Raw genomic sequence first — 134,086 nt, 5'->3', positions numbered from 1 at the left:
TGTGTTCTTCTAATTTCATAGTGTGTCTATGCTCATGTTTTGAGTTATAGGTGTGCTTTGGGCCTAGCTGAACACAATGACACAAAATAAGGCTGTGTGCTACCATACACAGTGGAAATTGTTGCAATGTAAAATAAAGAGAATGTAAACAAGTAAATTAGGAATAGGAACATTTTGGTGTATCTGGACATATAACACCAAAACATAATTGAGAATGACAACAGGTAGTTTAACAGTTACTTTAAAGCACACCAAATAAGTGGGAGTTTTAATTGTCCTGCAGTTTCTCTCTTCTATGACTAGAGAATTTAATGACTATTTTCACTGGAGAGAATTAGCTTTAGTGACATGTCATATGGTCAGACTGTATTAAACCTACTACATGTGTAAGAAAAGGATAAATTGTAAGGCCATAGTGTGATGGAACACAGTATGGGGCTGTGTGGAATTTTCACCAAGAATTAAAGACTCATTTTTGTCATTGTTCATATCTCCACCTCTTCTTATATCCAAGTAGTAAGAGTTAATTTTTGCATATATGACAGTATGATACAATATAGAATAAAAATTTAGAATCATCACAATCCATTCTAAAATGTCCACAGAGAAGCAAAACATTTGCATTTCTGTGGTATGTACTATTAAAGTTTCTCTGTTTGTAAAATACCAGGCAGATTCCAGTTCAGTTTAAATTACCTGTCTGCCCAAGATGTTCTGTTGACCAAATCTCATGTACCCCTACAGTTCTTAGGACAAAATGAGGAAGCCTCAGCTATGTGTGGTCTATGAGAACTGGAGTTATAAGTGTGTAGAATTTAGGAAAGAAATGTATTTGTAAGCTCTGGCATCTTTATAGTTACTGATCAAACATTGTCCATTCCAAAGGTAGCCTCCAGGTTTGATATTAACATTCTTTATCTCAGTGATAGTTTTGGTGGCACTGATAGCTTTCTGTAGATAAATTCCTTGCATAGTGGTATTCTCTGATATCCCAGAATTGTTGATGTTGTCATCTTACACCATAATCTTGCACAAGCATGTGGACAATAAAAATCAATTAAGTAAATGAGAACCTGATCCTTACAGTATTTCTCTACAGATGACTTGAAGTAGATTAATGGCTCTGTTTGTACACATATTTTCCCTGTTTAGTATCAAATATAATAGGACTATCATTTATGAAAAATTATTAAGTGAGTACTTGTCATGTGAATTTACATCCTGTTTCCTTGCCACTTATCACAAAGCTGGAGGCGATATGCCGTTTCTGGTGTTCTGTTCCCAGAGGAGACAGAGGTGCTATAGCTCCGGCAAATGTAAACCTGGCAGACACTGGAGACAAGGAGAGGGAAGGAAGTACGTTAAGTGCTTAAAGGTGGGTAGTGTAAATATCATTTTCCCACTCCCCATGCTGTTGAAATCCCAAATATTTAGACCAACTGATAAAGCCAGAAGAGAGCTCTTTGTTTCCATGCGCAAAGCAAGGAAGGCATATTTTGAAGGCTGTTTAGCTTCAAGTGAGGGGTGTTATTGCAGCAAAAGTAACCATGGTCTAAGTTACTTGAATACTTCTAACACAAAACTGTGGCAGCTTGGGTTTCAGCATGGCTGGTTATCCCTCCTGGCCTGGGGTTATGAGTGTTAGTAGAGCAGCAGCAGCCTGTGTTGGGGTGCCTCGCTGCCAGCAGTACTGCAAGGGGTTGCGGCAAGTTGTTTATGGTGCTTCCTGGACCAGGGTTTATGGAAATACTGGTATCTGTGTTTTACTGGTTAAGTAGTCAGATTATGCTTAAATCATCAAATTAGATGGGTTTCTCTGAACAGTGAAGTAACAGTGTCTTCAATTACTCCTTTGTCTGTCAAATTAAGCATTTTGGTGATGCCCTTTACTGAAAAAAGCTTATTTTAGGAATATTATTTCTGTTACACTAAATCTGCATTTTCTACTAGCAAAGAAACTTTAGTTGCTGATCATGCCCTGTTTTTTGTCCTCAGATCAAAATGGCATTTTTACTTCTGTGCAATAATTGTTCAATTTTGAAACTAATGTGCACTGAAGCACCTTTGGAGCCATACCAAATCCAATTTAGCTGCCCAAATGTTTCCTGTTTTTCAAAGAGTGTGTGCAAAAACATTTTTAACAAATCATATGTAGAGAAGTATTCTGTATCAGATATGCTTCTCTAGTAGATCTCTCTACCAGGTATGTAACAAGTGGGGGTTTTTATATTAAGGTATTTTAAAAGTAAAAATTTCCTGTGAATTTCCTCCACTTCAGATAAGGTAGTTTTAAAACAACGGTGTCTTGAAGGAAGAAGAGAATTTATGAGCTTTTGTGTTTCAATACTGATGTGGAACTTGTGCTAAACCAATAATTATAATAAATGTAATTTCCTTATCATATAGATACACTATGGCTAAATGCAAACACAATTTTCAAACACAATGTGGTCAAAATTCCACACAGATTCACTGAAGCCAAGTGAGCCAATGTAGCAAATTTCACATAATGTATTCCCATCTCAAGCTGCACTATATTTTCCTCACTGCCTTCTAGTTTGCATCTCTATATGGAGGTAGAAACATATATCTGTCACAGCTAGCTTTATCCCAGAAAGGTGAAATTTCTGAAAGTACATTTCTAGTCTTCAGTTCCAGGTAATATGCGTGCCATCAGCAATGAAGTTTGAATGTGGAAATTTTGCTGAAGCTGTATCCAGTCTGAAAGAGGTGCCTGAATACCTGTTAGGCATAGAACATAATGAATTCTAGTGCAAAAGATTTTTATTTTCTTTTTTTTAAGCGAGAAAAGGTGGATTTTAATTAATAATTAAATAAGTAATAAATTAATTATTAAATTATTAAATTATTAGTATTTGTTATTAAATTATAAATAAATTATTAATTAATTTTTATTTTAATAGTAATTTGACTGTTACCTGAAGAAATGGGGAAGATAGAAGATTTTACCAAAATAAAAACCCCAACCAACCAAACCAAACAAACAAATCAGTCTGCCCATATTTCTGCTAGGTGTTACACTTCTCAGCAGTACTTGTTAAGGCATGCTTTATTTTTCAGTATAACCTGATTCTCTTAGTTGCACTGTTAGCCTTTATTTGCTGTCCTTTGAACTAAAGTTGAATTTAAACTGGCTTTGTCTAGAGTGCAGCCATCTCTTTATAACCAGGACATTAGTGCTATAGTTATTAGTTCCAGAGAAGATAAATAACATTTCCAAGGAAACTGTAAAAAGCTGTAAACACAAATACTTTCATTAACAGTGGTGCTCTGACATGAAAGATTTGTAAACAATAACTGGAAATAGTAAATTAGGCAAGAAAAATAAGTCCTTCCTTGAAACTGCCTCTATGCTGCTCCTTAAGCCTCTTCCTATTGCGGGACTGCCTGTTTGTATTCATTTAATTAAATCTTGGTGCTGAGGGCTCTAACAATCATCGCCTTGTTAACGACAGACAATAGCACAGCCTTCTTGTCAAGTGTCCTCGCTTTACATACAGTTTAATATTGGGAGGAACAGTGTATCTGTTGTCCTAGCTCTGGATTTTATTGACTAATTGCTACATCGAATCCAGTAATTCAGTAGCTGATGTGTGTAGTTGAGATAGTATTTGATAATAGCATTCAGTGACACCTTAGTCTCGTATCCATATGATTACTGGTTTTGGCAAAACTAGGTAAGCAGTTACATCAATAACCTTTTAGGAGCATCAATAGAGTTTTTTACTTTTTTACTTTTTTTTTTTCATCAAATCTTAATGAATAATACTGTGTAGTATTTTAAATTTGCAGCTGCCAAATAAATGAACTGGTATAGATTGATAGTTGAATCTAGCCAAAACAAATGTCTTTCACAATGAAACAAAGAACTAAATGAAAAGCAAGATGTGCACATGGATCCTATGTGTCCAGTGGAGTGCAATGAAATCAGTAACAAATATTGCTCTGTCCTCCATAAATTATATTTCTAATGGAAGCCCAGCAGTACATGCATCTATGAAATAGACTGCACCAGGCATTCCTAATAGTGGAAAAATTATCATGTGCAACAGGGAAAGGAACACAAATACCAGAAGGATTGACTTGGAGCAATAAGGAGAAAGAAAGTCAAGGAAGGCTCCAAACATGGACAGAAAATGATAGCTACTTACTTGCAAAAGTTGTATTTGACAAATATATTTGAATCTATTGCAAAGTGAAATACTGTCACCTTTAAGAGCCTGATGCTTGACTAATGAAGTGCACTTTATAAATTGTTCCACCTGACTCTGTAGTGTCAGTAAATAAAAAATGGCCCATCACATCGGGCCATTTTAGGGGAGAACTAAAAACTTAAATTCTAATTCTGAACAGTGATGTATTGGCAAAACTTTTTTTTTTAATTTTGTGAACAGAGGGGTAGCTGAGGGCTTCAACTTACCAGAAGTCTGCTGGGAATACAATGCAGCAGAGAGGAAATAGTCTGGAAGTATCTATCAAAAACAATTAGGTTTATTCTGGTATATTCTCACCCTGTCTTTCAGTGGTATTTACATTTATTGCAGAGAAAACTATTTGTGTTGTGGGTTTGTAGTCCTCAAAAAGGCCTCAAAGACAAACCTTCATATCTCATCCTTTCTGTATTTCACACATTTTATTAGATGTATGTCTGCTCTGTGGGAAAATGTGGTCTCTAAGTGTTTGCATGTTGGTTCCACCATCCTTCAGCTGGAAACCTGATTATTAACAGGCTCCCATTTTGCATGATGGAAACCTGAGATATCATTAATTTATTTTATATCATTAATTTATTGCCAATTAAAGTTGGAGGGAGAGTTCTTGCTGATATGGCTGGTAAAAGACAAGATAGAAATGCTCGTCCATACCACACTCAGATGCATTCTGTCGCTCATACTAAGGGGAGAGTTGTGTTGTAAACTTTGGGTCCTGCTGACAAATACATCCAGGCAGAAGGCAGAATCTTGGCACACAACAGAGAAAACAAAAACACAATTTCTTACACCGACAGGATAAAGTCAAGTACATTTTCTGTTCCCATGTGCTAATTTGTCATCTGACAAAGTAAAAAAATTTGGAAGGAAGCCCAAAAGTCTTAGAAGCTCTTCTGCAAGTCACCTAGACTGGAGCAACAGTCAAGAAAATTGATCTCGAGAGAAAGACAGTACTAGTAGTTTAACTAGAAGGAAGGATAATACAGACTTTCATGGAAAAAAAAATCTCTAATTTCTTAAACCACAGAGTGGAAGATTGTATGCACATGCCTGCCATCCCATTCCTCTGGAAAGACCCTGGAGGGTAAAGACAGTGTCCCATTAATGCTTTCAGATAATGAAAATACAAAAAAAACCCTGAATTTGTGATCATACAGATGCATATATAAAATAAAGATGCTCTGATTTCCCAAGAGTGCATTGTGCCGTGGGGTTTCTTGAGGGGGCTGCGGCTGGAAGGCAGAGAAGAGAGCATCTTAACTTCTTGTCTTGTCCAGGCTGTCTCAGGCCTGAAAACCTGGAGGAAGAAATTGAAGATTGCACCATTGCTCAGAGCAAGAAACCTTAGCAAGGGCAAAGAATTTTCAAATGCTTTATTCTTTTTCTAATTTATCTAGAAGATCCAACAACCTGTCTTCAGAGTCATGAGATTGTAGATTGTGTTTGCGAATGCCACTGTGGGTAGAAGGTCTTACTGGGATGCTCAATACACTCATTCCCAGATCCACCATGAAAGTTTGGGATGTCTTGAGATCCCATCATGGAATCCAACAGCTATGTCCTATGCAGCTTTCAGTAAATGTGGCAGGACTGCTGCATGCAGTCAGAAACCAACATATTTCAAAGGTATTTGGTAAGGAGAAAGATTAAGCAATATGCATTCCAGCTGAAGGAGGAAATGAGATTCAGTATCAGAAAAAGAGGTAAGATGCAGAGTTAAGCCCAGTTGCAACCCCTGCGTCATGTCATTGCAGCAGCAGACTCTAGTCACGAAGGTGGATATAAATCCATGAAGGATAGGATGAAAACCTATCACTTTGGCATCAAAGTGAGCTGGTGCTGTGCTAACTTGAAAACAAGTGGGTTTGATTGTGACAGAACAGCTCAGAAAACCATTCAGATTCCTAGGAGCAGTGAGGGGAAAGAAGTCAGAAGAGGCCAGGCTGAATGATGCATAACTTCTTTGAGAGAATATTGTTCTTGAAGGCTGAGACTTCATTCACTGTTTAGATGTGGAGAGGGGAAGGGAGATTGAAAGAGGAAGAGAGAGCATTTGTACCTTGAATTTTGAAACTGTGTAATAGGAAATTGAGACCAAAGGATCACTGCCAAAGCCAATGTGGAGATGGATATGTTATTGTCTCTGTAGACATACTGTTATAATTTCCAAAAATGAAATCCAGATTCCTTCTCCTCCTCAAATTTTCTTTGTTTAGATGCCAGTAGCATTCTTAAGAGAGAAAGGAACTACAACTATTGTGTGGGGTCTGTTTCCATCCTATGCTTGCTGTGATTGAATTAAGTTGTGGTCTATTCTCTTTTTTGGTAATTCTTTAAAGGAAAGAGTTGAAGTGGATGACAAAAGTAAAAATATTATAAATGGTCATGATAACCATTAAAAGAAGGTTTTCCTTCAGTCATTTGGTGCCCATTTGAGGGAAGTCTAGTCACTTTACTTCTGTGCAGACAACATAAACTGCCCTTGGCTACTGAAAGGTTCTTCTGAAAGAATACTTGCAAACAATAGACTATCAAGCACTTTAGAATAGTTTCTCCTGGAGTAAAAGGAACTATGGAACTCTAAGAACAATAAACTGTGACTAAGAACAATATCGTAATAAGGGTGTACACACAGAACTTGTGAATCACTGGTTTACAGTCATTCTGATTAGATTAACCCTAAAATAAGTGTTTACCCTGGGAAATTGCATTTTCCTATCTTAAAGCTCATAACAGGGTATTTCAAGAGTTATATGTCAAATTCTTTGTACTGAATTTAATTTGCTTCACATTTCACCATCTTATATTGAAGTGCCATACTGGGTAAAAATGCTTGTCATTATTTTGAAAAATGGCCAATAAACATCATAATGCCAGTTGCATAATGGGAATTTGGGTTTAAATGCTTTTATATATATGCACATATCAATGTAACCAGCTTTTCATGAAAATAAACCTCAGTTTGCATGTGTGAAATTCAACATGTTTGTCAGTGGCATGCACACAGTTAACAAAATCAGCAGTGATTTAGCCACTGCTGGAAATTCTATTTAGTAGATTTAGTTAAGGTCACAATTGTACCTGAAAAATGATACATACCATAATTGTACCATTTTTGAAAAATGCTTGGACTTATTTCGAAATAGTGAGAAACATTCTTGCATATGAAAAGTAGAAGGGTAAGATGGAAGAAAATGTTTACAGTGGCTTAAAAATAAAACAAGAGGACTCCAAAGCTGTTGCAGACAAAACAGTGCCAAATTGAAAGCTGGTCTGAGAGGGGCTTTCTTGGTGGATGAGAAGCTTGATGTGACCTGGCAATGTGCACTCCCAGCCCAGAAAACAAACTGTGTCCTGGGTTGCATCCAAAGCAGTGTGGCCAGCAGGGTGAGGGAGGGGATTCTGCCCCTCTGTTCTGCTCTGGTGAGACCACACCTGCAGTGCTGCATCCAGCTCTGGGGCCCTCAACATAAGGAGAACATGAACCTGTTGACACAAGTCCAAGGAGGCTAATGAAGATAGTCAAGGAGCCAGAGCATCTCTCCTATGAAGACACACTGAAAGAGTTGAGATTGTTGATTGTTGATTGCCTTGAGAAGGCTCTAGGGAGACCTTACAGCAATCTTCAAATACCTAAAGGGAGCTACAAGACAGCTGGAGAGTTTTAGAAGAGCATGGGACAAGGGGTGATGGCTTTAAACTGAAAGCAGGCAGATTTGCATTAGATATTTGGAAGAAAGTTTTTACCATAAGAATGGTGAGGCACCGGACCAGGTTGCCAGAGAAGCTGTGGATGTCCCATCCCTGTAAGTGTTCAAGGTCAAGCTGGATGGGGTTTTGAGCAATTTGATCTAGTGAAAGGTGTTCCTGCCACGGGGCTGGAACTACATGCTCTTTAAGGTTTCTTCTGACCCAAACCATTCAATGATTTAATTAATTTTTTTTTTATTGCTTATTAACATAAACTTCTAATAATTGATTTAACAATTGATTCTCCTTCCCCTTTCCTAGGTTCACCTTCAGTCAAATACCATTTCTTTACTCTTCCTGGTTTCAGCTTTCCTTATTTTCAGCACCTGATACTGTCCCAGACTCCACAACAGGTACTGCATGAAGTTGGCATTGGTGAATAATGGTTACTTTCTGACACTCCTTGTTTACTCTTTTTCCTCCACTCCACTTGCTGTCTCTGCCCCAGCGGAGTCCCTCTGGGGTGTCCCTGCTCTGACATAGGTTTTCCATAGCTAAAATCCTTCAGAGCCATAACTCCTTCATTGTTGGAGCACCTCCTCCCGAGAGTGTATCTCCAGCCATGTCCCAGGCAACCTCCCCTTCTACTTCTTCCTCTGTTCCTTCTTCCCCTAGCAGCTACTGCTCTTAAATGTCTGAGTATGGGTGCTGAGTGCTCCCTTGCATTGGTGTGAAATAGGTTACCCCACAGGTTTCAGAGCCAGAATGAAGGGTTGCCAATGCAGGTTTAATAAACCAGATTAATACAGCTCTCTCTAAGAACAGCTCACAGATTGGTCAAGTTCTGCCAGCTACCTTTCTTTCTGCCAGCTTGCCTCCTGCATTTAACAGATCTACCTGTGGAGTCTGAGGAGGCAGTGAGGCAGGCTGGGACAGAAAGTGTTTGGAGGAAATGAGATGCTGGTGTCTGGGGAAAAAAAACTAAACCAAAAAAAACCCAGTATGGGAAATCATTTGCTCCAACAAAAAGGAAAGCAGAATGGGAAAAAAAGAGGATTTAAGGTTTCATTGCCCTAGGCACTGCAGGGAAGAGTGCTGTTAATTGGAATATGAAGGAGGCTGCAGGACTGGGGTTTCCACAGCACAGTGAGGGTCATGGGAGGAAGAGGTTTTGTCAAGAGGAATGTTGGAGATAAGACCATACTGTAGGTATCAAAATTTTTCCAGATCATTTCTTTCATTGTTGGGTATCAACACTGTGGGGAGCAAGTCCTGCATCCATCAAACAGAAGACAGTTTTGAAATTTTAGTACTTCAAAAGAATGATTAAAAGGCTACATTTTCTATGGTTCAGGCAACTTGAAATAAAAGGGGAGATACATAGATAAAGCATTAACTGAGGGAACATAGATTATTGGTTAGACAGTATTACTCTCACTTGGATTCCATATCTTAACAGTTATCTTGGTGATTTTATTGACTGGGCTGTGCAAGACTAGTTTTTATTACATCTGTAATTTAAATGAGTAATTCTATCATAAGCGAGAACTAAAATAATAAACTAGAATGCATTTATATCTTTACAACAAAAGTGGATTCTTAGCTCCTTTATTAAGGTAATATTTTACTTGAGCAACACACATTAACAAGATGATAGTTTTTCTTCATTGTTATCAGAATATAGCACTACTTTTATAGTGTTCATCTATGAGTTCTCAGTTTCTTTCAGTCCCTATGCCGACAAAGGATTAAGTAGTTATTATTAGTTATTACTCAATACACACATACATATACATTTGTGTGAGTAGTTAGTACAAAGGAGTTTCTCTTCAGAGAAAATGTGGTTTATGACCAAAATATATTCACATATATCCTATACACACACATATATAATACTCATATGGTCTTGCTGTTTCTTATGCAAAACAAGTAGAAAAGGCTTGGTGAGTTGCCAAGGAGCTATTACCTCAAGAGAAAATAAACCCAAAAGCTCAAGCATTCAAATCTACTATGCATTTAAAGTAAAAACTTAATCCATGCTAAAAGAACCCCAAATCAGAGAACTTTCAGTGTCATCAAGGCTCATTTCGTCAAGCAGAATACAAAAACTTACATCCAACTTATCTGCAACAACTTTTGCATTATTAACTAAAATTGAACTGAATTTGGCCCCATGCTTTAATAATCTAATTGTAGAGACTTTTTTTAGGCATCCCATGATAAGCAGCCCTACTGTATTACCAAATTACTTTCCTGCTAAGTCTGGGCTTGGAATGTGGCGAATGGGTTACAGTGAAGGGATTTTTTAATTGTGCTTCCTATCTGCTTTTAAGTGATTCCCACCAAATTAAAAAAAAAAAAAAAAAAAAAAAGTTAGTGGGAAGCTTACCTGTATTTTCTGAAGAAGAAAGCCTCAAGGGCCACATTTTTTTTCAGGAGCTTAGACAGTAATGTGTAAATTGCACGTATTTGCTGACATTGGGAAAGACGAATTGCTTTCTGGCTCAGAAAAGGACAAACACCTTCCTCTGCACCAAAAAATCACAGTCTGTAAGAACTTGCTTCCCTGTACCAATTTTTGTTGAAACCTGGTTTTCTGGCAAAAATTATCCATTTGTTATTTCTTAAAAACACCAGTATGCCACATTAATATAATAAATTTAAATTTAATACAGTGCCCACATTTGCTGGTTTTTACTGCAAATTGGCTTGAGCAGAAAATGGTTGAAGACAAAAATTCATTGATGGTCTAAAGAATACAATATTTAAGAGCTTAGAGTGCCTAATATGATGGTTTCAATACATAGCCAGCCTATAGAACCATAAAATCATTTTGGTTGGAAAAGACCTCTAAGATCAAGTCCAGGTGTTAAACCAGCACTGCCATGCCCATCACTGGACCAAGTCCCTAAGTGCCACATCTCCATGTTTTTGAAAATAAGTCAGTGTGTTTAATTCTGGTCTAGTATAGAAATTGCTTTCAAGGTGCTACCCCCTCTTTGTAACAATTTTTAAATCTAGTATAATTCAGAAAACATTAACACTTACATTATTCAAAAATATTAAAACCAGTGGAAAATTAAGAGAAACATTAGTCAAAATAAACTGGATTTTTTTTTCTATGTCCCCACACCAAATCAGCTTTTAGAAGGGTGTCTTACTATAATCTCATTAAAATGGAGCGTTCAGTAAAGGGATATTCCTTGGCCCTTAATATTCCCAAGTTGGGTAAAAGGGAGGGGTAACATTGCATATTGTATTGAAGAGGATGTCCCAGTACTTATCGTCAGAATATTTCCAAATAAGTACAGCCTAGATGCTGATGGGAAATGGAATTCTCCGGTGTACACTCTGGCATTTAACCCAAACCTTATTTATAAGAATTGTCTGTGGGTTCTAACACCTCTCATTAGTTCATATCTTCCTATATTTTTATTGTTAGTAAATAACTTCACTGTTAGTAAAGATTGTTTAAAACAAAACATTTCTCATAAGTGTTCTCACATTCTGTTGAACATTTGAGAGCAAAATAAAAATTCATTCTTTTCCCCTGTTTCTTTCCTTCTGACCTTTTTTTTTGGATGGGGGATAATTAGAACTAAAAAACAAAGGATAGAAAGTCTCCTCTCTTCCAGGAACAAAGGATTCTGAAATTCCCCATCTCTTTCTGTGTTTATCTGGCAGAGCCCCAGATTCTGTCACCAGTATTTTCCCTGCATAGATCCTTATTCACAGCTTAATCCAAAGCCTGTTGAAGTCAGTGGGAACCTTTCCCTTAACCTCAGGGGGAATCATTCTGCTTGTGTAGGCAGAGCAGTTTCAAATTATTTCCATTGCTGATTGCAATATAAGTACTGTTTGAAATCAGTAACCTGTCCTGAGGTCCAAAGTTACAGCTAAGCTGATGACATCTTAAGACTCTATTATGCTCTTTTAGCTGTGCTTTCAGAAGATAAGTAGTAACAGCCGCCAGAAAAAAAAAAAATCCCCAACAGATAAATTACTTTACTGAGAGTAAAGAAATTAAGAACAATGTTACAGCTTCAAGAGTCTATCATCAATAACTATCACTGGAGACATCATAATGATTCTTCTTGTCTTTTGAAATGCCTATGTCAATAATACAAAGTTATTTAGTTATTATAACTCAGGGAAAAAATGCCACCCTTAGTTTTTTTCTGGAGATTGTTTTTAATGATAAAAGAAGTTCTTCTGATACAAAATAAAGGGGGAAAATATGGAGAACAACTTAAATAGACACTCTTCTTACTGACTTCATATGAAGGTGGGGCATGCAGACCTTTCTGAATCTGAGCTGGCTATATATGGAAGCTCTACAAAAAGCCCCATTTAAGGTCTCGCTGACTATCGAGCTAAGTGGTGTTGGGAGCCACTCCAGGCAGACTACTGCAAATTCAGCTCCGTTTTCCTCATGAGCTTAATGGATGTCTGCATTCAAGTTCATAAAAAAAGAAAGGAATGAGAAATGAAGGAAGGATGTAATTATTGTAAATTCATGGCATTTAATGATTTGGATTGTTCATCTTTACAATAGTTACTATACTGGACATGATCTCTACACACACATTCTCATATAACGTGTGATACTGAAGAACAGTGGTCTGAAAAGTGCATTTACAGTTACATTGTTAAAATAGTTCCAAAAATACTTGCTTGCAGTGTATGAACTTCAAGACCAAGTTTTTGCATATCTTTTTCACACACGTATTATTTTGATCTCAGAATTTTGATTTTAGTAAATTTAATGCTTATTTCATATTTTTCAAGTTTTTCTGGTTTTCCAGTTTAATTTATCATTAATTAATCATTCTCCTTCTGTACATCCTTCAATCATCTTGCATTTCCTTCTCACTCCAATCTCCCTTGCCTTTTTTCACCCTGTAGCTGTATTTCCACTTATTTTCTCTCCATTATGTGGCCGTGCCTGTGCTTCCTCTGTACCTATTTGGTTTATCCATCCAGTCTTCTTCCACCAATTCATTTTCAGTGCTTCTACCATTTCCCCTGCACCTTCTCTCTGAAATTCCTACCTCCTGAGATTTTCTGTATCTTCTTAGTCACCCTTAGATGTTTGTCTTGTGCCACCTCATACACTCACCCTTTTTCCTCAGTAGTGGTTAGGGGTTTGCACTCCCTTGTTTACATGTGCATTAATTGCTAAGATGCTGTGGGAAATTCCAGTGCAGGGTGGAACCAGTTGCCTGTTATTGAGCAAGGAGAAGGTGGAGGTGGAGTGCTGCATGCTTAGGGGGTAGAAGGATGATTAGGAAGCCCCTGTGCAGTCTGTAGACATAGTGCCACTTCCTTTTTCATCCTCTGAAAAGTCATGAGGAAGGGCAGAGAGGGGACAGGGAGGAAGTGTATTTCACAAGAAGAGGGGAAGGGCAGCATCCAGAGGAACACCCACTCTCAATATCTAAATGCAGTCTTTTATGGTAGGATCATGTACTGATACACAGAATAATTCTTCGAATGCATTAATATTTCTAGCACACTACTTTAAATCCTAAGTCCTAAGGCAGTCATTTGAAAGCCCAGGTCACAGGGCTAACATGTCTTGTCCCTAAGGTGAGTGGTATATGCTTCCCATAGGAAAGAGGTTGGCCCTTACTGCAGTCCCATTCACCTCTCCACTGAGACTTTAAATAGAGATCCCAAGGCAGATGTTTGAAGCTATGATGTGATGATGGTAAAACCAAGTCATTGAGAGCTGGACTCCAACAACTTAGGGCATAAAAGAACCTGTATATGAAATCATTGCTTTAGGGACATATTTAAGCTGCTGAGTCATTAACTCAAACTGGTTCGCCAAATACCTCTAGTTTAATAAATTACTGTCTATACTAGTGTTGTGGAATTAATAAGCAGCACTAACATTCAACTGCCTGAATTTCCTTTTCAATTTGAAAAAATAAATAAGTACATTCAGGATACATTAGACAAAGGTTAGCTGCAGGAAGACATTTCAACATCATAATGAAAATGGTGAACTTCAAAAGAATTACTGTATGTTTTTTAATTAATCTTTGTGACTTATCCAAAAAAGATTATTAAACTAAGTTCAGATCGTTTCACACAAGGCATTTTTTCTCAATTTGTTCTTTAACCCTCTGCATTCTCATGATTGTTTACTTCTAATGAAAATAATTTAAAATAGCAAAATAAGAAAATTAAATGGGAATGATATTCAAACACCTTTATCTTTGTCAGTCTTGAATATTTATACTTGTACCTGTATTTACATTATTTATAGTGATTTGTCTCTGTCAAACTGTTCCTTGTAATAGATTTGAGGGATTAAGAGTGTATATAAGTAATTAATATTATAAAGAGAGATTTTGCTAATTTATTTTTACCTTAGAAGTACAGTAACCCTAATAAGAGCTATAATATAAGATTTGGAGCATGTAAGAAAAAGCAGCTCTCATGACTAGCTAGACCTTACATCTGAAATACTAAGCAAGCCACAGGAGCACTGAAGTGTCCCAAATTCCTGTGCTGTGGTGAGGGCTGTCCCAGGCCTTTCTAACCTCAGTGCTGGGGAGAGAGCTGTGGTGTGGGGAGGGTTACACTGCCAGGGTGCTGTGGGGAGGGTTACACTATCTGCCCTTAAACTCCTCCTGGCAGTCAGGGCTACAGCTGGCAGGATTATTTTGTGTGTCCATATAATCCCTAATACTGCTGGATATCCCAAATGTTTAGGGAAGTAAGCATTCCCCAGGTTCCAGGAAAAGAGTACAGGAGACACCTCTACTGAGGCCAGGACTGGTTTATATTTCCCAAACAAAGGAAAAACAGCACTTAAAAAATAAAAAAAAAAAAAAAATTGGAGGACACGGGTTTTTTTTTTTTTTTTTTTTTTTTTTTTTTTTTTTTCACATAGAGGCTTTGACTGACTGTTCTAGAATACAGTTTGTTCTTTCTCTGATGTTTGGAAAGTTTCAGTACAATTCAGGGAAATGACTGAATATACCTAGGTAATACGAGCTTGGAGTCTGTGTTTTCAGGGGTTTTTTGGTTTTTTTTTCCTCAAACTTATATTAATCTTACTATTTTTCAAAACACATGCAAAATACAGATTTTTGATAATTTAAAAGCTATGTTATATTTTTTCATTTAAGTAAGTCTTAATATAGGGTGAAGTTGAATAACATTTATTTTGGAATGTCTAATTGAAGATCAACTATTTGTAGAGGAAAGGTGCAGGAAGAAGGAGCAGGGAAGTGGGGGAAGCAAGGTGGAAAAGAAAGAAGGGGGAAGAGGGCTCAAAAAAATTATAGTTATTATAGTTGCAAGAATAAAGCACCAACATTTCACACAGGGTTAAATGGAAAATATGCTCTTTTCTCTTTGCATATTTTCCTGTGACTTGTCAAACCCTAATTTTGACTTAGGGAAGCAGGCATTCTTTATTTCTTTCCCCTTCCCCACAAAATTTTCCAGGACTTATTTATTCCTCATGAAGAAATAGGAATATGAGAAACATATTCCTCATGAACCTCAAGTCTTTTTCTCATGCACTCTCTCTTAAATTAAGGAAAAAAGTATTGCTATAACCATCCAACACATGCCCCATCGAAATAACACTATAATATTACATTAATTCCATTCCTGAGACTATATTGTATGACATTTTACTGTGTCTTACTATACAGTAAAAACAGAAGAAAATGCATAAAATTTCACACAGGACTTAAAATATTTTTAAAATAAAATTAAGTGCAACTTGGGCTATGATAAGTAAAAAGAACAGCCTACAAACGTAGTCTTAATTACCCCTCACTAAATGGAAAATTCAGAGGACTGAACATTGATATTGCAGTACAAATAGATGAAGTCTTGTTTCTATAATGAGACTTACAGCAGTGTTTAAAAAGAAATAAATCAAAACCATGTATCTAGCTCAACTTTCACAATGAATTGAACATGTTCAGATGCTGGACTAGGTCTTCCATGACAATTCTGAATTAAAGCTGTCCATAAAGCTTTGGTGTCTGTTTTTCCACTGCTGATTTCCTTTCCCTGTTTTGCAGCTGGTATGTGGAACCACTGATAGTTCTCATCCCCCACAATCACACAATCACAAAAACATACTCCTGTCCCAGTAGCACTCTCTAGTCTCCAATAGCACCTCTTAATGAGGTTGTGCCTTTGCTTTTCAGGGCTTTTTCATTGACTTTTACCTTTGTTTTCAATTATATTCTGCTTGTGAACGGAAAAGAGAAGACACGAAGAAATAGCCAGGAGGTCAGCAGAGATGTGGATTCCTACATCATCATATGGAAAAATTCATGTTTGGGTGAGACAAATAAACATTAACTTAGTGACTTTGAGCTCATTTTGGCTCATCTTAGTGGTATTCCTTTGAGTAAATAAATTATAACCTGTTTCAGATTAGCTGCTTTCCCTCACAGCTTTTTCTTCTGTAGTTGCAGAATGTTGTATTTGTGTCAGGTCAATTTGGAATAAGATATGGTGGCTTAACTGGAGGCTCTGGAGGTGGATGATCCACTTTCCAGTGGAGCCCAGTGAGCTGGACATGGTTAAGTAGCCGTACAACAATATATATTGTGATACAACTTTTCAGTTCTCACCACACCCTCCTCCAGCTTCCAGCTGTGTTCATTGATAGGAGTCCATACATGCACCTACAAGAATCACAATTAGTTTTAGAATTTGAGATGCCTCTTCATTGTGTGCAATACCTGCAACCAGTGACAAAAGGGGACCAACACATGGGAAAGGAGCTGAAGGACAGAAAAACCATTTTAAGGAAGATATGAAGAACTTGTTCCTACTGCTGCCGTAGTGTCTTAGATTGAAAAAAAATTCATTACTGATGCACTTCCACCTCCCTATTAATTTTTACTATGAGGAAGACTGAGCTCTACAGGAATGTATTTTTAAAAATTCAGAAATGTTATAAATATAGCACAAAAATCACAAGGGAAAATATTACCCTAAGACTTTTAGGCTGGACAATTATTATGGGGGTACTTTTCTGTAATTTTGTCCTTAATCTCTCTGCCTGTCAGCTCCTTTTTTGGAACATTACAGTAAATTCATGTATTCACTCAAGGGTACTGTGTAATCAACCGTTCAGATATAATGGTGAGGGTAATTCAAAATGTGCGTTGAAAAGTTCAGGGTTTGGACTGCTTTTCTCAGATCACTCTTTTAATGGAAAACACTTTTTAATTTCAATTAACTGTTCTCATACTGACTGGGGCTGCAAATCCAAAGCATTGATTTAATCACTTCTAAAAATTCACACCAGAGTCTGTCCTACTTAGTCCAGCTTTTAAAGAACCCTAATCATTTAGTTTGAGGAGCTGAAGTCTGTCAGACAAAGTGTTACCTGTATCACTCCATCGTGTTCTTCAGGCTCAAGAAACTGTCTCATTTCCTCATCTTGTGGAACAGATAGTACATGCTTCTGTTGTTTATCATAATGCATATGCACAGGAAATGGAATTTAAGTTCTGAAGATGGGTCAAATTTTCACTTATACTTATGAAAAAATATTGGGTAGTTTTGTTTGGTTGGGTTTTCTGTATAATTCATTGAAAACTGGAATTGCAAGGACTTTTAATCATATCTCAAAAAAATTTATTTCACAGTAATGTTTGAAAACATTGGTGTGAAATTCCTGTGGTTTCAGCCTGAACACAGTGAAAAATTTCAAAAGAGCTGTGGATAGCTAATTAATCACAAACAGTACTAGCTCATTTTCTCTTTCATTTTCTTAAAAGTTAGAAAGGTTTTATGTTTTCTGCTTTCATCTTACAACTCAGATCTTTGAACCCTTCTTTTAATTTTATGTTGCGTTTAGCATCTATTTTCCATTCTGCATGGAAGGATATTTTTTATGACATGGAAAATAATTAATTGCTTATGATTTACATGCAATTGTTTCAATTTCTATGTGATCCTGTGATTTTTTTACTTGTGCTATTATTATAAAGAGTGATGAATGAATTTCGTGCAGTTCCCTCTGGCTTCGGTTCTGATAAGCATCCAAATATTTTGATACTTGCTCAAAACTTATCCAAAGTTTCCTAAGCTCTTGAGTCTGCAAAACTAGTCTGAACACTCAGAGAAGAGCTTTCCTCATGAGGTTTCCAGTTGTTCCACTAGTGGAACCTGATGGAAATACCATGAGGTCAGCTTTTCTTCCAGTTGTTCCATATATTTAACATCTGGACAGAAAACGGAAGTGAGAAATCCTGCCCAGAAGTTGTATAAAAGGAAAAGTTGGGTTCTTAAAATAGGTGAAGTATGGCTGGTTTTTTAACTCCTCCAAACTGGCCAAGGCATGACTGAAAAAAAGATCAACAATCTAGAATTAGAGATGAATCAAGTCAGCTGGTACCATAAAAATATAGCCTGCTCAGCTGAAACCTGTTGCTCCTTAGAATTTGGCTATTTGTGAAGTAACATATGTGGGGAAAAAATTATATTTTGTGCCATTTTACAATCTTTCAGTGATGAGTATTTATTCCAGACAAGTATTTGTTCATTCATTAGTAGGTTGTACACAGATCTTGGTGGGAAAATGGTCTTGTACAAAATTATCAATGTGTTTCTTCCCAGTACCAACACTCTGGAAGAGACCCTAGCTAAGTGTTACCTTTTCTAAATAGCTCTAATTTCAGAGTTGATCTGCTGAGGAGATGGGACAGTTTAGGTGGTAGTGAACTCAGCATTGAAATGATTTGTAGCCACAGAGGCACATTTTTAGACAAAAGAATTGATAGATAAATTATTTTACAATTTTTTTTTTTGGTTGGAATCTATTAAGTTCAAAGTGTACTTAGCAGAGATGAATTATCTCTTGTTGAAGCCCTTCTTTACACTACTGAGTCTCTACACCCTGTGCTTTGTATCACACCATGAATGACAGATTCTCTTTGCATATCCTCTGATTCTACAAGCTCTTTCTTCCACATTTATCTTCCTGTTTGAACACCAGACACCAGCTCAGATTCAGGCTGCAGATTCCTCTTTACTGATAACATCATCCTACAGAGTTCTTTATAGCAAGAGTGCATCACCATGCAAAGTGAGCACCACTCCCAAGTTCATTCATCTGAAGCTACTAAAATGTTATGAGGTTTCTTTTCCCCTTTATAGAAATGAAAGTTCAGGAAGCAGGCACCTCCAGCATCCTCCCACCCACACAGATCAGAAATGTGTGGAAAAACACCAGTGGCAGCATGCCCCAGCAGGCTAAGGTTCAGGACCCCTGGAGTGCTTGATCAAAAATAAGGAGTTGAAATGGGCTCAGAAAACAAGACAGTGATCAAAGACATGAAATGTCTTGTGAAAACCATCCAAATTAATTTGCTGCCTGATCTGTCTCTTGCTTTGTTTGAGGTCACAGACTTTACAGGATTTTATGGAGTGCAGTGTGTGCAGGCACTGTATATGCCATGCTCTCAGCACTTCATCAAAGACATCTCATCTGGCACAAAGCACAGCATTTTAGCTGGTGGTAACCTCCCTGACAGGAAATATTTCATAGCCTAAGTTTTATGCACATGAAAGCACAAAGAGAAAGTACCAAATGAGATAAACATACGAGTGTATGTTGGCCCCTGAAATCCTGCACATGCACTGTAGAAATACATTAGAGTTACAATTAACTTTATGCTTGTTTTCAGGGGACAAATAATTAAATTCAAGAACATATAGGTCAGTGCAATCATTTGCAGACAGTTTCACCACTTAAAAACATTAGTTGATACAGTGATCACAATCTCCTTGCCTCCCAGGTTCTTGGAAATCATTCTGGCTTGCTACTTGGTTAAGCATAGAAACTGTGTGCTATAACCCCTATCTGCTAGGTTAGGGGCCTCTAAAACATGCTCACTCACCCAGCATCCAGCTATCCCTGCCCAGCACTTAGGTGAAACCACTGCATTAAGGCCCACAGTGAAAACTAGCTTGACACCTTTTCAGCATCTTACTAATGGGAATGAGCCCTGTCTGGATGGCACTTTGAAGAGAAAACATCTCTCCAGAAAAAAAAAAAAAACCAAACAAACAAAAAATCACCAAAAAAAAAAAAAAACACCAAAAAAACCCTACAACAACAACAAAAAAAAAACTAAATAAAGAAAAAAACACTCCTAATCCTGTTTGCACTGCATTTACACGTGAAACAGAAAGGTAAGCCACTTACTCTCTCAGATAAGGGAAAATAAAGAAACATGAGCTGCTTGGAGACCTTCTGAAAGTAGAAAAGCCAGGAGGTTTGGTCAGATTGTCCTCCAGACTGTGAAAAATGGATACAGATGTGGCCCAGGAAGGGGGAAACAAGGCTGATTGGTGCTGGGAAATCTGGGAGCTACTTAAGTCATCTTTAGAAGGACAAAAGATTCTCAGAAAGGAAAAGCTGCAAGAGAGAATGCTTTATGTAATTTATGAGATCAGTTTATGTAAAAGCATCATGAAACAGAGCTATACGTCAGAAGTCTGAAGTAATTCTTGGATTGATGGGAATTCTTGTATCCTTTAATTGATGTGAACTGTTGCTACCAACAATTCACATCAATTCTGCTACTTCATCTTTTAGATCGATGCCCAAACCTCTATCCTGAAAACCAGTATTTGGGAGCTCACTTTTGAACTTTCAGACTCAGCTGTGTAACATATGAGAATGACCAGAGAGAAAGCCAGGAAGAGTTGTAGAATGCAAAGCAAATTTTTTTTTCCGTTGAAATTTTTGAGAATGCATATGATCTTGAATTTTCTTCATGAGCTTATAGCACTTTTAATGTACTAATATTTTCAGCTTCCTTTTTATTGTTTCAGGTTGTTTTATCTTTTACACTGTTACAGGCAAAAAAAGTTTCAGTATTTGCACTTCTCTAGAAAATAAACACAGATTTTCCCAAATGCAATTGATATAATATAGAAGAGACTTTCAAAACAAAAGTTCATTGACAAATCATGTGTCTCAAATATTAAAATGTAGTATCCAGATATAAAATATTGTTTCTTACTATTATTTCATGAAGCATTCTTTAAAATTCTTATAAGATGTTTAAATGAGTCAATGCAAAGTTGCACAAAATATGAGGAAATGACGCTAGCCGTAAATTTACAGAAATACATGAACAAAGCCATAAAAAATCAGGGCCTATAAACTCATGCAAAATATTTCACTAATCATCTCAGAATATTCATTAAACACTCTGCAATATTTGAAGAATATGCTACCCCTGTACCTAAGAATATTCAGACCTCACTTTCTTGAGGTGTAATAAAAAGTCATGTAAAGCAACATTGTGACTACAGATGTGGTAAGAAAAGAATAAAAAGAGCTGCTTGACTTTCTGCAGGTGCTGCTCACTAGATATCAATATAAAGAACCCTTCTGGTTATAGCACTGCTTCCCAGACTTCTGTAATTTTTTCCCTTTTAATCACATTGTGCAAAAGACAGCCTGCAATGTTAACCTGAGTTGGGTGTTGTAATGTAGCCTGTGGTTTCTCATGCTGAGACACAGATCTTAAAATCACTGTGATCTACACAGAAACTCTCACTCTTACTAAGCAGCAGCCAGAAATGCAGCCCTCTCCAACTACCCACACCATGCCAAGTTGTTTCTATTGATTAAAAGCAGATGTGGCACAGTGAGCTGCTGCCAGATAATGATCAGCATTTTCTCATTAGTGATTGGGTTCCCTTCGCTGCTGTGCAGCTCTGAGACTGTCTTCAGAAACGTGCTACTTCATTGTCCAGAAAATCTGCACTGCACATTATCCCCACTGGACATCACAGGCATTTCTCACTGGGCAGTGTTCAATTTGGGATCCAGAAGCAGCAGTGCTCCTGCTGTGGAGGGGTAAGCAGATTGATGTTTGCAAAAGTGTATGACAGCAAAATCAGAACAGGAGAATTAACCAAGAAATAGCTGAACAAAAACATGATGGGGAAAATCCCATTATTTCTTTTCTTTTTTTTTTATTTTTTATTTTTTTTTTTTTAGCTTGACTGTCCTGTTCTGGAATTGCAGTCACCTCTAATGCCTGCCAAGTAGGAAAGGAAGATGTAAGTTTCCAACGCCAGCAGATGAACACTACACATGTATCACTAATCTGGGCATGAATGGCAGATTGATTTCTTCCAGATGCTCTTGATTTACTGTGTACATCTCATACCGGGTGGGTTCAATATGCCCAGGAGATGGTGAGCTCATGTACAATGAGTCCAGTGCATTCTAGAAGCACAGACTTTGCTGTGCATGTAAGGTAAATGCAATAAATGCAATAATCTGCGGGTGTACAATTAGCGTATTGTAGGTTGACATTGTCCAAGCCTGCACCATTGCCCAGGTGGATTTGGCTAACCCACTCCCAGCAGTTCTTGTGCCGATGTTCTGTGCCAGGAATTTACAATGAAAATAAGCCTATAGATTTGTTTTAAGGACAGAGAATAAAAATTGACCAGAATAAGTGAATGTCATTGTTCAGTATAAAGTTCATGAAAAATTTATTGATGTTTTCTTTCTTTTTTTTTTTTTCTTTAATGGGGACTGTTTGCTTTTAACTGCCATTGTATGCTGATAACTTCATTGAATAATTTACTCTGCCAGCTCTTTTATTTCCCATCCTTCCTAATCTTGCCTGCTCAGATCCATGGAGTACTGTGAAAATTTTGGATTTCTCTGATGACCTTTTGTTTTTCCCTTCCTATCATTTCAATGCTTTCCTACCTACCTGTAGTGAAGTCCCATGTCCTACAGATTTTAACTGAGCAAAGCAACTCAGGATCATTAGCAAATGGTGCAAACCACCATCCCCAAGAACGCTACCCAGGAGCGAGGCGTGGGCAGCATTCTGTGGGTGCAGCACACCCGCCTTGCACGCTTTAAAGTGGGTCAGAGCCGCGCCACCTCCACCCACCCATCTCGTGTCCCTAGTGTGTTCGGTGCTTCAAAGGAAACTGACACACTTTAAGTGCCTCGGAGTCTGTGTCAGCAGCTCTGGGACACAATGGGACAGGTTTTTTTCCTAAGGCGAGCAGGTGGGCTTATGTGCGCTTCCCTCTGCAGTGCGCAGTGTGTGCAGGGCGTGCTCGTCCCCAGGGCCCTGCTGCCACCGCGATGCTGCCAGGTGCTCATGCTCGGGGTGCTGTGACCAGCAAGGGCAGTGTCCCCAGTAAGGAATCTTCTCAGAGGTGGCCCATGGAAAACTTTTTTAAATTTCAATTAACGTTCTCATACTGACTGGAGCCCTTTCCGGGTAGCTTTGGGCCTGCGGCTGTCATCTCCTGAGGGGTGTCTGGGGGCTGCACACCCCTGGCCTAGCCCCTAACCAGTGAGCCGGCTCGCTGCACGCCCGTGTCAGCCTGTGGTGCCGCCCGGGGAGCGCCTTTCCCGGCCGGGGTGGGCATCCCTCTCCCCAGAGCGGCGCGCCGGTCCCGCGGAGCAGCTCCTCGGAGGGGTGCTGGAGGCCCCCGGGGGCGGCGGCTCGCGGGGCCCCGTCCTGCCCCGGGAGCGCGGTGGGCCGGGCCAGCCGCGGGGCCGCGCCGGGGCCGCCACCTGACTGCGGGGCGCGGGGAGCGGGCGGGGCGGCTCCGGCCCTCGGCGGGGGCGGCTTCCCTCCACACCGAAGTTTCCCCGACTTGTGCAAAGAGAGAGGCAGGTCCCGCCGCGGCGCGGGGTGGGAGAAGCATCCCGGCGGAGGAGGAGCGGATCGGCGCGGGCGTGGAAGAGAGGTGGGCAAGGAGCGATGACCTTTGCGAGGAGCCGGCGAGGGAGCGGGCCAGAGGCAGAGCGAGCGGCGGCGCGGGGGGATGCTTGCTGAGACCCGGAGGAGAGCCGCCCCGTAATGTCACCATGTAAGTCCCCGGGCTCTGGGGCCAGGGCTGCGGCTGCCGCCCGGGGCGCTGGGGGAGCGCGGATAGCCCCGCGGGCTGCATCGCGGGGCCAGGAGCCCCGGGCGGATCGGCAGGGCTTCCCACCACCCACGGTAGGTGGTGAGTAATGTTAGGGCTGAGCCGTGCAGGTAGGTAGGGCTGAAGGAATGGGGAAACGGGGAAGTTTCAGGGAGCTCGGAGGGCAGGGCTGGCTGAGCTGTGCCCCGTCCGAGCTCCGTGTCCGTCGGCGGCTGCCCTGCCGGCTCCCGGGCGGCCGCTGCCATTCCAGGGCGCCCTAACCCCGTCCTTAGGACCGCTCTGGTGGATTTCCCCGTGCTTGCGGACAAGTAGCGAAACACTTGGCTCCGCTGGCCGCCTGCCCTGAGCGGCGGTGCCCCCGCATCCTCCCGGCCCCAGCCTCTGGGGCCGGGGCCGCGGCCGCTCACGTCGAGGAGCCCTGGCACCGCAGGCAGCCTTCCAGGTGAGGTGCCAGCACAAGTAGGGAAAAAGTAGGGGAAGGGAGGGCAGGGCAGGCTGCACAAAGCATTCGCATCCCCGCCGCGACCCTCGGCAGCACGGGCAGCGGGGCCAGGGGCGCACCCTCAGGGGGCGAGGGGCGGGGGGGGGCGCCGGGGGCTCCCGCTCCTGCCGGGCTGCAGCAGCCCCGGGCCGGACAGTGCCCTGGCCCCCGCACGCCTTCCCCGGGATATTGCTCCTTCAGTGACTGTCCCTCGCCGAAGGTAAGGCGAGGTGCTGAGGTTTGGGGATGCGCCCAAGGGAATCGGTGCGAGTGAAAAGGGCGGGGGGTTCTCACACCGCGCCGTCAGGTTATGGCAGAAATCAGGAGTTCCTAAAGATTTAGTGTTGCGGTGCTACCGGGTTGGAAACAGCCGGCAGAATTGTTGCCTGCAACTGGGAAAAGTTCCCTTTGAAAGGAAAGCCAAGGGACTTAGATGGATCTGATAGGACTGATACTGTTTAAATTAAAAGACAGCGTCTTATTTTTTTTTCCATCTCTTTTGATGAGCATGAGGGTGTTTTCAAAGCTGCCTGTAAGAATAATTAGGAACAAGTAGTGCTTAACAAAATGAAAGTTTTAAGGGGTATTGTGTAATTAATCTTTCAAGACATTCATGTACTACAGTTTAAAGCGATGGTTTCAAAGTTAAAATCAACTTCTCTATTAATCTTTGGGAACTAAACTGAGTTGCAATCATCTTTCACTTGCAGTTCCACTTGGGAGTGATTAAGCTTAAAATATTTTTGTTTACAATCTGAAAAAAAATTGTGAAATTGATGTTATCTTTCTTTTAATTTAAAGTGTCAGCAACATTTTTCCTTAATAGCTTTAGACATGTCAAAGACCAAAAAAAGTCACATCAGCGTGCCTGAGGCAGAATTCACATCCTACTCCAGGGAATTTTGACAAAGTTTTGAACACAGAAGATGGTGTATTCGAATTTGTATTGTATGTTTTGGATGGTACAGTCTACAAATTAAACACTCCAGCATTATTCACATTTTGTGTATGTTGTCCTGCAGAGCTGTATATTCCCTAAAAGGCAATGCTATTTTGTCTGCTAGCTCGCTGCTGGCATGTAGAATAAAAGATTTAGTAGCTAGATGTAGCAAAACTCCCAGTAATTCCATCTTGAACTGTGTCAAGTTACTATCCATTTATGGTTTAGATAATTTACATGTCTATTTTGCTCTTCTGAAATGAATTGTGAATAAGCTCATTGTCTCCCTATGTTATAGGAAATGAAAGTAGCTGTGGACTAGATTGGACTGAATTGGTAGCTAGAGAGCATAGCTGGTCATGTCACACAGTCTCTACACTGGGGAATGCAAATCTATAGAAAAATTAGTACTTCTGACTTCAGAAAAATCAGACTCCACAGAAGGCCGAAACCCTCAAAATACCCCAAAAAGTTAAGAGGGGTTGCTGTTTTCAGACTATATCCATCTATAGTAGATGTACTCCTACCACAGGTGTCCTAATAATTCCCAGATATGTTGGGTGAAATGTTTTGGTTCTGTGACAAACTAGAGTGATTTCTTCAGAACTGCTAGTCTGTTACCAGCTGGGGACAGAACAGGGATTTTTCATTTAAACTGATACAAAATAGAGAAGAAAACTCACTATGAACAGTGTTCAGCAATTTTTATGTAACCAAAGACAAAGACTGAAATAATCCATGTCTTTTCTGAGATCTTTGTTACAGATCCATCTCTTTGTTACAGGGTCCATCCCTTTGCTTACCTAAACTCCTGGTGTGTTTTACTACATTGCTGTTCTGAGGTCCATTCCCTGTTAATGAATATTAAATGACAGAATGCATCTTTGTAATGCTATTTAAAATAATAACACAAGACCAAAGAGGTCTCTTGGGCCATCAAATCAGTGCTGTCAGGGGACCATATCATTCCTTGATAAGCTATAAACAAGCTCAGAACTTGCTGATTTTTCTATTGAATATTATTGAATTAGTGTTTGCTGATTTTTCTGGTGAATTATTCATATGCTGCTTGTATTCACTTCTAAATGTTGATTAACACTAGTAACCAAGAAAAAGAACCTTAAAATAAATATGGTGGCTACTAAGAGGTGAATAATGTCTACAGCTAAGCTGTGGTTTTTTTAAAGCCTGGGAAGTATTTATCAGTTACTACAACACCGTATCATAATTGTCTGAAATGTCAAATTATAAAAATATCAGGGATGGATTTTGTTGTGGAAGAAGCCTTTTTGTTGGCAATGTGTTATCTGACTTCCATCCCCGACAACTTCTTGTGTGAACAGGAGTGTTACGCATCACAGTGTAAGGCTGTGAAAAGTCCACTTTCTGAATTTTGACTTTTTGGCTCTGCAAGATCCTAGAAACATATAAATAACTTATTTCCTCACTAATTTATAGCACTCAGCTAGTGGTTATACTTTGTAAAACAGTTCTTCAGCAATCTTCTCCAAAAGAAACAGATCTGACTCATGGTGCCCACATTAGTGGAGTGTTTTGGTAGCATGCGCTTCTGTGTTCATTCTTGTCAGAGTTTGATAAACCTTTTCCTTGTCAACTGAGACAATATGCTATAAAGAGAATTGTTTTGTCCTTCAATGATGAAGAAGTGGAGAAGACAGTTTGCTATTTTTTATATATTTGTTTTGTTATTTATTTTGGTGGAGAATTGTGTATTTTTTAATAGCAATTATGTAATTGTCTAGCTTTTCACTCTGAGGAAAAGTCTTTGTAGCTACTCCTTTCTGCCTTATTATTTGCACTTATTTATGCTCTGCTCTGTTGTTGCTTATCCATGTTCTTGAAATCATTCTTGACTAGCACTTTTTACATGGGTGAGGGTGAGGAAACAGACTATAAACTATCACTCTGGAGTACCACGGAGTACTGGCTTGTAAGCAGTACTGCAATGCAAGTAAACAGTAACAAATAGAAACTGGCCAAATTAAATACCTCTTTCAGGCTAACATAGAATTTCATGTTCTTTCAAAAAGGCACTAGAGGAAATGTGACTGGATACATTCACACCAGACCTAAGCAGCAGAAGCTTGTCATGTTATTTTTTCCCTATCTCAAATGTGGTGTTTTGGATTCTCCAGTTATTAAATGGGCAAAACCTTTGTCTGAGCTCACAGAGATATCAAGAGTGATGATACAGACAATTTATCAGTTTGATGGAAATCAACATAGATTTATTCTGAATTAAGAAATAATTGTTTGTTTCTTAGTCTGATAACTGTTAAATGTGCTCGCTCAAAATAAATCAGCAACAAAAACCAGTAATGCAACTGCTTCTACAGGTTTGCATTGGTAGATTAAGCAGCAGGATGCCATGTATGTCATTAGTACCTGCAAACTCTTCTGTAGGAACAGGAAAAGTGTCTCTGGTGTGTCATGCTGTTAGCCCCAACATTTCCATTTCCCCACTCTGTGAGTATAGGTGTATGCTGTATGTGTTTGCATGTGTAACTGTTTTCATGTCTTCAAAGGACTTCTGTTCAAATTCAATTTTCTAAAATAAATATTAAAGTTTTATTAAAGTTTTTTATTAATATTAAAGTTTTGTGGATTTATATATTATATACATTGGAAAGCAACAGTTCTAAAACCTCAACTTTCTGTTGTCTGAGATTTTAATAGGGATTTTTGGATCACTAAGTGGAAGGACAATAATTCTATTGTTTGATAATCCAGTTATTTTGTATGTCTGGCTTCATCAAAGAGATTCTTGTATTCCAGAGCCCCATGTTTTCTGAGCTTGTCTTCAACACTTGTTAAGTTTGACTTTACAGTATCTCAGAAAAAATAAATCTGCTTCAGATTCCTAATTTGATACAACTACCCACAAAGAACTGAACTTCTTTTGTAATCAGATACCTGTTCTGTGTAACACTGCACTCAAGGGAAGCCTAACTGATTGCAGCAGTCTGCTGAAGTGTCATTTACCTGGGCCCATTGGCATCTAGCCCACAGGAGTGCTTTGATGAATTACTACTTTTAAAGCTGAAATATTATTTGTTCCTTTACAGTGGTTTATCTCGCTGCATTGGTTTCCACTTTGGGAATTAACATAAGCTTACACTGGAAAAGGTTTTATATTTGCCCCCAGCTTTTGCTGGTGCATTCACAGCAATATCTGTGGAAAAGAAGGAAAAGTTTTGTCCTTATCTACCTCAGTATAGGTAGATAATATCTTACTGAACAAAAGCCAGTTATCATCATCAAATATGAGAGGAAGGAGTTGGTCAGAATAATGCATGCTGTATTTCGTTACTTGTTACTTCCTTTTGCTTGCTGCTAACTTGTTGAATAAAATGAGACTTGAATGTAGTGGAGCACCATTCATTTTGGATGCATGGTTAAAGGTCTAAAGAAGTTATTAATAGTTTTGCTTTCTTTTCTGCCCACAATGGAGGAAGCATTTTGGTTTAGCCGTTAAATATCCACTAGCCTGCAAGGGAAAGAAAAATTTAATTTCCAGCTATAACTGGTAGAGCTATAACTGCATTTATTTTATGAAATAATCAGGATGTCTCTGACTCCTCTGGCAGCACAGGTGAGCTCCTAGATTTTGGCAAGGAAAGTTTCAGGATTTTCATAAAAGTTGTCAGCAAAAGATGTCATAGCTGTCAAAACATTAGAACTGAAAAATGGAATGCTTTGTTAAGGGCAGAGGCAAATTATCATCTACCACCTTTATTTAGTTAATAACAAAGATGTACTTATTATGTATAATTAAATAGAATAAATGTGTTTATACGTGTAAAATTTCATATCTCAAAAAAACCCCTACAACTTAACTCTTTCAGACTGTGCTCCTTGTTTCTCTTACTAAAATACAACCCACATCTATCTGCTTAGAAGCCCAATGCTGACCAGTTTTCCATTTTACTGTCTGCTAAGAACCAGACAACATAATTTCTGACCATTTTTAGCAGACTTTTGTCTCCATTTAGGCAATCCATTAGGGCCATCCATAATTTTCGCTACATTATTTACTGTTTTACAAGTTACTAGTTTGACTAACAACAGTCTTCCTCATTTTCTTGTCTTGTAAAACTCCCTGAATTCTTGGTTGATTTTCTTTTTTCCCACAGGATGTCTCATGGAAGTGCAATGTGGTGCTATCACTGGAAATGGAAGCTGCATCACTGTCTCTGCTTGTTTACCACATATGTTATATGCATGCAGCAAGCAGGTAAGTCAGCAATTTATCTTCTTGCATAAATAAATGATCTAGGAGCCAAAGTTTTAATGACCAAGGACTATGCTTATGTATGGCTGAATTCTGTACAATATAACACTTTGATGAAATTGATGCATTATGATCACTATTTGTGATTTTATAGCTTGGTTCTTATGTTCTGCTACTGCTGAATTTTATTTTTGCCATTTTTTACAGTTGTGCTGTTATTAATTGTTACTATTTTTTTTTCATTCAAATTTCTTCTTTGAATTCTTTAATTTTGTTCTTTCTTTGTGTTTACCTTGTTAATGCCTGCCTCTTTTGAATTTCTTCTGGTTGTTGAAATTCTGTGGCTAATTGTGTAGTTCTTCCATTTTCCATGGTACTGTTTATGCCTGCAGATTGTGTATTTAATAACCCTTCACTGTAGTTCGAAGTGGTAAAAAGATTTTATGACTCAAATAATAGAAACATGTCTCAGCAAAGTATATGCAAGTTATGTGTAAGATAACTGTACACTGTAAAGAACCATCAGTTTAAACTTGACATCATCTTGATCTGTGGTGACACTTCAACACAGCATAATGTAACATTCTGACTGTTTTCTTTAAACATATGAATGAGAGATTTCATTTAGTAAATGTCTCGTCCTAACCACTGAAGTGCAAAGTATTTTAGGAGATCCAGCTGCTTTGCTGGAAAAAAGATGTCTGGAGTTTATTCTGGAGCATATGAAAATTGGAGCAGCTTGTGGTGCCCAGCTAATTCTGTATCAGATGGGTAGTTTTGCTTTGACAAGCTTGCCATTGGAAAAAGGATTGTTTATATATAGAAAGGGCTTCTAACTTCTTTGGTAATGTTTTTCCTTTTTAAAAAAGTGCTTTTTTTAATTTTTAAACCTGCACTTTTTTTAGAGACAAAACAATGTTGTCACTGTGCAGTAGCACTTTCCATATTCATGTCACTTTAATAGGTGTTTTCCATTTCCATTAAACTGTAGCCAGAAATGCATTTAGGATCTGCTGTCACCTGTGGCTTCATTGACTGATGGATTTTGTGTCCTTGTGTTCCTGGCCCATACTTGATCTTGGGCCATGCAGCTGCCACTCTTAGCACAAAGTAAATCAGCAAAACCTCCTCTAATTTACATCTGCTCTGTGCTGTTACCTGGTGGCTAGAACACTAGGATGCCAAAGTTATTATCCTTTGCTAAATCCTCTTCATAACATATAATTGATAACTGAAAGTACAGGTGGCACAGCAACCCAAGCTCTGTGAGCCAGAAGGTCCCAGTCAGTGTACTGTGAGGACAGAGAAAGCCAACCACAAACTCACCCTGGCTAGCTGTGCTGGTGCTGAACAAGTAAGGTCAAAAGCCCTGTGCCAAACTCCAGGATACACTTCCATAAAATCATATATGCTCATGGCTAACCTCTTCAGCAATAAAATGATTGGTGCCATTGGATTGTAAAAGCAGCCAAAGTGTTCCAGTCTCAAGTGCATCCCTGTGGGGGCTTTTCCTTTCTTGCCTCCACATGAATAGATTTGAAATCTACAAAACTTTCAATAAATGGAAAAATATTTCCCTGTTGGCCTGACTGATAAGTAGATAAATAAAGTACACTGGAAATGCCCAGGTTCAATAGAATGAGTTTGCTGTTCAGTAGTGAAAGAGATGATAGGGTAGGTCATCTGCTGTTAATACTGAAATGAAAATGAGACATTTACCTTTACAGGAACATGTCTTTTTACAGTACTTGTTTGTAGACCCTCAGGGTTCATATTTCTTTTTATGTTGATGTAAAAGCATAGGTTATGCTGCAAAATGGAGTATTTTCATCTGCCTTTTCTATTAGAGCAAGACAGACAAAGCAGGAAACACTGCTGCTCCTGCATTTTTTATTTCGTGTTCTTAAAAGGTATTGGTCACTTTGGCTGTGGATTCATATGGTATTCATAATCTCTCTGGCAGCTTAAGCTTGACTGAATTTACAGTAGAAATCTCATAAAAGCCTGACATTCATCCAGATTCTCTAGTGAGCTGTAAGCTTAGAAAGCTATTGGTGCTTATTAAGCTTTGCCCAGAGGAGGTTACATACAAGCAAGGGATTAAGATCATCAGGTCCAGGTTTTATGGATTATTTAAGGGGCTATTCATATGGATAAAGATATCAGTCACACTGTGACATGGAAAAATGCAAAAGTAATAATTTTGTAGTTTAGTTTGAAGAAAACTACAGTACTGGGCCTGCTTTCAGAAACAAAGTTTAGGAGAGGGATTACACAGCAGAAAACTTAGAACAGGAATGAGATGGTCTGTGGAAAGAATATTCAGCCACAGATTGGTAAGGTACTGACAAGCAGGTCCACAAGTGGAGTGCATTTCAAAAGTATAGGTCTGATACCTCAGAGGAATCAATGGATGGGTTGTGACACTTGAAACAGAAAGAAATTATTAACAGGAAAAAATGATAAAAATATAGCATGTACTTTAGTTAAGAACTCAGCAGCCACAAAGTTTGGGCACACTGGCTTCAAGTTATGTGTCAGGGGGAAGTTACTGCACAGCTCAGTTAGTAACTTGTTAGGGTTCCATTCCTGTCTGAGGTAGATGTCCCTGATAGTCTTAAGTGGGTCATTTAGCTGTGCCTCAGTTTCCCTGTGATGAGTGTATGTCTCACCTCCCTTGTAAACAGTTTGCCTGTCTTCCAGTGAAAGGGCTGCATGGCAGCTGAGATGTCAGAATGAGGGTGTTTTAAACAGAATTAGTTAAATCTGCTTTTATAGGAGACTCACATATTCCTAACTTTTTGCTTGTTTGTACATTTCATTCGTTTCAGAGAGCCCAGGAGAGGACAAATGGAGTGAACAGAGTTCTAGAAAATGTAACTAATGAAGGCAGACAGAAAGAACTAAGATTTTTTGGTCAGTAATAGACAAAAGAGGGAATGCGTAAGAACTGAGAATATTTATGGAGGTAGGTGCGGTGGGAAGGGATAGACTGATCTCAAGTTGAAAGGGCAAAAATAAATGGGCTTAAATTAGAAGAAGATAAATGAGGGGAGGACATCTCATCAAAAGGTTTAGACAGCAGTGAAATAGATGTCAAGAAAGACTGGGAAATCACAGTCCCTAGAAATGTATAGTAATATCTTCCAGAAACAGCTTAAATCTACAGTACTCTTTCCCTGGGTCTGAGAAATACATTATATAATTTCCAAACTTCCCTAATATCTATAGTTCCTTGTTAATCATCGTTCTGGAGAATCTCTTTTGGTTAAAAATCTGGGAAATGAGAAGACCCATTGGAAATTGCACATCTTGGAATACAACAGTGCTTTTCCTGTGTCTAAAAAATTGTTTTGCTGTTTGTCCTGTCACAGTGGCTTCAATTTATCTGACATAAAGTAGCAGCAGTTCAGTATGGAAAAATCAGTTGTTTCAGGTGTGTGTAACCTCACAAAAACGTTCAGTTTAGTCCCTCCCTTGCTTTTTTGCTTTTCTGCTGTCATAATAAAATGTCTATTGTTTCAGTATTGTGCTGTCTTTTGGAGTTGTCTGCGCTCTCTATAGTAACTCAGGAGCAGAACTGGAGTTTTCTCAGTGACCTTAAATGCAGATTGCAGTTTGTATTATTATTTTCCAGTCCAGTTATCGAGTGTCTTCTCAGCATTGGACATTCAGAGTTTTGAACACTTGAACATTTGAGGAGATGGCAGCATGCTCATAAGAGTTTTCACCTTCTTTTGTCATTAGTAGTCTTATAATTGCATAAGAGTCAATAAATATTTTAAGTTTTGACTGCTGTGCAACCATATTTAGTTTTATTCAGAATGTGAAAAATATTTATTTTAATAAAGCCATGAGGACATCTATAATTCTTAATATACTATTTCTGCATTATGCCGCATGCTGATGTTACCACAAAATTACTGTGGCTGTAGCTAATGCCAGAATGAACCTTTGTCCTTTGGTCATCCATCAGTAAAGTGCACTGGTGTCACATTTCCACATCCTCAGAGCAGTTTAATCAGTTCTCAGGAGCTCACCAAAGTGTAAATTTCAATTCTGTTACAGCCCCTGGAATCTTAATTTTAGTGGTGATTCAAAGCAAAATTTCTGTATTTAATTCATTGAGGAAAAAAAAAATCTGAAGGCAGGTCCTTCACCCACAATTGTGATGATGATCCACAGTATGAGATCATCTTTGTTATGCTCCTTAATTGTGTCTGTGTAGATAAAGGAGGGATTAAAGTCCTCCCTTGTTTGTGGGAGGATTTCAGGGTGAATCTGTGGGTTCAGAAGCCTAATAAGAGATGGGAAGTCAGTATGGTGGGAAGTATTGCTCATGCCACCAGCGCTAGCAGCAAGAGTTAGTGACACAGTGAAAATGGATTGGGCTTTATCTGGCACAGCCAAGTCAGGAAGTGTGGTTTTTTCACCACGAATCTCAAGCTGCCTACCCCAGACAGGGGCCAAAGATCCTATCACTGGGCAAATGATGAAATGGTTGTCAGCACATTCCCTTATCTTCCTCCTTACCATGTGCAGAGCAAGAATCCAAGTGCCAAGGCATTAGCCCAGGCGGTTGGCACAATCCTCACATACAGCAGGGGGTGGTTTTACAAAGTTGTTACTGGTGCTTTGTCAAACTCCTCTCATGGCATCCCAGGGGTGGGAGCGAGTGTGCATTTATTGCTGAGCAGGGTAAATGTGACTGATAGCTCTGTCCCTGACTCAGGCATGGAAATTCTTATTTCTGAAAGTTATGGAAAACATCAGGAAATTTTAAAAGTTTGGAAAAAATATTCAGTCTGGCAGTCTTTCCTTACAGAGGCATACATAAATCATGAGTAATTGAGAGATTAGTCAGGAGGAATCTATGTGTTTAATGAATTGCTCTAAGGTTTTTTATTCTTTCCTCTTTCTATGTCAGGTGTTGGGTTTTTTAAAATATATTTTAATTTAGCTTAAACAAAACATATAATAAGCTATCTCTTTTATATTCTGTTTAATATCTAAATTTTTGCTGGCTTGAGGCATGTGTTTAGAATTTCTGTTCATACAAATCTTGCAGAGAAAAAGTTGCTAGTCGTCTTCCTTGTATTTCCCCTAGTTGACAGTTTGTTAATATCAAAGTAAATTACTGTTGAAATGAATTTCACAGGAACCTGCCCTTCATTACTTCTGTTTATTTTTTTAGCTGTAATCTTTTGGTGGTGTTGATAATTCTTTTCCCTTCCTTAAATGTTTCAACCTCTTTGCATTAACCATGACAATACTGCCTTAAAAGCACAGTGATTTTCCCCCTCCTCTGATATGCTCTTGCAGCCAAACTGATATGGAATGTGCTCAGGCATTTCTAAGCTGACTATGACCTCATTGTACAGGGTCTCTGCTTGGAACAAAGGCTAAATAATGTACCTCTCAGTACACCTTCAAAGATATACCTTCAAACAGTATACCTTCAAAGAAAGAACAACCTGTCACAGAAGGTCCAACCTTTACGACCTACAGTATTTTAGAATCTGTTTATAAATTATTTTTGCCTCATTTTCTCTGTTCACTGTTAGAAATTAAAAAAAACATAGCCAAGAGAAGCTTAAATATTTGTCAATACTATTTATCACAACACATAATAAAAGTACCTACCTTAGCAGCATATCCAAAAATAGCCTCAAGATGACTTGTGGCCATCTGGACTTTGCTTTACAAAAGGCTGCCCTGACAGAGGTCATTATGTGAAAAAAAAAAAAAATTATGATATTTGTCACTTGCTCTCAATAAAGTGAATGAAAATTTTAGAAGATGTGTTTCTGTCTTACTGGAAAACTGAGTCTTTGAGAATGCCACATTTTTTCTCCTGTGGATTACTAATGTGAGAAGCATTGTATCATGAAGTGAAGGTGTTAACTAGAAATAGAAGTTTTCCTAACATAAAAGTTCCTAACATACAAGTCTAGCAATTGTGTGATGTTCATTTCAATAGGTGTCACAATTAATACTGTGTAATTAAATTGGTTGATTTAATATCCCAATTGACTTTTTAGAAGTGAATAATTTCCACTGTAAAGTCAGCATTTCTCAATTAATCAGAAGGGCTGATCTTGCAGATTTTAGATGCTTATTTTAATGTCCATTATTATTTTTGCTAGAACATAATATTTGTTTACTTAGTGTGATTGCTTAAGCTTTTTGCACAAGGTGTAACATGTAATGCTTGCTAGATCAAGGCCTCAGTTATCACTTTCTGATAAAGAAATGTTAACATTTACATTTTCACACAACCACAACACAGAGATGTCTGAGGTAGATATACTATACTGAAATGAAGAAAAAATATATGATGTTTATTTTTCAATAATCTGAAAAAAAGTGAAGAAATTGTGACTGTGTATGAATAACATCTCATTACATTATTCACATGTACTGTTTCTGAATTTCTCTCATCATGGAAGAGATAAATATCTCTGCTGTGGGAGGAAAATAAAGTATTTTAGCTATAGACTGTGAACATATTCTACAGAGTTAACAAAAATATTAAAGTAATAATGTTAAGTTACATCAGAGAAGTACATCCCTTGCTGTGATATGTTGAACGAATACTACTTTTCCTGCCCTAGATATGATAATACAATTTATTTTAATAAAGCCATGAGGACATCTATAATTCTATAAGCATGCATATCAAGGGAAGGGCGGGTTTCCAGAAACCCCTCTTGTTTTGTCTGTGTTCAGTGCTTGTTGGTCTGCTCAGTTCCTGTAAATGACAGAGTAAGCTCTAACTCTTGCTGCAGTGCAGGAAAATTAAGTGTATAATTCAGAGTTAGAAGTCTGCCTGTGTAGTCTGGCCTCCAGATATCTTTCACACAAGTCAATTTCAATTGCCATCTCTGAAAAGATCAAGCCACTTTCCGCTCTAAACCAAACTCCACTCCTGTATTTTTGGTACCACTGTGAACTTGTGCTCTTCTTTTATGATCTTTCATGTTGTAGGTTTTGTGGAGTTTTTTGGTTTATTTTTTTCTCCTATTGTCTGGGGCTACAGCTGCTTGAACATTATGTTGACTGTTTTCAATTTGTTAGTTGGAAAAAATTTTCCTAATTGTTCTCAAGATTTCAGCTCCCAAAGATATTTACCAATTCCTATTCTGTGAATTTAATTTTCAGTAATTTCTGAACATCTTTTAATTTATTTACTGGTTTGTCCAAATTCCAGTGTAGCAAATAGTCAAATTTGACAATAGAGGCCACTACAGTGGTAACTCAGATTGCATTATCCTCTAAAACCACTGCTGTATTAATTAAGATCTAAGACAGTTAATATTGTATGGACGTGTCAGCATGGCATATTTTCAAAGAAATTAATGTGTGAAAAGTTCTTGTAGACTGATAAATTGTGTATTGGAAAATAATTTACTCAAAGAGTTACAAAAAGTTCCTATTTTTGAAACCATTTTTCTTTTGGATATCCCCAAAGCAGTCCAACTGTCTCCCAGTACAGTTTTTTTCCAGAGCTAAATGTCTGCAAGACCTTGCAGGGTAGATCCATGAACACAGGGTAGATCCATGAAAAGATTGTCACACAGCTAACGTAATTTTTGAAAGGCTACAATGCAATCAGATTTTTTTTTAGTTCCAGCTTTTTTCACTCATGAATATGCTTCTTAATGGGTGTCAGACTGAAAGCTGCAACTCCCTGTCTCGAACAGAGTTTGTTTTGTTCAGATGCATGCTCTGGCTTCTCAGAGCTCTTTTAATTAAGAACTGTGCAGTGACAAATCCATACTATGAAACTCAAGGCATTTTTAAATCAGAACTTGCTTTTTAGGTGGAGAGAAAGACCTCATGGTTGAAGTTATCACAGAGGCATTTGTACAAGTGACTCTGTGACTTTTTTTTTTAAGTGTGAGGGCAACTGGTTTTTCTGATTGTCTTGTATTTACAGGAAAAGTCTATAAATGGGTTTAAATTTTGAATATTTTTTCTTCTTCTGATTCTGTCTAAATATCTTCCATATCCAAAGTATGATAGTCGCATATTAACTGCACTTTATAGAAACTGAAAGTGTACAGAGAATCCTGAGGTCACTTGTCTGATGAGTTGTTAAAAGTACAGAAAGGAACAGTTGTGTGTCTTTTGCAATGAAATCTAAAATAACTGAGAGATTTTATTCTGGGTATGGGTCCCCACCCATCCAATATTTTGAATAACAAATCATCCAAGTGGTGTGAACTTATCTTGTGCATTAGCTTTGGTTTAAAGAACCATAATATTTCATGTATGTATGTAATATACACACAAAAATAAAAGGGCAAAATTCTGGTGTTGAAAAACTACATCATTTGTACAATGGGTTAGAAGTTGTGGAGTTTTAAAAAAAATTGCTTGACTGATAAAGGGCCATAAAGCATAACAATACCCCCTCCCTCACATGGGTAAGCCCGGTATGTCAGATGTGCACTAGCTGCTCTGGTTACAGCTTATTATATAACTGGTTTATAAAGTGTATTTTTTTTTTTCTTTGACCAGTCAGGTTTTGTCAGTACACCATTTCCGTGATGTCTAGTATTTTGATCATATTTTGAATTGGTTGTGCTTCTGCTAAAATCTTGCCATTGGAACTGGCAAAGGCATTGTATATCGGAAATACCACCAGTCATGTCTTCCCTCTGTCTCTGCATGTGAGGAATTGTTAAGTGATTATTTCACTACTATACAAATGAATTGCATTTAACCCTTCTTCATTCCTGGAAAGGTCTCTGGGGAACTCAAAAAGGCAGAAGTAGAATTGGTAGAATAATAAATTTCTCCTTCCGGTGGCACATGGCAATCAAAAGATACTACTGGGGATTAAAAAGGCAAACATCTTTCTATGTATACACTCCCTCTCTAATAAAATACACACATATTTTTCATATGGGTAATAACAAATGATAAGTTTCTAAATCTCTGGCCCAGATCTAGTAACTTAGAAGTCACCTACAAATAATATCTGGTATAGTTGTCTTTAGTTTTGGGTGGGTTTCTTTCCTTATTTATTGGCAGTGTTGACGTATGTGACACAAGTATTCTGTTTTACACAACTCCTGTGCTTGCTGACTCCTTTGGCTATTACTTTCAACAAAAGTATTTGAAGTTGTTCTTTTTTTAGAGCTTAACAAAATTGAATTACTGGCCATTTAATAATAGAATCAATAGTTGAACTCAAAATCTTAGGAAGAAAATGCTTGGCTGCATAAATCTTTTCTGAATAGCACATCATAGCAATGGAATGTAGCAGATGCCAGAAATGTAGCTGAGAAGAGTCCAGTTTTTAAAGCTATTGTTTTCAAAACATTTATCTTGCCTTATCGTCCTAATAATTGTTCTGGTGTAATAAATATTCTGAATCTGAAGGAGAAAATTACAACATTAATTTAACAATTTTGCCATGTTCTCTTAAAAGCATTAATTTTCTTAAATAAGTATTCTTTTCAAGAAAGCGAAGGAAAATAACTTACTAATAACAGGATTGAGAAGATAATTAAATAATTTTTGTAGAAGGTGTGTGCTATGCTTTTTTATGCTTAGGAATGGGGAAATTGAGACAAATCTGCTTTAATCTTCAAATAGTTTTTGCACAACTTCTGGACTAAAATATAAGAAAATTCTTAAGTGGCTGTTCAGCTGTGTATGTTCTGGTGGTTCCACCATGGATTGTGTAACATTCATTTTACTGGATCCCCCCAAAGTCAGTGCAGGTTTTACTGTCCTTGAATAAGAGCAGAGTTACATCACTGTGAAGCTCTTTGGAAAATCCCTCCCCAAATGTCCAAACAGAAACTATTTGGAAGTTAGTGTCTTGGCCAAGCAGTGCTCCTGTGTCAGAGGAAGCCAAAGTTCTGCCCCATGGCTTTAAAAGGTTTAATTTGCATGGTACTGCATCACTGTTCAGTGTTCAGAAAGGAAAAAGGCTTAAAGAATGAAAGAAGAGTTGCTGTGTACACTTGGCAATGATTATATGTTGTAACTTGTGGGTTTTGTCTGCAGATTACTGTGATCTCACCCAGTGAAATGGAAGAGGTTTTTGTATTCTGTTTTTTGTCTGTGTAATCCCCATGTCATGTGAATCCTTTCTTGGTACTTAAGAATTTACTTGATCTCCAGAAAGAAATTCAGATGCACGAACTCTTCTGGAAGGATTGATACTGAAAACCTTTTTCTTCCAGCACTGTTCCTGCTTTTTTTTGGGACATGGTACTGTTTGTGGGAGTCAGAGCACCTCAGATTCCCTGAGATTCAGTGTTAACTGAATATTCTCAGCACTCTCTAAAACTGAGCCAAGGAGAAGCCAGCACTTCTCTTTCACTCTCTTTTTCTCTTTTTTTACTACATCAGTTTGGGGATTGTTCAGTGATTGTCAGTGTCAGTTAAAATATCATGAGGATCCAGTCATCCATTCTGGTTTTAATCCTAATGCGCAGATGAAAGCTTTGTTTCTCCTTTTGAAATGAATTGGTTTTGATTATAGTGGCATGATTTTTTGAGCATTCCTCTTATTTTACTTTAGTGCATGTGTTTCTAGTGAGAAGACAGCTCAGCCTGGCCAGAGTTTTAATCTTTAGGGTGAGGTCTACAATGCTTCTTATCTTAATCAGCTACTGTGTTTATTCACTCGAAATATGTGAAAATCCGAAGAAACATCTTTTATTAGCAGGGATCAAGCCAAACTTAAAAAAAAAAAATAAAAAGGAAAATCAGGTCTTTTAGCAATTTGTGTTATTTCATATTAGATTTCTGTTAGTTTCCCTTTGCAGAATTCAATATGAAAAGTTATACAAGGACAGCAGAATGGGAAAATAATGTTATATACTGTAATAGCAAAAGGGTCTTATACTAGAATCTGGTCATCAAAACGTGACCACTGTGAGTCACAAACATAAATTACTTAATAGCAGTTGATGAAACTTTTTATTTTCCTTGCCAGGAAGCTCTTGTGTGGTATTTGCAATTTGTTCTTTATACTTTGTAATAATTTAATTCTCTTCATGTTTGTGGTTCAGTTTTTTATACTGACCCTCACAACAGTCCCCATTTATTCAACTTATATGATTCCTCACAATAATTATGATGTCAGTGTGTAAACTGAGAAGTGTGTCTACAAATACTGATAATAACAAATATGACAGTCAAATGCTGTGCAAGTAGACTTTGTATGGCTGAGGTGCTATATACCTTCAAGAACCAGTTACTTAGGAAGCAGGGAGATACTCTGCGCTATTATCTACCACTGCTGGGCTATGTTTACCAATTTGTCAACAATTATGAAAAACACCGAAAACCAATATGCCCAGTCTAAACACTGATCTAGGAAATACGTTCCCTTATGGATCTTTGTTGGAGTTATGCTATGTATTACACATATGAAGCCTTCAGTAAGATTAACAATTTGCCTGTTATGTTTTTAAAGCTATAATGCAACTCAAAGAGGATTGCCCACCTAAAGTCATAAGATAAATATTACATAATAATAATGTGGTATTTTATTATTTTTCTCTAGGTAACATGAGCTTTCCTAAGTAAACAAGTACTAGTTAGCATTATCACTGCTGGAAATATACAGTCTGCAGGTAGCATCAGCTCTGTGCTTGTGTACTGCCTTAAATAAAGCTACTTGTTCTTTGATGTTACTTTAAAATATGCAATTACTATAAATTATAAAAATGTTTGATAAAATGATTCTAGAACATTATATGTTTATGATACAACTTGAACTTTAACAGAAGCACATGTTGAACTAACATTTTGTATAAGTTTAAGGACAAATGTCCATACGGAAACACAGTATTGTGTTTATTTGGATTGTGCAGGTGGATCTCCTGTGTGCGCTGACAGATTTGTAAATCCAGCCACAGAGCACAAAGACTTTGTCCACGCTTTAAGTAAATTATGTTATTGAGTATAGGCTGCTTTGGTCATGGAAAAATATATCTTATGAGACTTGAATGAATAATGGCTTTCATTGTGAGCACCTCTTTATCAGCAGCAATAAGAGAGGTTTGAGTAAATACCCAGGCTCCCAATTATAGGTGGGTAATGCCATATCCTTGTAATCTATCTTTTCTAATTATGACACAGTATGTTTATTTCTGAAATGCCACATGCTATTAAATGGCTCTTACTTGTCTGTTACTGCTTTAAAGTAACGCAACCTTTTAATCACACCAATTCTGTCAAGAGTAAGACATTAAGGTATTTTTATTTTGCAGTAATTTCCTGTCTTATGTGGAGGTGAAGAAAAGCTTGGGATTCAGCTTGTGAAATATAGAATTATAATCTAGAATCAGCAGTTGCTAGTTTAGTTGATATGTCAGAAACCTGTGTGGTAGACCAGCAGGGAAGGTTTCCTCTGATTGTTACACAAGTGTAGTTTTTAAATTTAACTTTTTGTAAATAATAGAATAAAACTTTAGTAAGAAAATAGATAAAAGAAAGTACTAAGTCTAGAAAGCTGTTAACCCAGTAATTAGGAAATAACAGACTTGAAGAATTCCGCTTGCCTATGGATTTTTCCATTTTCACATCCATGGTGATCATGCAGGGTGTATTACAAAGCCACCTGCTTTTTGTGTCTGGCCATCAGTTTTGAACAAGGTAGATGTGCCAGGAGGCTGCAAATGAACATGGTTTTTAAGGTCTTTGCCTAAAGTGTGGCCAGAGGTAAAATGTGTACACTGAATTAGGAACTGGATTGCAAAGAGATCTCATGGCAAGGGTGGCTGAAGGCTGTGCTGGAAAACTGAATTCTGTCTCTATTTTGTGTTATGGGTGGCTCAGCAAATTAATTTCATGCCTGTCTTTAATGTGTCTCAGTTTCTGTCACTAATTTAAACCTGTAGAATGATTTGCGTCTCTGATTGCAGCTGAGGTGAATAGGAACTGTCTGACTATATTAACGTCTATATAGTGCTGCAAATCACAAGTCAGATCTTGCATGTCTGAGACACCTAACATCAAACATTTTTCTGAACTTGATATTCCTCAGATATACTTCTGTAAAATGAGTTTAAGAATACTTCTTCCATCACAGCCATATTGTAAGTTTTTTTAATAAAATAACTGTTGGAGAAAGGTTCAAGTGTTACACTAATGAACACCACAGAAGAGCTCATGAGGAAGTCAGTGATAATCCCTCAGGAGAGAACTGGAATCGCTTCAAGGTTGAGGGTAACACATCGAAGAACAGAAGTAAAGCAGGATACTGCAAAGTTGCTTATTTCATGGGGTTTGTCCTTCCTGTGCACTGAATGAGATCCTGCAAAAACAGTAGTATGTGATTATGTAATTGAAGATTTTTTTTCAATTATCTGTGCTCAAGGGCCAGAGGAAGGTTAACTCTGGCATTTCCTGACTTCAGTCGTCCTTGATTGTGCAACCCTAATGGTGTCTGTTTTTGGGAGGGGTTTATATTGTTGAGATGACTGTGTATTTGTAGATAAAACTATAATTACACTTAGAGATGTTTAGTTAGAATTCTAATGTATCCCATATGAAGAGCAGAAAATCTGCTTAACAAAATGTAACTTTCTTATTTTTCTTGTTTCATGCATTCCCATTTAATCAAGATGTTCTCCACTATATTTTTGTGACATTTTAAGGAAGCTGAAGATGACAATGATTGGAGTACTCAAACTACTTCCCTATGAAGCAATTTGCTTAGGACTAGAAATTCCTTTTTAATTTAATTATTTATTGCAGCCTTTGAGTGATCCAGCAGTTAAAACAACTGCAACCTGGTTTGGTACAACCTATGTAACACCAAAACACAGTATTTCATAATAAAAAGGAACAAAGGAAAAGAGATATTTTATTGTTGTAATTCCAGCATGCTCCTATCACTTGAAATATTTTTTTTTTCCATTTTTGTATTCTATGTATAACTTCAGGGGAATTTCTGGTTGCTTGAAAAATATAATTTCTTCATCTTCATCTTCTCTGGTATGTTCTCCAGGGTGATGCATGGGTGCAGTTTGGTTTGGGGGAGGGGGAGAGTTTAGCTTGTTTGTTTGCTTTTTGTGTTTGTTTGTTTTTAAGGCAATGTAATTTTAGTTTATTGTTGATTGGTTTATGTTGTCCTGTTGGAAATAGGAAACAAAACACTTGGCATTAGGAATAGAGGATTCAATGTCATTCTTAGTAAAAAGTGACAAGAGAATATCTGTCTAGGGAAAAGATGTTAAGGCTTCTACTTCTGCATTGTTAGTTTCTGAAGGAGAACCTGGGGAGTGTTTTAGTCTGGAGGAGCAGGTTCAGTGTGGACTGAGGTTTGAGAGGAGGTGCCATTTTTCTAGGAAATGGGGTTCTCTGAAATGCATACAATCTTTCTATGTGTCTGTGGTAATGGCAGGGTGCCCAGAGCTTTGTGGAGAGATTCCTACTTCTTCAGCAATAAATAAAGTAAATAAAGAAGTACAGTTAGTAAAGGGTAGGATATCTTTGATGTTAAGATAGTCTGTTAGATGAAAGACTGGAACTGGCATGCAGTGCCAAGCACCCCCTGCTTCCTTAGTGCCTTTGGTGCCAACATCCTCAAAAAGAACAAGGATCATAATCCTTAAGACAGCAGATTGAAAAAGGATTTCCTTTAGAGCTGAGGTTGTTTTTCTTACTCTCCAGACATGTAGCTAGTGGTACGACAAATAGGTCTTCTAGAAATTATGAAATGTCTAGTAACTGTCAGTTTTCAGATTACAGATTGTATGAAATCTTTTTTTTTTCCTATAACTGTGGACAAAGTCTTGATACTCATCTGCCTTTGGAAGAGATGTAGGTCTGTTACTTTAAGATGGGGTCAAACCAGCCCAGTGTTCATGTCTGGGCATCTGGAATAGAAGAGTTAAAGCAAAGCCTGTGTACTTGATACTTTTCCTCAAAACTCCAAGTCTTCAACTCCTTCCATTTTGGGAACGCAAATCTAACTGAGGCTGGCATGGCTTGCTGTTTGGTCTGCAATGGATTTCTGCCAACTTGGTGCCCACTCCCTTTGAACTTGCACATCCACAGTTGTCCTCAGGCAGGGAGTGCCAAGTGTCCATTTCCTGCTGTATGGAGGACCACCTTATTCTCCTTACTTTGAAACTGGCTTCTATAACAAAGGGTCACTAAGTGATGACAGTGAGCAGGTACTCCTTATCTTTCTTCTCCCTGTCACCTTTGTAGACCTTTGTCCTCCATTACATTGTCTCTTTCCCAGTTTGAGAGTACCTGGCTACTCCCTCTTTTGCCCTGACCATCTCCACCCAGGACCCACACCCATGCATCCTCTTCCTGTGGCTCAACAGCTTCATGAAACCCAGTCTGGGACATCCACATGTGCCCTGGGCTGTCACCTGGCTGGGAGCAGTCAGTTGCCCATGACGGAGGAAGATCTGGAAGGGAAGCCAGGCTGACCCCAGCACAGACAGGGTCCTCACTGACTGGATACAGTCTCACCATGTCTGGGCTCCGTGTCAAAAGCAGGTCCAGGGTGCATCCAGAGAGTCTTGTTAGGAGCAGCCAGAGACAAAGGCCACAGACAGATACACCTACAGCACATGTCCGGCAAGTACTGAAAGCCAATTAAGGGCTTTTAGTGCACTCAGGACACTGTCATGCTTATCTTTGTTGAATTTTATTTGTCATTTTATTGCCCAGTCACTCTGTCTTATAGGAGACTAATTTTTCTCATCTTTACAGTTTGCCTTCAAGGTATCTACTGTCTGGAGCAGCTTTCCATCATCAGCAAACTTTGTCTGTACTCTTGTACTGCTTTTCCACGTACTTTCTGGATACACTAATTAGTGTGGATTCCAGCAAAGACCCCTGTGGGACTCTGCTGGTGAATTTTTTGTGTTTTTACCCCTTCACATTTGCTCCAATGCCCTACTTCCTAACCAGTTACTTATCCATGCCAAAACTTTGCTTTTTATACAATGACTTCTTAATGGCCTTTAAAGCTTATGGTGAAAGTCTTTGCCAGAAATTTTCTGGATATCCAAGGGAAATATGTCAACTGGGTCATATTAGCCCACATAGCACAACTGAAGCCTGCAGACAACTCCAAGAAGTTTATGAGACAAAATGTCACTTTACAGAAGTCATGTTGACTCCCCAAATAGATTTTGTTTATCCAGGTGTCCACTAATTCTAGCATTTCTTGTACCACAGATCCTTTGTGGTAGCCAAGGCCCTGGTCTGGTCAGAGGGAAAAATTGTAGTAAACTAGTTTTACTTGACTGCCTGTTACCAGCAAACTGTACAGGTGTTAACATTATTAGCGAATCTTTAGGATGTATGACTTGCAATTTCACTCCTGTTGCAATGCTCTAGATTAAGACTGCATCTGGTAAAAATGGGCCCAAAAATAATAACATGTGTTTGATCATGTTGACAAGCAGTGGAAAGGACTGAGTGGTACTTCAGGTCCTCTATTAAAATGTAATGAAAGCTTTGAGCAGCTCACTGGAGAGGTAATTTGTCACAACTGTGAATATTAGCAGAACAACCTTCTCAGTTGCAAGGAATAGCTAGACCACCCTCTCACACTTGGTTGAAAGTGTCAAATGACTGTTTTTCCCTCAGACTGTGAAGGGGAGAAAAATGAAATCACTGCAGAAGGAATGGATTCATTTCTTCTTTCTTCTGAAATTCAGAAGAGACATAAAGGAACTGTGATGCAGAAGGAACCAAGATAGTCTGCGATCCACTATGTATGTTATAAGCTCTTTCTCACAAATGAGGGAACAAACCTGTTATTCCGCACAGTGCAGATCTGGTAGCCATAGGACTAATGGTCCTAGCTCTCCCTAAAAGGACAGAGCACTTTAGCATATCCTTGTATCAACTCAGATATGGTCACATAGATTATTTCTTATTGGTGGGCAGGTCAGTGATCAGCTGGTTCAGACATCAGAGGTTTATAGACCCTTCTATTTGAAAGACCATGCAGATGTCAGCTCTAAGCAGAAGACAACATTATTGTGCTAGTTTTGGTTTTTTAGTAATCCAAATATCAAGAAACTTCTGATGCTATTACTTCCTGTAAAGTAGTTGCTTTCTCAGAACAGGGCAGCTTGTTGCTTGTGAATAAAGTAGCAAGGTTTTCATGTGCAGGGAAAAACAAAATTGGCTTAAAGGAGATTTAACTGTGAGACAAAATAAAGTTAAATATTTGTACACTGGAAATGGGATTTTTAATTGTCATCATTTTTCATGAAATAATAACATTTCACATTGCATCTGTGCTAAGAGTCACAGATAAGAATGAGAATAGGATGATTTCTCATTATAGCTGCAGCTTTGGCTTTTGAAATGAAACTGGACCTTTGGTTACTGTCAGGGATACAGTCCTTGGAGAAGGACTAGCTTCAGGCAAAGCAGAGTTGCTTTGACCAGAATTCTGCTGTAGGTAGCAGACCTGCTGCAGTCCGGCTACATAAGGTGTGGGGTTACCTTGCTGCCATTAGGGAAGGGATGTGAATGTATGGTTTATACTTTTATCACCTTGTAGTGATAAAAGCAGTAGATGCTGCCAGGTTGGCTTTCCAGACCTCTCATGATAACGCTGCATCATGCCTGTATTGCTCAGCCCACTCTGTCCCTTACACTTTGCTGAAGCACCTTCCTCACAACCCTTTTTCTACAGACAGGCAAAGTAAGACCATTCTTACCCTATTGATAAGGTTTGAATGTAAGCATGGCGGTATTTATTTTTGTTGATTTATCCCACTTGGAAGGTTTTGTACGATCCACTCTTTTAGACTAAAGTATTTATATTCTTGCCTCTGTTATTATTTTGCATTTGTTTCATCAGTTGCCTCAGAGGTAGCACTTGCGTAGAGTCAGGAAGCTTGAAAGAAAAGGTGCAATTCTCTGTCTCGTTATAAATGAACTCACTTCTAGCAAATGTTTGCAAGTCATAGCTGGTGAAGAATCTAGGAGTTGCCTGATTACTTACAAACAACCCTTATGCCATTTCCATAACTAAAAACTGCTTAAAATTGCTGCTGGCACTACATGGTAGTTGTTTAGAGTTCAGGCTGGAGCAGACTTACCAGATGATCTGAAAAGAGTTGTAAGACTGCCACCATTACTACTCCATAGCATAGCGTAGTATCTTCAGTGGTGGAACAGTTTCAGAGGCACTTAGGTCAGGCTGACATCACCTTTTTGTTTATATGGCATTGCAGGCATGCAAGTGGTACCGGAGTGGTTCTGTTGGAAGGAACGCATTCCAGCCGACCATTAAGCACTGCTCTGCAGCTTTCATAACTGGTCCAGACTGAAGAAAATGTGCAAGCAGTTACCATCAGAGCTATTATAAGAACTTTTCCTTCATGTGGTTGTTGCAGCCTGATTATAATGACTCAATTACCACATGCTACAAAATGTTGTAATTGCTCTTAGTCCTGCATACTGTCAGAGCCTGTTTTGGCTGTTCTGGCTGAATAGTTTTGAGTCTGACTACAGGAGGTGATCCGAACTGCCTGGATGGAGAAAAGCCAGCAGTCATGAGAGTCACAGGAGAGCTGTCTAGCACACCCAAAAGCTTTTCATACTACAAATGGATCTCCAGCTCTCTGTCTCACCGCAGAATGTGCCGCATAATAACACTTAAGAAAACTACAAAGAGAAAGAAGATATGAGAGTTACTGGAAAGCTATTTGGATGAGGAATTGAGTTGCTGTTATTAAATAAGGTTGATTTTTCTCCCCAAAAATATTGGTTTTGTTGAAACTTGAAGTGTATTAATTTTAAAGAAAAGCAACAGGATAAAAATTCTGGCTTAAGTGCTTTAGTGATGGAGAAAAAATAGCTCTGAAAATCAAAGCAAAATTGTAAATAATTGTTTTGAATTTTCTTTAGTATTTTAAAAAAGGTTTTCTAAAAGTTTTAAAGGCAATAACAATCAAATGTTTTGACACTTATGAGCAATTACTTTGCAGAATATTTTTTGAAGGAGATTTCTTTTTTTCCTTCTTTTTTTCTGAAAAAAAACCTTCCCATCTAATTACTATACTACTTATTTTCAGAAGGCTTATTTCACCTATCATTTTTTAATCTTTTCAGTTAATCTTTGCTGCACCAAATTAATGTCTGGATCAGCTGACCAGGTATAAGGTTCATATTAGGTTTAACACTTGCAGGTATTTTTTTAAAACATTTCTCAGCTTTTCCTTGCACACTGTGGGAGAGCTCACAAACTATCCTGAGCCATACTGAAGAGTTCCCTGTTGGTTTGCACACACTGCTCAGCAACTTTTGCTGAAAAACTTGCAATGATTGATGCTAGTGCCAACCACACAGCTACTAAAATAGATTTAATAGATTTCATAAGAACTAGGAGATCTGGAATAGCCTGTCTCTTAAGGAAGTAGGTACAATACATTTTTTTTAACTCTCAACCAGCAGCAGTTTTGCAGACCTCGGCACTAGGGTCAACTGGAGTAATGAAAATAAGAAGGAATACTTTCCCTAAGGAGCTCTTTATATTGACTGTAGCTTAATTGACCTAATAGCTGAGAGTCCTTAATAGAAAAGCCCTGAAGAGAGCAATCAGTAAGTTTTATTGACTGAACTCCTGACCAAAGTCAGATGACCTGCCTAAAAATTCTGCCATTCTTGCCTTGGGAGTCTGCCATAGTTCTGGGCTTAGTCACTGGCTTTTGTGGAAGAAATAATGCTATTACAGGACAATAGCAAGGTGGATTTAGATGAACATGACTGTAGAGTAAAATGACTGTTTGGTTATGCAGATATATAGTGTGAAAGGAATTTTTCAGTTTTTCTTATCCATAGCAATTAGACACCATGGTCAGGTTGAAATGCAAGACTTCCTTTATTTCCTGTTTATACAGGCTTTATCCTCTTTGCTCAGTGCTTCTTGCTCGTGGTTTGCAACTCTTTCTCCTTGTTCCTCTGTGCTTTGACAGCCTGTCCAGCTTAGTTCTCCTACAGCCATGGTGTTGGACTAATTTCTGCAGAGCTGTTGTGAAATCACTCATGACTCATTCTTCTCTTGCTTCCATGAGTAAAATATGCCCTCTAAAAAAAAATCTCATGGCATGGCAAGGAACACTTACCAACTTGTTAAGTATGCTGAGCTGTGTTTAAGCAGGTCTATAAAGCGGGTTCCAACCTACACAGTGCAGCATTAATATGCCTCTTCCTAATTCCTATCAGGACATAGTATATCATATTCAGAAGGAGATACTATTAGGAGACAGGGAGAGTCAGATACAGCCCTCACTTTTTTCCCCACTAGGGAAGAAAATCTGCTCTTGTCTGCTTTTTTTCACTTAGCAAGTAAAGTGGTGTTTTGCTGTTCCTTACCTTCTTTTCAGTGTCTGTAGTTTTCCTTTTGGGACTCTGTGTTAGAGCCAAAAGTCACTAAACAACAGTTTTATGTTTTTATACCATGTCTTGCCTTTTCTGACGCTACCTCTATAAAGGTAACACATTGCCCGAAAGAGGCCTTGTACTAATGTTTTTCTTTCCTTCTATAACAATACTGTGATCTGCTTCATTATCTTACAGTTTTTATTACTTCCCGCATTCAAATATATGTTAGAGGGACACAGGGCACTGATGTTGGAACAATTTTTCAGATTACTTCTTGTTTCTGAAGACTTTTTCTTCATTGTGTGTGCCTGGTAGGGACGACATTGAATAATGATTCAAAACTAACACTGTAGATTTATTAATATAAAGGACTAAGAACAGCTTTCTCCACTCTGTTGGCTGCTGTTTTCTGGTCAGATATTGTAGTCACTCATAGATAGTATGCTTTCCATATAAAAACTTGCTAAACCCATGCTTTAGTTGTTCACCTTAAGCAACTTTAATATTTTTGTTGAACATAATGTGTCAGGATCTTAAGGTAGGTAATTTGTTTCTTTGACAGAAACTGTGTAGTACCAGCACTCAGGTCACTTGATGAGGTTTTGTTATTGTCAATTATTGTTTTTCATGTTTGAGTCTAAAGGCTGTGGTTCAAATCCTGCTGTGAGAGCATTTCTATTGAGTTTTGAATGAAGCCTAAAACTAGATGGTCTGGCCAAGGATGATGAAAGGAGAAAAGCTTTTAATAAGCATTAAATGTTGAACTAAAATAAAGAGACTTAGATGTATTTGATGTGTTATTTGTTAAATATGTTTAAACAAACCTGCTTCTTCAAAACTTTTAAACTTATTGCCCAGAATTCCTGCTTTTAAGTGTTCCTCTGCACTTCTGATAAAATATCTAAAATATCTGGGTGAACAACAGTGAATGGTGTTCATGGTAACTTTCTACTTGACAGTCTGATAGGATGCAGATGTGGGAGATAGCCACTGTTCCCACCAGTCTCCTCAGACCACTTTTGAACACTGCACTGATATGCTTCAGTAGCCCCAGAAGTAAATCTTCAATGCAGGGAAGTGGTCACTGAGATAAACACTAAAAGAGCCGAGACAGAAGTCAGGGATGGATTAATTTATGAACTCAAGTTTACGGTTTGCAGTTTAATAGTTTACACAGCAAGTGTGTAAAAATTAGGAAAAAAAAATATAAAAAAGAGAGCCCCAAGAAGACTGCTTTATTCTATTCTTGCAGGAGGTGAGTTTAAACACCTTGCAGCTCTGCTTGGTGCATTTTGAAGAGTCCTACTGGTAACAACATGGCATGTACTATAGCAATGGGCATATGTTTTATATTTGCTGCATTTTTATTAATTGTCACACATGGCAAATTGCTTTTCTGTTAATCACTTTGTTCTGTAACACTGAGATATTTCTCTCAGATTCTCCCTCCAAACCTTGCAGTTAATGCTTCATAATCATAAACCTGTGGTCATGGTAAAAATATACTTACTTTTAACTATTTGCTTCTTACTTTTGTTATTGACTATTATTGCCAAGTAAATTTACATTCAGGAGGTAAAATCCCCTCCCTCTTTAAGAGAAGTAGATTATACTTTCCATGCTGTTATGTTTCCATCTTTGGGCTTGCACCATTGTTTGTTCCAATGATAGCTAAAAAATTACAGTATTGCAAATGTTGAAATTTTCAGTGTCTGCAGAATCAGAGTAATTGTGCTTAAAAACTATAGTAAAAGGTAAGTAATGTGAAAGCAGTGGGAATTCTAAGCTCTCTTGGAATTTCAGAGTCAGATTTTTGATATTGGAATTTAATTAGTGTCTCTTCCATATTTACTGCTGTTATTAGGTCCAGTTTAGTTTTGATCTCTGCCAGCCTTCATCACTGGAAGACTCAGGGCTTACTATCCTGAAGGAGTAAATCTTTGTGGGTTTAAGAATTTCAGCAGTAGAAAACTTGAAGTCAAAGTGGGCTTCAGTTCTCAGAGGTGTCCAGATAATCTGTCTAGATACTCAAATTATTTTAATATTTTTATTAGTTTATATTTTAGGTGCAGAGACAGAGAAAATTGATAAATGGACTCCAACTCTAAATAAGATGGTATCTTTTTCATTGTGGCTTTGAAACAGGCTTTCCTTGAAAAGAGTTGAAATGTAATATTAAGTGGTGTTAGAAATGGTGTTAAGAAGGAGAGTGCCATAGTCACTGGTGTATGCTGAGGTAGGTTTTGCTAGAAAGATTAGATGAAAAGTTGCACAGTGAGGATGTTAAGTTTTGAGATGATGGCACATGTTGGCTTGCTTGAACTTCAGAGCTTTGTTGAATACAGAACAACAGCAGAGTTTAATATTTTGGGAAAATATTTTAAAAAATAACCTCACACAGAAGGAATATGGAAGCAACCCAGTACTTGGCTTTCTTTAATTGAATAGTTAAGGCAATTAATGCAGTACAATGTGTTAAAGGTCAAGTGAAGGGACAATATTTGGTTGTAACTGTGAGTATATAGTCATTTTTAAGAGAGAACAGTTTGTTCACTTAGTTTTGTAGAAGGATGATGCCATTAAATTTTCTCATACTCACTTCCCGTCTCATTTTAAGGAACACTGTGCACCTGTCATTATACTTCCTAATCTTTTAAAACCTCCTTAAACAGTGTCTCCAGAGCTAACAAAATACCTTTTTCCTGTCTGCTTTATATGTAAATAACAGATTCATGAAAGAGGTTTCCTTTGCTTGATTGGCTTGGTTTGGTTTCAGAAATTACAGAGCAAGTCAATTGTAAAACTGCAGTTTCCATTAAATGGCAAGTGCTTTAGATGTTGTTTTCAAATAGTGCTGATGACTGCAGAACCATCACAGAAAATAAATTCCTTCACATTAAGCAAGTTTTCTTAAGACTAAGAAAGCACTCTTGGTCTTATATTAAGCTGAATAACTTGCTGATTTTGATTTGGGGAAACAAGAAGTTTCCCCAAACAAACAAGAAGTCTATTTTCAGAATTCCTCTTTCAGTTAAGAATTGATTTCTCATGGTATTTGAGATTGAAGCTGTCTAGTATTGTGTAACTAAGTGCCATACATGTTTTTAACACAGAGACCAGTTTAACATTTTTGTAGACATGTTTCAAAAACATCACACCAGTATCTGTAAACCTGTTCTTTAAGATTTAGAGTAGACAAATACTAAAAACAAGACAAAACATTTTAGAATCTAACAGAGAGGTTTTAAAGCCAAACTTAGTCAAGCTTATTGTAGTTTTTCTTGATTAAGGAGAGAATATTTTCAGGTTTTATGTGGTGAATAGTCATAGTTGAAAAAAAAAAAGGACACAGTTAATCATTTACTTCTGGTCTGATCCCTGTAAATTTGGGGGTTTCTTTCAGTAAAGAAGCAAGATGCAAAAAGCGAAGTGGGGCACATAGTATCCATACTCAAGGAGTTAAATGTATGTAGTTTAATCAGAATCAAATTCCTAATTTTGAAGTCCATTCATCCACGGAATATTTTCTTTAGGGAACTTGTAGAAAAAGGCTTTAGTGTTGGAAAAAGCACTGGAATGTGTGGGGAGAATTTTTGATTGATTGCAGTGGGAGTTCAGTGTGTACAGCAGTTGCAGTACTGGATGGAGGTTAGAAAAATAAATCACATAGCCCAGACTGATGAAAAATAAAAGGTTCAGGTACAGTCACACAAAGATCAGTCATTGTAAGCTTAATGGAAGGAGTAAGGAGACACTTGGCTGTTCAGCACAAGACTTTGCAGCCTGTGTTCACAAAGTTTTCTTTTCAGCTGTTATGTGAGAAATACACCAATATACCAAGGGTGGAAACTAATAATACATCCTTCACATTAGTGAAGGAATTACTGTTTTGACTTAGGTGTGCCAATCCCTTCCATCTTTACATCTGATAAAAACAATATGATAAGAAAGCAGTTTTAGATGCTGTATAACTGAAATTATTCAAAATTACAATGAATGGCTTGTTTGAGAATATAGAGCAAAAAACAGTATTAGAGATATCAAAGTAGCATTAAATGTCCAAAATGCACACACTTTCCTACCACAATAGATATTAGTCTGTCATATTGTACATGGCATTATTCTGTTTGCATCAATGAAAAATACTGAGAAGTAATTTCTGATCTCACTTTTACTTGTGTAGGTGGATGACTTCCACGAAGTCCCTAAATAAAGTAGGAAAGTTGAAATCGTGGCATAGCAAAGAGGCTCTAGCCTTTTCCAGTCACCTCACCCCTCCATTGAAAGTGTACAAGAAAATACATGACATCCTTATTCAGGACATCTTTTCAGTTTGGTCTGGGCAGAACTCATTGAATAATGTGTGTTAACACTGAATATGTTATTGTCTGTGGAAGGTGAAAGAATGGCTGATTTTCTATGATGAGGTAGAGCAGAATATTTCTGTGTGTAATAGGAAAAACTCTTCATAAATTTGTAATGTTAAAAAATCCCAAAGTTTTTTACTTATATTGCTACATCTTCTAGATCACGTGAGAGAAATATATTACCAACAGTATCTATTTTTAATAACCTAATAAAAGGACCCAGAAAACACTAAAGTACTGAAATATAAGTAGCCCAAAAAATACTGATATAGTTACTTTGAAAACTCATAGAGAGGACAAGTAATAAAATGCTTAAAGTGTTTCAGAGGCTCTGTATGAAATCAGTTTTGAGTTGGTGTTTCCTGGTATGTCTTGAATGCCTTGGTATTTTATTATAATAGTGAATTCCAGTGTAAAGTAATTTTTCATATTTCTGTAATTTGTTAAACAACAGCAAAATGTAGTTTCAACATCTACTGCAAGTGGTCCATGTAATCAATACCAGATTTTCTGGAATAGCTAATTATTTTTTTTTTTTTTAAATCTAGACACAAATTTGACCTGAAAACAGACAAAGCTTTAAGAATATAATTGACAAACCATACAATAACCCCGCTACCTTGTGTTTTCTAGAGGTCTTCATAGGACTTAAAAATTATGCCTATTCAGAATACTGATAGTAGCAGCCAGAAAAGGCATTCCAACATTGAAGCCTTGGAAAGAAAACTCTGCAATTGAACTATCCTTGTACAAACAATAAAAGATTTTGAATGCATCATGGATCAAATGGATACTGCTTTGACTATTGGGTGTGTGTAGGATTTGCTGGGTAAAGCACCTGGTGAAAATGCAGTATTTTCTACTTTCACTGCACAGAATATTCTGTTATCCAAGAATTTAATCCTAACAACTTCTTTAGTCTGTTTCCAATGTATGTGTAAAAGAAATATGTGCATCTGTATGACTGGAGCTTACCAAGATCACCTGTGTGTTGTCATAACTTTATTTTAACCCATGTATGTGCAGTTTGGGAACTCAAGCTCCTACAAACCACTCTTCCTCATTAAAAGACAGTCAGCTGTTTTCCCACTCATTTTTTGAACTACTTCCCAGAGAAGTGTGACATGTGTTCGCATAAGATACCTGAGGATGTATTTAGCCATACAGCTCTTCAGTTTGTGCAGCCTGCTATTAAATCTAACTGCACTCATCGATTCACTACAGCTGAGGATGTGATCCTCACTGCAGCAATGCAGCAGCAGAACAGCTAGGAGCCAACAGCCAGATCTTCTGGCTGGAGCAGACAAAATGAAAACATTCTTGATCATTCCTCCTGTAAATCCTAGCATGATTCATGATGGAGAGTGATATGTAGATCCTAGATTGAAAAACATTAGGTTACATGCAGCAACCTCACAAAAAAACTCTCACCTGTTCCCACCCTATCCCTTCCCTGACTTAATTTTCTTTTTACTTACATGTATGCTAGCTTATGTGTTTAATATACTCACCTGTACACTTACTAGTTAATGCTTTTTTAACCAGCGTATCTAAACTGAACTGTCAATACCTTTCTTTGTCCCAAACTTCTGCTACTTTGTGGAAAAAAAAGTCCAATTCAAGCCAAAACTAGCAAGTCAATTCTGTTATTTTTATAAGATTATCACAGGAATGCCAATGAAAATATTCTTAAGTTACAATGGGTGTAACACAGGATTTTCACATTACCCCCTCCCTCTGGGGGAAATCCATAACTTTGTCTACACTGTGAACTCCACTCATATGGGTCAGGGCTGATTTACCCAGTCAGTGTGTTTGTTTCCACTTCCATTTTCATTGGCACAAACCCAAACAACTAAGGGGAAACAGGCAGTGCAGGGCCCCCACCCTGGCTCTGAACGTATTTTCTTCTATTGTAGCTGGTTCCCTCAATTTCCCAGATCAATCAAAAGCTGCTGGAGTCACTGCTGTGATAAAGTCAGTTGCTGTCAGGGAGTAGGATATCTGCACTAGAGTGATCAAGAGGGGTCAGAGTTTTTTTACTGGCAATGATAACCCTACAGAAATAAATACCTACTAAATTCCAGCATAAAATGGGGCCTGGGGGCAACACAGAATATCTTGAAACACACTGAATCTCTGATGGTCTCTCTATTGTGCTGGCATCCCATTCAAGAGCTTCAGCTCTTACCTTTCCAAGGCTATCCTAAAGTTTTAGAGATCCAGCAAATAACAGATACTGATAATGTCGGTACTTGGATGACTCCTTTGAGGACTGGACAGGATACTAATCTTGAGAAGTCAAGATGTCAGTTCCCTGAAATGTCCTGTCCAAAGTGTCAACAGCCTGCATACGAACGGTACGTACACCTTAAACCTGTGTAAAGTTCCAGTCCATCTGTGTGCCTAATGAAAAGATTAGCAATCAAGCTGTTGCTTACATATTCATTTATGAAAAAATAAATAGCGTAATCTCTCTTGGCATAGGACCATGTTGCACAGTTGTGTCAAGGGGAAGTGCAAATCAGCTTCTGCTGATTTCTGGTTTTAGTGAAAAACCTGTTCTTGGATTTAGTAGTAACTGGTTACTGCCTATGTTCATGGTAAATGCTTCCCAAGTCAGTAATTTACTATTCTCATGTCTGCTTTTCTAATCTTAACCTGATTTGAAAATTAAGCTTTGCTCTTCCTGATTTTTTTGTTACATTATTACTGCTACTGACCTCAAGTGTATCCTGAAAGATAATTTTGATTATCGTGTTAGAAACAGGATGTAATACCACCTGTTTCTCCCAGATTTCTGTGTAGTGTTGGAACATCAAAACTAATGAGAACTGCTCAATTGGCTCCTATGAAAGAAACACAAGATAGAGCCTTGTGCTCAGCCTCACATGGCTTTGTCTGCTCTCCCACAGTGCCATGGCCACATTCACTCCAGTAAATGGGACGTGCCCAGAGCTGCTCTCTGCCTCAGAGGCCAGTTCATGCTGTGTTTCAAGTGCACACAGTTCCAAAAACTGGGGTACCTGCATCCAGGTTGCAAGCTGGGAATGGCCTCTGACCTGTGCTGGCTGCTCAGCTGTACCCGTATCCTGGAAGGGTTTGGAGAAGACCTGTCTGGGCTGGCCTTGAGCTGCAGCCGTAAGGGCAGGAGACTGGGATTGTGTCCACGACCAAGGTGGAGCTATTAATACTGTTCCTGGACAGTTGGTTAAGATTAATTTTAAACATAAGCCATGAGGTTTACAATTTCTTGCTGTTATGTCTCATTAATTTTTTTATATCTGGAGGGATTCAGAGATCCTATTAGATAATTGGGAAGATGTCTGTCCACTGAGTTTTATCTTCCCTGCTTTGATAGTTTTCAGGTCAGAGTTCCACAGGCTGGCATTGTTATGTAAGAGAAAATATTGTCTTTTATCAGTTTTCAATTTGCCACATATAATTTCATTAATTAAGTGCTTTGTTCTTGTCTTACAAAAGAGAGAAAATAATCAGTTCTAATTCCATGTGATGACAAATATAATTTGTTAATAAACTGATAAACAATATGGGCTAGAGCAACAGGAAGCAGAAATAATAAGTGAATTCATAGACAACAATTACACTTTCATATTAGTCTCTATACTAGCCTGTAAGGAGATTTTTTTTTTCCATACACTTATTATTCCTAGGTGTACCAATCAGTTCATCCATTCAAAGCATATGTTGCAGGATATAATGCATCAGCAAACGATGATGCAAGGCAAGCTGATAGGACTGGCCAGGGCATAGTACACTCTTTGTCTCCTGGCTTCAGTGGCCAAAACCAAATTGTTGAATTATTTTGTGAGAGCACAATCTTGTCTTTCATTGAATTATAAAAGACTCTGCCAGGGTTATGTGCTATTTCCAGTCAGGAATATGGAGGCTTTAAATTCTTGCTGGGTACAAGGAGTACTGTGAAGATGAGGCAATGGGAATGATGCAGAATGAGAGTCTGGACTGAGTTTTTAATAGTGCTTAAAATAGTGATTCCTCAGAAATCAACCAAAAGAGTCACATTTGCAAATGAAGACTAACACAGATACAAAAGATTCTTGCTAACTACAATTTTATTGTACTTGTGCTCTGCAAAATACATCTGATTATGTGTTACAGAAGAATAATGTAAAGTTTCACTCATATAAAGCTTATAAAATTTTATTTTATAAAATATGCTGGTTATATTACTGATGAGTCTATGCAGGTGATTTCATAGAAAAACTTGTAATATTTATCGTGTTGGGAATTCTCTGTATTCTACAGCTATTAATAATAATTATAAAATATTTAGGAATGTTTTAGAAAATTATTTAAATTTTACTGTGTTCCATTTTTTGATTACCCACACTACACTGCCTGGGATTTTTATGACCTGCAGTTTGACTGTTCAGTGTTTGGAGAAATTTAAAAAAAACTCAAGGGTGAATTGAAATGTATTTCTCCACACCCAAACTATCCAGCATCAAAGCCTGCTACTGATGCCTTTGCAATGTTGAAAGTTAGTGTAACACCTTACTAACAAAGGGTGGTGAGATGGGTTGGAGCCCTATGCAGAGGAATAATGCTTATATTTTTATGTGGGGAGTCCAGGGAATAAAAGGACATTTATAGGACGTTCATGGCTGACTTGGAATTAAACCTTACCTCTCCTGGGCTTTAGGCATAAAGTAATTTGGTAAGGAAATTCAAAGTCTGGAAGGAACTATTTCATTGCAGTTTGGTGTAAAAAATCAACCTCCTTCTCCCACCAAATTCAATGTGCATTACTTAATTACATGGAAACCACATTTCCATAAGCATCCTCTGTGTTTGAGAGCAGATCTCTCTCCCTGAATGGGTCTTTGCCAGTGTTGGTCCAGTGGTTACTCCTTTCACTGAAAGGAAAAGAAAATGGTCAGACCTAGAAAGGATGGCACAGCCTTCCTCGCTGCTCGGGTCTGTGCTGTGCCTGCCATGTGGTTTTCAGACAGCAGCAGTTATGGAGTCGTGCTCCCCCATTCAACCTTGAGGGGGCTGCAAGGCTGAAGACAGGACTGCAAAGCTTCAAATACAGAACTCAAAGACAACATTGTGCAGAAAATTACTTTAAACAGTTGTTGAATTTTAAGTCCGTGCTTAAATTCAAAGCATATCTGTGAGGTTATAGTATTTGCTCAACACTTTTGGAAATTTAGAGCTGTTGTAGAAATGTTTTAGAAGCTTTAGAAATGTTGTAGAAATGCTGTAGAAATGCTACATTAGATATTGTTCCATATGATGATTACAAATCCGGGGGTATCTGCATTTATACACAATCACAGTCATATTTCCAAGCAGTAGACCTCAACCTGGTAACATTGTGAAGGGACAAACTTTTGTGCACATCAGAATGAGTCTTACTTCCTTTCTGTTTATTACAGAGATAATCCTTTCTTTTATTTTTAAACCTGAATGTTTAAACAGAATTAGGATTGTCTGTTTATTTTGACACTTACAGTAGCTGCAAACATTAAATTAGGTGTGGTGCGTAGTAATTTTTATCAGCATGGTGTAGCAGAATAAAGATCTTTTTGAGAGATCATACAGCTTCTACAGTTTGGAAAGTAAATAAAGAAGCAAAAATAAAGCTGCCCCATCTCCTCATTTGAACTTTCCCAGACTGAGCTCAATCAAAGTGTGGGTTGCCCAGAGAGCAGAGTACGTGGTTTGGTCTGCAGAGGCTCCAGAAGAGTGCTAAACTTCCTGTTTTGCATTAACACTTTGAAAAGTTTTTATCTTGTTACTAGCTTAAATGTGACTAAGCAGAGCAGGGTATTACTTTATGTTCAGAGCAAATGATGGGACATTTCTTAATTAATATGCTCCCACTTTGCATATGGACATTTCTCTAGATCTACAGATTGCCTTTACATTCAAAATTATTTTTGAGGTGAAGATAAGCTACTGTCCAAGCCTATGCCATAGGATAGCTGTTTTTGGTTTGGTGTTTGTGTCTTGCTGGAATAACACGGGTTTGTTTGTTCTGTAGCCATTCCAGCCCACCCACATCTTGGTGGTTTGGCCCTTCCTTCTGCTTGTCTGCAGGTGTGCCCATTGCTGACCTCATTCACCCACCTATTTGCAGTCATAAATACATCTAACCTAATGTTTGGTCATATTTGTGTTGTGATATCCTTGAAATAGAAAAAACCCTGAACAATTAATTGCTTCTTACAAAGCAAAAGTTTTTTTCACCCAATGTTCATCAAACTAGGTGGTTTTTTTATGCTGTGACACGAAATGATTGTAAATTTTCTCTTTTATTTTGGGCATCACCACACACTTGCAAGTGCCTCTGCTGTGTCACCTGCCTGTGCTTTCTCAGTTTAAATGACCATCTTTGTTAGTACTGCCTTTTAAAATATATGTAAAGTGCTTAAAAGTTCTCAGATGTCAACATGAAAGCAAATTATAATTAATTCTGTACTCCTTTTTTATGTCTAAAGTGCTAGGCACTCTAGCTAAGATTTTCTGTGGTTTAGGATTGGCCTAATTCTGTCAGGCAGGGGAGATTTTGTTGTTCACTTAAATATGACTAGAGTTAACATAAAATACTTGGGTTTTCTTTCTGAAAATTTAATTCCAGAGCTACATAGACTTATTTCAGGATATTTTCATATAAAAATTGTATCATCCACTAAGAGAAGCAGATTTATTTTTTATGCCAGAATGAAATCCAGAAGCATTCTGTTTTATGAGGGAATCTTTTAATGTATTTTTTAAAAATACTGGTAGTGTTAATACAACCCACCCCAGTTGTCCTTGGTATCCTGTGCTACTGCCTAAGCATGTGGAGTCATTTACACTAGTGTCCAGTGGGAAACTGTGTGCTTCAGCTGTGAAAAGGAAGTTCCTGTGCAAAGCATAACTTAGATTGAAAAAAACCTGGATTATGCATAAACTGCAAGTACGGGCTTTTTTCCGCACAGTGACCTTGTTTTCATTTGATGTAACCTTCACAAAATTCGGGTCTTTGGGGCTGAAATAGATAGTGTTCCAAACTGGCTTGCTTTTGTGCTCTTGTAAAATCTCTTGGCTAAACAAAATTTGTTGTCCAGCGCTTCACCATGGTTGGATAAGTGCAGAAATGAAAGCAGGTGGAGAGGTCAAAACTCATGCCTGTGAAAGAAATGCTGAGTATACTAGGACAAAATACAGGTTTTAGGCGTAAACAATGACAATGGAGAGAAGTAGAGAAGTGTGAGAAATTAGTGGAAAATGTGAATATTAGCACAGATTTTGGAGGCAAATGCTGGAATGTGTTAGTCATTCAAGAAAAAAATTTAAAAAGAGAAGTACGTACATATGGGATAAGATTATATCAAGACTGTTTCCTTCCCAAATCTACAGTTAGGCATTGTAGCTCTGTGTCTGGCTGTGGCTTTAGCTTCCCATAAATGACTCATGAAAGTCACATTTGAAATTGTGTATATCAGTACTTACAGTTGTCTTGATGAGTTCATATGGTGGAATTCAGTGCTGGGACTCTAAAGAGGCAAAATCAGTGGACAGAACAAGCTGGACAATTAATTTTGTTTCATAGATATGAGGTTTGCATGTACACATGACTGTTTGTGTGGTGCAATGAGTTTAATTAATGAGTCAGATATTAGCCCCTTAGTTTTAGGGCACTCTTCAGATGATTGAACATGGTGTAGGAAAGACTAGAATAGGGTATTTTCTGCCTCACCCAAGTTAAAAGGTATATATGTAACATAGTCAGGAATAGTCAGGAAATAGTCAGGAATAGTCAGGAAATTTCTAGAAAAGAGGGAATGGTTTCATGGTTAGGAAAACTGGCAACTGTGAAAATGGGATTCTACTGCTTTTACTGATAAGTTCTTATTAAAAGTGGTCAAATTGCTTTGACCAAAATTTTCCATTGGGCACAAAATACTCATTTTTGGATTTTCTACAGTGGGCCAGATTGTCAAAGTGCTCTCCCAGCTATGGTTTAAAGTCATTGGTAGTGTGCTTTGCACATATAAAACCCTGTACAAATATGAAGTAGTTAAGGAAAATCGGTAGTTTAATTTCATTTGTGAGGAACCAAAAATCTGTGGAAAGTTTTTCCATTTTTGCCCATTATCTCCATGCCATAATAGGAAAAAGCCATTTCCCCTACAGTCTATTCCACTACTGAAGTCAATTAACACTTCTGAATCACTTAGATATCTTTGGTGAAAGCTCTAACTAGCTCCAGAGGAATTTGTTAATTTCCCTTTTCAGTTTAGTATTGAAGTATCACACTAAATACTTCAATATTCTTTGCTATGGGAGCTAGGAATGTGATGCAGAAAAAAAATTGGTTATGAAAACCATACTCCAGTGTATTCCCCTGATGGAAACAAATGAATTGCCCAGTGAAGCTTTCAGTTTAGGAAATGTTGAAAATAAGTCCTTGATTTCTCTATTTGAAAGGGGTGTTCATTTTGGTTTGGGAAAGAATGGAGGGGGAGAAAGAGAAAGGCCTTTATTGTATAAAATATATTTAGACGGTGAATTTCCTTTGTTCTGTGGTGGTGAAAATTACTTGACAGGCAGATTCTGGATATGTGGGGCTCCTAACCAGGAATATCATAGCTAAATTTGTTCCCATTAAAATCAATAAAATATCTTGGATTGCTTCTAGAAATGTTTGTGGTGTGTATTGCAGCAAGTATTCATTCTCCACAGTTCAGAACTGCTCTGGGCCAATGGGATTGCAAAATATCTGTCAACTTTGGCTGACAGCCTAACGTTGCCACAGCAGTTTTTCTCTTTAATGAGTAAAATAGGTGATGTTTATAGAAAAATAACTGTCTCATGAGAAGCTGTGCAAAACGTTCCATTTAAAACCATTCTGTTTATATATAGTTTTGTTGTTTGTTTTCTTTTCTTTTTACTTACTACTGTGGACATTTACATGAAAACAGGATATTTCTCCTTCAAATTGCAGTCATGGACAGAATAGCTACTATACCAAAATGGAGCCAACCCACTTAAAACAAAAACCCAACCATTTTACTTACCAAATCTGTTTCTTCTGTGCATGCAAAGTTTCGAGCACTTATTTTCCTACCTAAATTTAGGGGCTGGGGTTTTTTGCATTAGTTCTGTAAAATCAACAAAACAATATGGATGTAATAAAGAATACATTTCTGCAAAGATTAAATTATTAAAAAATCATAAATAACATTTATGTTTTAATATTTACAGTGACATCAGGGATAAGAATAATTTTTGTTATATGTACTGGTTTTTCTTCTTGCGCAGCCCAGAAACAATGATAAATACTCAAGAGAGAGAGATAAATAGAAAAGTTGAGTCCTGTTTTTGGTTGCTGATGATCAATAGAATTAATAAACACAAAGAACATCAGAGTTCTCTCTGATGGACAAATTTATCTTTCCAGTCTCAGGTTGAGTGTAATATTCTACCAGTTAGGGACATACACTTTTACTGACAAGTAGCATATTTTCTCTGGTTTGGCAATGTCTTATAATGCCCTTAAGATTACTCTAGGTGTCCTGGGATGAACCAGTGTACATTAACACAAGTGTACATTAACCAGTGTACATTAACACCCATGTTCCTGTATGTATTTACATCACTTAACACCTTAGTCCCTGGCTTCAGGTCCGTCTGAGTGCCCAAGGAAACTTCTCAGCTGCCCAGAGAGCTCTGTGTCATTTGTTTCTCTGGCAGCAATGAGGAGAGTGAGTGAGATGTGCTGCCAAATCCCCAGCCCCTGTAAGCCCTCATCCTTGCAATCAGGATCCTGGATCACAGAACCTTCCAGCTGGAGACAGCTCTGGCCGGAGCCGTCTTACCGGGGCTCTGCCCTCAAGGGGCTCACTCGCCCTGGACTGGGAGACTGCCTGCAGTGACTTGTGGCACAGAGCATGCTTTTCCTGCTCCTCCTCCTCTCAGTCTAAGGTGCTTCTCTGAAAGCTTATACCTATCTGCCAAATCCACTGGATGAAGCTGTCATCTGTTTGTACAAGTGCAGGATTTACAGTCACTAATAAGTAAATATTCCCTCTCGGGTTAATAAATGAAACACCAGGATTGCAGTACCAGTGAGCATAGTCCTCTGACTGTAAAGATTTACAGGGAAATTAAAAATGGGCAGGCTTTTGTTTGTACGACACAGATCAAGTTTTTGAATTCCAGGAGCACCACTGGTTCCCAAAGCTACCTGCAAATCTTTCAGACAATATTTTTTTCTCACTTGAACAAAGAAGTGTCCCTGAGCCTTCCTAGTGTAACCAGCCTGCATTTGGCTCTGAGAGCCCAAACAGTCTCTTTACCTCATTTGGGCCATATGAATTCGTGTTTTGCAAATAAAAATTATAAAAACTGTGTAAAATATACCTCTGAATTCTAACTGCAGATGTAAACTGCATTTTTGGCATGCAACTTCACAGAGTCAGGGTCCATTTGTTCAAACACCATTTAAATGTGACTGAAAAATATAAGGATCCTGTCTGGAAAGAAAAATCAAGGGCTCTTTGAAGGAATTAGTTGCATTTATTCCTATTTTATAACTGTTCTGTATGTAATTTATACTCAGCAACTTTTTAGGTTGTTTTTAGTTTGGGGCAACTAATAATGCTTGTTTTTTCATCCTTGTAGGATTTGACACAGGATTTGTGGCTTGGTGAAATGTCTGCAAAGTTATTCAGCATAAATGGGCCAGTTAGTTTCTTTGGTTATCTCTCGGTGATATTCAGTTCCCACCTATTTTGTTCAGTTCTGCTTTGGCAAAGTGTTACAGATTTCAGCAGCAGGCAGTTCACGGTAATTGTATCATATAATACACTAAGTAAATATGTGATAAATGAGCAAATGTTAACCAAACAAGAAATGCAGCTCTGGGCACTAACTGGGCTTGAAATTCTCATGGGTAAACACAGCAGGTGAGCAAAGGAGTATGACAAATAGGGTAAGAATTTCGTAAAGCCTGACTGCCACAAATATGTCAATGGAGTTGAGTCAGCATGGGAAGGACACAGTAATTTGCTGTTGATTCAAAAGCCAGTAGCTCACTGCTACCCTTCTGGGTGATGTGGAATGCATCAGCTGGAAATGCAGATGACTAACCTTCAGGGACTGCTGCTTCTGCTGCTCTTCAGCCCAACTCATGTGCTGCTCCTTTCCAGGGACACTTCTCTAGAAACAGCAGCATGTCATAGAGCTGTTGGGATAACCTACAGTCAGACCAGCAACCAAAAAAATGTGAATGATACCAGTCATCTTTTTAGAAGTTGCAGTTTTACAATTTGCCTTTCTGAATTGAAAAACATTGCTTTCATTTTGCCTTCATCAGGCCAATATACATAATAAATATATATATGTATCATATGCACAAATTATTGTTTAGCAATATAATTTGTATTTCTTTGCTATAGGATTTCTTACATAAAATATGCTTTTCCTATGCTGTTCCTCCAACATTTTCCCCACTACAACAAGGCCTTTTTCTGCCTTTCTTCCTCCCATCTCTATTTTTCTGTGTAGACATACATTTAGTTCTTGTGTTGATGGTTACTTTACTCCTAAATTGCATCTCTGCCTGACCTCCGGCTTTTCTCTGTTTTCATTGTCAGCTCATGGATGCTATGACTGTAGGACTGTGCTAACTGACCCCTCTGGAGTTTTCACTTCACCATGCTTCCCCAGTGACTATCCCAACAGCCAAGCGTGCAAGTGGATCATCCGAGCACCTCATGGATTTATCATACAGCTAACATTTATTGATTTCGACATTGAAGAAGCTCCGGGCTGCATTTATGATTCACTGACATTAGACAATGGAGAAAGCCCAATGAACCTTTGTGGCATCACTGCCAAAGGATTATCCTATAATTCTATTGGAAATGAAATGATTGTGTCATTTAAAAGCGACTTCAGTATCCAAAAGAAAGGTTTTAATGCCAGCTATGTACGAAGTAAGTAAGTCCAAAGCATTTCATCCCATTATAGATGTTATAAGGAAATGTCCTATAAGGATTAGAATGGCACTTCCCAAAGAAATCAAGTCCTCCATAAGAGAATTAATGGGTGAGGCTGCACTTTACAGGGTCAACTTGTAACTTTTATTAGCTAATTTATTTTTCTTTGGATCAAAATTATTTTATTCCAGGACATGACATGAAGTGCATTAGAAAAACTTTTCACGTCCAAAGATTTTAGGCCTAACAGTTCTCTCCCTGCCAATTTATGCTGGAGGATTTGGAAGCAAGATAGATGTCTTTCAGGTCAGCACACCTGCAGAGGGACATAGAAACCTAAAGGAGAGCATGAGAGGCAACTTAGTTGAGCCAGAAAGATCAGCTTGGACCTCTGGCCCAGTGTAACTCCCAGCAGTGGGGAGAAGTTTGTGCAGAAAGCAGAACTTCTCAGAGTTAAACCAGCCTCTGGAACAAACTCCCAGGGATGAGCCGACGTTGCAAAATGGCTAACTGTCATCCCAGTTCCTTGACCTTTCTTTCCCTTCCCTAAATATGTAACAATGTTTTTAAAGGTTTTAAAAAGACACTCATGCTTTTTTCCCTAGAAGATAAGCGTACCAGTAATGTCTGATTGGAGCATTAATTATAATTAATTAGATAGTAAAGGATAGTGAGGTAACAAAGGGCATTTGGGCAGTCACTGCCAGGCCCCATGTGTGGCTCACTGTTCATTCCACTTCAGGGTTATGGTTTCCAGTTGCATGCTCTCAGTAGACTTTCTTTTTGTAGTGGTTGCACACCTTAAACTGAACACTAGTATTGTATTTAGCCTTCACATTGTTGTAGCAGAGTTATGTTCTGCAGGTTAGCTGGTTGTAAAAATGCAGAGCAGGGAAGTTTGGCAGTCCTCTTTTCAGTCACAAGCACATCTTCCTCATGGTTATTTTAAAATATTTATTACACATTTCATATATTTTAAAATAATTAAGATAGTAAATCCCAGGAGTCATAAGACAAAAGTAAGCATAATTATGTCATCAAAATCTGTGTGCAGTCCTGAAAAGAAAAAAGGTAACATCGCAGAGAAGCTAAAAATACTTCTCTCTATTGAGAGTCCTTTCATGCTGACAAAATAATGTAGTAATAATTGTAGGAGCACGTGTTTTCTTATGAAAGTCGAAGCAAATTTTCTGAAAGGCTTCTCTGTTTGAAATTAACAAAACTCTTGCTGTATTGTAAGAAGTTCTAAAATCAAGTGGATCATGAAAAATCATATGCAGTCAGATTATGCAAAATATTTAATATTTTAATGTTTAAGTATCTCTGTAAGAGATTAATTACAAGTGGAATTAAAAGATGCAATATTGACCTCAGCTGTGTTTAATAAGGAGAGGAAAGGTAGGCAGAGAACCCTTTGTGTATGTATACCTAGAGTAATGTATTGTAATGGAAGCAAGACTATTATCTCGAAATTGAGTAGTACCTTATACTTATGGATAGCACCATCAAAATTAAATAGTCTTGGAAGATAGCCTTTTATATGTTGAAAAAGAAGGCTGTTCTCCAGTGCGAGTAAAAGTATCGAAGACCTTCACCAGTGACTTACATTTAGTATTTCATAAATATATTATTTCAGAAGCTCTTTGTTAAGGCTTGCTGTTAAGCACCTAGGTTGAGACTGGCTTCATCTGGTTTCATTACTCCAAATGCGTAACTTTCACCCGACATCTTGATTTTGACTGTGGATGCTGGGAGAGCTGTCTGAATTCTTCTAGGGCGAATTATAACTATATTATACTTATTGCTCACAGTTGCACAATTGTGTTACTTTCAGAACGTAGTTACAGACAAAGATCATAGTGAAACTTAACCTGGAAATGGATACAGAAAAGGATCTGGGAAAAGGGATCATAATGTACTGCTTTCCTTTCAAGTTATAAATGCATGTGGAAAATAGCACATCAGTGTGCACGCCCACTGAAATGACAATGCATTCACATGGCAGGTGCCTGTACTATGCTCTGCTGTGCTTGCAAAGAGTTTCCAAAGCCATCCTAAAGATTGCGCACCCCTTCACATCATGTGAAAAATTGCACACCCCCTCACTTCACATGAAGTTTAAAATCTTGTAGTTTAAACCATCTTTAACTACTAAAAATGTGACACCACAGCAAAAGCATTAATTTCTCTCAGAACTAGGGGAATGCTGTTATATTTTTTTCCATTTCTAAGAAATTATATTTTATATATAATAATAAAATTAATTTGTTCCATTTTGAATTTCAGAAAGTAGTGCAAAATTGGAAAGTAAAAGGCCATTCAAAGACACGCAATTTGCTATCTAGAAATGAAATTTAAAAATACATTAGTGATACAAACATCCTAATATGCAGTATGTACACAAGACAAAATACATATGGGGAAAGACAGACGTAAGAGAGTGAGTTGTGGGAGGAAGTTAGTTGGGGAATAGAACAGCTTTTGTGTGACTGCACAGTTTTATGTAAGTTTCAAACTGAGTTTTGCAGTCCTGTTGTCCACATCAAATTGGCCACCCACACAAATGTTTGTTTCCTGCCTGCCACCTCCTGCAACACACCAATAACAGATGGACAGGCCATATCCTCAGCTGCAGTAAACCAATATAGCTTTGCCAGTCTTAGGGGAATTATGTCAATTTACACCAGCTGAAGAGATGTTATGGTAAATAATTTCCTAGTAACACTTAACTGTAAGTAATAATTCCACCAGTAAGTGGAAGTCAGTCACTAAAAGGGGAGGAAGGAGAGCCAACAGACCTGTGTTAGTACCAAAATGCTTGAGGCAATTTAGCGTACAGTTAGGCAGGACTCCAGTAGCCTGGATTAAAAGCAGAGCTCACTGAGGTAGTAACAAAACAGCTCCAAACATACTTTTTGTGTGGACACTTGCAGACCTCATTAAGGTTTGACGCATTTCTTCCAGCCTCAGAGACAGGGAAGATGAAAGCCGGGGAGCTAGAAACAGCAGAAGGCGCCCCTTAAGCACTAAACTGTACCGAAAAGCCCATCAGCTGGCAGGCGACCAGTGTTCACTGCAAAGGATTATAAAATAAAGCCTAAGGACTCCTGGCTTGCTTATGCATGAAGGGGTTTATGAGATGTGAGACAGCGAGATGCAAGTAAGGTAGATGTTTGTACGTTGTTTGTAAGAAAATGTGTCAAAAAACCCCATGCCCATTGTAATCCAGTTATCACAGAACAGTCTGAGTTGGAAGGGACCCAGAAGAATCATCAGTTATGGTGTGAATGACCCATACAGGGATCAAACCCACAACCCTGGCATTATTCACACCATCCTCTAACCAGCTGAGATAATCTCAGAATCTTCCTAAGAGAAAACATTCAGCATCATTCTGAAAGTATTTTGAAACACTTGAATGAGTATTCCAAGAATATATGTATATTCTTCCTTAGAGAATAACCAGTTTCTCTGATACTAACATTGAAATTCATCGGTGTGATGACTGACTGTGCAACAGCAACCAGGAAAGAGATCTGCACTTAATATTGATGGCAGGATTCAGTTTTTTCCATGTGGACAAAATACTTGTCAGTTTTGTCTTTTCAGTATATGGGGAAGCTGCCAGTGGTTAAATCTGTACGATGAATACAGCAAAACTGAGTAGACTTCTTCAGTACGGGAGCAAAGTCCTTCCCATTTATTTCTCTTTCTGTACTGTTTGAATGTGACGAGGTGGTCCATAACTTTTCTGACCACCTGGTCTGGATAGTGCTCATATGAAAAAGCTTTCTTCCTTTTCGAGTCTTGAATCCTTACGCTTCTTCTGGAACACTTTCCACGTTACGTAAAGGAGCTTACGGTATAATTAACCCGCTAAAAAAATGCCCCTGTTTTCAATGGAGAGTTGAACGCATTTTCTATCTATAAAATTGTTACAGCATGCTTTTTCCCTTGGGAAGAAAAATAAATCTATGAAGTAAATCCAGTAACTATAAAAGCCCAGTATTTTTCTCTCTTCCCTCCTATTATGCAGTTGCTGGGTTGGCAGATAATGTGCAATGCTTTATGTTATTTTACTACGTAATTTATTGGTCAAATTATATTCTTGTGTATATCCAAATATGGTAGTTTGGAGCTCAGAGTCTTTGCAAGCAGCTGGCAAAGGGAATTTGCAGTACCACAGACAACACAGAATCCTTATACACCATGTATCTGTGTCTCTTCCTGGGTATGGCGTGACAGTCACCCTTCCCTCATGTCTCTCACTCTCGTCTTTGAAAGGGTTTTATTTCAATCTGAGAAGAGAATAGGTGTAGTAATTAGTATAAGTGTTGTGACATCACTGATAAATCCCAGCAGAGACTGGGAATTAACTGCTGTGGCAGTTATTCTTCATGTTCCGCAAGAAACAGTTTCACATCCAGTGTATAAACTGTGAAAATGTGTAAGAAGTAGCAGACATTTGTGGGAGATACGGGTCTGAGGCAGAACGGAGGAGCCAGAAGTAAAACTGAGGGCTGTTGCAATCTGTACCAGACACCTTTGCATGTCTGGTAGCTGGAAACTTTTCTGTGGAGAAATTTGCTGTAAGAATTGTCCTGTCATAAATGTGACAATAAAACTGACCATATTGACATTCTCGTTTCAAAAATAATGTTCTCTGAAATACAGTGAACAGAATTTTCATTCATGTACTCATGGAGAAAAAGTATGTGTCATGTGATACTTTCTCATTTAGTGGTTGTCATTTTGCCCATGCAAGTGACTATACTCAACAACAATTAAAGAAATTCTGCCTAAATACCCTTATAGCAATATATAAATTGCTGTAGGACTAGAAATTTCTAGATACTTGTGCAAAGTCCAAAACTGCTGACCCAACTGTTAGTAAATAGGGAACAGCTTGGATAGAAATATTCATGAGCACACAATTGCAGTCAGTATTCGACCAGAAAGCTTCTGGGGACAAAATGAGAAGATGCCTAATGCTGTGAAGAAATACCCATTAGTTGAATTCAGCAATGAAAGGCTTCACTTTGCCAAGGAATGTAATGGGGCCTTTCTTCTATTGCGATATTTAAAAGAAGAAGGCCCAAACTTCACTGGTGTAATGCAGTCATGCAGACAAGTAATTAAAATAATACATCTTAAAAGCACATCATACTGTGTTTTTCAAATAACTGATTTATTCCATTGCTTAATGCACCCTTACTAGATGGATGAGAAATAATTTTTATTAAGTGAGCTGAAGCAGAGTTGGAGGTCAGTAGGTAATATGTCCTAATATTGCTCTTAACACAACTTAGGGGGTTGTTAGCTGGGTGTCACACAGCATTCTCTGTGCCATTGAAAGGGTCGCTGCATATTTTCAGCTGAGTTCACTCCCAAGTCAAATTCCCCTTGGTGTGTGCTGCTGGTATATTACAGTGATAAAAACGGCCTGATTAATGTTTGATTTAATGAATGTTTAACCCCTGCTGCCAGTTGCCTCTATTGCTATATGATGAATTTTTATTTTTTGATAGTTTACATATCTGCTCTTGGTTCTAGTTGCTGTGTCTCTGAGGAATCAGAAAGTCATAATTCCCCAGGTTCCTGACATCGATGCTGTGTCTGTGGCAGAGACCGTCTCCGTGCCAGAGCTTAGACAGTTTACACTGTGCTTTGAAGCAACCAAGGGCAACAGTGATGACAACGACGACTGGAAGGTTTTCTCCTACACTGATGCATTGTTGAGAGAGCTCTTCAGCTTCGGGAAGACCACAAAAGGCCATTTTCTGTCCATCTTAGGCACACAGTGCATCCTTAAAAATGCATTGCCCCGAAATGCAGAGTTTTTCACAGGAACCTTTCAACAGGTGTGTGTTGTATGGGACAGCTTCTCGGGCACTATAGGTATATATGCCAAAAGCACCTATCATGTGGTGGACTGTCCAGAGATCTTTGACAAAGTTATCCCTGGAAATGGGAGGCTGGTGCTGGGCTCTAACAGCAATGAAGTGAGCTCTCTAAATGGGGACATTTACAACTTCCGCCTCTGGAATTTCACCATGAATGCACAAACACTGGCCAACCTCAGCTGCGATGTGAAAGGAAACATTGTAGACTGGGAAAATGAATTCTGGAGTATTCCAACTTCAGCGCTGAAAGCAGAAAACAATTTGAGTTGTGGTGAGTATGCCTTGCCAAAACTTTTTTGCTTATTCCCCCCTCCACAATTCTGTATTGTGCTGAACATACCACATATCAAGGTAGAAAAAAAAGAGAGAATTCCCATGAAAGAAAAATAGCAAGGTCTTACCTTTATTCGAGTTTAGCTCAACTCTTACTATAAGCAGAGGCTTTGAAAGGGTGTGGAGTTGATTCCTTAAAGGAAAAGGACAAGTCCCCTACGTTTGTTGAGTTGCTGCTTGAAATGATCTGCAGATCAAAGATTTCCTAAACACTCCGGCTCATACAAAAGGGGAATAATGACAAGTACCTATTAGCCTCAAATAAGATTATGGGGTCTCTGGAGAAAAAAATGTATGTTAGCTAATTAATTACTAAATGATTTTGTACCTGCCCTTTGGCCCTTTCATTAGCCTGAGGACCCCATGCTAGCCTCATGCTGTACATGCAGAGCCAGCAAAAGCAGTGACAAAAGCAGTGCATAGGAGACAGGAAACTAGACTAAAATATTAAATTAGAAGAGGTGGACAGAAGAGTTTGAGATAAAAATCATAAGATTTTTTCTTCATGGTGATGTATTATCAGTCTTTTTTTTAAACTGGTACTTACTGAAGGTGTTTTTTTTCCTGTAGATTACTGCAGAAGATAAATTTCAATACATTTACCAACCTATTCTCATTTTATGGCTCAAACACTTGATTCACATAAATGTCCTAGAGTATTTTTGTATATTTGACAGAGCATCTGTCAGCATTCTGAGAATCCTTAGTTTAGAAGAGAAGCTGCCATCACTAAGGCATGCTAGTTTCTGTATCTAATAGTTCTTGAGGGATTAAGAGGGCTAAAAAAGCTGCTTTGCTTGCTTTATTTTACTCATATCAGAGGGTGGGATACTCATTCACAGCTAGAACTACCGAGAAAGATCTCAATATGCCTCTGCTAAAAAAAATTAAGCAGTACCTATATGAAACCACAAGCAACAGGTACCTTTGCCTTTCTACCAGAACAAAGAAAAGGCTGATCTGACCATGAGTGACAAACAGAAACATTTTTTCTGGACAAAACAAGTTGTTTCTATTTCATTGGTAGAAACTAATATGATAGAGAATAACTTCCCAGAAAATCATGCTCTTCTTACTCTGTTACACCATGATGCCTACCATAACACTTTTACCAGACAACCTATCTCTGTAAAAGCTGCAATCTAATTTAATTTTGACTGGAGTAGGAGTCTTGTTCTTCTCTCTGCTGAAGACTGTACAATCCTAAGACACAAATACAATATCACAGCTGTGATATTATAGATAGAATTTTTTCATTCCACAACTTTATTCCCTGGGATGTGAGTTATCAGTAGTTTTCCTGAAGCAGAACATTGTTTTAGAAAAATATATTAGTGTTCCTGCTTTAGGCCCAGTGTCTATTCAAGTAATTTAAAATGTATCTACATAAAAACATTTTTGTTGCCTCTAAATAAACCTATGAGGAAACTGACTCACTAGCCAGTCTTTTTCTTTCCTTGACATGAAATCATCCTCTGTGATACAGGCTTTCCTGAGCCATAGTATTCCTAAAAGAAAATTCTGGGTGCAGTGCCATTTCAAAGATCATTACTAATCCCAGAGATGAAATTGTTAGAATTGTCTTCCCTTCCTCCTCTCAAGTAAAAGCCTTCTTTGTAAAATCAGCTTTCAGCAGGAGAGTTGATGAGTCAGGCTATCAACCATGAATAAACCACTGACATTGGGGAGCTGACTCTGATTAGGCTTCATTTAATAGCAGTGAAAGGATTTAGCAGAAAAGAGTTTTTCACACAGTTCCAATAATGCTACACCAGGAAGGGGCCTGTAACTTAAAAAAAAAAGCAAACGAAGCATTTAGTAGTGATCTCAACATATCTTTGCCTGAACAGTGCTTACATTTTCAAGGGGTATTATTTTTATAGTTTCTCAGACAAAGCTTTTACAAGTAGATTTATGGGGCATAAAACACCATCAAATTGTTTCAGATAATCTTTTAATAGTTTTACCTTTTATTAGTTTATTCCTTAGACTAATGTTTTCACAGCTGTGCAGTTGTGGTGGGGTGTTTGCATAAGACTTGACAGAATTCTGGTTTTTTTGCCATACCTTTGTGCAGATTGCATGTAAAGGTATGCATGCACAGCCTAGGTATCCAGACTTATTTTAAAACAAGTAACTTAAGTAATGATAGAAGTATGGCTATTGCACACCAGTTCAGAGTTCAGTGCAGGAAAACTGAGGAGCATTTAATCAGCTTCTGGTTCTGATTCTGAAGCCTGCACTGGCTACAGCTATAGCAAGATATGATCTTCTCATTTTAAGGGTAACATGGCCACATTTCTGTCCATGCCTGCAATTGTTTTTTTTTCATGTGCATTTAATGAATTCTTCATTCCCAAAGGCCAAAGGAATTCTTAATTTCACTCTCAGATTTAATTCAGTGTGGGATGTGTCTGCCTTAGGCAGCTGGCCAATGTTTCAGGCGAAGATAATTGCCCTCAGTGCTGTTTATGAATAGTGGAATCAGAAAGGCTATTCCACAGGTCAGTGCATCTCATGCTGGAAAAGATGTCTCAGTGAAGTCAAAGTTCTTTTGCTGTAGGAGTGTCTGTTCCTCTCCACTGACTATAAAGTCTAGCATGACAAGCAGATACAGATGTCTGAGTTTTAGACATTTGAAGTGAGATGTATCACACAATGTGTCTGTAATAGAGGTTCATGGGATCACAAGTCCTGTCAGCAAACCAGCTCCAGAATGGGCTCCTGTCTTCATGGGTCCACAGGTCCTGCCAGGAGTCTTCTCCAGTGCCAGTTTTCCATGGGGTAACAGCCTCCTTCAGGCATCCACCTGCTCCAGCATGGGGTCCTCCACAGGATGCAGGTGGATCTCTGCTCCACCATGAACCTCCATGGCTGCGGAGGCACAGCTGCTTCCCCACGGTCTGCAGCCTGTGCTGCAGGGGAATCTGTGTTCAGGCACCTGGAGCACCTCCTGCCCCTGCTTCCTCACTGGCCTTGGTGTCTGTGGGATTTTGCTCTCACACATTCTCACTCCTCTCTTGGCTGCAATTACTGCTGTGCAGTAACTTTTCCCCCTTTTAAAATCCATTATCCCAGAGACACTACCATTGTTGCTTACAGGCTCAGCCCTGGCCAACGCATCCATCATGGAGCTGGCTGGCTTTGGCTCCACTGGACAGAGGGAAAGCTTCTGTGAGAGGCTTCTCAGAGAACTGCCCCTGTAATCCCCTTGCTGCCAAACACTTGCCATGCAAGTGTCTCAATGCAAGTCTTCTGACTTAAATGTCAGAATATATATTGACTCAATGCAATAGTCTTCTGACTTAAGTGTTTTGTAAATTTGGATTTGATATTTTTTATTGGTTTTTTTTTTTTTTTGTTTTGTTTTTTTAGTTTCACCAAATTAAATCACAGTCTTGTTTTAAATACTCAGTAAAGAAAATATGAACACCCACAGTATTTCCACCCAACTCCCAGGCCATCTTTCCATGTTACACAACAAGGGTGAAACAGAGTAGGTTTTGATATTGACTGTTTAATATTAACAAATTTATTTTGGGAGAAAAAAACCCACCTCATGCCACCTCATTACCTAGAACATCCTTCCTGGAGTTCATAAGAATTGTACCAAGAAAGTGAATTTGCCTCTATCTCTTAATCCATTAAAAAAATCAGTGAAATGTAATATTTGTTGAGGATCATTTAATATTTGTTGTTTTAATTACACCCTATATTTGTTGGCAACATGTGTAGTGGTATCTGTGTCATTATACAATTTCTGTGTCAAAGCTCCATGCTTCATTTGTTCTTGCATCACAGGAAATATTTTCTTAGCTATCTTTACAAGCCGATGGGTGGTGGCTATTTAATTTTACGGACGGATAGTGTGTTTCATGAGAGGACCTCATTGAGTCAATATGATTCTGAAGTGGCAAAGCAAAAGCCAAAAGGGCAAAACTCCTAGTGGGTTCACATTTTGTCAGAGCTCTATGGTCCCATTGTGTTCAGCACAGTGTACAAAGGCAGCCGTATCTGCAGCTGAACCTCTGGGATACGTGAAGTGTAATTAACGCAGTTGCACCATTTCTTTTTCTGTAGGCATTCTTAGGTGCCTTGGTTTTGTCTCCAGATCATCAAAGTGTAATGCTTGTTGTTACGAATAATTCTGTAGAGGTACAGACTTATAACATTATCTGTTTATAAGTCATGCATACCAGCATATTAATCACACCCTTGCCCTGGGCAGAGGAGCAAGTTTAATCACCTTTTATCTAGTTGGTGTCTGTCCCAGGCAGATTACTCACAAGTGTGTGCTGGGTAGCCTGTGCTGCAGCAGCAGAGCCTGGTCACTCCTCCAAGGCACACATTGTTATGAAAATCACATAAATCCTGTGGCTATACTGACCCCTTTGCTTAAGCCCATTTCACAGAGTGCACACAAGCTGCATTCCTGTAATGTGATGTTATTCAGTGAAAGCTAAGAAAACTGCGGGAGGATACGTGAGTGACTCTAACTTGCAAGTCAGCAGGGTTTTCAAGGATCCCTGAGCTGCAACAGACACTGAAAACTTGGAAGTCTTATAGGCAAATGGCAGTGTCGGTTTTGCCACTGAGAGAAATTAGGAAGAGGAATGTGTCGCTGCACGATATAGTGTGTTTTAGGCCCAGTAACTAACCCTTTCTAAATTATTTGATTTCTCCTTTTAAAGGCTCATATCTAATTCCCTCTTCTTCAATTGAACCAACCAGTTGTGCAAACCTAGGAAGCCTTTGCCAAGGTAAGAAACCCAGATCCTTTTCACAGTTTCATCTTCGGAAAATGTTTATTTGCCTCAGGGTTTTATTCCATTTCTTTTTTATTATCATTTATAAAAGGGTGAGCGGCAATAAAAAATAGCAAGGAAAGGAATTCTTTAGTCTCATCAAGTATGTGGGTGTCCTGTTTGTACAATATGTGGAAAAAATGTGATCACTCCCTTGATAATATATTTTCCAAATACTCTCAGTTATATCAAAGCTGAATTAACTGACTGCTTTCATTTCTTTCTCCACCTCTTTTCCTCCTGGACATTTTCATAGTAAAATATTAACCAGTATAAGTAGTAGGTAAATCTGTAAAAAAAAAAAAATAGAACAGATGTAAATAAAGGAACTAGCTTTTATTCATGTTTTTTTTTCAATAAGATATTTTGAGGCTAGATACTTTGAGATTAGCAGGTAAAAAATAATTACCATCAAACTGCAAAATTCAGCAGCTTTTAGAGAAAGAAACACATGCTATGGCACTTAATGATGGATTAATAATGTAAAAATCACCACATATAAAAATTCATTAAGTGTTTTTAAAGGTCAGCTCAGTTGAATGCAAGGAATAGGTGAACCCTGCAGATTTCCATGTCACATGAATCAAGGGGCATGCAAGGATGGTTAATTTGTACTGTTCTGCTCAGATGCTGAAGTTCTATAAAAAGTGCTTGACATGAGCAACATTAACGCATTTCCAGGATGCCTTCATGAACCCCAGCCTTACAATGTGTTGGCATGCTATGTTAAACTTTAATTACAGCAGCAACTGCACCAAAACTTTGTAACCTCTTTCCAGCTGAATGGTGGAAGAAAGAGACAGGAGAAAATAAAATATAAGAGGAAAACAAGAAGTCTCAGAACTCTTTCAAAACCAATATTTTTAAGTAAATCAGAATTAGCTTAAAAATAAAAGGGAAAATGCCCTCTACTTGGAAAGCCAGTAAGAGATCTATGTCAGTTTTCAGCGCACTTTTCCCAGATTTTCCTGAGGTAAATTTGGTTCAGGTTCTTGGAGCATATTGTACTGGTCTCCGTGGGGAAAATGAAATGCCATTAATGTCCATAATCAGATTTTAAACAGTAATTTTCAGGCATCATATTCACAAAGCAGAGTACGATCTAAATACTGCAACTCAAATAATTTGGGTAAATGAGGCATCCACAATTATTCAATATTAGTCTTTTTATTTGTAAAGGGTATCACTGTACAAATATCTTTGTCCATTCTTTTGGGAGATCTCTGAGTGTTTTCCTCCATTAAAATGGCATGGTATGGAAGGGAGAAAATATCTTTCATAACATCAGTGAATATGGCTAGAGAAATGGACGCATTCTCAGCTGAACAAGCGTGCTTTTCTAAAAACCTCATCCTTTGTCCCAGCTTTATTAACATGTCTGGTAGATATTGTCTCTGATAAAAGATGCTGCCTTTCAAACTTGCCTTCATAACTTCTTAGACCATCAATAAAGACATCAATAAAGACAATGAGTATTTTCATGAAGGTAATACTCTTTCTTTCTCTAAAAGTATTTGGTAAAGTGTTCCTTGTGTTCGGTTTGTCACTTTGGAATAAGATGCCAGATCAGATTTATCCCGCTCAGCACCATCATAATTATTGTCATAATAATGAAAATCATGAAAATATGTCTGTCTGTTTCTGTCAATACCACAGACTTCATCTAAACTGAGAGGCAAGTTTGCATTCCTTTATTTGTTGGGAGTTGTGCAATAACAACAGTAAAATGGTTTAGGGATGCCAGGTTATGTCAGCTATGTCTGATGAAAGAACTGATTTCTCCGTTATAGTTAGTAAATATTTCTGTTCATTAGATGCCTCCTTTAGCAGCATTGGCTGTAAGACACAATGTGTAAGAAGCCTTGTAAATTATTCCTCAGACCATATAGCTCTGAAGTTTCATGGAAGAGCTTTTTTATATTTCAAGGTGTCACTGCTTGACACCTTGCTTAACTACTTAAACTTCCTAGGTTGATTCTTCCAAAATCATCCAAAGCCATGTAATGCAGGGAGATTTTACCATACCAACCTTCAGATTTTAAATAAGGGTTTTCAGGAAAAAAATGTATTAGTGAATGGATTTGCATTCCCTGGGAGTTACTGAACAAAGCTAAATTATTTTCCAAACCATTATTTGAAAATTTAATGTCATGATCTTTGAATTCTTCTAGCACATATACCCTCCCAGTCCCTCATGGGGGAAATTTGCAATTTTGGCTCCTCCTCCTAATTTTGAAAAGTGTTCAGCTGATTTTGTGGAATGACTCCTGTTGGTGTCAGTGGGAACAGTACAGCTGAGTTTCTACATAAAGCTTTCAAAACAGGTATTTTACTTCACCTGTTCCAAGCCTGATCTCAATTCTCTTCATTGTTTTGAGTTCAGTGGAGTTAATTGAATCCTTACATGAGTGTTTCAGTTTCTCATTTGTTTGTCATATTCAGTCTTTGAGGAGGGGCAAAGATTCTTTTCACAAGCAGCATTCTAAGTTCATGCATCTTAGAACTTCCCCATTTTCTGTGCTTCACACAACCAAGGCTCTCATGAGAGGATTTTGAGTTTATGAAAGGAGAGCAGGACTGATCCTGCAAAATTTACACTGGCAAAATTCCCACTGAAGTGAGTGCAAGTGAGGATTGCAGGATTGGGGCCTCAGTTCATATCTATTCATCACTTTGTACAGAAAAAAAATAATGTGTTTTTTTAACATTTATGGCATTGTGTGTAGATGGTTTCATTTTACATTGTCATGCATTGTTCCCATTTTGTCTTACCTTATTAACATTCATATTTCATTCAAGTTCACCTCTTTCTCATCTTTATTACCAGCTACTGTAAATGCTACTACTCCTACACCACCCACTGTCACCACTAACATGCCCGATACTAATAGAAACGATAAGCCAAACAATGGTAAGAAATCCTGTGTTACATTTTTCCTTGTACTGTGTCTAAAGCAAATTTGTTGTATTTTAAGGTGTGTTTTTCCTACCATCATAATGTCAAGGGTCACGTCTCAGTTCTGTTCTCATTTACACTGAATAAATCAGGATTAAATCTCTGGACCCTGTCAGAATGGTGTAAATGAGAACAGAACCAAATTGAGTGTTTATCTGTTTATTTGTTTTGTTTTCCTGGCTCTTCTGTGAAAGGGACTAACTTTGTGTCTCCTTTGCATTTAACAATGCAAAGAGCAAGGGAAGGGAGAGGGTTGTTTGGAAAGGGTCCGAAAAGAGCCGTGCTGTTGAAGGGTTTCAAGGCCGCAGGTTGTCAGACATTGTGTAGCTCCTGCTTGTGCAGCCAGGGTGGTAGTAGGCTTGGATTGTCTGTTCCTCACTAGTTCCTCGCCGTTCCTCAGGCGCAGGAGCCAAGTGGAACCATTCCTATGGAGCAAAGCCACTTCCACTGAGTCAACAGAAATCTTTCCACTGACTTAAAGAAGAGCTGGATCGGACTTTACTAAGGAAAATGTTGACAGTATCAGATATCGTTTACTTTTCATTTAGGAAGATTAAGGGAAAAAATAAGGTAGTAAATGAACCTATTATTAGCACAGGAATTAAGCCAGGATTTCTTTTGAGGCTTTCTCAAATTCTGTGATATCACTGTCTCCTAAAGACTGAGCATCATTTTGTGAAGTGCTGCTAAAATATTTATTAGTTTGTTAAAGTTGGTTGTTAAACACAGAAACAGATTTTGCCAACTTTCATCACAGGCTTAAATGTATATTTTTTTTAAGATTTATTTTTTCAGTGTACTCCACAGAAATAAATTAGAATCTGGGTGGGGTTGGTAGTTTGGTTTTTAGGTTGCTTTTTTTTTGGTTGGGTGGTTTTTTTTTCCCCCAATCCATCAGTTGTTACTGTAGGATTTAAAACTCTTGGAGTATTTTTTCTCTTGGCAGATATTTATTGTACACTGATGATCAGGCAGTAGAGTGCATAATGTGAAAGAATTTATCTGAATCCAGACTGTTTGGTTTTAATAAGCTGTAGAAGTAAGAAGAAATTATTGAACATTTCTTCCAAGTAGTGTTTGCTTCTTTTTTGGTGGAGCCACTTACAAATGTCCACCATAAGCAGTTAACTGTGGTTTTTTTTAATGACAGAATGAACTAAATCTTATTAATATTAGTATGAATAAAAAATGGACAAATAAGTCCTTTCTCTAGCTTTAAAAGTCCCAAGAAACAGTAGAAAGACTATGAAAATAAGCCAAGTTCACTTACGGCAGAAGCAAATTAAACTTTCACTCAGCTAATGGGCATCATTTTCCACTCTTGGTAAGTTGATTTTTAGACCAAGAACAGAGAGTTAAGTTACATATATTTTCTTTAATCCATTAACTATGTGGCTTGCTACACACAGACCTGCAGGAGTTCAGACTTCCTGCTACAGTTATCTTCAGAATGAAGAGAAATTCACCTGAATTTTCCCATTCACGACCACAGAGGCAGCAAGAATCTAAGATAGAAGGGATCAAAACAATAGGAATTATCTCAACCCCAATTATTTGGCCAGTGAAGCAAAGGCCCCTGCATTTCAGTAAAAATTCAGCAGATGATAATCCAGAGAGAAAAAATCCATACAGCTTGTTCCTTCCAACTTTGTCCACACCAGCTTCTTCTGAGGAGACCAGCAACAAAACTTTGTCTGCTTATACAGAAAACATCAACATAGATTATACTGTAATGAATCAGTTGCCAAACAAAAATATTTTTAATTATTCTAGAAGTCCATTCCATGGTACTTCTGGTGCAGCAGATGCAGTTACAGAGCCGCCTGCGAATGCAGCAGTTCCTCTTCTTCACAGCAGAAATCCCAGTGCAGAGCTAGCAAGGACTTTGGCAAGTAGGCTCCATCTTTCTGACTCTGAGCCATCGTTCCACTCTCCCGTTAGCAGCAGCAGCACTGCTTACGAACACAAAAAAGAAACTCTGTGGATTTCATCCTCCAACAGCGACACAAACAATTTCATGCATACAAGCAATGTCTTGGAGTCTGTGAGCTGGCAGAATGAGCTTGCATTTCATCATCATATCTCCTCTGATATTCAGGAAGACAGACATCATTTTCTTTCTAGCTTGTCTGTACCACCTACAGATGAGAAGCCACCATTCCAAAAAAGTAGGTTAGATTTGCTAGACTCGGCACCTGAAAATTTTTACCTGGAAATAATAGAAGGTGATGCTGACAGGAAAACATTTTATACACTATCAGCAAACAGTGAATTTCAGTTTAGAAAATCTGTGTACATTAAGGACCATCACTCAGGGGGCATTACCAGTTTAACCTCTGTGGAGACTCTACATGCAAAACCAACAAGTTTTTTTCAGAACATGAAAAAATCATACACAAAATTTATGCATGACAGCCAACTGACAAATTCAGTCCAAGGACACAGTAGAGAACTATTAACATTTTCATCATTTCAGGGAGAACCAGGCTTGACAAGCTCAGCATTTAAGCATGTTGTAATAACCCTGCCTGTTTATCAACAGCTGTTGACTGACACATATTTGAAAAGTGACAGCATATTCATATCTAGTAGTAATTACTGGTCTCATTATTTACAGCATTCATTATACTTTCAAAATCCAAGTGAGACCCTTAGAAATGGAGCACTGGAGAACAATTTGGACACATTTCATGGTAGTAATGAAAATGAGAAGTCAGCTTTTTCCATATTAGAGCCAGAGAACATGAATCCAGTTGCTGACTCCTGGGACTCAGATTACTTGGATTTTCCAACAAAATGTGTAGATATATCCCCTTCTTTAAGAGCAAGTTTCTGGACTGTTTCCCATCATTTGAAAGAAGCATCTCAAGTGTTTTCTGGGGAGCCATCAGAAAATTTCTGGCTGTCAATTAATAAACTGCTTTCTTCCCCAACAGAGAGATTGCTGTCCATTAGTTTATATGCTAAGTCTGGCAGTGTCTCTGAACAAACATCTGCCATTAGATTTTTAGGTCACAGAGCTGAAGAAATTAATTTTTCTAGTCATGTATCAACTTTGGAAACACAAATCTTTAGTTCATTTATTCCAGGCATTTCAAAGAGAATTTCAGGAAGTAATGGCCAGTCAATATCACAATTGCAGTCAAAAATGAGCTTTGCAAATCTAACTGTGACTTCCAACAGTGAATTTTACTTTGATTTTCCTTTTCCTTCCCTGGAAGCACCTTCCATTCAATCCTCTGTATGGGCACAGGTAAGCCCTTTTGATCAGGTACTTGAAAACTCTGCAAGTAGTTTGCACATGCAAATTCAAACTGCCATAGTAAGTGATCAAACTGACATGACTTTCCTAAACAGTAGGCATCAGCCTGTTTCTGTCTTTCCGACACATTCAGGAACTCCTTTCTTGATCAGTACATCTGGGACTCAGGTTACTTGGGGAGTTAAGAATTTGATAAGCAGTACAAGAACACACAAAACACAGCAGTCTCAAAGTCTTCTGGAGAACGATGCTATAGCAAGCACCATTGATAAACCAAGTAAAGTTCAAAAAGGTGCAGGTATTTTTTTAAAAAGCACCAGTTCAATGAGTTCTGACTTTTTTCCAGTGTCTTTGGAATTAAGGCAATTTCTTCATTCAGAGTCCAAATTCAGAGACAGTGTAACTCCTAACACCTATTCCACACCTCCACTCCCACAAAGTTTTCAGAATCATCTTGATACAATTTCTCCAAGCTTGCTCCCTCAGTGGGATGTAAAAGAGTTAAACTTGCCAACAACAAAAACACCAAGAAATTATCTAACTATTTTAGGACAAAACTCCATTGAAAATCAAGTGGACAGTCCAAGATACTCTCTCTGGGCAGTAGAACAAGAAATCATTGACAATGATAAAGACATAAGGGATTTTTCTGTTCTGACATCTACAAACATGCCTGGGCTTTCTGAATGGAATTCAGAAGGGGAGGTGTACGGACCCTTTAGCAGGAACAGAGAAGCAATATCTATCATTACTGCTAATGCCTTGGATTTTGAAAATGCTGATTATGGACATTTTGCAAATCTCTCTTCTGTTCTGGAGTCATCAAGAACTGCAGTAATGAATGATGTGGTATCTTTGCCATCTTCATATAGCAGAGGTTTTAATCAGCACAAAGAGACCATCTTGACAGACACTCTGACAACAGCTGCAGCAGCCATCCCTCACTCTCTCGTGCAGATCCAAGCATCACTTTCTGCTGTGACATACCATGAGTCATCAGTTTCAGCCCATGTTTATTCCTTGGCTAATTTACTGTCGGGGACAAGCCAAAACAGCACCTCTTACCCACCACTGAAACAACTTATTAGCTCTGTTGCAGTCCTTTTGCCTTGTTTGTGTGACTTCTTCACTGAGCTGGGCTGCCTGTGTCGACCTGAGTTCCACTACAGTATGTCAAGCTGCTAAGTTAGATGTAGAAAAAAACCCAGATCATCTTATCTATTAGATATTCGTTTGTAGACTGAATGTAGAAGTAGCTGTCTTTTGTCCTTTAGATGTAGGACCATTTAGCATATGAAGATGTTTTGGAATAATAATATACTTACAGTAGAAGGGAATTTGTAACATCTTAGTGATAGTAAATGCCATCAATGTGTGATTTCTCATACTTCTGTACTTCTCTAAGACAGCTCTCATGAGACTGTGAGGATAATATGCTGGTTTCCATTATATGATTTAATGACAATTTATTGTCTGGGAGTATATGAATGTTTTTTCTTGACGTGTTTTTGAGGATTTCACTTTCAAAAATAGAAGATTTTTCAAAACTGTTTGAATAATTTTCCTAACAGAATTTTTAAAAATACTTACATCTGATTGATCATTATGTTTTTGTAGTTGGTGGCAGGTGTAGGGAGCATTGTTTTCCAGGCTATTTTTTCCTTTTTTTTCAAATTTTCTTTGGCTACTTTTCACCAATTTTATACTCTTTTTTTTTTTTTTCTCATTCAGCATTTTGAGGTGGGATTTCAACTGTTTAATTTGAAGAGGGATAAATAAGTTTTAGTTTTTACTATCTACTTTACAGTCTCCTGAGAGTATTTTAAAATGCAGATTAGTTCTTGTTCTTTTTTTTTGCCTCATTAAAACATGCTTTGGGTCACCATCTGGTGGAGATCTTTAAGCTATTGCCTAGTTTGTCGTTACTGTGTATGATTTTTAAAATACTTTGCATTCCTATATTAAGGTGATTTCATCACTACACATAATTAAGTAAGGTTATAATTAGATATATAATTACATATGAGTTTTTGAGTATATAATGCACATATTCTCTGTGTGTGTGTCTGTATGGCACATATAAAAGGTATATTATAGATTTAAAATTGAATATGTGTTTACGCAGAGATATATACATGCAAAGGACATCTAGATCTTGCAAGTGTTTTCAATTTCCCCAAAGTCAAAATTTCTACTTCCAAAGACTTAATTTTTAATCCTTTTTTCTTAAACTATCACAGTAATAATAAACTAATGCACCTTTTCAGATTAAACTATGCACCAAATTTGTGGGCCTCCTCAGGAGAGTTAAAAAGGACAGTAAAGCAAAGCAAAGTTCATTCTGCACATATCAAAAATGTAATCATAGCTTACCAAAGAAGGTGGCTAGTAAACCATCTTTACTGATTCATCGAAAAAGAATTTTTTTTACCAATCTTAATATCCATATAATTAATTCCATATTGTAAAGAAAGAACAATACTCCAACAATTTCATGAATAGTAAGCAATGCATGCACACTTAAATTGGAAAATACTGACTTCAGATTTTTTTCCAGGTGCCTTTACTTCAAACTCTTTTACAGTAATTATCTATGAAGTAGTAAAATTATGACATTTGCTCCACTTAGAATAAAAGGTCTTTTATTTAGAATCCAAAAGATAGAGCAGTTCCTTTCCAATCTGAGACAGAAAGGCATTTCTGTATAATTATTGTCATGTCCTGCCCTGTCCTATGCAGTGTCTCTGTAAGATTTACATAAGATTATATAAATGCATGAATCTGTGATCAAGACCCACAGCCTTGGTAACAGCCCAAAACCCCCCAAGCAATGCCACAAATGCTCATAAATGCAAGTGAATTGATCCAGAAGTTCTTAAACCTCCCCCACATCCTGGGAACTTTCACCCAGCTAGAGCTTACAGAATGTTTAGTAGCTTAATGAAAAAAAAATAGGCTTGTGGAAAGTACAGATTTTTAACACAGAGCCTAACTATGAAATGAATTGATGTTATTTATTAGATGTGAAATCTTGTAATGCTGCCTACCCACTCATGAGCTTAAGGAGAATTTATATTTACCCAGTGCCATTTCAAAACAGTTTTCTGAATATAAAATTGCACCAAGCCAAGTGTTACACATTTTGTGACTGAAAGATGGTTTGTTCAGCTGCCAGTTTTGTAAAGCTAATATGGGTTCTTCTACTGTCTGGCCATTGCCAGGCCTCAGAGCAAGCCTGTACTTTGGAAACAAGAGCTCTATATCCCTTCTCACACCTAATTCTGTCCTCAGTTACCTTGCTACTTTTAATTGATGAGCTTTATTTGCTCTCACAATATTTAAACTCTAATCTGCAGTGGTTCAGTTCTGGAACATATGACAATATTATAACAATATGCCTAGGAGCAGAATTTATCTGTGTTTTCAGACTTCATTAATTATAATAATTTTTAAAATTCCTGACACTATCATGATCTTGATTTTACACACCACATTAGAGGCATGCGCAAATTACTATTTAGATGTATGTTGTCTGTGAGTTTCCATGTCACATTTCAAGTGCCTCTGAAAATACAGAGGGGGAGGGAATTCTTGTCAAAATCAACAGGACTAGTGAGAATGGGCCCAAACCTGCAGGGCTTATTAATTTCAGAGTTTAAATGCCAACAAGAGTATGTGAGGTGGTCTTGTATTTGGGGTTCAGCACAATTTTTATATTAATCATGAAGCTAAAATCTCGTTTTAAAAAGCTAAATTTTCTCTGTTTCTAACATTATAATGCTGTTTTTAATGGACAGGTGGGCTATTCTACAGGATATCTATAGTTGTCTCTAGTTCCAACCCCAACTCAGTGTCAAAAGTACATGATGTCGTTGCAGAATGGGTAAGTTAAGTTTTCTTTCCTGTGTGATTACATATATGAGTCTGTCCCATCACAGTTATCACTGTTATCAGTTGGGGAAAAAAAAAAATTTAAAATAAACCCAAAAACCAAAAGTCTTCACATGTGTTTTCCAAATATCTTTCTTTTATTTATTTGTGCAGTAATTAATTTATTTGTGCAGGTCTAGCTGGGGCTCTTCAGCACTATGGATAAAATTTGAAATGTCTGCACTATACTAGCTAGCTTCCTAAGAAATGTGGATAGTAAGTGAGATTTTGGAAAGTATGGAGAAATCAGAATTGTCCACAAAAAGAGGTACATGTCTGGGTTCAGACATCACTATACAGGACAAAAACTTTCTCTTCAAGTGCTAATGTGGTTTTGAAGCTATATCATGGCAGAAATCATAGAAACACCAGGCAGTGTTGATTTGTGTGAAGCAATAAACTTTTCCAATTTATCCTTATGTTCTTTACTTCAAAAGGTTTCTGCCATAGGTCAGCTGCTGAGGTTTCTAGTAGTCCCTGGTTTTTCAGCCTATTTTAGCAGACATAAACTTGTCTCTGGGTGAGGGATTTTCAAAGTTCTTCTTGTCTGAATAAAAATATTCTCTGTCCTTTTTGACAGTTCACATAGTCCCACAATAGTCACACAATTTGTAAAACCTTTATACCAACTACTTATGTGAATATATGATATAATGAAATATAACAACTATTCTCTTTTTTTTTTTTCTTCATTAAAAAAACTTGGAGATTTTCGCTATCAAAAGCTAAGGACTCCATAAACCAGAATATGTGTATAGTAATCTACAAAACAGAATTGCAGTCATGCACACCTGCCAAGGCTGTTCCCTTAGCAGCAGTACCCAGGCAAAGTACATAGGTGCCTGAGCCAAAGAAACTAGAAAGGTGTAAGGGTATACAAAGGTGTCTCTTGGAGGAAAACTGAGCAGCTGTTGAACACTCAGAATAAAGAGTAAAAAGGTCTGAAAAGATCATCCTAGGTTTGAAGACTTTCTGGTGAAAATTTAGCCAATAGCTTTTTCAGTAAATCTATTCTATTCAAAGTGTATCTGAGGATTTAAGACGTGGAAAAGAGGGAGACAAGGAAAAGGTCAGGATCCTCTGCATTCACCTATTCACTCTGTCGTGACCTTATAGAGATGTCCTTCTGTCCGCAAAAAAGCCACATCTCTCACTACCAGTTGTGCAACAATCACCTCACTGAAAAGCGGGTGTTCTCTTTGCAAAACTGAAGGGGATTTCTCAAGGGGCAGAAGGGTGAAATTCTAACACAGCTTTAAGCAACAAAGAGCCCCATTAACATCTCGCCATTCATGTGATCAATGTCTTCCTGTTTTTCAGCTGAACCGTACTTTCCAGAACTGGAATTACACTGTGTATGTTGTCAATATCAGGTAAATTAAGGAGGAAGATAATTTTGCTGTATTCCTTTGGAGAATTAATACACCCTAATTAGTGTGTGTTTCTTTCATAGCATCCACCCTGCCTCCATAAAAGAGGGAACAAGACAAAAAAGAAGTATTAAAAGGTAATATTTTGAAAGACATTTTCCCAATAGAGGCAACATCGGCTATTGCAAGTGGCTTTACGACAGGCTTTATTGTCTATTATTGGATTTGTTGCCTGTTATTTGGCATATGCTGCAGGTCTGTAAATACATGGCTGCTGGCAATCTCAGTGTTCTGAATGTTCTTAGAAACCTAATCCTGGTTATCATGTTTGTTTTGGTTTAAACCTATCACGCTTTAAACCCGAAGAGATAATTTGTTCAGAACTCATGTTTCATCTGTCAGAAAACTGAATAGATACAGGATATTTAAGTTGTACAACACACCCAGCTTTCTTTAGCAACAAGCTTTGGTACACTGGTATCTGTGCACTTTCTCTGCATTTGTTCTTTTGAACCAGACACTCTTGAGTTAATAGACAACTTACTAGATGGAAAACACTGAAAAATCATGCTAGAATTGAAAGCTAAACGAGTGTGAGTTAAACTATTTACCATATGCTCTCATTTCCTGACTACTGCTGGGCTTGGAGGCGCTGGAGTTGGAACGACCTCAAAGGCAGCCAGAGAAAGTTAGATGGGTCAACCCCCTGAAAATCTGGCCTCCATGGGCTTCTTTGAAAGCAGCAAGCTGATTTCTGAGGGATGTCTGGACAGGGAGGGAATCAGCACTAAATTAAGGAGAGGAAACCAAAACATAATTAGTCTTCTGAGGATGGGGCAATAAGTGGGTATGGGTTGTATCTGTTTGCAGTGTAGAAAAAAGTCCTGTTAAGAATTTTAACGGCTGACTCTTAAGAACTGCCATGATAATGGGAGTCAAAGTCAGGCTTTTTAATATCAGAGCCCAATATTCCCAATTTACCATCAGGAAGTAGTTAGTGGTGCTTCTAGTTTTCAAGAGTTTGCCTAGACATGAAAAGATCTGTAGAAAGGTACTATCTCCTTCCCACATAGCCGCAGCAGAAAGACAGCTTTTATTGGCAAAACCTTTTAACTGGTACACTGTAAGCCCAGTCCCTGAATGGACTATTTTGCTGCTTGACCTACATTTACAGTAGGGTGTAGTGATGTGGGTAGGATTTTTTTTCACACTTCTAAATGATACGGTTACGCCAGCAAGGCCTTTCAAGTGGAGACCACACCTCGGGTCTTGCCAACAATCCAAGACTGCTGAGGAATGTAAAGCTTTCCCCATCCTTATTCCTGTATCTTTTTATGAGTCTAGCAGCTGAGCTGTACACCTGATTTCTTCTTGTCTCACCTTCCCACCATCCTGACCTTTGTTTTCTTTTCTTCTCCTTAGTCTACTCAGAAAAAAAAAGGTTGAAGAGGTAGAAACTATTTTAGTAATTTCCCTTTCCTTTCCTTTGCCTCCCTTTTTGACATACAGTGAATATGCCACTAAATTGCTTCTCAGGATGTATTACTCTTATGGGGTAGTAACTCCATCTCTATTTCTTTTGCTCATATGTAATTTCAGAGGCAAGGGAATTACATGTTCATAATATGTCATTTTTCAAGGAAAGCCTTATCTAATGAGAAACTCTAGTGCAATTTGTGTCAAGGTCAAATGGCATTTTTTCGTCATTCTGAATAATTTAGTATAAATGCTCGTCATTTCACACCAAATTTTAATGTTCTCCAAATAATCAGGAGTGTCATGCTGTGAATGTTCTCTTAACAAAACAAAACAAAAAACAAAACAAAACAAAACAAAAAGACAAGTCAGGATCCTGGTCAACCTAGAAATCCAGATGGGATTAAGCAAAGACAATTAAAAATTAGTGAGCTACATGGTAAGTGACTAACAAAAATTATGCTTTTTACACACTGTGTATGTACATACATATGTATAGAAATATATATACACATGATTTTCTGCTTTTTTTCATATAGCTTACATGTCTTGAATACATTTTCATGCATCATTTACCTCTTACAGAAGAAATATTTTAAAAAAATTGGTTGAAGTATCTTTAGGTCTTCTATGTATATATCTATGATTGTACATCCCTCCCTTCTGAAACAAAAAAAAGGATCAGCTTCCCAGTAGTCTTCAGTGTTCCTGGTTTTGATCACCAGTTCCTTACTTCTTTGAGGCTCTCACATCTGTTTCTGAATTTTGTGGGGAAGAAATCTGTTGAATTTTGAAGATCCATAAAGCAAACATTTTTTCCTACTGCTTCCAGATAATTGTTGTCAAGATTCTTTGTTAGACTTTCCCTGGATTTTTCCTGGATAGGATTCTTAAGAAATCCTACAAGATGCTAGGGTAACACTTGAGAGTATAGAAGATTAGCAGTTTAGAGGGTAGAAATTCTAAATACCTGATGGAAGTAATGGTAATTCCTGACTGCCTAGGTGATTCACTGTAATGTTATGCCTGAATTATTGAATATGACTTGCTCACAGTGTGATTTCATGCAGTTACTATTAATTTAATATTCCTATAAATTATTTCTGTGGAAAGTTGCCCAAATATTTTCTTATTTCTTCATTTTAGACGGTCGTGGACAAGTCTGTTGCAGTCTTAGACATTCTACTATTTCCCTTAGGTTTTAGGTACTTCTTGTTCTATTTACCTTCATGTTCATTAAACAGAAATTCCCTCCACAGTTAAAATGTAAGACCTAAAACAGAAGTATTATGGCCTTAACTGTATCTTTACAGAAGTGAACATATTAGTCTTTACTCTTAACTCAGTAAGCCTTATTTCTCTTTTCTGAATTTTCTACAAGATCATAGCCTTCTTTTTTCCAAGGCAGTATAATAATTCTTAAAATTGTTCTTTGAGAAGATTTTTCCTCTCTTTACATGAATTTGTATTCTTGTAATTCAGATCACATATTTTTTGCATTCCTTTTGGATTAGTATTTTATACAGCAGTTTAAAATAACCCCAAAACCAACAAAACAACATCCCCAAGCCTGTTCTATGCATTTTGCTTTGTTCCACCCTTATTTACCACACTGCCTCCTCATCAAGGAACTTCACTCTCCCCACCTAGTCTTCTTGCATGGGAAAGAGGAAGAATCGTTAGAGAGAATGATTCCGAGAAGAAATAGTAGCTGGAAGTGGGAGGTAGGAAGCTGGCTTTTTTTGTCACATTAAAAATAGGTGTTTTCCAAAAAAATATTTTAAACTACTGCATTCTGGAGAAGAGCAAAACAAAACAAAATTATTGAAGTGGATTGTTGCTTTTTCATTGCTGTGTTGTACGAGCTGCAGAAATCCAAAGTACACCGTGCTTGCTAGGCGTTTATGTACCCAGCGATGAGAGACAGAGTGCCAAGTCCAAAAGTGCATATTATTATCAGCACCTCTAATACTGGGACATCTCTGGATGACAGCAGTATGTATCAAGCTAATACTTTGGTAGATTATTAACTACTTTAATAGACAGAGTCTTATAAAAGCTATATTTGACTTTATGTCAGTGTTCAATTTTTCCCCTGGTTGTACTGTTTCTGCCTCTTAATGAAAGGGCAGCTGTTCAAAATAGACAGGAGCTCAGCATGAGCTATGGATGCAGCTATTTCTTTGTCCCCATTATTTTTGCACAAACCTTTGAAAATGAAACCAATTTGTGGATTTTATCCAAGTGAACAAATTTTGTAGATAAACTATAAATGTGTTTGTTTCTTTCATTAATTCTTTTCCTTTTGTGACTCTGCAGCTTTGTCAAAACTTCCTGTGACTGCTGCTGCTGCTTTTCTCAGAAAAGTACTGATCCTAGGTTTTGTCAGATGACTACATAGGGCTGCCTCACAGTAGGGGAATTGGTCTTTAATAAAGTGTTCAGCTCCCTTGCTTCTCCTTTCTTCTCTTATTTTGCAAGCAATTTTGAGAATTCAGACTCTAATTAATTTAAGAATTTTTCTCCGCTTAACGTACAGTAAGTTTATGCTTGTTCCAACTTCCACTGCTTGATTGTCATAATTTTGGCCTATTTCCAGTGTAGGGTTGCTCCTTCTATGGGAAACTATATTAATGTTAGTACTTTTAAACATCTCATCCAAATTAAAAACCACAGTGGTAGCCATCTGTGTAAAAACTACTAAATCGAAATAGAAATCCCTTGTCTTGGAAATGAAAATAAAGAGGAAAGCAGTAAATCAGAGCTACCCATGCCTAGTCCTGCTCTTTTGAAGTCTGTGGGAGTTTTACCACCCATGTTAGTGGGGCATATTCAGGCTCCTGCATGCTGTAATCTTGGGTGTTGTTTTGCTTAATGGAAAGTGTAATGCACTTGGATAAAATGTTAATTAGATTGTGTAATAATTTTAGACAAGAGTTAGCAACACTAGAACAGCATAATTTTGGTTTTCTAGTCTTAAGTATTGGGCTTTTTACATTCTTTGTAGATTCAAATTATTTTTTATGAAATAACTTTGCTGTTCTTGTTATAAATGCACACATCTGTGATGTCTGTTCCTATTTCAAAAGTTTTCTGGGTTTCTACTGGTGCGGTTTTACGAAGGGTTTGGACCTGGCCCACCCCTACTCCACACAACTTTAACTTCACTGTAACTGAAGGTAGTAAGGGGCAGCCTTTACTCAGACTGTGAAATATTTTAAAACGCTGCATAACATGTACATTATATGTAATATTTCTGTTTGAAAAACCAACCAAAAAACAACCAAGTGAAAATCCTCAGGTTTCTACACACTGCCCTGCTGGCATCTTGTGTCCATGACCTGTGAAGAAAGCCTTCATCACAGATTCTAGAATTTGGGATTTCCTTTTGAGTGACTAAAGGATGATCCTTTCTTAGTCTCCTGCTGAAGGTTCCTGCCCTTTTCCAGCTTCCAATGACTTCTTTTGTCTTTCCACTGACTTTTACTAGATTTAGTGAAGATCTGACATTGTTAGATGCCATTTTTAGGAAAGCAGTGTATTGGGGAATAGGGAATGGGGGTTTTCTTCGTTGTTCCAGAACATAGTGCAAGTGTAACCAAAACTCATTTCAGCAAAGACCAGCTGTTCCATATGAGGGATTCCAGTCCTTTCTGGTCTGACTCTGCAACATTCTCTAGTAATGAATAGACTTCATACCAAATTAGCACATAAGTGCTTTCTGTTGAAAAGCTGTAGTTGATTGTATTCCCACACCAGATCTGCAATGAGGAGCAAGACCCAGAGACACAAGCCAAGGCACGAGGCGTGACCATGGTGCTTGCAAAATTCTTCTGCTACAATGGTCATTAACTTAAAAGGAAGGCTTAGGATGCTTTTATTTTTAGTAGTCCAAAAAGTAGCTGCAATTTTTAGCTTTGTGTCATGAAGTTTCAGATTTTTTATTCTAACTATAACATCACCTTTTCCAGGGAAAGGAAACTCTTCATCCTTGACATTTCTTTGAATGTGTCTGTTATGTCAAGTCTTTTTTTTTTTTTTTTTTGCTCTCAGTTTGAACACTTTAATGTATTGCAGTCAAAATCACCTCAAGTAAAAGATTATTCACAACTCAGATGCTTCTGTGAAATGCTTTTAGTTTTCCTCTGCTTTCAAACTTATTTCTGTCTTACTCTGTGAGTTCTCTAACATTTTGTCTGCTCTTTGTATTGCATCTTCACTGAGTGACTTATGGAACAGTCAGCTCTTTTTTGTCTGTCCAGTTAATGCGAAGAAGTTAAAACTTCACAAGTGACTCCGTGACTCTTCCTACCTGTGTGGCCAGTCTTCAGTTATAGCTATCCATCACTACTTATCTTCAGAAAAAACATAACCATGAGATTAGTAAAGAAGTTAATGTTGACATTTGAAAACTATTTAAAATATGCCAGGGTAGTCAGCACTGAAATTCCCAGGACTTTTAATGGAAATTTAGATTCCGCAAGTATTTAGGTTCTTTAAAAATAGTTCTTTATATTCTTTAAATCAAGTTATATTAACTCTGAAGGAAATGAATAGTGATTTGTGAAACAGTTTGACAACAACAGTAATTCAGTATTAGTTCAGCCTGTCTAGTACAGCAGAAAGGAGAAATGTGCATTGCTAATTATCAGCTGCATCTCTCCAGGTGCAAGGCAGCCGGTGCTGCAGGGTTCCCGTGGTTTGTTAATCCTTCCTCCGGGCTCCTCGCAGGGCGCAGCAGCGCGACCACAGCCCGTGTGTAGGCACACTGTCCTGGAATAGCTCTGAGTCACGCTGCCGGAGAAGAAAGCTGGCTTTGTGGTCCGGGCCATGGCAGCACAGGCTCCACCACCGCCTCCTGTGCCTCTGATGAGGATGCAGCTTCGTAAATTCCTCTCTCTGAGCCAGCTTAGCTCAACAGACCAGGACAAAGTGGGATAGACACTGGTCTTCCCAAGCTTTCCTTCTTGCTCCAGCTGTCACCATTTCAGTCAAAGAAAAGAGAAACATACTAATCCCTGTTGTGTTTATCCACACCACTGTCCATTTTTTTTTAATTATATTGATTGCAGTAATGTTGGCAGTACAAGTTACTATAGATTATGTGGACTTTGTAATTGATTACTGATGTGAGAATTTATCTGTCTTATATGTCACGCAATAAAAGATTTGAAGTTGGGTGTAGCAAATCCAGTGACACCAGCAGAGCATGGCAGCATTGCCATTTATTTGAGTGCAGGCCTACTGTTTCCCAAATTGACAATTTGCTCTTCACCATTATAATGTTTTCTTTCTGGGATCTGAGTGTGACAAAAGTGGAAGGAAGCACTGAACTTCATATTGCGTCAGCTGTCAAGTTAAAAGGTATTTATTTAGTCTGGGAAGCTAGCATGAGTCATTCTGAAAAGTTTGTGGAAATTGTTTTCATCATATTATGGAGTAGGCTCTTATTATACAGTATACATGACTTGTGCTTTAAGAGTTTCTCAGAAAACAACAGATTGGTTTAAGGGATTATTTTTGCCAATGCTTCATAATCAATACTTTTCTGTGTAATTTTTCAATATAACTGCAACCAGTTCTACCTCATCTATCATTATTCCTTCTATTTTGTTGACATTGTCCTCCCTCACAGATATGGATACTAAATATCATTTTGGTTAGTTGGGAATCCTGAAACAGGCAGCTAGGCAGTAGCGGTGACTGTTCAGAATGTCTGTTCTGCAGCCAGAGTGCTGAGGTAGGGAGTGGCATCAGTATATTAGGTTTTCCTCTTCTGAAGTAAAGGGAATAGATGAATGAAGCCAGAATCTTTTAGGAAAGATGGTTAAATGCCAGGAGACTCTGGGGCTGAGGTACTGGAGGGCTGAAGGAATTGGCAATCCTGTAGGCAATTTCCATACTTCTGCTAAAAATAAATGCCATAATAATTTTGTGCTTGTAATATATCTGAGGTACACAGAAAAAGCCTGCTAATGCATATCCACCCTAGTGAGGCTATTTGCCGTATACATGTTAAACACCCCACAGAGACCAAAGGAATGTTAGGAAGAGCTCAGTATCTCTGGGAGCAGGGAAGGAGAGACCTGGCCTGAGATAGCTGGAATTTCTCGGCTAAAATACATCCACTGGGAAAGGAGAAAGCCAAGCCTGCAGGTGGTCACATTTTTATCTTTCTTCTCCAGCAACATGTTACCAGTAAAACAGTGAATATGTCAAGAAAATTAAAAACATCTGGAAAGTGCCGTTCTGAGCTGTCATCATGGGGATGTCTTTCTAAAAGATTTTCTTAGTTGAAGTCTTGGTCTGTCTAGGAAGGAGTACCTGAAAACCCTACTGGCCCTCTTCAACACCCCTACAGATTTTTCTCTACTACTCTTCTTTCTGTAGTCCACAAGCCCCTTTAGCCCACTGTTGCTTTCTTGCACGGGAGGGTCACAGGTGAAAGCACCCCTGGTGGGTGTGTGCCCTGCTCACTGTATGTGTGCTGGCAGTGCCACTGCTCCCCAGGCTGCCAGGAACAGCTCACACACTCCAAAGGTCTGTCTTTATTCAGGCTGATGGGTATCCAAGGGCAAGGCTAAGATGAAGACAGCCCAAAGCATGTTTGCTTTTTCCTTTTTTCCACATTTTGGCTTCCATGGGCATCCAATGTTCCATGCTTTAGCGGCTTACATCCTACTAGCCAGAGCCAAGTAATGTTCTTGGGTACCAACATATTCCCATTTCCAACATTTCCTTTTGTCCCAGGAGGAAATTTCTGTGCCTTCCACTCTGGGCTTATTTCCTGTGTCCTGCTAGAACTGGTTTGCTGTTCATGATTTCCCTTCCAGAAAAGCTATGTTTTTGGACAAGGGTGGGGACTGTTTTATTTTGTTCAAAGGAAAGAGGCTTGGGCACTTTGAACTATTTCTGATGTCCAAGAAAGTAGCAGTGGGCTACAATACAGATGAGCTATTAGTGCTCAAACTTTGATTAGTCATCTGAGGAAATCGACTTTCCTAATTATGACTAAAAGCTTCAGAAGTATGTCAGGGTGTTTTTCACTCCATAAAAAAATGAAGAGATTTAAATGTTAGGTATCTGTTCTTTGTTAATCTCCTAGTCTTTCTCTGTAGTCAGTGTAGAGGTGGATCCTCTGGAGGATGACTCGTCCCACCCTGACAAGTTTTGTGAGGTGGGATGAATCAGCTCTTAAGTTCCTAAGCCATCAGCAACCAGATGTTTAAAGTTAATTAGGGCCCATTTAGAACTCACAACTTTATAGTTTCATCTTCTGAACGCTTCTGAAAATATTTTTTAGCTCTTTTGATGAGATGCTTTTTAAAGGTAACTAGAAGATGAAATTTCCCAGCCATATTTTCTTGTCATGGCCCTATATGTACAAAAATATTCATTTACAGATAATGAGCAGCACTGTTTTGGTGACACTGTTCCATACTCAGAAAACCAGAGTTTCTCAGATATTTTTATTTCCACACATTTGGCCTCTGCTCTCCTGACTGAAACACTTGGATAATTTTCTTTGCAGTTTTAGCGCTTTGGCTCTTCTGGTTTATAATTCTACCAACAACATCAATTTAGAAGAGGAAGACATCCGACAGAAGCTCATAAGTAATAATCGAACCATGGAAGAGGGATATCAACTTCATACGGTGGATGTTGATCCAGTAGGTAAGTAGTGTTGAGCTTTGTTACACAACTTTTTTTTTTTTTGGCTTGTTCATAAATACGCATCTTCTGTGTTAAAATAATCACACGTTTACAAACAGTATGATGGCTTCAGCTTTTGTCCCCATAAACCTAGTTGTTCCAAAGAGCCATGCTCAAAATACCACTTTTAATACAAACAAATTTGTCCAAATTGCTTTAGTCAGTGTTTTGCTGCTTGGTTGAAAGAGGCTTGGAGGGTACCTGACAGCTCCGCTGGTGGTTTGATGATAACGAAATATGCTTTATAGCAGAGCTAAAATGAGACACAAGGCCCCTCATCCCCACTTCTCAGTGGTCTTTGTGTTTCTGACAACAGTTGCCCTTAATCAATCTTCTTTTAGCTCTCATCTCTTCCCATTCAGCTTCTACCAAAGATTGCCCTTCCTTTGGAAGGGAGGAGGTGGAGGCTGATGGGGTGCACATGGATCCAGCGTGCACATTCAAGTCCTACCTTTGAGCAGCAGCAGCATGGATGATCCCCTGTTGTGCACCCCTCTATTGCCACTCTATTGCAAACAACCAAGCATTTCATTTTAAGACAATTTTGTGCTGTAGGCTGTTTGATGAGCTGAGGACAACAAATGGAAGATGATTAGGTGGAGAAATTTACTATTAACATTGATATACTCATTTTTACAGAAAAATGTTTGGCTGAAGAAAACCCTCCAAACTATTTTTGGCCAGATACCAGGCCTACTGTGACCAACTTCACATTTTGCCACGGGAGCTCAGTTCAGACTGCATCAAGAACCTGGTAAGGTGTTCAAATATCTGAAAAGCTGAGTTGTTTCTGATGCAACTTTCTGGTTATATATAGTCATTATTTAGTTATATATAATGGTTGCCATTGACTGGTATTGTGTTTCAGGAAGATTTTTTCTATACCATGAGAGATTAGGTTGGTGCAATAATAGTTTGTATTTCATTGATAAGAAATATCAGTGCATATTGGGGTCCACAATTAATACATGTTCAACATGATTATAAAAATAAAATCTTCTTACAGAGTGAAACTGTTTTATTCAAGTCATAGAATCATAGAATGGGTTTGGCTTGGAAGGGAGCCTAAAGACCATCTAGTTCCAAACCCCCCTGCCATGGGCAGGGACACTTCCCCCTAGACCAAGTTGGTCAGAGCCCCATCCATCCTGTCCTGGAACACTTCCAAGGATGTGGCTTCCACAACCTCTCTGGACAACCTGTGCCGGTGCCTCACTAACCTCAAAGTAAAAAAATTTCTTTCTAATATCTAACTGAAACCTAATCTCTTTCAGTTTAAAACCATTTGCCATTGTCCCATCACTACATGCTCTTATAAAAGTCCCTGTCCAGATCTCTTGTAGCACCCTTTAGGTGCTGCAAACTCCCCAGAGTTTCTCTTCTCCAGGATGAACAACCCCAACTCTCTCAGCTTCTTTACAGGAGAGGCGCTCGATCCCTCTGATAATTTTTGTGGACCTTCTTTAGACTTGCTCCAACAAGTCCACATTTGTCTTATCTTGCACGCTCCAGAGCTGGATGCAGCTGGATACAACCAGAATATGGTTGGCTTTCTGGGCTGCATCTTCCACCAACATCCCCGAGTCTTCCTCTTTAGGGCTGCTTTCAATTCTTTCTCCTCCCAAGCCTCTATTTGTGCTTGAGATTGTCCTGACACACATGCAGGACCTTGCACTTGGCCATGATCTTTATTTTACTGTACCCAGAGCTTCACATTTGCTACCACTCCACCACTTCTATCTGACTTATGTAAGAATTAGAATAAAATTCTATGAAGAGGAGATACCTCTTTGGTTTAATCCAAAACACCTCATCTCATTAGGGGAAAAGTAAAAGAAATTGTGAAACAAATATTTTGTCAGTAGTTAGTCATAATTGAAGGTGGGGATAATCTTATGCTTAAAGATTTGAACTTCTTAAGGTTTAAGAAATTTTCCCTAAAGTAAGGGTTTTTTTGCAAACATCTACAAAATACTTTGAGTCTGTATGTCCATTTCCCATTTGTAAAATGGGAATATTATTACTTCTGTTTGTATATTACCAAAACATTATGGCTTTGATCTCCTTTGAGTGCCTTAAACGTGGTTATGATGATGCAATATTAATTAATTCCTTCAGTATTTAGGATGTTTGCTATTAAATGCAATATATTAGTCTTATCCACCCACATTGCATCTGGAACATGTTCTGAGAAGACCAGATCTCTTACTTTTTCCAAATAGTATGGTAACATGGATATGAATCAGCTTTGAGTTTCAGTGCCAAACAGGAAAGCAACCCTCATTATACTTAAATAACTCACTTCCTCAGCCTCCTAATCTTGTACAAGAACTGATTCTGACTGACCAACTTTTGCTGTAGAGTGAGTAGTGCAGAAATCAAATTGTTTTTATGTCACAGCCTCAGAATCATTAAAAATTAAGGTTTCTGGCCTTTGCTGTCCAAATATTGCTTATCTTTGTTATTCATTTGTGGTCTACAAATGATTGTGTACAGCACTTCTCATTTAAAATAAAAAAAATCCTGTGTTCTGCCCTGTGCTGTGCCTCTGCCTCCACTAGCTTTTGCCAGTATGGAGCACTGGTGGGATTTGTTAGGAGGGAAGAGGAAGTTCTTCTAAAAGTCTCTTCTAGTAATCTGCATTCCACAGTAGGTGGTTACCTGTGCTGTTACAATAACTGTATCAGCTGAGGAATAATGTTATTTTATCATGTGCTGAGTAAAAGGATAATTTTTTCCTGTTTACCATTCTTCCTTTTTCCATGCTGTGACAACACGATTGTCTTTAAAGAAAACTGAGGCAAAAGTGTGTTTAATTTTGGAGCCATTTTTACAAGGTGACAAATATGATTAAGAGATTGGAGCATCTCTCTTATGAGGAAAGGCTGAGGGAGCTGGGCCTGTTCAGCCTTGAGAAGAGATGACTGAGGGGACCTCATCAATGTCTAGGAGTATCTGCAGGGAGGGTGCCAAGACGATGGGTCCTCGTTCTGTTTGGTGGTGCCAGGCAATAGGACAAGGGGCAGTGAGAAGAAACTGATGCACAGGAGTGTCCAGCTGAATGTGAGGAAGATCTTATTTACTATGTAGGTTACCAAGCACCAGAATAGATTGCCCAGAGAGGGTGTGGAGTCTCCCTCACTGGAGATACTCAAGAACTCTCTGGACACAATGCTGTTCCATGTGCTCTAGGATGATGCTGCTTGAGTTGGGAGGTTGGACCAGATGCCCACTGTGGTCCCATCCAACCTGACCCATTCTGTGATTCTGTGTTCTGCTATGGTAAGGCTTTAAAAAACAACAAAAAAGGAATCTTTTTATCTGCCCCTAACTTTGGACCTGGATCCAACCGTTACTTACCCTAGTTTTCATTGGTGGAATAAATTTATACCTTCACATGGCTCCTGTGCATGTTCTCATGAGAGGCAGTATGTCCTGCTATTGGCTAGATCAAAGCCATTTATGTCAAGGAGAAATTATAGAAACAGCATATGACTAGGCCATAATAGTGGCATAATAGTTTGTGTCAATATTTGGGTCTTCTCTGAAATAAAAGGCCAGAATTTCTGCTGAAAAACTGGGGTTCCTCTCAGCACTATCATTTAATCAACCATCTACTTTCACTGTCAAGTATATATATTGTGTTTCACTAAGGGCCATGTTGCTACAAATATTGGGAATTGAGAAGAGTTGACCCCTGTGAAGACTACATAGGAATTATGAAATAATTATGTAATTTTGTTATGATATTTCATGTGAATTTTCTCATTTTTCCCTCTTTAGCTATTTGGGTCTGCAGAATTATACATCATACTGGGGTCAACCTGATCTTAGAAATTGCACAGGTGGGTATATTAGTGTTGGTCTTTGGAAGAATACATTTTTTCTTGATGTTAAGTTGTTTAAAAATCTTTCTAAAAAAGGCAGTGCAAAGTAAATAATTAAACGCTGGGGAAGTGCACCCAAGTTCAATTCAGTTCACCTGTTTAGAGCTCTGCAAACCAATTACTGAATTAAACCAAACTCTTCAGGCAATTTAATGAAGAGTAAAGGAAGGTGGTATCTTACCTCTATTTGATATTCAAGTTAGGACAAATTTTTAAATATTTTGAGTGCCTGCTCTCTTCACTGGACTTACAATCAGATATTTGCAGATTTATTCTCTGTTTCTAAATACCCTTTTATGTAATTTTGGCCATGGAAGAGTAATAAAATAACAGGACAACAATGTTATGGTCCCTTTTTTAGTGCCAAAGCTAGTGAAGAGAATTATGCAGTCATATGTATAATATGCAGAGCACCTACAGTAAGGTCTTGTTCTGAATTGCTGTCTTGGAGAAGCCTCTTTTGGTGTCCTAGGGAGCCTGGCTACCTAACTCAGTCAATTGGGTACTTGCAGTCAGGTTATATGAAAAACATCATGTCATGTAAAATGAACATGCCACAGTAAATATGTCAGAAAAATGCATTCTGAAAAATAACCCACAGCCAGTTGCAAACTAAAGAAAGCTGATCTTTCAAAATCTTATTTACAAATTCCATTAAATCTCAAATATTTTGATATTGTTAAAGGTTAGTGTTTATATTAGTTTTCTGTCCAGGTGGTATTGAAATTACAGTTTAACATGTTTTGCCATTGGACATGCTATCAAACTTCCCTTATCAGGAAGATTCTTGTCATGAAATTTGCTTGTGTGTTGTGCTTGCCATGCCTCTGACAAGTAAGAGTACCATCCTCTGAAAGTACTGAAGCATTTGCAAGGGGGTCGGACTTTCTACAGAAAGCTTAAAAGAGTGAACACTTTTTCAGTAATAGAGACTTTGGATGCATTTGTTTCACTTGAAGAGTGAAATTTTTTCCCAGTTAAAAAGAAAGGATAGCATGAGGAGGAAAAAAAAAAGATACTATTCATTGTATTCCTCTCTTTTTCATTCAATCCCCCCTTTCTATAATAGTTCTGATTTACAAACTGAAATCAAAACAAAGAAAAGACACAGCCAATGAGGATGCAATCAGCAGGTCCTATATACTTTTTAAAAAAATTATAAGTTTGACAAAATGATGAAATCCTATGTTCATTACATATACCATTGAACATACCCTAGCTTTCAACAGTGATGATAAAAATGTGTGTTTCTGGCCTACTTCAGGACTGCAATGCATCATTTTCTCTTTTTGCTTGATTCTGTTTGCTCACAGAAAATGCAGCAGATATTGCCAATCAGCTTCTGAATCTCACTGGTGAGGGGCAGCAGCTGACCTCAGACAAAGTAAATGATGTTGTGCAGAAGCTCAAAAAAATTGTGAACGATGAAGAAATCGATGAATCTCTGGGTTCTACTGTGGTGACAATTTTTTCCAATATTCTAGCCAGTTCAGACAGTGTATTGGCAGCCTCATCTTCAGAGTAAGTATTTCTGCATTTGAGAAAAGCTTTTGAGAGCAACCTGCAAGGCTGTAAAGATTCATTCTTCCATGTATAGACAAACCAGAAAATCAAAGTTTTCTGATTTCCATCAAAAACAATTTTCCAAAACAGATACACAAATATTTCTTCTTTAGTGTGCATGGCAAAGTATTTGGATGGAAAAGAAGTCTTCTAATACATGACACAGCATAGATATAAGTATTGTTCGAAAATTATTTCAGGACCAGCGATATGTAGTCACAGTTTCTGTCAGTCAAAAGCTTTTGTTTTCAAGACACATGCATAAATTTACAGTCCAACAGTCTCCTTGTGAATACACAGATGGGTGAAAGAAAAATAGTAACAAGAGGATCATCTTATTATGTGAAGAGCATGCAGAGCATAGGTGGGTTTTTTTCTGTGTTCAATTTTCAGAGAAATTTCTTTTTCTGTTTTTAGAGCTCTAAAAACTATTGATGCCCTGGCTTTAAAGATCCATTTTGCTGGACCATCCATGAGTATTTCAACACGAAATCTCGCGCTTGGAGTGTCTTCTATAAATTCAACTTCATTCAAAGGTGGTACTTTCAGCGTCAGTCCACAGAATAATGCATCTGATTTCCAGGTACAGAACAAGCAGCTGTATTTGAACATGAAATGTGCCTATTGTTCCAAGTGTGTTTACTGTGGTTCCTATAAATCCACTTACAACTCCCAGTTCTCCCCCTACTTTCTATTTCCTTTTTCCTACAATCATCCAAACAGATAACAGATTAATGTAGTATTTCCTTGAGTGACAGGAAACACAGATAAACTCACATTCCATGCAGATAAAAAGCAATTTGACTTATAAATCCACAACACACTTGACCTTGTTTTTTAGCTTTGTGGGGTTTTTTTACTAGTGAAAAAGGAAAATAACTTTTAACAATCTGCGGTACTGATGATTGTACAATATCTAACAACTTGTCATGGATTGACTCTGGCACAGTGCCAGTGCCCCCATGAAAGGTGTATCCCCCAACTCTTTTGATGTCTTGCAGCTTTAAAATAAGATACCTAGATATAGGTATCTACATATAGATTTCTGCAGATACAATAGTTCTTCAGCCTTCCAGTGCAGTTAAAATATTTCATGCTAAAAGAAACCTAAGGCTTATCCAGTTGCCCACATATAGGTTGATTGGCTTGTACCATTTAGAATATCTGAGGCAGTTCAGGTCATTCGTGTGGAGCTTGACCAGCCTAGACATTAAAAATAAAATGAACAGAGATCACACAAAATTTAGGAGGGTCTCCAGTGCTACAGTATCTAGACAGGATACTATTGTTAAGATATTTATCATCACCTCAAAAAATTTTTTCTTTGCTTTTTTCCTACAAATAGAAAAAAACAGACATCTTAAAATTTGAAATACTGCTTGAGAAGCACATGCGCACCTACAGGATTTTCCAAAGGTTCTTTTGAAATTAGTAGTGATGAGGTGCCAAAAATTTATAAATGCCTGTCTGCATCTTAAGGCACCTAGAGTAAAAGTATTGTATGGAAACAAATTAATTCCTGCTGCAATCTGGCAACACAACAATCCTAATAAACATCTGATCATTTTATAAGATACTATGTACTGTAAAAATCAAAACAAGAATGAAGACAGAAAAATGTCTACATCCTAGAAAAAGTAGTAGTAATATAGTAGGCTTTAGGACTTGTGCATATATATAGACTTTGGATCAAAACACAAATGCTTGTCTAAATAGATAAAAATTGATTTAATGTACTTGAGTTTTTACATATTTATATTCCTAGATATTTTAGCTAAAATTCCTTTGAATCAATTTTAACAGAATTTTTTTGTTATTGTAAATCTACTTTTGTTTAGCTCTCATATTAATGAAGCTCAATAGCTGTTTGTGAAGCTGAATAGTTCTTTGTTATCAAAGGAATGTTTCTCCTGCAGATTTCATCCTTTATTTATGGAAAGAGGAAAGGAAAATTCTGAAGCCAGGTTTTAGATGATCATACATAGAACAGGAATTACCATCTGTGGCTTGAGGACATCCAGGAATTTTCTCGTCCAGGAATCATTTATTACAGCACTGTCTAAATAATCATAAAATCCAAACTCCGTCAAATTATTTATACTGTTCCTATTGAAACATGAGCTTCTTCTTGGACTTTCACATTTCCAACAGCTGATTGAGAATTCTTAGCATCCTTCCTACCAGAAAAGTTGCAGCAGCTGTGGGCACCGTTTATATTTTCCATGCCTGTCAGAAAGATACTTTCTATCCCCACTGAAGGGAGATTCCCTTGTGAAAGCCCACGTTTTTCATCAGTGATGTGATGATCTATCCTACGCTCATCAGGGAACATTAAGCTCTTCAAGCTGTATGTCAGAATGTTTCCAGATATTTTTTTTCTAGTATTTTTTCTTAAAGTAGATACCAAGCAAATTTATCCATGGCAATTTGGAAAGATTCTATTTCAGTCCCCTATGTCTTTATGTTTCTTGCCAAACCTTTGACTAAGTTAGGTTTTGGTGATTCATATTATTAAATTGTTCCTGTAATATATCCATGCTTCTTTGGAGAAGCCTCTTCTACTCTATTTGCAGACAGTGCCTAATGGGACATCTTTATCACATACACACTTTCTGTTTACTGTGGCAGAACCAACCTCTGAAAACCTGGTTTTGAACTTCATTTATCCCTGTCAGGAGATGTCTGTGACCGGCTTCTTACTGATTTCCAAGGGTGAATAATCTGTCAATAGTCTATGACTTTTAACTTTCTATTAGCTAATGGTGCTTTTAGAATGACACAATTGTCCATGAGAGGCATAAGCACATGGCCAGGATGCCTCTGGAGAAGTCAGTAGTGGGAGTTCCCATATCTCACAGTAAAATTCTGAAGGGCTTTTACTATAGAGCCACTTTTACTATAGAGCTGGCTTGCTCCCCTTCCTTCCATGGATATGGTGGCACACCTTGAGTAGGCCATGGTGGGAAAGTGATCAGTCACAGAATTGCTAATAAAATGCAGGGTTGCATCTTCTTTTATTTCCTACTCGCTTGTTATATTCCTGGGCCACAGAGGGCTTTTAGATTTCTGATGCATTGCCAATAATGATTAAATTTATATGATGTCAGAAAGTGTCTTTTTTGTGTTGCATAGCACAAAAAATATGGAAAACTGACGCTAATAATTTTTAGATCTGCTTTCCAGAGAAACTATAAAAGCTCATAAGAGAATTACTTCAGATGTGTAGATCAAGCCAACTAATACAATTTAACAAAGAAAAATTCAGAGAATATCTTCTAGTTCTCAACATTGTTTGCTGTGAGGAAATGTATCTTGAATGCTACTGAAAATGGTTATGACTGTCATAATTACCATCTCATTGTTTCCAAATCATCGTTATACCAGTGGGGGAGTTTGTTTCTTTGTTGGTTTTATCTAGTATCTTTTTGTAGGAGAAGGCTGATCTCATGCTGGAAAAGTGGGAAACCTCCCCAGCCTTTAAAACATTTATTTATTGCATCAACTCTTATATAGACACAAGTCATTTTAGTGTTGATTGGTTCTAGTCCCATATCTAGATATTTCTGTTTAAGAGTGTGAACCCAGTTGCGGACAACAGATGGTTTTTTTATTGTTTGAAAATGTTCTCCTGTTGTTTTTATTTAACAGATAGATTTTGACAAGGATCAGACAAGTGCCATCGCTTCTGTTGTTCTGCCACCAAGTTTACTGAAGAATTTAAGTCAAGATGAGTTTGAAGTTATATCCAGGGCTCAGTTTACTTTCTTCAATAAAAATGGTCTTTTTCAGGTAAGCATTAATGTGCTTGAAGTCACTTCAGATAGGGTGAATCAAAGCCAGCTGCTAAAATAGTTTCCTGTCGTGTAATCCTTTCACAGTATTTCATGAGTTACAGAAATTAAAAGATGACAGCAAATGTAGGCATTAAAGACAGTCTTATGTTCAGAGCAGCAAAATAGCTGAAGTGCCCAAGTTGAGTTGAAGTCAATGGTTTAACTGCAAATTCCTCTCACATGTGAAATAAGCCTTTTCTCAGGGTAATCTATGGAAAACTGTATCCCAACTGCTTAAAATCAGAGGAAAGCAGCAAAAACCTTTAAAAAGCCTTTAATTCTGTTAAAATGCATTAATATAGCTCCTTGGTTTTTAGTAGAGCCAAGTTGTTTTTTATCAGGAGGGAATTTGGCATAAAACACTGCCAAGTACTTTCCTTTCCTTTTAAGAGCTGGTTAGCAGTCATATCCAGCTGAATGCTCCATGTTCAGTTGGAAACCCCAGGCTGATGGTTAGCAGCCAGAGAACTTTTGTTCATATATGTATACACACTATTCTTTTTATACCTGTGTTCTCATAAGCATACCATATTTTAATAGGAACAAGGATAACAATGCTCGTACCTGAAACCTAAACATGCTCAGGTAGATTTGATGTTTTATTTTTTGGGTCTTATCAAATGGTAATTGTAAATAGTGCCTGCATGGTAGGTGCCAAAACTATCAGGAAGAGTTTCCAGCTTGGAAAAAGAAAACCAAAACCATACTTATTTGGGGGGGGGGAAAAAAAAAGAAAAAATAGTTAATTAAGAAGGAAACATTGTTTCATGGTGAACTGTAGAATATGTCTCAGAAGACTTGAGTTTGTTTTCTCATCAGTATTTCAAGTGACCTTTGGCTCTTGTGCATCCGCAGAACTCTGTAGTATTGTATTGTCCCTATATTATCGTTTTTATTGGCAGTGTATCCAGATTCTTCAGATAATCTAGGCAAGAAAATACCCATGACCCACAGTTGCCTTCTGAAATACACCCCAAAGTATTTTTATTTTAAATTGTATTAGTTTTAAGCTTGCTTTTGAGAAAAACAGGATAAGTATCTTTAATAAAAAAAAACCCAGAATAATACAGATGAAGGCTGGTCATAATGGCATAAAATCATATGAAGTCAGAATGTGTCCCTTAATGGTGCCAGAATGCATTTCTAAGTGGCACTTAATAAGCCATTGAAAAACAAAAACCATAAAAATTGCACCTTAATTTGTAACTAAAATGCCTTTCATTTTTTGTGTGTTTTTCAAACTCTTCATGGATGATGTGTTTAACACAATGAATTAAAAATGTGCAATCCCCACATTTTTAGGAAGTCTAAAAATAAAGTTAAAGAAAAAGGGGATTAAAATAAGGCCACAAATAAACTCCACATGCCATCTTAAACCAAATAACTTTATCCATTAATATAAGAGTGTTTTATATTTATTGCATTTCATTTTTCTACCATGTGCAATTACAAATATCTGAATGCTCTTAGTTATCTTCCTTAAAAGTATTCAACATAACTGTGAAACTCCGTACTTTGCAGCATTGGAGGTAGTGGGTTATTGTATTGCAACTGAGAGAATTCCAGTAAGTTTTGGCTATAATTCATTATAGATTGTTCCATTACTTAGAGGACTACATAAAAGCTGTTCAGGGTGGGATTCACTTCACCAAACACAGGTGTGTTCAGTGTAAACATCTATGCCTGTACTGTTGAACTTCAGCTGAACACAGCCTTATGGATAAAAAAGTAGTAACCTGTATTTTACTTTAAAGCACACTTAAGAATATATTAAATTGCCTTCACTAAAGAGACTGTGTCTTGTTTTTCTTATCTACTACAGACAGAATCCACTGAAACCTGTGGAAATATGGCCAAGGACTTTCATAGACTTTGTCAGATGTTCAAATTTAGGTGGCAGCCAAGAGACTTTCTTGTCTGAATACTCAAGAACTGCCTAGAAATTTGCATTTTCTTTCCTCTTAAATTTTTAAGGTTTTAGGAAATTTTGCCACAAAGCTCCAGTATAATCTGAAATACTATGTCTGAAAATTCTTGGATATGGTTCTTAGGAAATAAAATATTCTTCTCAGGATAATATCCACCCAATAACAGAGGCTATTGTGTCTCTCATAAGTGGTGGATCTCACATGCCCAGTGCTGAGCTGAAACCTGATGTCTTGTTATGTTAACAAAACTCCTAAATGGAAAGAATCAAGGGTTCAGGAGTTTGGCAGACCACATCTTGGCAGGGAAAGTGAGTGGCAATAGAAGACTTTATTTTACTAAGATCTGCCACAGGCAGTGACCAAGCTTCCTAACCAGGCATCTAAATATGCAGGTTCCAATAGAAGCCTATCAAAAGAAAATAGCATTGCTAATGCACTTCCATTTCAATAAATAATTCGTTTCCAAGGAAACCACCTCTTCTGGAAAATTGTCAGCTGCAGGTTAAAAATCCTACTGGTCAGTGATGTCAGAATTCAATTTAAATTCCTGTCAAATAAGACCTTTCAGAAAATGTTATCCCCTTCAGTATCTAACATTGCTCTGAATTTGTTTACTATTTCATAGTCATTCATTTTAAGATTGAGGGTGATTTAACAACTATATCCAGAAAATGGTTTATTCTCTAAAAACTTTGCATTGACTAAAGGACAGTGTCAACAATAAGATAAGTGAGCTCGTTCATGCTTGTTTAGGGAAATGAGCTAATCATATCATGGGTTGTTATCTGCCACATTGTTTGAGTTATAATTTTGTTTGCCTTCTAACCTCTCTCTATAATTGTGCCCATGCATGTTTATGGCTACAAGAAAAGTAGGAAAGCTTCCATGAGGCTAAACCATAATTTGATTTTATAAACATAACGTTCTTATGTTGTGTGATCAAAAGTACAGAAATGCTGACAACTTACTTATTCTGGCACGCTGCAAAAATGAAACTGTGTACTCTGGCTTTTATGTTATGTGCCATGTAAGCACTTATTATATTTTTCTTAATCTCTTGAAGGATGCAGAAAATCCTGCCAATTTGACCAGTTTTGTGGTAGCATGCAGTATTGGAAACTTAACCATTCAGGATCTTGAGGATTATGTGAAGGTTACAATCAAGCATACCAAAATTCAGGTAAAACAAGACTGATTGTTCAGAGGAAGAGGAATGCCGATTATATATGGCAAAGGCTAAGATTATTGCCTGATTTATATGGGTGGATTTTGAGTAAGATCGAACTCAAATCAAAATTAAGAAGTCTAGAACAAAAGTATGCAAGCACAAAGTAGAAACAAATAATCTCTCTCATCCTCATACATTCGCACTCCATTCATGACCTAACATTTATCTGCAAGACCATTGATTCTGCCCCTCAGAAGTAATTTCTGTGCCAATAACTGTAGGCGAAACCTTTGTTAATGACCATATTCAAAACCAGGGACATGATTTATTACACTGTAACTTCATAATTACTTATTTGATCAAACATTATTTGCTTTGTTAATAGTTCCCAGAATTATTTTGTTGTTATGTGGTTTTCATCAGAGGAATGGACAGAAACATATTAATAAAAGATGGCTAGAATAAATTTAGGGAAATAAAGACCAAATGCAACCTTTTGGCACATATTGTTCCAGTTAGAAAATGTGTGAGCTTAACTCCGTTCTCAGTATCTAATCCAAAAGAGGCAATAGCACTTGAAATATTAAAGAAAATGTTAAAATGTAATACCTAAGTAAATTGTTTATGTAATGAGAACCTGGTTTGTGATTTTCACAGCTCAATTGACTTTGTCTTGCATTGCATTACAATGAATATTTTAAGGTGGGGAAAAACAATCTACACATGGGATCAGCAGGCATTTGTACATTTTCAAGCTTTATGTAGAGGATTCATGGAGAAGCCCTAAGGAAGTAAACAGATAAAAAGTACTTAGATTCTATAAAGACATCATATTCATGGATAACTTCAGTAACACAAGAATACTTCATTATTCTGAGGATGTGCAAAAGGAACCGTTGAACAGCACATAGAAGCAGTGCTCTAGATTTTGCAATTTGGACAAATCCATTTTTCTAGCAGAGAAAACCTCTAATTTGACACTAGGCAAATTTTCAACAATCAAATGACATGGATTCTTCAGCTCATTAAATGAAAACATATGCCTTGCAACATCTGTTGTAAATTATGAGATTTATGTCTCGAGAAATATACAAAGTCTGCTTTTACATCTGTTCTTAGGAAGATCCTAAACCTACCTGTGTCTTCTGGGATATGAACAAAAATGGTAAGTTTGAAAATACTGTTACTTCTTTCATGAGGGGGATAAATACGTCTGAATTTTAAAATTGGTCACGGTACTGTCTATTTTGCTCCCAAATCAATCCTTTCAGGATTCAATAACAGCCACACAATGAAGTGTATAATATCTTCTGGGTAGCATAGTTACTTGTGGCAGCAAATTTTAAATACTCCTTTTTAAAGTTTTTTTTAAATGTAAATGTTTTCAACATTTTAAAATTTTCAATTAAGTTTTTCCAATTTTTTCTTATATCTGCAGTTTTTCTCTGCTCTGTCTGTATGAGCAAATTAAATTATAATGCTATTCAGACACATGAATGGTGCTTAGTGATACTTTTAACTATTCATTTTTTTAAGAACTGATTTATATAGGTGTAAGATTATGACTCATGGATTATAAGTTTTTTTGGTCACATACAGATGCTGACATTAATAAAGAAACATTTTAGACCATTTTTCATCAAAGAATGGTCACTACTGCCAAACCTGTGTGTGATGTTTTACTCAGGCTCTTAATCCTTTGCATGGAGTTGTTCTCTGGGATGAATTTCCAGATGTCTCTGTTTTAGAGGTCACTGCTGAGATGTTTCTCTTCCTTACAATGAAACAGAGCTGTAGGATTTTATATGGAGAGGTTCAGTACACACAGTCTTGGAAGAAATAAAATTTAACATCCAAATTTGTATTTCAAGGTAGGAAATACAGACAGAGCAACTGAGGAGAATTCGGGAGGGTTAAAATGAGCAAAAAAATCATAGAAACTAGTTAGGAAGCTGAACTTAGGAATCAAATTAAAGGAGAGACACACAGGGAGGGAGAAACTATTCCCAGTGTTTGTTTGAGTGGAGAAGAGTTTTAAGTGGTTTTGGAACATCTTCACAGTATTCTTCACAGTATTTTGAGAGAATGTCTTGAATTTGAGTCTTTGATTGTCTTGAAGATACAGAGCAAATTATGCTGTATTTTGTCAAGAGCCGTGAGAAAAATGTCTTTAAGAGTCAGAGAATAAGAATGATTTCACAAAACTAGCTCATATTTTGACAGGGAAAAAATGAACAAAGAAACAAATTTTACTTTTTAACATTTAATTTTTAAAACTAAAATCCTTCTACCTGTTTTTCAGAATGGTCTTTTCAAGCGGGGTGGATTGGGAATAGTTCACTTCATTTTTATTTTTTTTTTGTAAGGCCACCAGAGATCATTGGGATTACCCACTCTGACCTGCATTACACACTGCAGAGAGGAAGGGCGGGACCCTCTGCTCCTGGGCCATAAAAGCTTTCATGTGCCTGAGGATAGATGAGTGGGAGGCAGGCAGGTGTAGACATCACATCAGTGGGGGCAAAAGTAGTTCTAAAACCATCTTATTATTGGGTAAAACTGAGGTGTGTCTTAATACATGATCCTCGTCTTACTCACTAACCAAAAAGCTCCCTGCCTTTATTACACATCTCCATCTGTTGCTTCTGCTCACTAGTCCATTTCTGGGGACTCATCTGGGGTGATTCTTTACAGAAACTAGGAAAACTGACACTTGCGTCTCTCCCAGTTTTTTTTTAATGCTGGCTCATTCAATTTGAGAAAGCGCTTGTGCATTTGCACAAGATGAAGTGAGAAATCTGCTAAAAGAGAGGTTGACACGTGTTTATTGGACACCCGTTTCTCATGTTTCATTTCCACAGGTGGCAGTGGTGGCTGGAATCCTGCAGGCTGCCAGGTGGATGCAGAGTCCAATGAAAATGAAACTGTGTGCTTATGCAACCACCTCACACATTTTGGGGTCTTAATGGTAGGCAAACTCACTGCTCACCAAGTTACCTTTCCTAAAATCAGCAACACAGTATTTGTCTGATGTCAAGACAACTCTCATTTTTTGTTACTTGGGTTCTTTCTTTTGCATGTAATTTATAATAACAATAATACGTGATTTCCCCCTTACTATCATAAAGTTATCTTGTCACAACAAAGTAGCTAGTGATAAGTATTCAGGAACGAGATAATGAATAAAGTTAGCAATGGAAGAATATTATGGTTGTTGTTATTATTATCATTATTACATTCTTTAAAAGTGGCTAAATATTATTTTTTAAATAATTAAAACATACCCATGCGATTTTTCTATGTTTTAAAAATACTGTGTGACAAAAGACCTGAGACTGAGACTTCTGAGTGACACCAAAATATAAGCAGCATATTACAACATCCAACTTAATATAACCAAGGCCCAGTACTAACATTTCCAATAGAGAGACAGGAAAAAATTGTTATCTTAATGAGTTTCAGGGTATCTCTTGCATATCCCTTAACAGTAAAATCTGACAAAAGTGACCTGCAGCTGAAGAAAGAGGTGTGGAACAAGAGGGAAGTGAATAAGAAAGTCTATTTGAAATTTCCAGATTGAGAAAGTGAGAAGTTCCTTGCAGAGGAAAAAGAAAAAAAAAGAAAAAAACCCCACGAGAAATAGCTAGAAATGCTGTTTTCAGAACAAAAAGAAAAGAGACTCATTGTAGGGAAAAACAGGGAAAGAAAAACATCCTCCAGACAGCAGAAATAGTCATGAGGATGAAAAGTCAAGGGAGTACAATAATTCTCTTTCATCCTTAGAAAGGATGACTTGTCCCTTGCAAATCCAGTTCTCAAACTTGACAAGATTTATCTAATATCATAAACCATGAAGTGGCACCTTTTGCACAATGTGTAAACCCATATTGGATGTTTTCTTACTCGGCTTTAGTCAGTTTTGGGGATGCCCTATGTTACAGGCCTTCTCTCGGTAAAGGACTGCTCACGGAGCACTGGTACAGAACACACAGCCCATACTCTGTCAGAGCCTTAAGCAAAGTCTCCAGAGAGGGTGGCTGGCAGAGCAGTGTCTATCCAGGAGATGAAAGAGGGAACCATATGGGGCACCTGAGCCTCAGCAGCATAGCCTCCAGCCTTCAGCTGCCTCCAGCAATTTGCACTTGTGAAGTGTTTTCCAGATGAAAAAATCCCAACATGAAAAAATGGAATAGTGCTATCTTTTCTGAACTTTTGGTGGTTGTTTATGCTCAATCATGGGCTGTTACATTTTTTTTCCAGCTGAAATTAACATTCTTTGGCCTGTAAAACATAGCTGAAGAAAATATGTTGGCTCCTGGTCACAGCAGGAATAATTCCTAAGTGGAAGTACTTGGGGTTTGAAGTAACTTGTGGCAGTGTCAAATAGGACTTAAACCATACAAGGGAGCCACATACACTGACTTTTTCAGCTTTGGCCTTCCAGACCCTTCTTAATAGAACTGCTCTCATCACATCATGCTGAGATGTAGTTATGGAAAAGCCGCAAACTTTGTGTCTTCTTGCAAGCTAAATTATGGTCTTGTTCCACTTTTCATAACCAAAGGGATTAAGAAAAGGCTTTCTTTAGGATATGTTCAATGAGCCCCTTCTCTTCCCTGAATGTTTCAGTGGCAGTAGGAAATAAGGCAGAAGGTCTTTGAATTTGGGCTGCATTCCAATAGATTTTTACATAGTTTTGACCATTCTAGTTGCTTTTTCATTTTAGTAATTTCTTCTGACTTTAATTTAGATACTAAGTTATTTCCAAAGAACAATCTCCTTCTGTATAAATAAACTGTCATATAAGGCTGGTATGGACAGTAAGAAAAACCTACTCCTGCCTTTTCCTACAAAACATGCAAAGTTTTGTAGCATTTAATGTTTCTTTTTGGTAGCTAGTTTTGCTAGGGACAACAGTTAAAACTGACAGTAGAATTGACATAATTATCTCTTAGTGTTTGCTCACATTTTCTCCATAGTGATATAAATCCGAACATTCTCATATTTTCTTGTCCTTAAAAAAAGGAAATAACACGGACATTCATTCTCAGATGGTACCATGTGACAGTTGCAGTTAGACAGAAAAAAAAAAACAAGGAAAATCCTTAGAATGTTCCTTCTTCATTTCCAAATTTTTTTCTGTTGTTTTTGTCACTACTTTTCTGAACAATTATATTTAAAAGTCTAGTTCTTGTATCAAAACAGACCCTAAATCCAAAATGCAATATCTTGCCCTTGGTTTCACCTGTAGATGATTAGTTACATTGACTTCTATGGACTTTAAATAGCAAAAAGGCCAGAAATTCCCTACAGTGTTGCACATTAAAAGTATGAATACTTTTAAGCTACATTTTTCTAAATCTTACATCTTCTGAAAAAGAGTTGTATACTAGCAACAGAATTAAAAAGTTTGGACACTGCAGGTATTTCAATTCCTAGTACTGAATTATAAGGATCAGAATCAGGCTCTATCTGCTGTTCCCAGTAGCTGTAATACTTACAACACAACGTTTTGAAGAGCTGTGGGAAGGAAGTGAGAGGTGTAACAACTGTAGACCGAGTACACGCAGTAAAAATGAACCCCAGTGTCAAGGTTACAGTGGTATTGCCAGAGTGCTTTTCGGTTTTACTTGACTGATTACCAAGGCAGAGTGCCGTGCTCATAGCAAAAGTGCTGCCTACGACCCATGTCTCTTCCTTCTCTCTCACAGGACCTTCAGAGAACCGTGACGCAAATCGACCCGCAGAACACCAAGGTCCTGACCTTTATCACTTACATAGGCTGTGGAATATCTGCTATATTTTCAGCTGCAACTCTCCTGACATACATTGCGTTTGAGTAAGTACTAATTCTGTGAAGACCATCACAAAGAAGTACCTGTATGTGCAGAATAAAATAAGTTAGTTACGTGGTTAATGTGGTTTATTTGCCTAGGAGGGGAAGTCCATGGTTGAAAAAATCAAACGTCAAAATCAGGATCACAGTGTTGTAAAGTGGAAACTTTTTCAAGGGAACATAAGTTCAGAGTCTTTCTTCCAGTTTTCTAATGTGTTGTGCTGCTCAGACCAGGGAATAAGGGGAATGTGTATCAAAATTTTCCTTCTGGCAAGACAGAATCCTCTAGATTTTGAACAGATAGATATTATTTTAAAATTGCCAAACAGCCTTTTTATTTAAAAAAACCAAAACTTGCTTATGTGAGCATAACAAGTTCCAAATTTAAAAAGAGAAATTTCCAACTAGAGCAATTACATTCTATAGCCCTTAAGACAGAAGTGGGAAGAGATAAAATGAAAATAAATGTGAAGTGGTACAACAATTTCAACAGAAGTCCTGCTGAAGTGTGAAAGTGACTCAAGAGAAAGCAAAAATTTTGAAGCAGTACAGTTCTGTGAAGAGTGAAAAGAGAAAATGAAGCCATGTCAACACAAAGAAAGCATTCTGCCAGTAACAGGACAGGACACAGTAGCTGCTAAAGAAGGATAATTTTCTGGGGACAGGAGGGGGAAGGGGGGCTGAAGAAGGGACTTTTCAAGTTTTAAATATCTTCAATGATTGCATTCCTATTACATTACCTACGGTATAGTGTTCTGGTTCAAGCTGGTAGAAATTGTTTGCTGCCCCTCATTACCCACATTTCGGTGGGGATCAGTTTAAAAAGAATTACATGTTTTTCAGTCTTCCTAAGATCCTATTTAAAAACAAACTGAAAACCACATCCACTGGACAATATATTCCAAAAACTAAGCTAACATATAAGGCCACATATGAATAGATCACAGAGGACCTTCTGGTCAGCTATACTTTTTTTGTTTTCATTTAAAACATAAAGTATTTGTTTATATTTAATTGAAAGGTTTGGTTTTGTTTTGTTTTTTTTAATAAAAAAAAATCAGTTGTTAAAATACTGCAGCAGTTAATTAACTCATCATGGACCCAAAGAACTGGTAGCTTACCCCCACCACACACAGCTGAAACCTTCAACACTTCCACACAGAAATACACACCACTATGTCTTACTGCACAAACCCAGCTGGATGGGGTTCATTGTGTTTTATTGACTTTGTGAAGGGGTAAACCCAGCTGCACTAGGTGGTTTGTGTCAGTGCAGCAAGTTAATCATGTGCACCTGTTTTTCTCTCATTAGGAAGCTACGAAGAGATTATCCATCCAAAATCCTGATGAATCTGAGCACAGCCCTGCTCTTTCTTAACCTGATTTTTTTGCTTGATGGCTGGATAGCATCTTTTGATATTGATGGCCTCTGCATAGCTGTGGCTGCACTTTTGCACTTTTTTCTTCTGGCCACCTTTACATGGATGGGACTGGAAGCTGTTCACATGTACATTGCTCTAGTGAAGGTGTTCAACACGTATATACGGCGATACATACTGAAGTTTTGCATCATTGGCTGGGGTGAGTTCAATAGATGCAATATTTACATAGGATGTATGCTGCTGTATAAAATGCTTTCTGTAAATACTGCTATATAAAAGTTCTCTATCAGAAATACAGAGTAGAATTTATATCAGTGTGTGGTTTTCTTCCCCAGCCTGCAGCAGTGCCGGCACACAGCCAGCCCTCTCTGTCACCGAGTTCCCCCGTGTGCTTCTGTGTAAATACACTCTCACTGGCACTCTCCACCCAGGGCAGCTCCCAGCCCCAGAATGAGCAGAGAGACCAGATAAACTGGTCTTGTTTTCCAAAGAGGCCACAGTGGGAGAGGGGAAATGTGAGTGTCGTGTCAGAGATGGAGAACTGCGTCACACAAAGAATGCAGAAACTTTTGCAGTTACTGCAAAGCCTATAGAGGTTTTTCATTGACTTTCAAAAACTTTAATTCCAGCTTAAATTTTCTTGCCAACAAGCACAAAGCTTATTGTGGAATCAGAAACGACCAAAATTTTCTGAGAATCAGCACAGTGTTTAAACCACCAAGAGATCCTGGCTGCCCTAAGCAATGTACACAGCAGGACAGATATGGAAAAAGTAATACTGAAAAATAACTGCAAGGCTCAGGCAGCAAGACTTTTATTCTTCATTTTTGTCTGTATCAGGAATCTGTGGTTTCTCCCTGAATGCGCATATTGTGTTTGAAATCATACAACACAATGCAAAGCCATTAACCTTACGGCTAGAGCACTGACCTCAGTACAGCTGATAATTGATGTCTTTCCATTGGCAACTAGCATCCTCTTTGGCAACCTCAGCAGAGGACAAGGACTGAGTGGTCGGAAAAGCAAATTAACCTCTTCCCCTTAGAATCTGTTCTGTTATAGTGAGGACAAGACATGTAAATAAGGCATATCAGGAAACATGCATTTCTTTTGTGGGAGCTGTACCTTTCTGCAGAGTTCTCTTCTGCATAGTTGTCTATTTTCCCAAATTCGTCCTCTGCTTTTTTATTAAGAAATACATAGTTTGCTTTACAGAAGCAAGGGGACCACATATAACATGTATAGCACTGTAGAAGATATATAATATGGTGTAGATAATATAATATGGTTGAGAGAAGCAGTGGAGAAATTAAAGTTCGTGTTCCCCAGTTACACAACTTTATGAGTTCACATTAGCATAAAAAAATCCCTCAAAAACTTCTTAATACCATTCCTCCACTAGATCTCATTTTTGCAATAATTTGTTAATCTTTTCACTATATAATGAGAGCCTGTGTGGAGCTGCAAATTTAACTTTGGGTAATTAAGGGATATTATTTTACTTCAGTTTACTATTTTACTTTAATTTCCTTATCACATACTAAACTTCTTCCACCTTACAGAACATTAGAAGGCTTATTCATTAATGCCTGTTAATTGCTTTGATAGTTCTATATATTTGTACTGTTTGAAAAAATTTCCTTCTACCTTCTCAGTGCAGTTTTCTCAGGATGCTGTGCACTAAAGTAATCGGGATGGAGACATCAGTAATTCAGCTTAGCATGGTGAATTTGAAAGTTTAGGTGATTTGAGAACTCACAAGTTTTCTTGTGTTACAGGTTTGCCAGCTCTGGTGATAGCAATTGTTTTTGCAAGTGCTAATACAAATGCAAGTCATGTTTATGGCAAACAATTGTATGGCAGAGATGCAAACGGGCAAGGAGGAGACGACTTGTGAGTATTTCTTTTGATATCTTGAAATCTAGCATTTATAGTTGCTTTGGAAAAGTTGATGGTGCATTAAACAAGCAAAAAGGGGCAAAACTCTGAATTATTAGAATCTGTAACATGAAGAAGGTTGTTAGAAAAATTGGAGGGAAATCTGCATTACCCAATGCCAGAAACAAACATCCATCTGGCAAAAGTTTTTTCATTAAAATAAAATAAAAATACTTGTTTTGGTTTGTCTTAAATGAAAAGTATATTTTCTAGGTAAGAGCAAAGAAAGAATTTGTATAAAAATAATTTCCTTTGTAAATCAAGCAGCCTTTTGCCAGTGTAGTTCAATAGTCCTCTATGTTCTTCTCTTGATGTCCAGATAACAACTCCAAATGCCAAAATTTTTATGTGAGTGCTCTTTTCCTTGCCTGGCAAAGCCTCATTATGATAAATAAAACTTTAATTTTTTAAAATTTTATTATAGTATCATGCTGAGCATTCAGGCCATTTGCTGCAAGAGGAATTATTTAGAACTCTCATATGGCTGACTGTCAAACGGCTACCTCAAAAGTCCTGCTTCTTCTCCAGTCATGCTCAAGTTCACGTTCTTCCTTAGCTCCAGTGGCAGAAATTTGAGATTTTGACAGTGAAGATCCAAGTTTGGCCATTCTGTTTCTAAAGCTCTCAATGCTTCACACAGATGACAGCAGTGAATTTTTATGTACTGAGTCTGAACTTTTTTCATTATGGGATTGCAGTTCCTACCACTTCCCACTTTTTTAACTAGTTTTAACTAAAATGTGATACATCCCTCAGATTTCTCATATTTTAATATAGGCCATAGTCACTTAAGATGCCTCTGAGCTTCATCCTGTTTCCAAATAGAAAATGGACAAATGTTTCATTTTACGTTATATTTCTGCATCAGTGGTATCAGAAACCGGCTCACTTTCCTTTAGTTGTATGATTAATGGAAGGATAGTCGCCATTAACCAAAAATGATCCTTTGTTTTATTTTATTTTAATTTTTTTATAGCTGCTGGATCAAGAACGAAGTTGTCTTTTACGTGACATGTGCCGGCTACTTTGGAATCATGTTTCTAATGAATGTCGCCATGTTTATTGTGGTGATGGTGCAAATCTGCGGGAGGAATGGGAAAAGAACGAATCGGAGCCTGAAGGAAGAGATCCTGAGGAACCTCCGCAGCGTGGTCAGCCTGACCTTCCTCCTGGGCATGACATGGGGCTTTGCCTTTTTTGCCTGGGGTCCCTTAACACTTGCTTTCCTGTACCTCTTCTCAATTTTCAATTCATTGCAAGGTAAGCTGAATTTTTTGTTCTGTGAACGAATAATATTTGATCTGTTACTGTTCTGGGGCATACTATGCCCAGTGATTGGACCAGGGAACTCATATCCAGGCTCTCCAGGTTTTCCTTTGATACTTAAACATCATTAGTTTCCCCTTATGTGGAATAATAATACCAACTACAGGTGGTTTGAATATCTTATGTAAATTAATTATAGTTTCAATGTCTTTTTCCATAAAATGAGCTATGTTATAAATAAAGCTCTCACTAGCTAACAATCTGCAGTGTTCTCTGTTGAGATACATGCTGTATGACCTTCAGCACTTCCTTTCACTGATTGTAACAAATATAGGAAGCCTTTTTCTTTACTTTTTTTCCTGTAGGGAATCTGTAAAACTCATAAATATTTTATTAAGGCATGAGAAACTCATAAAATGAAATTCAGTCCTGTCTCAGTGTGGAGAGATAGCAGAGACATATAGGATATTCTTTGCTTAAGAAAAATCTAGTGACTGTTACAGTCAGCTTATTTTTCTTTCTGTTACTCAAGTTTTCAGTATTTTACTTTTCCAGCATAGATTGTCTTTCTGAAAAATGCTGTAAATTGTAATCACATGGTTATAAATTACAGAATGATACAGCTGATATTTTAAAAAATTCAACACAGGGTTAAAATTTGCATATGTTTCAATTGCCATAAAATTCTCTACCAGTGCTTGCCCTATCCACCTATAAAAAACAACTAAATATGTAATGAAGAGAAAACCCCAAGGTCATTAGAAGTACATGTGTTATGCCACACACATATGGATATAAAAATTAAATCTGCTGAGAGGAAAAAAAAAAAAAACCAAACCTGAAAAACCCCAAAAAACAAACTCAAGAATGTCATTGAAGGAACATGTGTTATGCAACACAAATATTGAGATAAAAATGAAATTTTCTTAGGGTCAGCAAAATATCTTCTCTTTATGGAAAAAATACTTAATATCACCCTGTGCAGATTTTGTCTGATACAGTTGAGATGTATTTACTGCACTAAAAGATTTATTGAGCTTTCATGGAAAGAGAATCATGTTGTGGGTTTTTGTTTGGGTCAGTTTCAACCAAAAATGCTAAGCAAAACGACAAAAAATACTTGGATGTGGTGTTCTTACTAGAGACTGTTTTTTCCAAAGGACACATTCTGATACTCCCCTAGCAGCATAACCAAGTATTTACTGCACTGTGTCTGTGTTAGAAATTCAGACAGGCCTAGGGAGATCAGAAGTATGGGAAGAACATGAAAAAAGACTTAAATTCTGAAAACCTTGCCAAGGGTCAAATTGAACAAGTTCTCTGTAACCAGAATTTCCAGTGCAATCAATTAAGCTTGTATGTGCAGAGTGCATACAAGGTTGGCCATCACTGCCTAAATGGGGTAATGGCACTATTTAATGGAAGATGAATATTTGGAAGGCAGTTAAGTCAGAAGATGAAACTGAAAAAGACAAGAATTAAATGTAAAAAGAAGAGTGATGAGATTTTCATGGATTGTGGTAGCAATGATGATGCAGTCTACGCTCAGACACATCAGATCAAGCAATAGGAGATAAAAATCTTCTGTCTGAAGATACTTATTGCTGTGTCAGAAAGAGCTACACAAACCTAAAGAATAAAGGAAGAGGATGTTTAAAATCCTATGTAAGTGGTGCAGTGTTCACGTAGCAGTAAGGGGATGGAATGGGGCAAATTTGTAACAAAAAGCATTCCCTAGCAGCAAAAAGCATTTTAATGTGGCAAGTCTTTGATCAGTATTAGCAGCTTAATTATGGAGATGTTGGTAAATATATCTGTTCTCTCTCATGTTTTTGAGAGCTGCATGAGTATTTCAAGCCATACCAGCAGCCTCCAGCAGCAGTTTTCTGTGCACTGGCAATGAAAAAGCAAATTGCAGCAACTGTTAGTGTTACTGTACTTTGCTGTTTCATCTACAAAGGAAATTCTTGACGCTTTCTCCTTGACGCTCAGAGTAAAAAATATGGGAACATTTCTTTTTTGGCTGCTCATTTTATATATATGCCTGGGCAAGCCAAATACTTTCAAGTCAGAGCCAAGTTAGAACCAAGCCTAGGATCTGATTTGTCTCTGGGAACCAAAACCAAAGCTGTACTACTAAAAGCACATTGTAAACTTAATGAATAATGAAATACAGAGAAAAAAATTTCTGGAGACCAAGCCCAGACAGGGCAAAGGCAAAGTACTTAATGCAGTACATTTGTTTTGCATTACTATGGAATATGTGTTTTCTTTTTAAATATTCAGAATACTCACTGCAATTTAATTAAGCATCAATTTACTAAGTTTGTAAGCTGTGTAAAAGCCCTAAGAACTTTGGGCCACAAACAACTTCATATCTCCAGCCTTATAAGAGCTGATAGTGGTTGCATTTGACTTGCTTTGTGCTTTAAACAAATCACATAGAAAAATATTTTACCAAATGCAAATACAGTAACCATAATCCAAGAGAGGTTACATTTCAGATGCATTAAGGTCATGCCTATTTCAAAATGTGCTTTTCCATTTTTTCCCCATCAGCTCTTGAAAAACTTTGGAAAGATTGTGTCTCATGACCCAACCCCTACCTGAAGTTAACTGATTCCGTATGTCTCAACCTGACCTGATAAGCAAATACAAGTCCAGTTCAATGGCATGCATTAGTGCAAAATTAGGCCAGCAGTTTGGAGGAGAGAAGATCATTTGATTCTCTAAAACATTATAATCCAAGATATACCCTGCCATTATGTTCTGACAGCTGAAACATAGTAGACGTTAGTATACAGAACTATTCATCAGGATCATAAAGGAATGGTTTTAGAGGAAGCCACTTGACCATGTTTACCCACATTATGTAGCATTTATTCACATCTAAGATAAAATCATGAGGGATCTTGCAATAGCATTTTGCTGTCAGGTGTTCAGCCTCAGGTTGGCTCTCTCACAGACAGTACAAGTAAAACAAGAAATTGGCTAAGCCACAGAACAACAAAAGATTCCACAGCCAGTGCCAGCCTGAGAAGATTCAGGAGCATTTCCAACTACTATATTTAGCTCCAAAGTACATCTGTAGGTGATGAAAACATATCATACGCCCTGTTAAGACCTACCTTATCACATGGTAGGATGCTTATCTCCTGTCTTGAAAATAAAAACTTTTAAAATTCCATGAGAAAAATCAACTCCACAAAAACATTCCTAAACACATTTATTAAAATTGAGTATGAAAATATGTTAGTTTTCTTTGGGAGTAAGTACTTGGACCCCTAATTAGAACTTGTGAGCATATTCTTACTATTTTCATAATCATTCAAGTACGTGCATGTGATGCACATAAATCCAAGTGTGCTTTTTCAGCATTTGGCCAGCACTCAACCCACTACATTAGGACACCCCTAAGTGCCATTTACAAGATGTCTGGTTTTAAAAGAATACAGCCCACAGTTCTGTACATACAGAACTATATCCAGGAGATAAAGCATCTCCTTGCTAATATAATAATGTTGTTATTTATTTTGCAGTCTCTCTCTTGCAGTCCTGTTGGGTGTAGAATAGTTATTTGCTTCAAAGAAAAGACCTTTCAATCATTTTCCTCTAAGCAAAAAAAAAAAAAAAAGAAAAAAAAAGGAAAGAAAAATATTAACACTGAGCTAAATCAACAATGCCAATAAAAGTCATCATAATCTCTGTATTCTGATATCCCAGACATTTACATGGTAACTAGGGGATGGAAAAACTTTAGTTAATTTCCATACCTCTTAAATGGTGCAAGGATAACAGTAACAAAATATTAAGATGATTTTTTTGTTTGTACTTCATGGTCTTCTGATTATAAATTTCAGTTAATCTGTTTATAAATACATGCTTCATTTGGTGTTTATTTGCTTTTGTCACAGGTTTGTTTATATTTGTATTCCATTGTGCTATGAAAGAAAATGTGCAGAAACAGTGGAGGAGACATCTCTGTTGTGGCAGATTCCGACTGGCAGACAATTCAGGTAAAGGCAGTTCACAACTCCCCTCCTTAGGTGCTGCAGTTGTCCACAGAAGTCCAGGTAAACAGCTTGTTATGTTATTTTAATATAATACAAGGTAAGTCAGAGATGTGGGTGATGGTTTAGAAGGCACCTCAAACCCTAAAAATAAAATTTAAAAAAATAATAATCCAGAGATTCAAACTTCATCATTCCAAACCCAGTATTACTCATTTTCACCTATATTAAAGTATGTTGACTTTGAATTGTGTGGACTGTTAAGCTGATGTAGGAGCAATTCTAAAAAGTTGCATAGAAATATTATGACTTCTTTTGCTTTTATCTTTGCCTTTTCAAACTGTCCTGTCCTTTGCCATTGAATTCATAGACAATTAGAGACTCAGAGACGTAGAAAATTCCTTTAACAGAAGCCTGATTAGGTTCTAGAACTGAAGTTCACCTTCATCTGCAACAGTCAGAGTGAAAGGAGAGACATTGGTTTGGACACATGGAAAGTCCAATGCTTGGGCCACTATACTTACAGTTTCCTGAACCTTTGGCCATCTCAGATGGCATGAGACTGCTTTGCTCAGGCAACTGGCTCTTCCTTTGCTGTCTGATGTGGTGATTTGGACCATATAATTATTTCTCATATGGTTCTTGTTCGATGACCAGTGTTCAAATCTACAGCTGGTGTAAGGTGGCATTAACCGCATTGCTTTCTACAGTAAACTTTCATTTGCAGTAAGAAAACTTCATTTATTATTTCAAAGGGGTCAATACAAACTAGGAAAATCATATTCATTCTGATCAGACATCCAAATTGTTTCATACATCCAGTTTCCATGTAATTTATCGTGTAACTCCTGAACTGAAAAACAAAGATCGATCAAACTATTTTTTTTTTTTTTTTTTTTTTTTTTTGTGCTGCTGTTGGGCAGCTTGTGGGTATGAATATGGTAGAAATAAAAACAGGAAGGATTTGAATATTTCAGTGGTATAGTTAATGTGATGGCATTATGTCTGGCATAAACCAGTTTATCTCCATGGGCTGGTTTTAATCTCCATGAACCTGACACTGTTTTCAGGCAGAACAGTGAAATATAAATCAAATGTGAACTTCCATACCTAAACACTCTAGCAATAATTTACTACAAGGTATTTGTCTTTATTTAAACCAAGACTAAACTGGCCCATGTGTCTTTGGCTTGGACCTCTCTTCCATTTTTGTGATTTTCATTGAAGTGCAGTGAATAACAGCAAGATGACTTAATTGTGGAACTTCCTGCACTTACCTGAAATTGTATGGTACAAAAGTAGTTAGACACTTTTATTCTGCTATTGGTATTGGAACACTTGTGGTAAGTTTCTAAGTGTTAGTTTTCTTCAGTCAGTTTATCGGTATTAGCTATTTAATTCAATTTTAGAAGTTGTTCCAGCATAGGAGCCTATTTTTTTAATGGTTTGGACTAAATTCTTTAAATGTGAACTACTGAATAAACTTTATTATGTAAACTGTGCGTCAATATGTTAAACAACAAGCTAGTTGTTAGTATGTAGTATCTTCCGCAGCAGCAGCAGCAGATCAAACCTTCAGTTGATAAGATCATTGTAATGATCCTATCACCTTCAGGTCAGGAAAGTTTGGTATCCCTATACTGCTAGAGAGCTTCTCTGCTCTTCTGCATTCTGGAAAGCCAGGTCATACTTGCAGTTCTGCTGTATTATTGTTGGAATGTTAGAGCCACCAATTTCAACTCTTTTATTAGAGTAAATCAAGTTGGAATAATTTTATCATTCTTAAGAACCAAAGAGGATATCTAACAGGAAAAGGATGGGGTATTTGTTATAAGCAATACAAGGAAATGCATCAGATATTTGAAATAACAATAATTGTATAAATTAGGCATTTATTATGATAGTTATTTATGTAAAACTTCTCAATCTTTTTTAGATTGGAGCAAAACAGCAACCAATATTATAAAGAAGAGTTCCGATAACCTGGGGAAATCCTTATCCTCTAGTTCCATCGGCTCCAATTCAACCTACCTAACATCCAAATCAAAATCTACAACGAATACATATTGCAAACGAAACAGCCATACAGGTGAGTTCTTGCATTGCAACCCAGTGCATCTGTGAGCACAGAGGTTTGTGTTAAAGGCCCAGCAAGCATTTCTACCCCAAGGTTAAAGAGAGAAAATGTCATCAATTCGTATAGTGCAGTATTTCTTATAGATATGCTACTGTTTAATAAGACCCATTACCCAACGTGCAATACATCCAATATATATATCTGATCTCCATATGTTCCCATACTAAATGAAATAGACTCGATGAAAGCAAATTTTGCTTATTATACTATTGTAAACACAGGGTAGCCAAAGCACAGACAGATGACGTTCTTCACCCAAGGTAACATGAAAGCTGGCAGTACAGCTGGAAATAGGAATCAAGTCTTCAGAGTCCAAGTCCACAGCTGATTGTCTTGGTTAAACTCCTTTCATCTAACTGTAAAACATTTATGGGTAAAACGACAAATGGAGCCTACTCGGAAATGGATACTGTATTCCCAGAGTATGCATTGTCTTGCCCTTCTACAAATAGCCATATCTACTGCTTATTTGTTTAGATATCAATGGTATATGTAATAAAAGGCATCATCTGTATTCCACTCGTACCGTGAAAATGTGCTAATTTTAAGATTTAAGGGAGCAAAGAAAGAGAGCAGCTGAAATGATTTGCAAGTTTGGTTGTGTCTGAGATAATACTTCAGAAATTCACTTATATAGTTCAGAATTTTTTTGTTACTCTGTTTTTGTGAGTGCATGTTTTTGTCCTGTGTAAAGTCACATAGCATTATTATACAATACTCTTTTATAAATATAGTGGAAATAAAAACTGTGCACATATTTAACTCAAAGGTGTGTTTACGTGTTTTAAAATATTTATCAGAAAAAATGTTTAGATATGAAGTAGATGATTTCACTAGAAGGCAAGTTATGTTGTTTCTTAAGTATTAATTATTTTCATTAAGCCCCCAGTGTCTCATTTATGATGGGACACTCACATTTCTTGATGCATAACATAGTTTCCAGGAAACACCTTCTATTATTTTAATTGATGATCATTACCTGCTTCAGTTAGGCACAAGCACTCCTTTTTTTTAAATTACTTACACTGTTGTTTTCTCACTGACCAAGATTCAGTGGATCCATTAGTATGAGGGATTGTGTATCAGGCATTTCAAGGGTTTAAAACTTTATTGTTTATTGAGAACATACAGGATGGACATCTGCTTTGAATACAGTAAAAATGAGAAGTGTCTTAGAAATTCCTGATGACTGTTGGCACCTGAGCTTGCTCTCAGGACTGCTATTCAGAACTGCACTGGGAGCATGGCTGGTGCCTGCCTCCCTGGGCTGCCTGTCCCTGCTGCCAGGTCAGGTTCGGTGTGCAGTGCACCCAGCTGCCCTTTTCATTCATCTCTTCCCTGCAGGAACACTTATGCCAGCAGTCTTCCACAAACAGCATCTTTAATATCAGGCTATCAATTAAGAAGACTTAGTGCTGGAATTCTTGCAAGGTGTTCTTGAAGTAAAACAAAGAAACTGTTCCAGATAAGAAGTAGTAAAGTTAAAAGAAACTTGATCATATATATTCTTCAAAAATTATTAGCTTAATCCCAAGCATAAATTATTCCTAAAAAGGATTGCAGTTCTTAATGCAATCAAAGTTTTTAATATGAAGGTTTTTTGGACATTGAGAGAATACAACAGTTTTCTTTTTATTTTTTGGAATTTTAATAAGTTCCATTTTGTTCTCCAAAATACACATCTTATTGTGATACTCCACAAGAATTTTTGATAACACTAGGTTTTTCAATACTGACATATCTTCTCATGTGTAAAAATAATAAAAGCAATACAAAATAATATTCAGATTCTGATTGTTAATACAGCTGAACTTCTCAGTTTGCCAACTTAGCTAAATTGCAGGCAGAGAATGCCATAGCTACATGTCTTGGCAAGTCTTGTTGATATGGTAATAATGTGCTCCCTGGAATTGACACGAGCATTCGTGTGTTTGTGGTGTAGATAATGTCTTCTAAGGCCCTTTCCTCATCAGTGGTGGAGCATTACAGGTAAAGTGAGAATTGCTTTTGTTGAATGCATGGTTGGAACAGGGTGGAGGGATGCTTCTTGCATGATGTCCTCATTGATGCAGAGGATTTTGCTAATCAGAAACGCTGCTTATTTCTATTACATCTTGCACCACTGATGCTGAATCAAAGGACAAGCATGCTTCAAACTCTGGGTGTCTGCATTCTGCATGGGGCACGCAACATTTAGAGGATACCATTTTAGAAAACAGACAGTAATGTCTTGACATTAATGCCTGTGTAGAGTAGTCTGGGGAAAGGAGATTATCCTGAAATTACCCATACATAAAGCATACATTAAAAAGCAAAAACAATCTGATTGAGTTCCAGAAGATTGTCTAGTATTTATCAAAATTATTACAGAAAATTTAATTTACTTGTATTTGGTCTATGGCCATTACTAGATTAGTCTTCTAGACATTGAGATTTTTCTATCCATTAGCACCCAAAATTATTCCGAATGATGAATTATATATGCCTGAAAACCAACCTATGAACTGCTGCTTGAATACAGAATGCACCAACACAAATATTGGATGGACCCTCATGGGTGAACAAAAGAGGTCACTAAGGCATCTTGTGCCCCAGCTGTCTACAGACCCAAACCAAACTACTGGTAGAAAGTACTTAAATATCCTCTGTAACACTTCAGTGAATTAGAAGTTAAGATGATCTCTGCAGAGAATTTGGTCATACAGCTCACACTTACTTCAGGGATACGTAATTTTGACCCTGTACTTAGATGTGAAGCCCTCGTTAGTAAATGCATACATTTGAAAGGCTCTCAGTACTCAGAAATTTGCCATTGGTCATGGAGTTACTCACTGCAATTCATGAACATTCTTGTGTGCTTTGAAAAATCATCCTGATAAGCCTCAACATGCCTGTTTCTTTTGTAATGGGTGAAACTGTTTTGATTTCTCTGTCTGCAATCCATTTCTCCTTCGCAACACTTTGTGCTCTTTTATGGCTTGGTATCATGACTTTTCCAGGGATGGGTTACTTTTCTTTTTATTTCAAGTTGGTTTATTTCTAAGAAAAGTTTTTTATGAAATCATGGTTGAAGTAGTATGCTTAATTCTTAAATGATCCTTTAACAAGGAATTTTAGGAGATTACTTCACCAAAGTCTTGTAAACAGCCATCAAAAATATCACTTGTAGAAAATATTTCTTCCCAGGGTGCTCCACCTTACTGCTGGCTTGCAGTGGTACAGATCTTGCCCAGGTTCAGGGAATTTATTCAGTGGAAGAGATAAGAAAGAGAGCTCGGTTAGGACAGCATACTTGAGAGACAAGCTCTCTCCTTCTCATTTCTCACTACATTAGCTCTACCTACTGACCGTTCTCTGAACAGCACTAATGCGAGCCGCTGAAGCAGACTTTCCCAGTCTGGCTGGGAATTGTCTTGCTTCTTTACCTCTTCAGCTTCACCCTTGACCTCTAGTTCATGGACTCTGAAGGGAGGCCCAGTTGTTGCATCCTTTCCTCCTTACAGTTTTCGGCCTGTACATTATGGAAAAAGCAAGGTGAGGCTAGACAAGCACATAGTTTTGGCTCTGATTATCTGCTTTAGGATGAAAGACATCCTCTGCTACATTCAGCACAGATTATATTATTTCTGTGCATAGCTCAAAACATCTACTGTTGAAATAATTAAATCTGTTCACAGTCATTCTACAGTACTTTATTATGTGGAGATGCTATTTATGGAGATCCAGTGCTATCAAAATACTTTTAGTTTGTAAGATTCAGAGCATCAGCAGTAAATTAATATATTAAAAGGTCATAGGAGTCAGTAACACTTTAGGCAAAATAACAGAGGGATAGTTTCAAGAGATACCTGAAAGGTCTGCCCACAAAACCAGACATCTCAAAAGAATTTAGAAGAGCCAATCTGAAGCCAAAAAGTTATTTGTTGATTCTTAGGGCAGTAATTTAATTCAGCAGTAGTGGCAATTGAAGGCATATCAATGTGGGAGTGACACATCTTTTAAACTGTGAATTTGCTTAAGAGGCCCTAACTAATTCTTGTTGCTTTTTCCTTCTCTTAGAGAATGTTTTTCTTGACAAGCCATCTTCAAAATTTGCCCAAGAGGATGGAGAACAGACATCAATCATCCCTGTCCACCAGGTTATTGACAAAGTCAAAGGATACTGCAATCCTCACTCCGACAGCTTCTATAAAAATATCATCATGTCCGACACATTTAGTCGCAGCACAAAGTTCTAGCTGGGTTTCTGATTTGCTGTTTTTTAAATCAAAGGAATATAAAATGTCTGCCTGGAATTGAGAATATTGAATGTTATAGAATGTGACCTGTTCAATTATTTTTTCCAAGTTTATAGTGTTCTCCTGCAAACAGCTTCCACTTAAGGACTGATTTTTTAAAGTTTTTACTGTTGTGGAAAACGATAGGTTTTTACCATGGTATTAAGCTTTTTTTAAATGTGTGCCAGCCAGCATGATGCCTGGACAGCTAATTATAATCTTTTAAGACTGAAGAGCCACAAGCCTAACTTTAAATAATATAATCCAAACAGAAGCAAGTCTTGACTCCTGGAGAAAATAGCAGACATGTCATGCAGGCGAGCTTTTATTGAACAGTTTGCTGATGGTCTTTTTGTTTTGAAAAATATGGATTTTCCCTATGGCACTTGTTAGATTCTTGCTTCTTGAATGTCTAGTGCTCTTTATCCATAAGTGAATAAAACCCTACCACCACTTAAAGGGTTATTTCAAACCATTTTTGCCTAAATATACCTGATCATGCAAAACTTACTCACCAAAACAGCATATGCTGTAAATGCAGGCAAATTTGTATCCATACATAGAAAAACAGTTTACACAAAGTTGTGTTTCAGCATTTGTTGATTGGTATGTATGAAATGCAGTGTCTTCCACCTCAAGTCTATGTTTAATGTTCTTTTTTCACAAAACAAAATAACAAAAAGACATTCAACTCTATTTAGATATATTTATATATACCTAGAACTCTCTCTACACATATTTTTATAATAATACACACAGTAAGTATGACAACATATACCAGAGACAATCTAAAAACTACGGACGGTGCTAAAACTGAAGTTTAAATATTTAAATGCAAGATGAATTCTTTATAAATCCATGGGTTTGTCAGTCTCTGTACTTCACATATACTGTATGTCCAGACACCTCCATCAGATGGCATTGCAACATTAGGATAACCTGGAACATGTTTACCAAAAATAAATAAACAACATCTTTCTGGGCACATAACATTATCAGTACCCCTTTGTTGCCCTGTTGGATGACATGACTGAGGTTGTTGGATGCACAGAGTTTAAATGTTCAGGCAATATTAAGGAATTTCACATTGTTCATTGTGTCCATAATGACACTGAGGGGTGTGGGGGGGGGCGTGTGTGCAGAGAACAGACAAGAGCATAAAATGCTTACTTGTTTTAATCTCTATAAATGTGTGACATATTAGCAAGTGACCTTGAGTGCCAAAAGGGCATCTCTCCTCATGAATTGTGTTTCACCCCATGACAAGCTTTATAAAAATTGTAGCTGCACGTTTCTGAAGGCATGTGCTGAAACATAAAAGGTTTTTTCAAATACCGCATTCTGAGGAAAATGTCTCCTAATGGAGGTTTTAGTTTTTAAAATTATCCCTTTTTTAACCAAAATATTTTTAGCCACATATTTAATTATTTGAATTCAGAGAGCATAAAGTTGTACTGAAATTTTTCAGCTGCCAAGCAGGTGGACGCTCAGTGGTTAGGGATGTGGGTTTGTGCTTTCTCTGCTCTTTGCACGTGCTTTTGTGTGCAGAGATCATTTAATGCTGTGACCGCACAAACGGCACATTTCCCCTGGCTGCAAACACCTGGTGGGAGGAGGATGTCCCGATGGCGTTCCACCCAGGAACACTGCTGTCACTACACAGACCTGAGCGAAACCTCAGTCTCATAACTGCAAACACATTTGTGGTGTATGAATGGAAGTCAGCCCCATTCGCTCAAACTGTAATTAATAACAGGGAAGAGTGTTGTCAGATATCTTTAATATTTGAAATAATTTACAGAGAGATTATGTACAAGCATTTACTGAACTTATATTTTATCTTCCCACTTGCTAAACTACTGTAGGTAATAGTGTTCACATAGCAGCTTACTGTGAGGTTTCTACTGGATTAAGATGTTCAAAAGTGAAGAGAAGGAAAACCAAACATTCCTGAAAAAAATGCGGAATCAATAAAACATAACAGATGAAAAATATATAAATAAAAAAACCCTCAGTATCCTGAATGAAGCTGAGCTATAACCTATCAGTTTAATGTACATCTACCTGTATTTTTGCTGAATTAAGATTTTTTTCTCTTTTTTTACTACCATGTAGTAATCTTAAACTGTCTGTGTCACTTAGCTGCTCTTGAATGCTCTCAATTCTACAATGTAAAGCTTTCTGTTTTGTAGTTGACATGCTGTAACCTCCCTTGTACATATTTATTTATTTGTGAGGTTAAATATGTCAAATATACGTAGCACTATAATGACTGTTCTTGTTACTTTAATGCTAAGTTTCTGCTTCATCATAGAAGAAGAGGGAAAGAATAATTTCTTGTATGTTTTTTCTAAATAACTTGTGAAACAGTTTACTGTAGCACTATCTTTTGCAACTTTGAGGAAACTTGTCAGTGTAATTTGTGATACTAGTCAGTGAAATATAGTGTAACAGGTTTGAAGATGGACTAAAATGGAAAGAAATCTTTTCAAGTAAACATTTTTTATGTTAGTGTTCCAAATAATTAAAGTCTTTTAATAGTGAATGGTTGACTTTTATTTTTCCTTTTAATGTTTAATGGCAAAAATTACACAGTGGAATTCTGGAAAATAATCTTGTGTTTTTTTAAGTACTTGAGACAGGTACACGCCTAGCCAAAATGTTGGAAATAAATGTGCAAGACTAACTCCACCTCATCAGGGGAACACATTTTGCAGAATATGCCTTTCTCTTTTCTAATTTACTCAATGCCACATTCAGTGAATGACCTGGAAGTTATGCAATCTCATTAATTTACAGTGGCAGTTGTGTCATAGAAATTAAAGGAAATAAAAGGAAATTAAAGGAAATATGCTGGGCTGATATTTTAAAGTAATACAAATTAATAATTTAAA

General features: G+C 37.6%; 1 protein-coding gene across 5 annotated transcripts; it reads left to right on the top strand.

The window, feature by feature from the left end:
- Positions 1–23,522: 23,522 nt before the first annotated feature.
- Positions 23,523–133,737, top strand: ADGRG6 (adhesion G protein-coupled receptor G6). Of its 5 annotated transcripts, XM_041470059.1 has the most exons (26): positions 23,523–23,792; positions 29,425–29,525; positions 65,875–66,216; positions 71,773–72,393; positions 77,147–77,215; positions 80,088–80,171; positions 87,276–87,361; positions 88,729–88,781; positions 88,862–88,915; positions 97,786–97,928; positions 98,607–98,721; positions 101,751–101,812; positions 103,168–103,375; positions 103,835–104,000; positions 107,066–107,206; positions 110,242–110,358; positions 111,466–111,511; positions 113,208–113,314; positions 116,058–116,185; positions 117,495–117,763; positions 119,343–119,457; positions 120,479–120,762; positions 124,683–124,784; positions 126,715–126,867; positions 128,858–128,904; positions 130,975–131,105. In XM_041470059.1, coding segments are annotated over exons 1-25 (3,582 nt in total). In that variant the 5' UTR covers positions 23,523–23,790; the 3' UTR covers positions 128,872–128,904; positions 130,975–131,105. The 5 variants fall into 5 exon arrangements, with proteins under 5 accessions (XP_041325993.1, XP_041325989.1, XP_041325994.1 ...); XM_041470055.1 differs by lacking the exon at positions 128,858–128,904 and having other exon boundaries at positions 130,975–133,737; XM_041470060.1 differs by lacking the exons at positions 128,858–128,904; positions 130,975–131,105 and adding an exon at positions 127,137–127,649.
- The last annotated feature ends 349 nt before the right edge of the window (positions 133,738–134,086 follow it).

The sequence above is a fragment of the Pyrgilauda ruficollis genome, unplaced genomic scaffold, assembly GCF_017590135.1.
Source record: "Pyrgilauda ruficollis isolate IOZ18807 unplaced genomic scaffold, ASM1759013v1 scaffold24, whole genome shotgun sequence".
Taxonomy (NCBI): Eukaryota; Metazoa; Chordata; class Aves; order Passeriformes; family Passeridae; genus Pyrgilauda; species Pyrgilauda ruficollis.
This window is presented reverse-complemented; position numbering and strand designations above follow the sequence as displayed.

Excerpts from the sequence above, each read along its gene's own strand:
- ADGRG6 (XM_041470055.1), top strand. Across the intron at positions 97,929-98,606 it reads GGTGGATGTTGATCCAGTAG|AAAAATGTTTGGCTGAAGAA; the intron begins GTAAGTAGTGTT and ends TCATTTTTACAG. Across the intron at positions 98,722-101,750 it reads CAGACTGCATCAAGAACCTG|CTATTTGGGTCTGCAGAATT; the intron begins GTAAGGTGTTCA and ends TTCCCTCTTTAG.